At 37.3% G+C, this 144,179-nt stretch overlaps 4 protein-coding genes across 8 annotated transcripts in view; 1 reads left to right on the forward strand and 3 right to left on the reverse strand.

The window, feature by feature from the left end:
• The first annotated feature begins 32,326 nt into the window (after positions 1–32,326).
• ptger4c (prostaglandin E receptor 4 (subtype EP4) c) lies at positions 32,327–34,712 on the forward strand. Its single transcript, XM_052549203.1, has 2 exons — positions 32,327–33,244; positions 33,825–34,712. The coding sequence occupies exons 1-2, from the start codon at positions 32,369–32,371 to the stop codon at positions 34,416–34,418; spliced, it is 1,470 nt and encodes a 489-aa protein (XP_052405163.1). The 5' UTR covers positions 32,327–32,368; the 3' UTR covers positions 34,419–34,712.
• Positions 34,713–39,034: 4,322 nt separating this feature from the next.
• LOC127950534 (neurturin) lies at positions 39,035–55,198 on the reverse strand. The gene is made up of 4 exons (XM_052547656.1): positions 54,987–55,198; positions 41,550–41,642; positions 41,246–41,426; positions 39,035–41,123 (listed from the first exon to the last, which is right to left on the reverse strand). Exons 2-4 carry the CDS (start codon positions 41,601–41,603, stop codon positions 40,651–40,653), a joined length of 708 nt encoding a protein of 235 aa, XP_052403616.1. The 5' UTR covers positions 41,604–41,642; positions 54,987–55,198; the 3' UTR covers positions 39,035–40,650.
• A 10,555-nt stretch (positions 55,199–65,753) lies between these two features.
• st3gal3b (ST3 beta-galactoside alpha-2,3-sialyltransferase 3b) lies at positions 65,754–115,180 on the reverse strand. Of its 4 annotated transcripts, none has more exons than XM_052548653.1 (13): positions 114,962–115,180; positions 109,633–109,781; positions 101,935–102,006; positions 101,506–101,553; positions 99,001–99,043; positions 96,148–96,240; positions 92,224–92,318; positions 88,653–88,716; positions 87,692–87,787; positions 87,379–87,565; positions 75,551–75,697; positions 70,192–70,338; positions 65,754–67,519 (listed from the first exon to the last, which is right to left on the reverse strand). In XM_052548653.1, the coding sequence occupies exons 2-13, from the start codon at positions 109,739–109,741 to the stop codon at positions 67,430–67,432; spliced, it is 1,191 nt and encodes a 396-aa protein (XP_052404613.1). In that variant the 5' UTR covers positions 109,742–109,781; positions 114,962–115,180; the 3' UTR covers positions 65,754–67,429. The 4 variants fall into 4 exon arrangements, with proteins under 4 accessions (XP_052404613.1, XP_052404612.1, XP_052404614.1 ...); XM_052548652.1 differs by having other exon boundaries at positions 101,449–101,553; XM_052548654.1 differs by lacking the exon at positions 101,935–102,006 and having other exon boundaries at positions 114,962–115,179.
• Positions 115,181–141,782: 26,602 nt separating this feature from the next.
• kdm4ab (lysine (K)-specific demethylase 4A, genome duplicate b) overlaps positions 141,783–144,179 on the reverse strand; it is a 14,543-nt gene continuing 12,146 nt past the window's right edge. For both annotated transcript variants that reach the window (XM_052548839.1, XM_052548838.1), the window contains exons 21-22: positions 143,209–143,301; positions 141,783–143,081 (exon numbers count right to left, since the gene is read on the reverse strand). In XM_052548839.1, the coding sequence (XP_052404799.1) occupies positions 142,941–143,081; positions 143,209–143,301 (234 nt within the window). In that variant the 3' untranslated portion in view covers positions 141,783–142,940. The remainder of the gene's footprint in view (positions 143,082–143,208; positions 143,302–144,179) is intronic.

The following is a 144,179-nucleotide window of genomic DNA, read 5'->3' on the forward strand; positions in this document are numbered from 1 at the left end:
CCCACAAATCAGTTTTTTTTTTTAATAAATTAAATCTTCATTAAAGAAAGTAACCATTATTTTATAGAAAGGTCATAAGGATGTTTCCATCACCGAACTTGAAGTTTATTTGCAGCAGTTGAGGAAGCTGGGGAAGTCGTGGTCTAGTGGTTAGAGAGTTGTGGGAGAGATATGTTAGAGATATCTCAGGCTGGCAATACCATGACTGAGGTGCCCCTGAGCAAGTCACCGAACACCCAAATGCTCCCCGGGTGCTGAAGCATAAATGGCTGCCCACTGCTGAACACTGAACACTGATTCTGAGTATGGGTCACCATACTTGGCTGTATGTCACATCACTTAAAAAAGAAAAGAAAAAGCTAATCAAACTTTCCAATCCTCTACATTTAAAAGAAATTGAGAATTATCATTCAACTATAGCAGATCTTTGGGCAGGATCTGTGAAAACATTAATCCTAGTGACCTTGTAAAAGCATCAAGCACCATATCCCAAAAATTTGCACTTTTGGATATTACCAAAGAATAAACAAAGTGCCCAGGCTGTCACGGACAGAAGAGAGAGACAACAGGGAATACAGGTAAGTAGATGTTTAATGAGATATTGGAGATAGAAGCGGGTATTACGTGATCAGAACACTGAGGACAGACGGTGGCAGGTAAGCTGGATGATCAGACGGTAGGTTTTCAGATGATTCTTAGAATGGTTCAGGAAGTAGAGTCGGTGTTTCTCAGACGAGACCAGACAGAGAGTGAAAGGAGCTGAGGGCTTATGAAGTGGCAGTGATGAGCAGATGCAGGTGTGGTGACTTCAGTAATCTGGTGATAATGAGCGGATGGGCGGAGTCGGGTGATCGGACTCTGATGGTGTGGCAGGTGTTACTGGTGGCTCCGTGACAGTACCCCCCCCCCTCTATGGGCGGCTCCTGACGCCCGCGTTACCCGTCGACGGGGTAGGCCTCGACCTCTCGGTGCAGGGCGGTTGGGATGGGAGTTGTGGAACTGGGTGAGGAGGGATGGGTCCAGGATGTCGTCCCTAGGGACCCAAGAGCGTTCTTCGGGGCCATATCCCTCCCAGTCTACCAGATATTCCAGGCGACGGCCCCGCCGACGGGAATCCAGGATGTCCTGCACACGGTGAATTGATTCTTCTACAGCGATTTCAGGAGGAGGGGGTAAGTCAACACCATCAGGTCCTGGGGAAGGAGAAACAAGAGGATCAGTGAAGGGCTTTAACAGGGAGACATGAAATGATGGTGCGATCCGGTAGTGTGAGGGAAGGTGAAGACAGTAGGTGACCTCGTTGACCTGCCTCTCGATGGTGAAGGGACCTATGTAGCGGGGACTCAGCTTACGACAAGGTAGGCGAAGACGGATGTCTCTGGTGGAGAGCCAGACCTTTTGACCAGGTTGGTACTGGGGTGTATCTCTCCTCTTGGTGTTGGCCTGGCTCTGGTGTCTTTGCACTGCCCGTTGGAGATGGATGTGTGCTGAGTCCCATACCCTCTTACTCGCTTCGAACCAGGTGTTGACCGCTGGGACTTCTGACGGCTCTCCTGACCAGGGGAAGAGAGGAGGCTGGTACCCGAGTATGCATTGAAATGGTGTTAGACCGGTGGTGTCTTGGCATAGCGAATTCTGTGCATACTCGGCCCATGGGAGGTAGCGGCTCCAGCTTCCTTGGTTCTGGTGGCAGTAGGTTCGTAGGTACCTTCCGATCTCTTGAATCTTGCGCTCAGTCTGACCGTTGGATTGAGGATGGTACCCCTAAGATAGGCTGACTGAGACTCCAAGTAACCTGAAGAAAGCATGCCAGACTCGGGAGATGAATTGGGGACCTCTGTCGGATACAATGTCTTCTGGTAGACCAAAGTGACGGAATACATGGTGGAATAGTAGGTTGGCAGTCTCAAAGGCAGTGGGAAGACCTTTGAAGGGGGTGAGTTTGCATGCCTTGGAGAAGCGGTCGACCACGACTAGGATACTGGTGTGAGAATCTGAAGGTGGGAGATCAGTCATGAAATCGACGCCCAGATGGGACCATGGACGACGTGGTATGGATAGTGGTTTCAGCTTCCCTTCGGGGAGTCGTCGTGGGGTATTGGAGATGGCACAGACTGAGCACCCACGAACGTACTGGGAGGCATCCTGCGCGATGGAGGGCCACCAGAACCGGTTACGAAGGAGTGAGAGGGTTTCGGCGGCTGCCTGGATGTCCAGAGCCCGGAGACGTGTGAACTGAGTCCATGAGGGACAGGCGTAGTGATGATGGAACATATGTCCTTCCCTCAGGACCTCCCGGCGGAGCTGGCTCGGAGCGGGTGGCTTCCCGGATACGTTCTTCTATAGCCCATTCGATGGGACTGACAATGATGGCTGGAGGGAGTATAGTTTCAGGAGGTGATACTTCGGGTTCAGGTGCATGAAGACGGGAGAGGGCGTCTGCTTTGAGGTTCTTGCCTCCTGGTCGATAGGTAACTCGGAAGTTGAAACGAGTGAAGAAGAGGGCCCATCGGGCTTGGCGAGGATTTAGACGTTTGGCTTCTTGAAGATATTTGAGGTTACGGTGGTCCGTAATGACTTCGACTTGATGGTGTGCTCCCTCCAGCCAGTGTCTCCATTCTTCAAAAGCCATCTTTATAGCCAGCAGTTCCCGATTACCGATGTCGTAATTACGCTCCGCCGGGGACAGTTTCTTGCAATAGAAGGCACATGGATGGAGTACTGGAGGCTTCCCCTGCTGTTGTGATAGAATCGCTCCCACTCCAGCCGATGAGGCGTCCACTTCGACCACGAAGGGGAGGTCTGGATTGGGATGGATCAGGATGGGAGCTGAACAGAAGGCGTTCTTCAGTTTTTGGAAGGCTTGGATGGCAGTTGGGTTCCAGGACAGAGACTTGGGCCGATCCTTAAGGAGGGAGGTGAGTGGTGAACTGATGATACTGTATCGATAAAACGACGGTAGAAGTTTGCAAATCCTAGGAATCTCTGGAGGTCCTTGACGGTGGTGGGTTGCGGCCAGTTTTTGATGGTGTCCACCTTCCTCTGGTCCATTTGGATTCCCTGTGGGCTGATGACATAGCCGAGGAAGTGAACAGTGGTACGGTGGAACTCACATTTCTCCAACTTCAGGAATAACTGATGATCTCGGAGTTTTTGCAGGACTTGACAGACATGGTGGTGGTGTTCAGACAGGTTCTTGGAGAAGATTAAGATGTCATCAATATAAACGATCACGAATTTAGTCAGGAACTCACGGAACACTTCGTTCATGAAGGCTTGGAATACAGATGGGGAGTTGGACAGCCCATACGGCATAACAAGATATTCATAGTGGCCAGATGGAGTAATGAAAGCTGTCTTCCAATCATCTCCTCTTCGGATGCGTATGAGATTATATGCACTTCTGAGGTCCAGTTTAGTGAAGATTTTGGCTCCACGAAGTTGTTCCAGAGCAGTCGGTACCAGAGGAAGGGGATAGCGGAATTTGACCGTTTGTTCGTTGAGTGCTCGGTAGTCTATGCACGGCCTCAAGCCTCCGTCCTTCTTTCCCACAAAGAAGAAGCTGGATGCAGCAGGGGAAGTGGAAGGTCGAATGAACTGCTGTTGTAAGGCTTCCTTGATATACTCCTCCATGGCCCTCTGCTCCGGGATGGACAGTGGGTAGATCCGACCCTTGGGTAGTGTGGCTCCAGGCAGCAGGTCAATGGCACAGTCCCATGGCCGATGAGGTGGTAGCTGTGTCGCTTGTTGCTTGCTGAACACGTCCTGGAACGCCCGGTACTCAAGGGGAACATCTGTAGGATGGTTGGACTCTGGACTTTCGATCGACGTGGAGTTAAGGCGAAGATGAGAGGAAGAGGGGGATTCATCAGGAGCAGGTTTCCGACTGCAGATTTTGATGACGGGTTGTAGACAGGATAAAGAGCAGGATTCACCCCATTGCGTAATTTCCCCAGTGGTCCAGTTGACTTGCGGGGAGTGTTCGGACATCCACGGGCGTCCCAGGATGATATCCACGGTGGACCCTTCCAGCACCAGAAATGAAATCTCCTCCCGATGAAGACATCCAATGCGTAGTGAGACTATGGGGGATTGATGACAGATTTGACCACGGCCCAGCGGCTTACCCAGGATGGTGTGGATCTCTAACTTCTTCGTGATCCTTCTCCTCTGGAGATTGAGCCTCTTGAGGAGTTCGTGGGAGATGAAGTTCCCTGAGGAGCCGGTGTCAATGAGGGCATACGCCAAAACGGAGTGAGAGGGGGTCACTAGCATGACTGAAGTACGGGATAATGGTGATATCATGGGAGGAATCTGGATTGTACTCACCGCTGGGCGTGGTGGTCGCACTGGGCACTGCAGGAGGAGATGTCCTTCGGAACCACAGTAGAGGCAGAGACCATTGTGAATGCGTCGTTGACGTTCTACTGCAGTGAGATGGTAGGAGTCTATTTGCATGGGTTCAGGTGCTGGAAGGTCTGCAGATGGTGTGGGAGGCAGAGGTTGCACAGCGGATTTATCCAGAGCACAGGCGGTGAGACGTTGAGAGATGCGAATGGTACGCTGAATGAGGTTCTCTAAGCCGACGACATCATCATAGACGGCCACTTGATGGCGGATGGCAGGATTCAATCCATGACGAAAGCAGGTGATAAGCGCAGTTTCATTCCATCCACAGTTGGCGGCTAGAGTGCGGAAACGTAAAGCATACTCACTCACGGTCAGCTTTCCTTGACGAAGGCGGTACAACTGATCATGAATGGAGAGAGCGGCGGTGTTAAGGCCAAAAACTTCTTTGAAATGGGTGGCGAAAGCCTCCCATGAGCGAGTGAGGGGGCCATTCGCTTCCCAGATTGACTGAGCCCATTGGAGGGCGGAACCTGAGAGGAGGGAGATCAAATAGGCAATCTTAGTACGATCCGTAGGGAAGGCATGTACCTGCATCTCAAAGTAGAGTGAACACTGTAGTGGAAATCCGCTGCAACCCTCTGCCTCGCCGGTGTATGTTGCAGGTCGGGCCATGGGACTGTGAGAGGCAGGCATTGAAGGAGAGTGAAAACGCGGTGGATAGCCCGCTTGCGCTTGTTCGGGGAGAGAGACTCGTGGAGGGCTCTCTTCCAATCCAGCGGCATTTTGCATACTGTTGGTCTGGTCTTCTGTCACGGACAGAAGAGAGAGACAACAGGGAATACAGGTAAGTAGATGTTTAATGAGATATTGGAGATAGAAGCAGGTATTACGTGATCAGAACACTGAGGACAGACGGTGGCAGGTAAGCTGGATGATCAGACGGTAGGTTTTCAGATGATTCTTAGAATGGTTCAGGAAGTAGAGTTGGTGTTTCTCAGACGAGACCAGACAGAGAGTGAAAGGAGCTGAGGGCTTATGAAGTGGCAGTGATGAGCAGATGCAGGTGTGGTGACTTCAGTAATCTGGTGATAATGAGCGGATGGGCGGAGTCGGGTGATCGGACTCTGATGGTGTGGCAGGTGTTACTGGTGGCTCCGTGACACAGGCAACCTGGCCCTCAAAAATTACAATAAGGGTTTGGTGATAAACCCAAAACATGTCTTATGCGTGTGGTTAAATATGCCCTGGATAATTTATACTTGATGAATTTATGAGTAGGGTTTACAGATGCATGAAATGTATAACCCCACACTGTTTCCCATTCAATATTTCTATTAAAGGGAGTCAATTCAGATAACCAATCTCCTTCTTTTGGAAAAATAAATGCTTTATGGTTTGAGAAACAAAAGTAAAAATAAGAAACAGTTTCTTTGTTTCTAAAGCCATTGTGCAGGTTTCTCTTTGTGAGGGTTGGTTAGATGTGACTGAGACGCAGCTTTACACACTACTGCCAGTCTGCATGGGGAGGATCTTGAGACTCCAGTAGCTTCAAACATCTGTGTGCTGCTCAGCAATGGCTTTTTTACAGGTGGCATTACAATACAGTTAATTTGTTTGACAGAAATGTTCCTAAATAAATCTTCATCTGACCAAGATCATATCACAAATCTTTTGACGTTTCAATAATCTCTAAATATCTCTAAAATATTGTTTGATTTGATGCTTTTTGCAAGACATTGCATTGTTTCATACTTTTCATCTTCAGAAAGATTTTTTTCCTCACTTTATTTCATGAGAACTGTGACATAGCGCTTGAATCTCTGTGAATCTCAGACTGGTTTGGTCAATAGTTTGCCAGGTCTTCTTAGGTAAATGGAACCCCTACTTAAAGAGGTTGTTCCACATTATTATGGGGAAGTTGTGGCCTAGTGGTTAGAGAGTTTGGCTCCTTACCCTAGGGTTGTGGTTTTGAGTCTCAGGCCGGCAATACCGCAACTTCGGTGCCCCTGAGCAATGCACTGAACCCCAAACTGCTCCCCGGGTGCCACAGCATAAATGGCTGCCCACTGCTCTGGGTTTGTGTTCACTGCTCTGGGTGTGCACTTTGGATGGAATAAATGCAGAGCATGAACTCTGAGTATGGGTCACCATACTTGGCTGAATGTCACTTCACTTTCACTTTCAACTGAGAGATTAAACGTCATTACGCTGAACAGTTTATCATTTTAAATTTTTTTCATGGATTTTATATTGTTGTTCGACTGTCATGGAACGTTCTGCTACGCCCTCCTCTGGCGGCATCAGATCCCTCTCTCCTGAATATTAGGACTGCATTTCCCAGTGTCCCTCTCCCCAATCATCCCCGTCTAACCCTGCTTAATTATCTTGATTACCTTCTAGTATTTTCACCTGCACCTTGTGTTCTCCCCTTTATATTGACTGCTGTCCCCTTTGATATTTTGTGAAGTTTTGATTTACCCCTGGTCTGTATTGTTATTATCTCTGGTCCTTGTAACCCGATTGATGAGATTATCTGAGTTCTCTACGAACGTCTGCTTAAGTTCCCTTTCATTGCCAGAGTTTATGTCAGCTGTTCTCTGCTTACTCACCTGTATTAATAAACTGCTGCAGATGGATCTAACTGACTCCGCCGTTTCATCACATCGGCAATGTTTTATTTTTTTTATTTATTTTTTGCTTTGCCTCGAAATGCAACACAAGTCTTAAGATGCAAAATGCTGGCTTTATCGCTTTCCTACTGATACGGCTCTGGGTTCGTACCATAAGATAAACTCACATTATTATTCCATGTAAATACCACATTTACTGGCTTAGTCACGGTGAAAGTTAAACTTTAATGATGCATAGTGCTTAAAGCCACATTAAAATGAGATCTTAACGGCATCATGATGAAAGCATGGATGAAATAACATTTTGTGTACCCATCCTAGCAAAACAATAGCTGAAATGTGGTACTTTATTCACTAAAATAAGTTCTTATCATATCCCAAAACTTGTTCATTCTGCATGTAGTATGTGGAGACATTTTTTTTTTATCAAATAAATCAAGGATTTATCGACTTTTAATGCACCTTCAAAATGTACATAAATATGTGCTTTCATTAGCCTTTTAGTTATGATTGTTGCTTATGTGTATTCCTGCTTCCTGTTTGCCATGCTGCTGGTTTGTGATTGTAGCTTCGTGTAGCTTTGTTTTTCTGTAGACATCTTACTATCACTCTCTGTTGTTTAAAGTGATAAAATATAACTTAATTCCCACCAAACATCGTATAGATTTTAAAATATTGCTTATTACTTATAAAGCCCTGAGTGGTTTAGCACCTCAGTATTTGAATGAGCTCTTTTTACATTATAATCCTCTACGTCCTCTACGTTCTCAAAACTCAGGCAATTTGATAATATCCAGAATATCAAAATCAACTGCGGGCTGCAGATCCTTTTCCTATTTGGCGCCTAAACTCTGGAATAACCTACCTAACATTGTTCGGGAGCCAGACACACTCTTGCAGTTTAAATTTAGATTAAAGACCCATTTCTTTAACCTGGCTTAAACATTACATACTAATATGCTTTTAATATCCAAATCCGTTAAAGGATTTTTAGGCTGCATTAATTAGGTAAACCGGAACCGGGAACCTCTCCCCATAACACCCTATGTACTTGCTACATCATTAGAAGAATGGCATCTACACTAATATTTGTCTGTTTCTCTCTTATTCCGAGGTCACCTTAGCCACCAGATCCAGTCTGTGTCCAGATCAGAAGATCACTGCAGTCACCCGGATCCAGTACGTATCCAGACCAGATGGTGGATCAGCACCTAGAAAGGACCTCTACTGCCCTGAAAGACAGCGGAGACCAGGACAACTAGAGCCCCAGATACAGATCCCCTGTAAAGACCTTGTCTCAGAGGACCACCAGGACAAGATCACAGGAAACAGATGATTCTTCTGCACAATCAGACTTTGCTGCAGCCTGGAATTGAACTACTGGTTTTGTCTGGTCAGAGGAGAACTGACCCCCCAACTGAGCCTGGTTTCTCCCAAGGGTTTTTTCTCCATTCTGTCACCGATGGAGTTTCGGTTCCTTGCCGCTGTCGCCTCTGGCTTGCTTAGTTGGGGTCACTTCATCTACAGCGATATCATTGACTTGATTGCAAATAAATGCACAGACACTATTTAAACTGAACAGAGATGACATCACTGAATTCAATGATGAACTGCCTTCAACTATCATTTTGCATTATTGAGACACTGTTTTCCTAATGAATGTTGTTCAGTTGCTTTGACGCAATGTATTTTGTTTAAAGTGCTATATAAATAAAGGTGACTTGACTATATTTCTGATATTATCTATCAATCTAATCTAAGTAATTTGATTGTTCGCTTTTATTCTAAATCTGTGAGTGCAGCACACCTACAACGCACCTGCAGCGTGTTAGTATTTGTTAGCCAGCAAGCTTATCATTAGCATCTCCATTCATGCCTATTGCTGTTTTCTTTTCTTTTCTTTTCTTTTTTATTTTCTCCTCTCTCTCGCTCCGTTTCTTTTCTCTCTTGCTCCATTTTGTCACAAGTTCATCAAACAATAATAAATGACAACATACCAAAGATAAAAGTACAGAGAATGTCAATATTCCATACAAAGAGGTGACATTACATGCAAAGCAACATGTACAGACGTATATAAACATAAAAATAAGTAATACTAAATGAAAGCTTTAACAAAATAAGGTAAAACGATTAAATAAATTAACTTTTAAAAGCCTTAAGGTTTAAAGATGTTTAAAAACAATATATAAAGGATTTTGATGAGTGAATTTACTAATAATAGGTAATAATAGGTTAATAATAAAATATTCATTAACTTTGTCTTTTTGAATATTAAAGAAGCCAAACAGTACATCCTCAAAAAGCAGAGAGAAACCTTGAAGTGCACTGTGATGGATAACATTAGTGAATTCAATCCTAAATAGCTATGAGAACAATCCCAAAAGATATGCATATCAGCTTCATTAGGGTCACCATAAAAAGAACAGATTTTACCCAGCTAAAGTGTTTTTGAAAAGGTTTAAATCAGACATATATATATGTCTGATTTAAACCTTTTCAAAAACACTTTAGCTGGGTAAAATCAGAGACAGTGTCCATTTTTTTTTCAATCAACCACATTCCTCAAATAAGACACCACATATGGAGTTGTTACACGCTCCTTTTGAAAAAGCAATCTAATCTTATAGTTACGTGATGAAAGATTTGACAAAAAGCATAGTTTTCCTACTGGGATTTCAAATGGGTTTAAAGAAATACATAAGTGCTGGATGATCTAACATAGTCCCTTAAAAGCATAACAGCTCCTTTAGGAATAGCATCCATGACAATGGAGAATTCTTTGGGAGTTACTGGAAAATTAAATTTATATAAGAATTCTTCGTAACTTAAAATAAGATCTTCCGAGTTAAATAACCGGGAAATAATCCAAATGTTTTTCTTGAACCAGTTATTAAAAAACAAAGATTTTGTCTTAAATAAAATGTCTTGATTTTTCCAAATGAAGTCATGTCAAGTCAGCTTTATTTATATAGCACTTTAAACAAAAAAGATTTGTGTCAAAGCAACTGAACAACATTAATTAGGAAAACAGTGTGTCAATAATGCAAAATGACAGTTAAAGGCAGTTCATCACTGAATTCAGTCATGTCATCATTCAAGTTCAGTTTAAATAGTATTTGTGCAATCATTTGCAATCAATTGAAGTGTCTGTGAGGGTAGAAATTATGCTTAAAAATTAATGACCATGTACTGTAAGTAATGCCTGTTTATGAAATGTAGATACATTGTAAGTGATTCAAGCAATATTATAATTACAGATCAATAGGAAAGGGAGACCACCTTATTTGAAAAAGTAGCAATTGAGGATAAAATTCCAGATTGAGTTTGGATTACACAAAAACTCGCTCCTTTTGAAAAAGCAATCTAATCTTATAGTTACGTGATGAAGGATTTGACAAAAAGCATAGTTTTCCTACTGGGATTTCAAATGAGTCTAAAGAAATACATAAAGTGCTGGATGATCTAACAGAGTCCCTTAAAGGCATAACAGCTCCTAGGAATAGCGTCCATGACAATGGAGAATTATTTGGGAGTTACTGGAAAATTCAATTTACATAAGAATTCTTTGTAACTTAAAATAAGACCTTCTGATTTAAATAACTGGGAAAATAATCAAAATGTTTTTCTCAAACCACTTATTAAAAAACAAAGATTTTGTCTTATATAAAATGTCTTGATTTTGATTTGAAGTCAAGTCACCTTTATTTATATAGTGCTTTATCCAAAAAAGATTTTGTCAAAGCAGCTGAAAAATTAATAAGGAAAACAGTAAATTGTTCTTAAAAATTAATGACCATGCAAGTAATCCCTGTTTATGAAATTTAGATACATTGTAAGGGATTCTAGCAATATTATAATAACAGATCAATAGGAAAGGGAGACCACCTAATTTGGAAAAGTAGTAATTGAGGATAAAATTCCGGATTCTCGTGTTGGGGGGTTACTCTCTCGGTGGAGAGAGGGTGGTAAAGAGTAATGTGTTTGCTCTTTCTTTCCTCGTTGTAGTTGTTTGTATCTATTATGTTTTAGGTGTAAATTCAATTGGTAAAATAAAACACCATATGTACAGAAGATCAGTTTCCTTTGTTTCTTCAACCTGAAGTGGTTTTATTATTATTATTATTATTATTATTATAAAAAACCTTCTCCTCCTCTGTAACAATTTGGGGGCTCGTCCGGGATCTGGCTTTCTAAACACTTCGGGTTGCATGGAACAAAGTTGTAAATAGTTATCGATTGGTGTTGAAATTGTTTTGTGTGGGGTTTCACTGTCCAGTCTTTCCAGACCCTTTCCCCAGCTAGTTAGAACTGTCTAGCTAGGCTGTTCTGCAGTCTTTCCATCAGGCACTTGGTTGTTATTTTTCCTTTATTATTTTCGGGGGAAAACCTGGGTGGAGATGAGATCCCTGTCGGGGGTAGGTTTCGGGGCTCCGGCTGCCGAAGTTTGCCTTTAAAGTCGCCTCGAGCCCGGCAAGCCCCAGAAGACAGATTAGGATAAGTTTTGGCTAGGCAGGTTCTGGGGGTGGGTTATTCCTTTGTGAAAGCTGGTGTGTGACTGTTTTACTGTGTAACCTATGCAATCTGTTTCTTTTTTTCTTGGGTGTGTCTACATTTGTTGCATTATTGGTTAGTGTTAGCATTTTCATTTGTGTTAGCCAGGTAGATATTGTGGTGAGGATGGCTGTGTTTAGTTTAGAAGAGTTTGTAGCAAACCCTATACTAGAACAGCCGGAAATTTGGCGCAGCCAGGACAGGGGCAGAACAGAGGAGAGATTTCACTGCTTCAAAAGCATGTTGACAATCGTCATCGGATATCTCTGCGTTTGTTACCCCTGATCACTTCATGCAGTATACGGTTATGGCCTTTGGGTTGAGAAATGCACCGGCAACATTCTAACGCATGATGTGGATGGTATTAGGGACTGTACCAAACTGCAATGTCTACCTAGATGATGTGGTAGTGTACACGGACGGGTGTTTCAGGGGTTGGCGGTGGCATCACTGACACTAAACTTGGCGAAGTGTGAGTTTGGAAAGGCCACCATGATGTACTTGGGGAAACAGGTGGGCCATGGCCAGGTCTAGGCCAGGTCTGTCCTGTTGACACCAACGTTACCACTGTGCTAGCTTATCCAGCCCCCAAGACTAGACGTGAGCTCCGTCGTTTTCTTGGTATGGCTGGATATTACAGATGTTTTTGCAGAAACTTCTCAGTAGTCATTGTCCCCCTGACTAGTTTATTTAGTCCCGCTGTCCCGTTTGTGTGGACGGATGATTGTCAACATGCTTTTGAAGCAGTAAAATCTCTCCTCTGTTCTGCCCCTGTCCTGGCTGCGCCAAATCACTCTCTTCACTTTAAGCTTGAAGTTGATGCGAGTACTACTGGCGCTGGTGCTGTGTTGTTGCAGGATGGAGAAGGAGATGTTTGTCATCCGGTTAGCTACTTCTCTGTCAAGTTTAAGAAAAATCAACTGAACTACTCTACTATAGAGAAAGAGACCCTCGCATTGTTGCTCGCTTTGCAGCATTTTGAAGTCTATGTTGGTTATAACCCCTCGCCAGTTGTTGTATTTACAGATCATAACCCTCTGGTTCTCTTGTCTCAAACCACAACCAATGACTGATGAGGTGGGCTCTGTTGGTGCAAGGTTACAACTTGGAGATCCATCATAAGAAGGGAGCTGACAATGTGATAGCCGACGCCTTGTCACGTGGGTGAGGTAACTCAGTCAAACTTCTAGTTTGATTTTATGGGGGGGGGGGTGTTACTTCCCTTAGGTCGTATGTGTGTGTGTGTGTGTCTAGATCTACTGCTGTTTTTTTTGTCTTTCACAGGTCCTGTGTGCACACCTGTTTTCAGTTGGCAATTAATTAGAGGAATACCTGTTGGCAATCAGCAGGAGAGCGAGAGCTGGTAAAAAGGGAAGAGAACAGGCAGACGTTGGTGAAGTGGGTGGAGAGCAGACGTCTAGATGGATACAGCTTCCTAGAGCTGGGTGATACTGAAGGGGCGTTCGTGGAGTTTCAGCAGTAGCGTAAAACAAGTCTCGGTGGAGAGAGGGTGGTAAAGAGTAATGTGTTTGCTCTTCCTTTCCTCGTTGTAGTTGTTTGTATCTATTATGTTTTTGGGGTTAATTCAATTGGTAAAATAAAAAACCATTTTTATTTCAAGTACAGAAGATCAGTTTCCTTTGTTTCTTCAACTCGAAGTGGTTTTATTATTATTATAATTGTGGAAAACCTTCCTCTCCTCTGGACTCTTCACTGGAGGTTCGTAACAGTGTTGTTCAAAGAAGAGAAATCAAGGAAATTCAACCCACCATACTCAAATGTTTTCATTAATACAGAATTCTTAACATAATGGATTTAGTTTTTCCAAACAAAATTAAACATGATTTTATCAACTGATTTACAGATTTTGTTGTCTACATATAAAGAGAGTGCAGATTATGTAAGCCTGGAGATGCCCTCCATCTTAGCAAGCAGTATTCTGCCGCTCAAGGTCAAGTCTCTCTGCAATCATGCACTGAATATTCTTTGAGCTTTAATTATAACCGGGTCAAAAAATGATTGATTAGTTCATCTATCATATCATCAGGTTTTTCGAGTCATTCATTCATCAAGTGACAGACCCATAAGCTTTAACCTATGCAGTCTGAGCTGGAAAGAGACTTAATAATAATAATAACTCTTTATTACCTTTGTTACAACATTCAGTAAAAATAACCATCATAACAGAAATTCACACATTTATAAATTGTAAGAACTACAAATCTTCAACTTGAGACCAGAAACGCAGTAACTGTAAGAGTAAATAATAATTATAATAATAATGATGATAATAATAATGACTATGCAGTGTGAACTCTTCCTCCAGGAAGTCCGGCGCTATGTGGGTCGCCTAGTGTTGGCCAAAGGGGTGAGAATAGACCCTTGTGATCTTAAAGCAGTTATAGCACTCAAGAGTCGCAGACAGTGGGCGAGGTGTGGACATGCTGGTAAATCCCTCCATCTTGGCATACCCGAACTTCAACCTCCCATTCATGCTACACACTGATGCATCAGAAAGGGGCCTTGAGGCTATCCTCTATAAGCACCAAGATGGAGGGTTGCGGGTCATCGTATACAGCTCCAGGACCCTTTCTCCAGCTGAAAAGCGGCGGGTTTCGCTGTTGTACAGTGTTATTCCTGCTTCCTGCTTGCCTTGCTGCTGTTTTGTGATCATAGCTCTGTGTATCTTATTATCACTCTCTGTTGTTTAAAGTGATTAAATTTAACTTAATTCTCACCATATTTCTGATATTATCTATCAATCTAATCTGATTAATTTGATCGTTCACTTTTATTCTAAATCCGCGAGTGCAGTGCACCTGCATCGCATTAGCATTCATTAGCTTGTCATTAGCGTTTTCATCTGTGCCTATCGCAGTTTTCATTTCTTTTTCCTTTCTCCTCTCCTCTCTCTCGCTACTCTCTCACTCCGGTTTTTCACAAGGTCACCAAACAACTGTGGTGAAAATCACTCACCCATCACGGTGACTAATGGCTTCTCCTGCTATTGTTGTTTACACCTCTTGCCACATGTATAGTTTATCTGTTGGCGATGAGGGATTCACATGTGTTCAATGCAGGGAAATAGTTAGGCTGACAGAGAAGAGTTCAGAATTAGAGACACCTATCCATACTTTAATTGAAGACAGTAAGAATGTGATGGCTGTAGACAAGGCTTTTGATGCGTCTAGCTCAGGGCGTCCTGTACATTATTCGGTTCCGGTAACAGAGCCATCGCATCAAGGCAACTGGGTGACAGTGGGACGGCATAGTTGCGGTTCAAAACACCACTCTTCTGTTCTGATTAAACATTAAACAGGTTCTCCCCACTCAGTGATGCACCCACTGAGAAACCTGATGAAAGTGCTCTAGTTATTTGCAATTCTATTGTACGGAACGTGAAAATAGAGACACCAGGTAGTAAAGTAGTTCATAAAGTCATTACTGCTGTGATGTTGGCAAATGTCAACACTTGTTGAGGATTTATTTTTCGTTAATTTAGCCACTGTATTGAATAAATACCTGGGGTTATGTTTGTTTTCTTCTAAAAGAGAAGAAAAGTAATTGGATCTAGCAGTTCTTAATGCTTTTCTGTAGGATAGGTTACTTTCCTGCCAAGCAAAACGAAAAACCTCTAGTTTTGTTTTCCTCCAGCTGCGCTCCATTTTTCTGGCTGCTCTATTTAGGTTGCAAGTATGCTCATTATACCATGGTGTCATACTGGTTTCCTTAACCTTCCTTAAGCGTAAAGGAGCAACTGTATTTAAAATGCTAGAAAAGAGAGAGTTCATAGTGTCTGTTACATCATCAAGTTGTTCTGAGGTTTTGGATATACTAAGGAATTTGGATACATCAGGAGGATAACTTAAAAAGCAGTCTTTTGTGGTAGAAGTGATGGTTCTGCCATACTTGTAACAATAATTAGAATTTACAATTTTGGCTATATAAAGTTTGCAGAAAACTAAATAATGATCTGAGATATCATCACATGGCTGCATAATTTCCACACTATCAACATCAATTCCATGTGACAGTATCTATAAATCTAGAGTATTATTTTGATGATGAGTATGTCCTGAAACCTGTTGTATAACCCCAATAGAGTTCAGAATGTCTATAAATGCTGATCCCAATGCATCTTTTTCATTATCAACATGGATATTAAAATCACCAACTATTAAAACTTAAAGTCTGTATGGTGCCCTGGTGGCCTGTATACAGTAGCCAGTACAAACACAACAGGGGATTTGTCATTAACATTTGTTTCTCTGGATAATGTTATATGAAGCACCATTACTTCAAACGAGTTATACTTGAAGCCTGCCCTCTGAGAAATCCTGAAAACGTTGTTATAAATGTTGTTATAAATTGAAGCAACACCTCCCCCTTTGCCTTTTAGACACGGCTCATGTTTATAACAGTAATCTTGGGGGGTGGACTCATTTAAAATAATGTAATCATCAGGTTTTAGCAAGGTTTCTGTCAAACAGAGCACATCTAGATTATGATCAGTGATCATATTATTTACAAAAAGTGTTTTCGTAGAAAGGGATCTGATACTAAATAAGCCAGGCTTTATCATTTGTTTATCCGTATTGCATCTGTTTTTTATTTGTTGAAACTCAATTAAATTGTTAATCTTTACTTGGTTTGGACGTTTTTTGTATTTTCTAGTTCGGGGAACAGATACAGTCTCTATAGTGTGATATCTAGGTGAAAGAATCTCTATGTGCTGAGAATTAGCTGACCTCTGTGCTATGCATCTTGTCACCACGGTAAGCAGGGAGGGGACCAGAGCATATTACAGTGTCTGACATCATGCTTGCAAGTTCACACACCTCTTTAATATTATTTTTAGTGATCTCCAACTGGCGAAGTCGAACATCATTAGTGCCGGCATGAATAACAATCTTACTGTATTTACATTTAGCTTTAGCCAGCACTTCTAAATTTGCCAAGATGTCAGGCACTCTGGTTCCCGGTAAACATTTGACTATGGTGGCTGGTGTCTCTATATTCACGTTCCGTACAATAGAATCACCAATAACTAGAGCACTTTCATTTGGTTTCTCAGTGGGTGCATCACTGAGTGGGGAGAACCTGTTCAATGTTTTGATTGAAACAGAAAAGTGGTCTTTTGACCCACGACTACGCTGCCTCACTGTCACCCAGTTGCTCTGCTGCTGGGGCTCTGTTGCCGGAACTGAACAATGTACAGGAATCCTTGAGCTAGACGCATCCAAAGCCGTATCTAGAGCTCTAACATTCTTACTGTTCTCAATTAAAGGGATTGGTTTGTTTACATCCATTTTAATGTGTCTCTTGCTATATCGGTGATTCCCACCTCCTTCAAAAAATCTGTTATCATCCCTGTGCCTAAGAACAATAAACCCTTTTGTCTGAATGACTATTGTCTAGTTGCTCTCACATCAATAGTCATGAAGGTCTTCGAGGGACTGGTTAAAAACGTCATCTGCTCCTCTATCCCAAATACTTTAGACCGTCTTCAGTTTGCCTATCGCCCAAACAGATCCGCTGATAATGCCATCTCTCACATCCTGCATCCTGCTTCTCTCACACACATTGACAGCAATAATGGGAAGTATGTAAGGTTGCTATTTATCAACTATAGCTCAGCTTTTAATACTATAGTCCCCAGAAAGCTAGCTTTGAAACTCATGGACCTTGGCCTGAATTCTTCACTCTGCAACTGGATTTTTATCTCACTTTATTTATCTCACTGGAAGACCTCAAGTGGTGAAACTAGGCCAGTACACCTCCAATTCCATAACCCTGAACGTAGGAGCCCCACAGGGCTGTGTCCTGAGTCCCCTGCTCTACTCTCTCTACACATATGACTGTGTGTCTTCACACAGCTCCACTTCTATAATCAAATTTGCTGATGAAACTGTGGTTCTGGGCCTCATTCACAACAATAATGAGACCGCATACTTGGATGAGGTAGAGAAATTAACATCATGGTGCCAGGACAACGGTCTCTCTCTGAATGTGAGCAAAACTAAAGAACTTATTGTGGAATTCAGGAAGAGACAGCAGCAGCCCTATACACCTTTTATGATCAGGGGGACACCGGTGGAGAAGGTGAGCAGCTTCAAATACCTTGGTGTAAACATCTCTGAGGACCTGACTTGGACTACTCACATTCAAACACAGGTTAATAAAGCCAGGCAAAGTCTGTACCATCTGCGACAGCTGAGGAAATGAAAGTGTATTGAGTCATTGTATCTCAATGTGGTATGGGAACAGCTCCAGTCAAGAACTGCAAAGCTCTGCAGAGAGTTGTGCGCTTAGCTGAGCGCATCTCTGGGTCTGCTTTCCCCTCTCTGCAGGACATCTAGCTCAAACGCTGCAAAAGCAGAGCTGTTAAAATCATCAAGGACTCTATCCACCCCAGTAACCATCTTTTCACTTTGCTGCCATCTGGTAAGCGCTTCTGTAGCCTGATGGCAAAAACCGAGAGACTCAGGAGGAGTTTCTTCCCTCAGGCCATCAGGGTCCTAAACTCAAAACCAGCCTCTTAACATCTTTATGTCTCCACTTAATGTCAACCTGTTTGCACATTTGCCTCTTGTACACTCCTGTGTATCTTAACATTTAATACTTAATAAAGTATAATGCACATATGCATATTGTACGTCCCTGTGTATCTTAATATTTAAGACTACAGTTTACTTTCATGCACATTATTTTGCGTTCTATATTTAATTCTACAATATATATTTTTTTATTCTTATATTGTTATTGTTTACATTTATTTAATTATTTCATAGCTATATTTATGTATATTTTAATCTGTGTTGTATTCTTTAATAATTTCACTGTCCATGGAGCGGATCTGACTTACATTTCACTGCTGGTTATATATGTCCTATATAACTGTGTATGTGACGAATAAAAATCTTGAATCTTGAATCTTGAAACTTTGCAGGTGAGACGGGCTCTGTAAATGTCCTGTAGGGAGGTGAGAGAGACACCAATGATCTTCTCAGCTGCTCTCACTTTGTGTTGTAGAATCTTCCGGCAGGATGCGTTGCAGGCACCATACCACACAGTGATGCAGCTCGTCAGGATGCTCTCGATGGTGCCTCTGTAGAAGGTGTACATGATGGGGGGTGGGGCTCTGACTCTTCTCAGTTTGCAGAGGAAGTAGACACGGTGCTGTGATTTATTGGCCAGTGATGCTGTGTTTCCAGTCCAGGAGAGGTCCTCTCTGATGTGCACACCCAGGAACTTAGTGCTGCTTACTCTCTCCACAGTCGCACCGTTGATGGTCAGAGGAGCAGGGGGGGGGGGGGGGGGGCATTGTTCAGTATGATGGTGCTGGATGTGTTGCTGCTGACCCATACTGCCTGAGGTCTTCCAGACAGAAGGTGCCACAGCTGGGCAAGTTTGTGAATGAGCTGTTGAGGGATGATTGTGTTGAATGCTGAACTGAAGTCTATGAACAGCATTTTGACATATGAATCCTTTTTGTCTATATGTGTGAGTGCTGAGTGGAGTGCAGTTGTGATGGCGTCATCATTCGAGCGGTTGGGCTGATATGCAAACTGGAATGGGTACAGGGAGGGGTGGAGCAGACTATATATGGTGCATGTCTAGCCGTTCAAAGCACTTCGTGATAATATGAGTAAGTGCAACTGGACGGTAGTCATTGAAGCAGGATGGAGACAGCTTCTCCGGGACTGGAATGTTGGTGGTAGCTTTGAAGCATGTGGGGACAACAGCCTAACTAAGTGAGATGGTGAAAGTGTCTGTGAAGACATCAGTGAGTTCCACTGCACAGTCTCTCAGTACACATCCAGGAATGTTGTCAGGACCGGAGCTTTGCGTGCATTGATCCTGCTGAAGGATCTCCTCATGCTGTCTGGGGTCAGCGTCATCACCTGGTCAGCGGGATGAAGTGGTGTATTCTGTGCAGTGGTGCTGTTTTGTTTCTCAAAGTGAGTGAAGAAGGCGTTCAGCTCATTCAGCAGAGAGATGTTACTGTCACAGGTCCGCGTTCCAGTTCCAGGTCCAGATGGTGGATCAGCACCTAGAAATGACCTCTACAGCCCTGAAAGACAACGGACACCAGGACAACTAGAGCCCCAGATACAGATCCCCTGCAAGGACCTTGTCTCAGACGACATCTGAAACAAGACCACAGGAAACAGATGATTCTACTGCTCAATCTGACCTTGCTGGAGCCTGGAATTGAACTGCTGGTTTTGAGCAACATCATCTAGCAGCTTTTTGTGTGTCTGTGTGTGTAGTTTTGCCTTAAGTATGATAGGATAGTGGGTAGACAGGAAAAAACAAGAGGAAGGGGGGGTGGGGGGGGGGCGGTCAGGAAATGTCAGTGAGCTGGGACTCGAACTTGGGATGCTACAGAGCAATGGTGCTATATGCTGGCACACTGCCCAAAATATTGGTGACGTTCTATCTAGTGACATTTAATAACTTTTCAAACGAGCTTTGGCTACTTTTCATTGAAGGCGTATGGAAATTTAGCTTTAATCCTGTAACACAAGGGAATGAAATGCAAAATTCAAAATACAGTTTAAATGAATGTAAAAAAAAAATAAATACAGAAAATGTCTTCATTTTAATAAAGTACATTATGGCCTATTTTTACAGTTTTTTTTTTAACAGTGTTGTTTTCTCCATTGAAAAATTCAACCCCCTATTGTCCTCTCATATCCTTTTTCTACTTGTTTACAACTTTTTTTCTTGTAAATGGTGCTTGTAATGTAATAGCTTCTCCATATTTTTTTCACTGGAGAAAGCAATATTATCGAGAGAGGACTCTTTTAGCCTGAAGCAGTGGTTTGAAGTAAAAAGTCTTAATGATTAATTTGTTTATTACAAACACAAGCTTTTTGCTTCCCAAAACATTAACTAGACTAGAGTTTTGTGGATTATTCTGATGTTTTATCAGCTCTTTGAACTTCATCTACATCTTGGATGGCCTGAGATGGTTATATAAAAAAAAACAGCACAATGCATAATTGAAAATACAAGAAAACACCTGTGAAAAATCTATATTAACATATATCACTTATTTTTATAGTGTATGATGATCCTCGTTAGAATTTTTTTTTTTTTGCCTGTCATCATCCCAACAGTGTGTGTTCTTCTATTAATCTTTGTAAGAACAAATGAGATGGAGGCAGAGCAGAACTTTCGTGTGACAGCAGAATCTATCAGTCATATCATAACAAAGTTTGTCTTTAACTGAGGCAGAGTTGAAGGTGTCTGTACTAAAAAAAATTATGTACAGACAGCCTCATGCTTTCATGCCTGAATCAAACATGTTGAATCAAGGCCTTCTCAATTAATCTACCTGTGCTCCATTGTCTGGTATTACCCTGCTTTCTAATGTGTTGTTGTTTACGTCCCAGTGGAAATGCAGATCTCTAATTAGAAATGTAAAGTGTCAGTCTGCTGCACATGTGGTTGTGCTTAGCATATGAATCCCAAAGAGCCATATTGAAATAAGAGGAAAATTGCTTAATGTCCTAAGAGGAAATTAATTCAGCCTGCATCCACATCCTACTGTCAATAGCAGTCAAAAACTCTGCAGCCTGTTAAAAGCCTTGGTTTGTGCCGCTTGTCTTATTTCGAGAGCTGTGTCATTTAATGTTGTTAACTTGACCACACTCAATTAGCCAGCTCACTGTCCTATTTAATTAGACATTCACCCATTCACCCATTTAGTCTTCACCTGTAAGTGTCATTTATTATTTAATTTTATGCCATTATACAATCTGAATTCAATAAGATTAAAGTCACACAGACATCTATTATTGAGTTAAATAGACAACAGTAATATGTGATACTTAAGTTTCTACTTGATCAAATTCTCAGAATTATTACATTTTCTTATCTTATCTTACATGTGAAATATAGTACTGAGTTAATGCAATTTTCTTTTCATTAAAGTATAATAAAATTCCCATTTGCATGCACAAAGCTATTTCAAAAACAATACAGAAAGCAGAAAGACAAAGAGCTTTTCCATTTAGATTCTTCCTTATTCATTACCAAGTACATTTAGCATCTCTCTACTGAGAATAAATTGAAGACTGGCCTTAAAGGGATAGTTCACACAAAAATGAAAATTCTGTCATTAATTACTCACCCTCATGTCATTCCAAACCCATAAGACCTATGTTAATATTCAGAACACAAATTAAGATATTTTTAAAGACATCCGAGAGCTTTCTGACCCTGCATAGACAGCAATGGAATTACCAAGTACCAGATTATTTCATTTTCCACTGCACATTCATAACTGTGTCATGATGTACGTGTGTGGTGCTGGCAACGCAGGAGCTGTAGTTCTGATGTAAAACCCGGATGCGTTTTTGCATATCTTCGTAAAATTAAGGTTGAATCACTGATGTCGCATGGACGATTTTAACAATGTCCTTACTACGTTTATGGGCCTTGAACATGGTATTTTGATTGTTGTCTGTCCAGGGGCAGAAATCTGATTTCATCAAAAATATCTAAATTTGTGATCCAAAAATTAACAAAGGTCTTATGGGTTTAGAACAACATGAGGGTGAGTAATTAAGAACATAATTTTCATTTCTGGGTGAACTATCCCTTTGAGAATAACTCTGGGTATTATTCCTGCATCTTGCCAGCGGAGGAGTTATAAGATAAACAACTGTAATATCTCCCTGACCAGATGCTAACTTAACCACAAATTCCTTAGTGGAGAAATATTGCTACAGGGAGGCTATTAGTCACCCAAGTACAACAGCATAGTTTAAGTGCATCTTCAAATTATTCATGCCATCCTCGTGTTATATTTTGAGAGAAAAGATTTGCTAAATAGTCCTTGAGACACAATGGTGCTCGACAACAATAGAGATGTAAAGCAGCAATGCTAATGTATACTAAATTTTGAGGCTGTGAGAAGTGCACCTGAGAAGCTTCCATCCAAGATGGCATTTGTTTTTACAGTTCAGTTACATGTCATTTTTATTGATAACTATTTATTGTATATTTATTTCAAACAATTCACATTTCTATGCTATGAATTTTCTAACAAAAACTTTTTCAACCACAAACATTTACCTGTGAAAGGTAAATGATTACCTTTATTTTCACTGTATTTTTGTCTGTAAGACAACAGTCGGCTCACAAGCAATTGTTCCAAATTGAAAACTAGCTTGCGATGTACTGAATACTATGCATTTTATTCTTTATACTGCTTATACTTTAAAAATGGAACAGTAGCTATTAGCATTAGCATCACATTGCTATTTTCATTTTAAATACTTTTAAAGAAAAATGACAAATAAACTTCTAAATCAATGTTGTCTAGTTTCTATGTAGCAGACAACACAATTTAATTGTAGAGCTTCATAAAAAACAGTTGTAAATGTTTTACAAAATATCTGCACTGATAAAATATGCAGACTATTTTTTACTACCAAATGATTTTATGAGATGGTGATGGAAACAGATTGATTTCTTATCTATTGGGTGAGTAAAGTTAGCATGTTTCAGATTAGCTCAGATGGTTAGTGTAGGTGGCTTAAAAGTTTACTTTCCCCATCATAAGAAAGAAGTACAGATACTGTGTGGCTGAATGCAGGTGCGCTGACAGCAATCAAGAGCATGATTACATGTGCCCTTTTTTCCCTGCCATTTTCAATTAAAGCTTTTCCTGAGCTTCTGAAAAAAAGCAAAGAATCGTGTTTCTCACCTCAGAAGGGGCGAGACTGCGTCACTTAAAGCATCTCCATTGCACATCGCACTGTACATGATTCAGATTCTGTGCTCTTCAGGGAAACATTGAGTGTCTTTAATTCTCTCCCCCACTCTCTTGCACTCTAATGACATTTCAGTGACAAAGACGGTTTACTTTGATAGTGCTTGTTGTGTCTGAACAGAGACTGGAGGGCTGGTGAGAGAATAAGAGAGCGAAACACTGCATGAGACAGTGTGAAAGACAGAAAGAGGCTTAATGAGCTGCGTGGAGGGAGAGAAAACTGCATTTGCTCTCCTGTGAGAACCAAACGCTCTGACAGGCTATTAGATAATTACAACACTTTTACGTCAAAATATTTGACGAGCGAATGCTCCTCCTACACATTGCACAGATAACGTCACACTCTCGCCAACAACACGTCAATTTGCAAATGGAATTAGATGTGAACAAAGCTGTAGCTTTTAGTTTATCACTCCTAATCCTGTTGGAAAAAAAAAAAAAAAACAGCATATACTGCTTAGGTACTGTTTTAAAGCATTGCAGCTGGTTTGAGCTGCGGGTCCTGAGCTGGCTAGATATGTGCTGGTTTAAGCTGGTTGTGTGCTGGTCCTAAGCTGGTCCTAAACAGCTAGCACCTGCTCAGGACCAGCTTACGAGGTTAGGGTGATTTCTTAGATTGGAGGGGGGGCCATACATTATACTATACAAACATTGCATACATTGTTTACGCATGTGATACTTTCCAAAATGGTGCCAGGGTGACACAGAGGAGATGAATTGTTGAATAATGTTATTTTTGTTTTCTTTGCGCGCAAAAAGTTTTCTCGTAACTTCAAATAATTATGGTTGAACCACTGATGTCACATGGATTTAACAATGTTAGTATTAAATCTTTTAAATATACACAGTACTTGCTGGGTTTGGTTACAGAATAGGTTTGCTATTTGCAGAAGAAAGAAAATCATGAATAACCATGGAATATACACGGTTTTATTTCAAGTAAATTTCCTTTCAAACAGAAGAAGAAAATTGCAATACAGTTCTCAAGGTCAGAGTTTATCTTAATTTCAACCATGTTGCTCTGAGCATCAAAACTGTAGACAAAGGCATGAAGCAACTAGAGTCAGCTGTGTGATATTTCTATAGCAGCAGCTAATCTTGTAATTTGTTGAAACATGCTTAATTTATGTAACTGATTTTCTGTTGACATTTCATTGATTAAATATATAATCACCTATTTCATTTTTCTCATCATAACAAAGGAGCAGCTAAAATGATTAGGAGCAATAATTGTTTACTTGACATTAATGAATGAAATATTTATTTTGATCTTACACAATTTAAAAGAAACGTGTCCATCTGTATACAAATATGTATATGCATATGTACACTAACAGTCAAAAGTTTGGAATATTTACAATTTCACTTAATTTAAAATACATGCAATTTATATATCATTAAAAGATTAAATGTTTATTTTTTTTACCATTATTAATAACTGAACACCAAATCATCGCCATGCACACTCAAACCTTCCCTCTGTGTGATGTGGGTGTGTGAGCGTTGGTGTCTATGGTTAAAAGGTCATTGTGAGAAAATATGAAAGGCTGAGTGAGATGCTTGCCTGTAGTGCTGACCACTCACACACTGACTGCTTCCTGCATCAGCGTACAATTTACTTACACATAGTAATAGCACTCCTCCCCCGGGGATGATGAATTCTTTCAATACCTCAAATTAGACCTCCAGCGCTGGGTTGCCTGCTATCAGATACCTGTGGTGAACAGAGGGAGAGCTTTAATGAGATCATGTTGAGAAAGGCTCTGCTGTCATCTTATACACTCCCATAAGTACAGCAGTATAGCTTCGTATAGATTTGTGCAGATTCATAACTGTCCCTGTGCCTAAATACTCCCACATGGATTAGGATGGATCCAAGGCTTTTCCAAGTCCAAACACAGAGATCAATTAGTCTCTATGCTTAACTCTGAATATGCAGTGTGTTCGAGAGAGAGGGACTCAATGTATGGAGTGAGATTAGTCTCAGTAATAATTCATGCAAAAGGCATGATGCACATATGCATATCCTAATTCACATGCATGAAATCTAATTCACATGTACAAATAGACAAGAAAAGCTCTGCTGTGACAGATATTTCATATTCTCAGTAAACAAAAACAGAAGAGAGTACCTCTGCTGAGTCGTAACTTGATCTGTGGTCTTGTGCTGCTGATGTAACACATCCAGGTATAGGCACGCAAAGGCCATGCGCATCATGTGACAACAGCAGGTTATGATTGGTTGATTGACAAGATCAAATTGGCTAAAGAGTTCGAGTGACCTGTCTGGGAGAAGTTAACTTCCAGGAAAGACTCAAAAATACACACACACAAATCCAAGATGATTCACACAAAAATGGTTATTTGCACATTCACAGTCCAGGATAAACTCCATTAATTTTAAACATTTCTACATTTCTGTACACAGCTGTACGTCTGTGAATTATATCTTGAGTTTGTGAAAAGTATTTTATGAAGAGATATTTATATGAATATATATGTTGTGCATGTGATCTGGTTTTTGTAAAAAATATTTTTTTTTTCGTGAACTCCTTCAAGACTGTTGGAAGACCATTTCAGGTGACTACCTCTTGAAGCTCATCAAGAGAATGCCAAGAGTGTGCAAAGCAGTAATCAAAGCAAAAGGTGGCTACTTTGAAGAACCTAGACTATGACATATTTTCAGTTGTTTGTATATAATGTATATAATTCCATATATAATTCCACATGTGTTAATTCATAGTTTTGATGCCTTCAGTGTGAATCTACAATTTTTATAGTCATGAAAATAAAGAAAACTCTTTGAATGAGAAGGTGTGTCCAAATTTTTGGTCTGTACTGTACATCACAATCATTGCTTATGTGAGAAGACTTAAGTGACTAACAAAAATCCTTGATACATCCTACTCTAACATTGATGTCTGCTACATTCATATATGCAGGTGCAGTCTGACAAGTGAAAACAATTGCAAGACAAGGGAAAAAAAGGGATAGAGGGGAGAGAAACAGACAATACCTTTATTTTACAGCAGACTTTGACCCTGAGAAGACAAACAATTTGTTTCATATATATATATATATATATATATATATATAGAGAGAGAGAGAGAGAGAGAGAGAGAGAGGAGAGAGAGAGAGAGAGAGAGAGAGAGAGAGAGAGAGAGAGAAAGAGAGAGTACAGGAGCTGGTCATATAATTAGAATATCATCAAAAAATGTGATTTGAAACAATTCAATGATGAACATTGTTTAGCTATTTCTAGTGGAAACAGATAGGCCCATATTTATAGCAGTGTAAATACAATTGTCTGGTTCGGCAAGTCACAGACAAAGTATTTTAAAAAGGAAACATGCAAATCTTACAGTTTTCTCATAGTTATAGCCTTCATATAGTGGTATTTTTTCATAATGTTGTGGAGATGCCTTCACACAACATCAAAACCTGTGTTGTACAGTAAGCTATTATCATTGGTCCTATTGAAACCGGACAATGGACCGTTCGACCTCTGAATCCAGCAGTGTACACCATAATATCAAAGTGTGCATCATTGATTATTGCTCTAGCTTAAATATTTATCATAACATGTGATCTGTAGTTTAGTTTAAAGATGAATTACTGTGCACCTATTGAGCACTCCTCACTGTCATTAAAACATAGCACGACACAGGAAAATGATGTAGCCTTTTGTTAATAAAATTCATTAATTATGTTTTTTTGTAAAATTATGTAATTTCAGTTTTTATCTCCATTAATGCGAGAGGAGTATTTAATGTAAATGTGTATATCGATATGAAAACAGTTTAAATCGTTGTTTACTACATTACTTTTCTCACTCTAGGAAAAAGAGTTTGTATGAATGGTCTAGAATGTCTGTATGGTGTGTACATATTTATGTCAAGTTCATTTTTTATAAATCACGATTTGTGCATGGAAAATTGCCTACGTATTTTTCTATGCCCATTTTGTGTGTACGCAACGTTTATAAATGAGACCCCTGAGCTGTTGCCCATGAATTGAAAGTTCATTTCTCTACTAAAAGCCGTCTCCAAAGGCGTTTCAGAGAATTTGGCAGTAGTCCAGTCAAGTCAAGTCAAGTCACCTTTATTTATATAGAGCTTTTAACGATATAGATTGTTACAAAGCAACACAACAATATTAAATAGGAAAATAGTCATCATCATCCAGCTCAGTTCAGTTTAAATAATATATGTGCAATCAAGTCAATGAAAACACAATTAAAGGGTTGGTTCACCCAAAAATGAAAATTATGTCATTAATAACTCACCCTCATGTCGTTCCAAACCCGTAAGACCTCCATTTATCTTCGGAACACAGTTTAAGATATTTTAGATTTAGTCCGAGAGCTCTCAGTCCCTCCATTGAAGCTGTGTGTACAGTATACTGTCCATGTCCAGAAAGGTAAGAAAAACATCATCAAAGTAGTCCATGTGACATCAGAGGGTCAGTTAGAATATTTTGAAGCATCCAAAATACATTTTGGTCCAAAAATAGCAAAAACTACGACTTTATTCAGCATTGTCTTCTCTTCCGTGTCTGTTGTGATAGAGTTCAAAACAAAGCAGTTTGTGATATCCGGTTCGCGAACGAATCATTCAGTGTAACCGGATCTTTTTGAAAATCTTTTTTAAGTGTTTCCGGTTCTGGTTTTCCTAAGTAATGCAGCCTAAAAATCCTTTAACAGATTTGAATATTAGAAATTTGTTAGTGTTTTATGAGTAAGCCAGGTTTAAGAGGTGGGTCTTTTACTTGTTCATGTTCACTTGTTCATGATTGTTCATGACATGGTATGCAGGTTTGTGAATATTTTAAATAAAAAAAGGAAAAATGAATTAAAAGTGATCCATCTGTCATACAGTGTTGTTGTAGACGCGGTGTGTGACGTGGCAAGCCTGATGTGTCGCCATGGAGGGACGTAAGAGGAATGTTTTAAATAACCGTTGCCTTAAAAAAACTCACTCTGGGGGGACCACTAGAATATTTTAAGCACATCACAGAAAAGGTTCATCTAGATTTAAACTGACAGAGTGTGTCTCCCTCCCGAATAGTTTTGTAGGTTATTCCTTATTTTGAGAACGCAGTGGATGTGGAGGACTATAGTGTGATAATAGCTTGTTCAAATACTGAGGTCATAAACCATTCAAGCTTTATAAGTAATAAGCAAGATTTTAAAATCTATACGATGTTTGATAAGGAGCCAGTACTCCTGGTTCTAGTAAGAACTTTAGCTGCTGCATTTTGGACAAGCTGGAGCTTGTTTATTGAGTGTGCAGAACAACCACCCAATAAAGCATTACAATAATCTAACCTTGAGGTCATGAACACATGAATTAACATTTCTAATTTGACATTGAGAGCATAGGTCGTAATTTAGATATATTTTAGAGATGGAAAAATGCAACTTTACAAATGTGGCTTTCAAAGGAAAGATTGCTATCAAATAGCACACCTAGGTTCCTAACTGATGACGAAGAACTGACAAAGCAGCCATCAAGACAGCGTTCTAGGTTATAACATGTAGAGTTTATAGGTCCTATAATTAACACCTCTGTTTTTTCTGAAATAAGCAGTAATAAATTAGTCTTCATCCAGGTTTTTATATCGACTATGAATTCCATAATATTTCAAGTTGGTATGTTCTCCGGGCCTCAAAGAAAATGTAGAGCTGAGTATCATCAGCATAACAGTAAAAGCTATAGATATAGCTGAGATATCTGCCAAGGGTAACATGCAAATCATGAAAAGTAATGGCCCAAGTACAGAGCCTTGAGGTACTCTATACTGCACAGGTGATCGATATGATACCTCTTCATTCACTGCAATGAATTGATGGCGGTCAGATAAGTACGATTTAAACCATGCTAATGCACTTCCATTAATGCCAGCAAGGTTTTCTAGTCTATTCAAGAGAAAGTTGTGGTCAATAGTGTCGAACACAACAAAGATCTAATAGCACTAATAGAGAGATACATCCACAATCATATGATAAGAGCAGATTATTTGTAACTCTAAGGAGAGCAGTCTCAGTACTATGATACGGTCTAAATCCTGACTGGAAATCCTCACATATACCATTTTTCTCTAAGAAGGAATATCATTGTGAGGATACTACATATTCTAGTATCTTGTACAGAAAAGTAAGATTCAAGATCAGTCTGTAATTAACTAGTTATTTGGGGTCTAGTTGTGGTTTTTTGATGAAAGCCTTAATAACAGCCAGTTTGAAGGTTTTGGGGAAATATCTTAATGACAATGACAAATTAATAATAGTCAGAAGAGGACCTATGACTTCGGGAAGCACCTCTTTTAGGAGCTTAGATGCTATAGGGTCTAACATCCATATTATTGGTTTAGATGATTTGACAAGATTATACAATTCTTCCTCTCCTATAGTAGATAATGAGTGTTCCTCAGGGGATCTATAGTGCACAGTCTGATGCGATACTGTAGCTGACAGCAGCATGGTTAAAATTTTATCTCTAATAGTATCGATCTTGGAAGTAAAATAGTGCATAAAGTCATTATTACTGTGCTGTTGGGAATTGTCAACACCTGTTGTTACATTATTCTTTGTTTCTAGTAGGGAAGTTGTTGCCTAATGGTTAGAGAGTCAGACTCACAATCGAAAGGTTGTGAGTTCGAGTCCCGGGCTGGCAGGAATTGTAGGTGGCTGGAGTGCATGAACAGTTCTCTCTCCACCTTCAATACCATGACTTAGGTGCCCTTGAGCAAGGCACTGAACCCCCATCTGCTCCCTGGGCACTGCAGCATAAATGGCTGCCCACTGCTCTGACTGTGTGTTCACAGTGTGTGTGTGCATTTTGGATGGCTTAAAAAGCAGAGCATGAATTCTGATAATTCACAATCAACAATCAGTCTAAGGCATTTTTAATGCTTTTCCCGCCAAGCAATACGAAATACATCTAGTCTTTTTTCCTCCAGCTGCGCTCCATTTTCCAAGCTGCTCTCTTTATTGTGTGAGTGTGCTCATTATACCACGGTGTCAGACTGTTTTCCTTAATCCCTAAAAAGCGTAAAGGAGGAACCGTTCCTGCCAATATCAAGCAACTTCGCACAGCCATTGAACATTACACAGGCCACAATCAACAACCTGATCAACTCTAGGTGAAGGAGATGTGTTGCACTGCGTGAGGCAAATGGTGGTCACATGTGGGTAAATGGGGATAAAAACAAAAGTGTTGTGTTTATAATTTTGTTCAGTGTTTATATATAAACACTGCCATTCAAAAGTTTGGGATTAGTAAGACTTGATTTTTATTTGATCAAAAAAATATTAAGCAGTTTCCAGCATTGATAATAAATCAGCATATTAGAATGATTTCTGAAGGATCATGGGACACTGAAGACTGGAGTAATGATGCTGAAAATTCAGCTTTGCATTACAGCAATAAATTATATTTTAATCTATATTTAAATAGATAAAAGTTATTTTACATCATCATAATTTCCTGAATTTTTGTTCAAATAAATGCAGCATTGATGAACAAAAGAAACTCCTCTAAAAACATAAAAAGTTTTTCTGATCCCAAACTTTTGACTGGTAGTATATATATATATATATATATATATATATATATATATATATATATATATATATATATATATATATATATATATATATATATATATATATACTAGTTAGTTTATATAACTGATAATACATATTGATGGAGACTCAAACATGTAAGGTAACATATAACCATAAGTGTTACCTATTGATTCTACCACTTATTTATATTACATATGATCTGTATATATTTATATTCACTTAAAATAAATGCTTTATAATAATTGTTAAACTAAAAGTGCTTGTGTGTAACGGATTAATAATAATATAAATATTATAATTATATAAATCATATGAACATTCAATTGTAATTATCATTAAAGCCAGTCAATTTTGTTGGATTTTTTAAAAAGGTACTTTATAGTGACATTTAATTTGTAGTGAGAGAAACTGGGGGTTGGGGAGTGATTTATTTGTGCAAATTTGAAAAACTTTCAAGGATTTACGACACTGATGACCATTAAACACGTCATCAAACTCTTGTGAAAAGGGTCCATTTGAGCATTAGAACATTCATGGGGCAGTTTATTTAAGAATTTTTTGTTGCTGATTTAAAATATGTAATTTGGCCGTGAATACAGCGAGCCGTTTTTGAGATTTCAGGATTCCCCCATTCATTTATATAGCACTTGGTCTTGTTTGAGCTTCCCGGAGGCATTGCAAACATGGCGGCGAACATTGCCAAGTGAATGGACTTTCCTTGAAAGAGACTTTGCCCTGGAGCAGGTTAGCTGTTACAGTGGCAAATTACACAGCTAACAGGCAAGCCACTTTAATGGGGAGTTACCTAAAACCCAAAATTGGTGCAAACTAAACTGAAACTCACCTGGCTGGCCAGCCAATCCAGCTTGAAGGGTACAGGCCCCAGAAAAAAAAAAACCTGGATGACTGACTTTCTTCTGAAGAACAACACAAGCAAAATTATTTCATGTAACTTTTATACAGAAACTGCTGAATCTCCAAAAATACAAAAGATTCTTAGAGGATCAAGAACACTGTTATCACCATTAAAAAGATAATTTGTTTTTTTAGTGATAAGCTCAGTTATTTAGCCATCATTCACATGAAACTAATATGGAGATGTAGGCTAATCAAATCACAACATTATTGTTATTATTTGCCTTTCATACATCTGGAAATAAAGAGCAATAGAGAAAGAAAGAAAGAAAAACTGATCTGCAAAATAATGCAGTTTTAAACATGCAACACATTTGCCACTACAGCAATTCCTCACTGAATTGAACTTGCTATGAGGCACACACCTGCGTTTACTATTAGCTATTTCTGGCAGCATGGGGTTGCAGGTGACGTCACTGTTTAAAGCTGACATCACACAGTGTGTAGATGAGCTGTGGGTTTCTATAAAAGCAGTGATGCACCTATGAGCCCAATCAAGCCCACATAGAGAGGTAAACCGCGATTCCGTGAACCCAAACACTTATGGAAAAGCGAAGTGTAGGCTTTCAGTTTGCGGAAGCACTCGCACTTGTCAACCTATCAGAAATGAATGAATCACTGCTGAACGTGGGTTTGAATGTGTCAGAAGCCAGCAACTCGTCTCATGCTTTGAGGCTGGACTATCGCTCTCTCATCACTTCGGCCACTATGTTTGGCGTCGGGGTCCTCGGAAACCTCGTGGCGATCGTGGTGCTTTGCATCTCCAAAAAGGAGCAGAAGGAGACCACCTTCTACACTCTGGTGTGTGGGATGGCTATCACGGACTTGCTGGGCACCTGTTTCACCAGTCCAGTGGTCATCGCCACATACATCGCGGGCAGGTGGCCGGGCGGAGAGCTCCTGTGCCATTTCTTTTCCTTCTCCATGCTGTTTTTCGGTTCGGCTGGCATGTCTATTCTGTGCGCAATGTCAGTGGAGAGATATCTGGCCATAAACCACGCGTACTTCTACTCGCAGCATGTGGACCGGACCATGGCTCGGTTCGCGCTGATGGCGACGTACCTGGCCAATATAGTGCTGTGCATCTTGCCCAGTTTCGGTTTCGGAAAGCACACGAGACACTTTCCCGGAACTTGGTGCTTCTTGGACTGGCGCGCCATGGACGCCGTCGGCGCCTCGTACACTTTTCTCTACGGAGGTTTCATGCTGCTGTTGATCGCCGTTTCCGTGCTGTGTAATTTCGCCGTGTGTCGTTCACTGGTCGGGATGAGTAAAATGAGTCGCATGGTGAGGGCAGAGGTATCCGGACACACAGGCTCCAGGCGCAGATTCAGATTAACATCTGCAGCGGAGATCCAGATGTTCTGGCTGTTAATTTTCATGACCATCGTGTTCCTGATATGCTCCATCCCTTTAGTGGTGAGATATTCTGTTCTATAGCGGACAGTGTTTATAGTATTTGTTCTTATGCCACTCATATCATGTAGGAGCCTGTTCATCTCATCCTGCCAGTCATAACGCAACATGGTTTTCTCTCAACCGTGGCAATTACTTCGGCATCAATCCACTACATCAGTTTATATCTAGAAATTAATTACTGACTTAGTCTAATTAATCTCGTAGAGCCCCAGTGGAGTCAATCAAGCCAATAAGACTTAATTATACTCTAAGATTATATGAACAGGTGAACACTTGTTGTTTTGAGAGTTGTTGGATGGCTTGACTCAGTTATTCAAATGCAAATTTACTAAATTTAAAGAGAATTTGAAAAAAAAATCATTATGATTATAAATAAATAATAGAGAATAAAGTTGTGTACTAATGTGTATTCAAGGTGCAAGGGAAACAGTTAAGTGCTTTTCATTTAATTGTTACATGACAGGTTATACATATAGAGTACATGTATAATTTGTAATATGGACACTGTGGTTGTGATCTTTTCTAATTGTAATGGGCTTGAATTTTATTAATTTCTTTTTTTTTTTTTTTTACTTAACAGGTGCGCATCTTTGTCAACCAACTGTACGATCCAGCTTATATATCATCTGGCAAAAGTCCAGACTATCGCAGTGATCTCCTGGCCATTAGATTCGCCTCCTTCAACCCTATCCTGGATCCATGGGTTTATATTCTGTGCAGGAAAAACCTTTTAACCAAGGGTTGCACACGACTCAAACGTAGTATCAGACGTAGGAAAGGGAATCATAGCCGTGTTTTGGGTTGGATGGATGGTCAGCACTCACCTCCGTCATTTGCTCAAAGCAATTACACAAGTTACGCGTCGTTGCGCATGGCCATCTGTAGAAACGACGTGGGTAAACAGACCAGTATGAACACTAAATCTTATGTGGACTTAACCCTTCGCCAGGCATGGGACTTTGATACAGCTCTGGCTGAGTTTCATCCCTTCAGCGTCAAGCAGAACGGTGTTATGGGGTTTGATGAAGATGAAGAAGTATCAAGCCCCAAACTCCTTGCCAAGACTCTTGTGGCACTACCAGCAGCTCAAACATTAGAAAATAAGGCTGAAATAGTAACCTGCACTTTCAGTACACCTAGTTCATGTATATCAGAAAAGTGCCTGAGACAATGACCTAGATGCCAGTCTAGATTTATTCTTTAAAGCACTGTGAAAAAAAGAGACTTGTTCTTTTGTCTGTGTTTAGTTTACATTCACAAATGATTCTGTGAATTTGCTTTATTTAGATATGGAATGATCCAATTTTAGGATTAAACCATAAGAGGAGGCACTACATTTTGTCAGATAACATGGATGTGTTGTATGTGTGGATATGGATATGTTGCTGTGCCAAGCTGCATGCTGGGTTGTACTTGACTGTGACTTGTAAAACTGTGAACAATTTATTAAAGGTGCAATTTATATTCATCACATACAAGAGTACAACTGACCAACAAATACTAGCAATTTTGACACAGCAATTTTTTTATTTTTTTTTGCAGAATCAGAAATTTAGGTGTTACAAATTCAAGATGATAACTCAATAACTCAAAGTTTGATAAATATTTATCAATATATCCCAGTTCTCTTATTCATCTGAATTTGCGACTAACAGTAATTATATTATGAAAGAACCATCTTCAATAATCTTGTATTTAGTACTAAATGAATGTATTGACATTCTTATTATGCTTATTACAAAGCTATTAATCATAATCATTTAGGAAAAGTCCAGATGAACATGAATATATTCCATTTGAGCAAAAGCTGGTAAAAAGGTGAAAAGTAATCAAGCCCTCTGCTGTGTTTCTCCAAGTCCACAGTGATTTCCACATGAAACCAAGGGAAAGCTATTTTTTGACATCATAAGCATTAGTTCTGTTTGTTTTGAGCCAATTACATGACTTGTTCATTTGCTTATAACTAATTGCACTGGAAAATCTTGCCATATTATGTCAAGGATATTGACTGAAAGCACCACAAGAATGAGCATGGGTCATAGCTCTTCAATAGCAACTATGTCATGAAATGCAGCAGACAGGGAAAGTATTACCACTTCACAACTGAAGGCAAGATAAAACATCTACGATATCAATCAAATACTTGTTATTAAATAAAATTAAGTAAAAATAAAAAGGACGTTACATGTTATGAAATACCAGACTAGGGGGCAATACACACATGGATCTTTATTCACAGATTGAATAGGTGAGTAGCAATGGGTAAAAAACAACAACTTAAAATCGCACTTAGGCATTAAAAAAAGTAGTAACAAGAGATACTTGTTTGATCACATTGAATGATCTTCTCAATGCAAAGTGAAATAAATTGCAGACATAGAAAGGGTTTGTTTAAGATGGAAAATAACTAAATGGCACTGGACAAGAACAGCTATCCAGTCCATACAACCACATTTAAAACAGCACAGTAGATCCAAAACATAAAAAAAAGGGATCCTTTACACCCTCATACCATCCCACATGTGTTTCATCAGATGAACTTTTTAGGAAATAAATAAAATAAAAATCATTTTCTCTGCATATAAGGCAACAGTATGGAACACTTGGAAAGTATGACCGTGAACACAATAGAAGCCCCATACAAATGCAGCTGATGAAACTATGTCTTGTCATGCTCACTTTATGTGGCTTTTAAAGAGGTCCCATACATTTTTTGTGTGTTCATATGAAGAAAGAAATCATATATCTGGGATGGCATGTGGGTAAATAAAGTATGATTTTTGGGGTTGACTATCCCTTAAAATAGCAAGGTGTGATGCAGAGGCCAGTGACATATTTCAGATAGATTACAATGTGTTGAATTAATATTGAATTTCAAAGTAAGTTTTTGTGTTTGTTCAGTGTGCTGTCTACAACAATATAAAATCCTTTAATTGTTTATTTAGGGCATTTATAAAAATAATAATAATAATAATAATAATTCTCTGTAAATTTTGCAATCATTTATAGTAAATAACCGTGCAATTATTTAAATTAAAAATAATTAATTGACAGCCCGAATTGTTATATATTATAATATCAATAAACAATGTAAAATTATAATAAACCGCTGATCCACAACATCAGAACATCAGTAAATATTATTTACAAATAATTAATACAAGCGGACGATGATACCTTCAAACCTTTGACTTTTGTGCATACAAATAGCATAGGATACAGTTTCAAAAAATTACACCACCTTTAAAATGTGACTGCTTTACAATGAGGTTGTACCAAATGCCAGCAGGTGGCAGTGTATAACAAATTTATCATGATATTGTGCCACTATCCCATGTACATGTTTGATTCCCATGTAAGAGTTTGTGGCCAATAAAGCGGTGTCAAATTGTAGAATTCATGTCATCTTAACCCAGCCAATCCCAGTCCTTTACTAACACACAGATGGAGACCTTGGACTCAAAATGTCTATTGATTTCAGTGCTGTTTAGTGGTCAAACACATCCCTGATGATAACACCATTCACATTCACTATTTGGTGTAGCTAGGATATTCACTTATAGATTCTCAATTTTATTTTATTTTTATTCACATGGGTTTAACTACATGGAGGTGAGTAATAATGACAGAACTTACATTTTTGAACAGTGTATTTCTTTTATACAATATAATCTGTTTTTTTGCTCACTTGTGTGAATAATGATGTACATTTCAGTCTGTTTCTTATACAAAACATTGATGTGAAATATGATGTGTGGACTACTTTCATGGACATTTTGTGTGTGTGTGTGTGTGTGGAACTTGACAGTCTCATTTTATGAGCCTTTATTAACGCAAATGGAAACCTTGTACTCAACATGTCTATTGATTTCAGCACTGCATTATGGTCAAACATGTCTGTCACGGTAACTCTGTCTGACAGGATATGAAATCTTATTGAATGAGACATGAAGAAAACTCACTGCTGAATGTCACAGTGTTCACTGATACGTTTTCTTTTGAGTTGTTGTCTGATATGTAGAGCTCTGCAGCCACCTGTCAGAAAATAATGCTGATTACCATAAAAGCAGTAAATACTTGGGTAATAGTTTATCAGGTACATGTTGACTGTCTAGAAAGAAATATTTTGAAAATGAAGTCATTTTGTAGCCTTGTTGTATATCTGACTTAACGTTCATATCACATATGGAAAAGATGTAGACTCTACCAAAGATTTCCATTATGGCAATCTGCATATAAATACAGACATGATCACAATTCTAAATGTGTGACTAAAAATGCCTAGCGGAGGAAAATATATGTGTAGAACATATAGGCCTGGTCTGATTTATTTGTAGTTAATTCTACCATCAAAAGCCTGTGGATGCAGTTTGTTTGAACATAGACATAAACTGTTGACCATTAAGCATTGTTATAGCTTATACTGACCAGCAGATGTCAATACTGAATAGTTTATTAAAACTGACACTAAAACGTTGACTAAAAATACAAATTTTACATTACCTGCTGAAGTGGTAGACAGACAACTTCAATCACGTCATGTAATCTGTCCAAGCTCTTTAATACTAACTCCTGTCACAACATTTTGAATAAAATCCAGGCCACTCTTTTAATCAAATAATAAAAGATAATCAAAGCATGCAAACTTCAGTCTGTTTCTCACTCAAGACATGGAATATAGATGTGTAGACTACGTTTTATGGAACATCCTTTCTCTTTTTGGACCCTAATAATACGATTTACAAACCTCTTTCATTGTTAACATAAACCGTTGAGATAGTATGGATTTTATGGAGACAGTATGTATTTAGAATGACATGAGGGTAAACATAAGGGGATCCAAATCTTGAACTTAACTTTTAACTACAGATGGTAGAGAATCCCTGGAGAGTTCTAACTCATTGTGATCACAGTGTTGCAGGCATCTGGTCCTAGTAGTGCAGTTATCACATCCTAAAAATGCAGAAGAGGCTCCAATCTCCTGTTAATTAAGTTCACCCACGGTGTGAGAGAGGTGCAGACTCACCGCACAGAGGCCCCTGAGCCACAGCCAGGCTGATCTGTGAGGGGTGCGCTCATTAGCAGCCCGACAACAGATGGAAACGTTCTTTGCACTTTAGCAGATGAGAGGTTCACCTAGGGCCTAATGGTCCTATAATGTACATACATGTCTCCAAGCAGTCTACCTGACTACCTGATGATTGCCATTAGCTGAACTGAAACAAGAGGTCAATAGAGGGAAAAGCACTGTGATGCAGATTCACTTTTTGAAGATTTTTAAGGCGTTGTTTAATGTGCATTTAGTTATCCTTCATCATTAGTTTCAACATTGCTAGAGAACTTTTCATGTTATGTACCCAAAACTCAACGTTTTTAACCATTCTTGAAAGAGTTTGCAGAAAGATGAGCCACTAAATGAAAGGATGAGAATCTTAATTCACATTATGTATAAACAGCTTTATTCCTATACAGAAAATGTGAAGTACAAAAATAAAGAGTAACTTTGCCAACAACAACAATTATAATTGATAAATAAAACATGTAAAATACTGAAGCGAAGCAATTTATTGTTGTCAGCTTTTTAAAACAATATTTTTTAGATGTCATTTCGGAGCAGCTTTTATTATCGAAACATCAGGACTCTTTTAAGGTCAGCAGATTGGTCATACATATGGACTAGCCAGAACACAATCCATCTCCCCCTCATCCTTAGTATTTTGGAAGAAAACGATTTTCATTTCCTTTTCATGAATTGAATTGAGTTTTATGACCCTTAGAGGACTCAGAAAAGCACCCAATGAAATCCTTATGACAAAGTTATCTACAAGTCCTTCTTACTCTATGAAAACCTTTGGGTTAAATAGCTAAATAGTTTTTCTCCAACTGTGTTACTTTGCAGCTGACCTTCGTCATAGCCTTGTTGTTATCCATGCTGGCTCATCATGAGATGACAGGGATTGAAGAACACAGGCCAAGGTATAAACAATAAATATAAACATCCACAAGACACATGTGTAGACATGGTAATAAATAAATAATTTAAATGGAAAAAAAATAAATATGATATCTGTTAAGTGTACAGTAAATGTTAAGGGATGCATGGCATCCATTTGGTAACAGTAAAATAAACAATGGCAAATGCATTGTGGTCATCGTCTGTCTTGAGAAAAGAGAACGCTAATGACCCTGCTAAAGCACAGTCTGGTAGACATCACATTATGCTAATTTCTTGTTGTTGATAACTAGAATGGGGAAAACCCTGTCAGGCCAAATAACTATGGTGCAACTAAATCAATATATAAATGCTAAAATGTCAAGCAAGATGAATTAAGAGCTGGCCTTTAGTTTGGTATGTAGCTAAATCCAACTATCATTTCACATAGTTTGACAGTTTCGACCTACATCATGCTTACCTATGTTTATGATAATATGTTATCACAAAGTTTAATCATACTTATGTATTTTTTTGTAATATGTAATTTGTACATTGATATTTGATGTACCAGCATAAAATAAATAGGAAAAAAACTATTGCATTGAACTATTGGGCTACACAGTCCCTATCTTTACATATTTTATTGACTTTATGTTTTATCAACTTCATCAAAAAACTGGCCCCGTGGAACATGAACCCTTTAATACCCCTTACTTTATTTATGGTATTAAAAAGGATTAAAAATGTAAGCTAGAAAAATAGTTCATATCATTCATGTAAAAATCCTGAGAAATGAAAAACCTACTGCAAATACAGCGCTTCCAGCTGAAAGGGTAATACTAACTGGCCTGCGTGTTTTCTGTCAGGCTAAACTTTTAATAATACTCCACATATGTTTGTGCAATTACATTGTAATTACCACAATAATGTGCTGTTAATAATGAATGATCCAAATGTTGCTAATCTGGCTGAAATATTACATGCCAGACTGAAGGCCAGGAAAATGGGCACTGACATCCAGGATCAACAAATGAGTCTGACAAATGAAACAGGGTTTCGTGCTGTATCCAAGTCTGATGAAACTCCTGGTAAGCAAATGCTCGTCAAGTTATAACATGTAGTTTTTGTTTATAGAGCCATTCAAACCAAAGTTGCTGTTCTTCCATCCTCAAACTCTCTCCATATTGAGCCCAAAAGAGTCTCTCATCATCTCTTGGTCTTGGAATTGGTCGAATCGTATTCTAACGTCATTCAAGCTTTCTGTCGAGGTTTGGTGTGATGAAACTTTGTATACATAGGCTGTTGTTGTGTATCACTCACAGCCAAACCAAATTCCCTCACAGCGCTTCACCATGGCCAACTCGCCCGACCTCGTTCTGTAGCCATGGCCCAGGAGGCTTCCTGATTCCTCCTTTCGTCTCTTTGCACCGTTTCTGCAGGTCAGGCTCTCCCTCCCCTCATTCAGCTTGCCTCATCCCACGCACTCACAGTCTGCTGCGGAGAGGGACTTGATGGTTCTCCAGGTTGTGGTAGCATCCATGAAAGAGACGGGTTCATAGCCCGTGGGCCGGCAACAGGGGTGTGCGCTAACCTTCCTGGCGGTGCGCTTGGGCAGACTACCGTTGGCCAGAAGAGCACGCAGAGCCAAGTCATAGTTCCCACGAGACCTCTGACAGGACCCGACGCAGAACTTGAAAAGGACAATCTCGTCTGAGTCGAAGCCCATGCCCAGGTCCCGTACACGCATTTCACGTTTCTCTACGCGACAGTCCCGGCTGCTATGCTGACCCCTGCTGCTCTTCTCTTTCTTTTTCTTTTCTTCCTTCTCTTTTTTCTTCTTTTTCTTGCGTGCACCTTTGGTCTGTATGTCAGAAGTGTCCGGTGAGCGGGGGGAACGTTCCCATATTGCTGGCTGTTGGTCATCCTCGACAAGCACAGATGGCTCTGTGGGAGAGACGGAAATGAATGGAGACGAAAAGAAAAATTAATTTTATCACCTGTTCAGGACTATACAATTTGTTGTTAATTCATTCATTGTGGAAATCATTCCCAGACATCCAACTCACCAAACAAACCGTCCCATGGGGAGTCACTGCCCTCCTCAAGCTCTTCCTGAGCATCTGGAAAAGCCTCTAATGGCAGCTCCTCCATCCCAGCAAATCCTACCGCAGCTTCGGATTCTGCCCGAAAACGTGACCTGCCTCCTGCCACTAGGGGCAGCAGAGACATGACGACCCATACAAGCACCTGAGCAAACAAAGCAAAGGTGAATGGAAAATAAAAAGACAGTTTTTCAAAGTAATTAGAGCATCTCCCTGGGTACTTGAATCAATGGATGTCCGAGCAAAGAATTCGTCCATTTATACACACCTGCCAGCGTTTCCTGTGACAAGGTGCATCAGTGACTGATGGCATGGCAGGCATTGCTCTGATCCGACTCCTCGGCCACCACCAAACTCACACCTGCATGGAAAGAACAAGGAATAGATTTATTATACAGCAACCTACAGTTGTACATGTACATACCAAGTTAGGCAATGTAAACTCGAGAGAGCAACATGCGGGTGACACATACACATACATACAAATGTATATTCAAAGGTGTCCCATTCATCACGGTCATAATGCCTTTAGAAATCACGCTCTTTGTTGTTATAGAGAGAGACCGGTGTGATCTCTGAGCACAGCCGGTGCTGACTTGCCTGCGGACAAAGCTACAGTGTTAAAAAGAGCCATTGTCCATCAAATAAACAGCCTTGAAGCAAATGCTGTCAAAGCATTCTTGACGTGGTTATACTGCAGTGTGTAGAAGGAGCCTCATGCTCTCAGGGGGTCCTACAAGCCACAGAGATACAGAGAGGTTGATAAGAGCTCTGAGCAATGCAGATGTTTATTGACTCATTGCAGTGTGTGACTGTGTAACCTGTGCTGGGGGCTCTGATTTATATCAGGGTCAGGAACAGGGCACAGTGTCTCAGTTAACACCATTCAAACAGCAGGATTCAGTCAAACACGGCAACCCGAAAATGATTGATGAGGACAGACCAGTTATGTGCTATGGGAAAAGGGATGGCAAGGCGAAACAGCAGACCATGCTATGCTTATATTTTGGCATAGTTTCATAGTGTTCCAGTTGTGTGAAGTTGACTGAGGCTGGATTCCTTTCTCTCACTCACCTCTGAGAGATCCGCTTCAGGAAGAACTGAACTGATGGCACACTTAAGACCAATTTACAAGAATTAACTAGCAATAAAGCAGTTAGCCACAAGAGGATGTGCCTTAATTTTAGCATGGTTACAGGCTATGGTTAGACACAACATGTTCTTGCTGTGAAGTGGCTAGTACTGCTGATGAAGAGCCAGTTTATAACTTTTTGTGCAGTTTAACTGCACATAACTAACTATATTAAGTGACTATTGTGTAATTTTATGCATGACATTATAATGTGGAGAAACATATTCATTTTGGTATTTGCTGAAGATTACATTTAACTATTATTAAATTATGAGCAAAGATTAACTTTATTACAGATTACAGTTGAACACCCATTACTGGCTGAAAAATATACAAACAATTTAGACAAATAAATTAATGATAAAAATAAAACAGGCTCTGATACCTATTTATACTATTTATATCCAAGCTGCTCTTTTCTATACAGTGAAAGTGGACGTCTTTGCCTGCTGCCAGTCCACTTTAAATGAATCTCATTTGGTCCTCTGACCATCGATGGTGTGAAGTTCCTCGGTGTTCACATCACAGATGACCTCTCCTGAACCGACAACACTGCAGCACTGACAAAGAAAGCACATCAGAGTTTCTACTTCATCCGCTCACTGTATGATAAAGCACCTGCAATGCGTCCTTCCAGAAGACCCTTCAACACATAGTGAGAGCAGCTGAGAAGATTGGTGTCTCCCTCCCCTCCCTCCAGGACATTTAAGGAACCCGTTTCATCCATAAAGCCCTCTGCATCACAGGTGATCCCACCCGCTCATCACACAGTTTGTTGCCATCGGGGAGGAGACTGCAGAGTCTCCAGGCCAGGACCAGCAGACTGAAGAACAGCTTGATTCATCAGGCTGTCAGGAGGCTGAACTCCCTCCGGACCTTGGCCCGCTTTCCTCTTTTTCCCCATACACCACTGAACTCTGAACCCCCACCCCCAGCTCCCACTAACACACTGGGACCTGCACCAGACACTTTGTGCACCATTGGTCTGCTCACTACCTCATTCAGCAATTAACTGACCTCATTCAACTACCTCCTTCTGTCAGATTAAATAAACACCTTAATCAGACTGAATGTTCTACTGTTAGTGTTATCTTTATGCACCAATGATCTGAGAGTAACGCAATCTAAATTCTCTGTCTGTATGTACTGTACATGTGGAAGAACTGACAATAAAGGAGACTTGAATTGACTTGACTTGGTGTTAAATGGAAGAACGCAAGCCATTTTGGTTGGGAATGACATGAGGGTATATGATGACAGATTTTTATTTCTGTTTGAAACTATCCATATAAGCCACCATTTCGGAACTAGCTAGGAAATGTAAGGCCTACTCTAATTTCAAATCACATTACTGAGGGCTGGACATTAATTGTACCTGTTCTATTCATTCTGGACCATTTTCTGTCAAATCTCGTAATGTTAAAGAAAGATCATCGTAAAGTTTTAAGGGTCAGAGGATCTTTTGCTAAGCTTTTCTCATGCAGTAGGAAGCCATTTGGAGTCTCTTGAATGATTTAGTTAATCTTCAAAGATGAAAAATAAAGCATTATCTCATGTGCTCCTCGGGAGCATTAAAGATGTCTAATGCTGTATCTTAAGATCTTCAGTCATCTTGGTTTATTGGCTGCTTAAGGCAAATGTAGAATTTATGTCTTCTAAATCCAACCAAATAAATATGAACCCAGTTTCAACAGCTTCAGGACATATTTATGGCATCTCTGGAGGCCGGCTTCAGCTGAGAAAGACCACATATGACCAGAGATGAATGTGGACATACTGTCAAGAGGTTTTACAACATGGATTCCTATTGAAATATGACTTCTACCCTCATTCTAACTTCGACATGTGTTGCATTAAAATTGAAGCATTGTTTACGTGTGAAGATTTATTGTATTCTGATGATTTTCTAATTGTAATTGTATACATATCTGAATCTCTTTAAATATGTGGCACTTCATCTAAACTGCCATAATTGCTTTGATCATGTGCGACACAAAAGCATACGCCCTGAGCTGCATATGTGATTGTTTGTTTATAAATGGTTTGCGTGCGTGTGTATGTGTTATGGCTGTGACTCTGTGAGCGTACACATCTGTGTTCCTGACCACAAAAATAATTCTTACAGTCTGGCTGGCTTCCCTCCTTCACTCTTCAGCTTCCATCCAGCTGAATGTATAAACCTAATGTAGAAAAACCCGGCTGACCGTAACAAGCAAATTAATATCAGACACCTACAGAGAAACAAGACCGACTCCACCACAAGAATTCCGAAATACATCCATTGCAGACTATGGAAGTGCAATCTGGCTAATAGGTTGCTCAGTATTTGGGGTCTGTGTGCCTCATTTCATGCTGTCATTTTCTAAATAAGCCCCTTGGCCTCTCGTTCCCTGACGACCCCCCACCTCACTGCTTCCTGTAAGCTGATATGGCATGCTGGGGGTGCAGGCCAGAGGTTATGATAAGAGCACTACCTGCCCCTCAAAAACACAGCAGGCAGTTACAGCCCGATAAGCAATGGAAATGGTTTATGACAAAACAAATTCACACCTGTTATGCAAATTATTAGCTAGAGACTATTGCTTTTGAAGGCATGCCTATAACTATTGCTCATACTTGACATTAGGGGTTTATTCTAAACTTCCGCCGTAAGTATTCATCTTCAGTGCATGACTTGTCTTACAGTTTATGCTACAGACATGAATGATATTTCAAATCAAGCATATAAAAACTGTTTTAAAGCGATAGTTTATTCAAAAATGTAAATTCTGTCATTACTCAACCTCATTTTGTTCCAAATCTGTAAGACCTTTATTCATCTTCGGAACACGAATTAAGATATTTTTTATGCATCCCGAGAGCTCTCTGACTCTCTCATAGACAGCAAGCATCCTAACATGATCAAGGTTCAGAAACGTAACAAGGACATTCTTAAAATAATCGAAAGTGAAACATCAGTGATTCAACCGTAATTTTACGAAGAAACTTTCAACAATTTGTCTCCTCCACACCATAAAGCACCATTTTGGAGAGTATCACACACGTGTAAACAATGTATACAATGTATGTATGGGTATACATTGTTTATTTTCAGATCAAAGATTAAACATCGTAAACAGTGTATCCACGTGGCACAGCTGACACAGAACAGCATATGTTGTTTACATATGTGATACTCTCCAAAATGGCACCAGAGAGGAGACAAATTGTTGAAAAAAGTCATTATTTTTGTTTTCTTTGAGTACAAATCAAATTATTGTAACTTTGTAAAATTATGGTTGAATCACTGATGTTTCACATGGATTATTTTAACAAATCTCCTTGCTTCATTTCTGAGCCTTGATGGTGTAAGTATCCTTGATCTCTATAGGAGGGTCAGAGAGCTAACCCTCCAACAGAGGGCTTAAAGGCATAGTTTGGGTGAACTATGCCTTTAAGCAAATGGGTTACGCAAACTGGTTGTGACCTTGTTACTGTCTTTACATTGCTTCCAAATGCAGTATTTAACTACCACATTCCTATTCCTGTTTATGATCATTCTGGTAGAACATGAAGGCAGCATTAGTGAAAACAGGTATAAAATGTATACAATGGTAGCTTTAGCAACATTAGCCCTTACAGTGAGCCAATAAGCTATTTTGGAAAACATGACGCATGATGCTTACTTTGTCTGGAGTCTGGATGTTTGCACACAAAGCGTTGGTATCGATCCCTCTATCAGAAGCAATCTTTGCACAACTCCAGCACTGAACTGACCCACATTTGTAAGGCAGTCCGGCGTAAAATGTTAGCACAAACATATAGGAATTTTCAGTTTTGTCCCGGGATATTTCCTTAGAAAATTACATTAACCACATATCCTCAGTGGTCTAAGGAGACTCCTACAGTATGTTCGTTGATGCATCCCAACACACAGCACTTTTAACAGCTCTTTGGCACTGACATTGTACCTCCAGCAGCTACAGCAAGAAAACAGTAATGGTGAACTGCTGCTTCTCACTCAGGCCTGTGTATATGCTAATAAGTCAGAGAGCATCACAAATCCGTCGGACTTTCCAGAGTATGATGTCTGCTGATGAACTGCTAGTGTGGAGAGACTGTTTATGATTTTTGGTATAATAAAAAAATGAATGGGTGGATTTTTACCATTATAGGCTGGTTGTTTTCACACACTGCGGCCAGACAACCGTGTTCAAACACCTTATAAAAGTGATTTTTGCATTCTATGGCACCTTTAACATTTAATTATTGCAGGTTTGTATAATATTCAGAGTTTACAGTTTGACAGTTTTTATTCATTTTGAGGAATACTTAACTGTTTTTTGTGCAGGTGAGATGAGTAAATAGATGTTCATATTTAGTCTAGAACTACAATACATTATGTTAACACAGCTTCTCTGCACTTCTGATTTCTCTCAACATGGCAACATGAGACCTGTCAGTCAAGACATGGAAAACAAAGCAACTGGCATTACTTATTTGAAAAAGTAACTCAGATACTTCCCTCTAATATAAACAGTAAAGTGTTACTTGACTAGATAATAAAGTAATCTAATTACGTAACTTGCGGTACTTGTAATGTATTACCCCCAGCACTGCTTAGATGTGGACTCTTTTGATTTAGGCAATGAAAGCATCCACCTACAAACACCCTGGCAATCACCAAGAACTTTTTTTTTTTTTAAATCCACTGAAAAACTCAACTCACACTTTGATTCAATTAAAATAGCCGACTTATAATAGTCAGTAGTTCAGGCTTCAGACTACACTGGTTGTGCTACATGCTTTTGATTCACTAAAAAGAATTGGCTCAGTAAATACCACTTACAACACCTCAACCCACTTTTCACACTTTGATTGACTTAAAAGAACAGATTCATAATAGTTAATTATTCTGTGGTGTTACACTGTTTGCTCTATTTCACATTGTAGATTCAGTAGCAGTGTTTCTTTAAGCCCAACACTAATGAAACAGCAAAAAAAACCTTTTCATACTTTTTCTGTATGCTTCATGAAAGTGAGATTGTTTTAAGACTGTCCTTAAGACTGTTTGTAAAATAGACTGTTTTTTTTTAGTTTGTGGAAAGCTCTGTCATGAATGGAAAATCAGTTAATGTAATTAGCAGCTCTAATTTTCATATGCAATTCTCTAAAGAAGCAATCAATTTACCTAAAGGCAACTAATTTGCATCAATACAAATGAGACATAAGAACCTTCTTCATTTGATTTAAGATTTGGTTCAGATTAGGGAAACTCGTTCCTGAAAGCACATAAGAAAGTGCAGTTGAACTGAAACCGCCACTGACACAAACCCTCCAAACGTACAAACCTTCCTACATGGGAAAGAAGCTTCTCTCACAGTCCCTCTCACCCACCTTTAGAGGTGCACCTGGTTGTGTTTAAGTGCCCAGAGCAGTGTCTTTGTTGGCCAGTCCTTCTCTGTCTCCTGCACCATGGCTGTTAACATGCGAGCTGAGGGAGCCTGAGGGACGGGACTCTTGAGGAACTGCAGAGCGGTGCTGACGGCCTCTGTACTGGGACTCATTGATTAAAGGCATGCTTCAAATGCACAACAACCTGCCCTCAGGCACATACATGCCACCGTTAAAGAATATGAGAGGATCTCAGTGGCGTCATTGTGACTAACATGGATGCAAACGACTCAGTCCAGACGGCAGATGCAAATGAGGGGCTGTCATTTTAGAGTTGGTGGGTGTTGACTATTGTGATGTGAGGTGGGAATATACACCATAAAAATACATGATTAAAATTAATTAATTATGATGTTTAACCAGTTACGTTGACACGTTAAGTGAATGAAGTAAACATTTGGGTTAAAAACAGCAATTTCTTGATTTCAATCAGTTCTCAATGCCAAGAACATATCTTTTAGTCTATGCCTTTTAATTGATGTGTGAACAAAACTTAACAAACATTATTTGTAGTGTGCATCGTGTTTTGTTACTTTTGATGTGAAACAACGTATGCAGTTCAAACAATTAATGTTTTTGGTGCTCTTCAATGTGGCGTGACAGATCAAGTGGCAGAACCGTCATGAACCGATTGTCTCTTCCTCTTTTCTACTAGTTATAGCACAAAATAAACAACAATGAACACCAGAAGGCACGCTCATACAGTAAAGTAAAACTTGTATCAGATCTCATGCAACTGCTCAATCTGTGTTTCAACTATTTACATCTGAAAGAGTCAATATGGGATCAAATCAGAACTTAATTAAATCAGAATCTTGTGAATCTCAGTTAAACAGAATTGAAAAATCTGTGTCACTATAACCAGTCCAGAAGTTTAGCTGTAAACTGTCTAGACTGGACTCAACTCAGAACATAGGCAAGTCTCAAGAGAGACCCCTGTGTTATTTCACTGCCTGCTCCTCCTGGGTCGTCCCCCCTCGGACAGAACCATTAGAGGTGTTTGATGTGCCAGGTCTACCTGTCATTAATGATGAGGAGCAGTGGTGTGGGATAGGCAACACTAAATCAGCCAGCCAATAAAAGACACCTGGTGAAAGCAGAGATGCAAAGTAGACTTCACCAGCCCGGCCTGCTTGATCATTGCCAGACACGCTTTTATCTGGGGGTGTGAACTTCAGCCGTGAGGTGTGTGTAATATATCTATCCATGTTCCCTCCGGCGCGCTAAACTCCATAGGCCTCAACCTCCAATCCAATATTGGCACGTGAAGAGCAAGCAGCGTGCATGCCCTTTCAAGTTCATAGGTCATTCGTTCAAACAGTACTTATTACATATGCCCCCTGTATATAATGTATTGGACCTGTTGCAACAGACTGCATTTTGGCTATTTGCAGATATCCGAGACACTGGTTTTATGACATTTTAATGTGCTCATGCTCCAGAACCCGAGTTCAATCGCTGCATGTCTGAGTGCGTGACATCCAAGCGTATAATTCAATAATCCTTCTCTGGCAAAAGGTAAATTCTCATTACTGTCAGAGTCCAGCCACTGGAGAGGTGAAGAGAGTGTGCGCTGCCAAGAAAACCAGCATTACCTGTTTGAAACCCTTTACTCTTTTGTTCCAGGATCCAAGGGGGGGGGGGGGGGGAGTGGGGGAAACATGCTGATTATTGGATTGTGAACACATGTGGTTTTTAGACCACCATTCATGTTATTGAATGAACATGATAGCAAAAACAACTTCTATTAATTGCAAAGATCCATCATTTACATTTCTGCTGCTTTCAGTTTCTCTCAGTTACAGTTGAATTCAAGTTTCAAAAAAGACTTCTTATTCTAGCAGTATATAATCATAGTCATAGATTGTAGTGTGTAATGGAAGTAAAAACCTGAACGTCAAATGCAAAAAATCAAATATGCACATGGGTGCTCAGCAAACTTGGATGTGCCTAAAATAAGGACACTTTTTAAAAAACACAAATAAAGATTATTCACTGGCATCAAAAGTTCCATAAGGAACCTTTCACATCTTCAAAACTTATACAAAAAGTTATTTAGCTTTTTAAAATGTTCTTTACACTAATAATAGTAATAAAAAAACGTATTTGTGGAACCCAGAATGGTCCTTTCATAGCACTGCTGTGAAAACCTTCTTTTGAAATCTAAACATAAAAAAAAAAAATTATGAGAGGGTCAGATAGTGTTTATTGGATCTCTTGTAATATTCAATCTGAAAATAACTTTTAATGAGTTTCATTTGTCAACACAGTAATGACGCAGTCAAATCAACATCATTGATGTGCGCACGTCCTGGGTCGTTCCCTTTTGACTTCTTACGGCACTAAATTCCTGAATTCACGGTACATCAGCAATGAAATCAGCAGTGTTCAAGCTAGAGGCTGTGAGGCTTGACAAAAGAGGCAGGTTGGTTGGCATGCTTTATTTTTGCTACGCAAATACAGTGGCCACTGTTTGCATTCCACACCACGCGGCTGCATCACGAGCTTGTCGGACAGAGCACGAGAGCGTGTCCCTTCCTCACCAGATCCTCAACTGAGGCACAGGCGCGGACCACACAAACAGCTCAAGCACTTACAAACAACCATGAATGCACACATATATCAGAATACAAATGGCTCAGATTAAGCTCATTGTTTTATTGCTATTATTTAGCTGTTTTTATCTGTCTCACTTCAAAACATGTTTGAAAAGCTTTTTTTTGATAGGGATTTCAAATGACTCCAAATAGATTTGTTCTTGAAAATGAATTAATTAAGCATTAATCCTTTGAAGTAGAGATGCACAATATAGCAATAGAATATGGGGTTAGCTACTGGTGTTGGAAATCCAGTTGTTTGTCATTTTTATTATATTAAAAGTCACTTAAAGTTCATTTTTAAAACCAATAATAATTTACAATGTTTACAAATAATTTAAAAACATCCACTTTCATACTTTGTTATGCCTTAATGCCTAAATTTGCATTAATTAAAAATGATTTCTTTTAGACAAAAAAGTATAGTATTTCATCCCATTTCATCATCATTTATGATTAAGCATCTTCAACTACTACTTGACAAAAAAGGTTTGATACAATGTACTCACTGTGTTCATGCTGTATTGAAAAATGTATGTTTTGCTACTGAGGTGGGATATGGGTACGTTTAGGGACAGTTTTTGTGTTATGGTTAGACATAAGGAACGTTTTACCCCAAGAAAAAGACCATTTTGTTGAACTGAAACATCTTTAAAGTGGAGAAGACTTTCACTTTAACCAGAATGATTTAATGCCAATTTTCACTATTTATAACTGTATATGATTTATAGATGTAACTACAGAAACAATTACAAACGAATTTACATGCGGATTCTTTTAAACAGAAGTATAAAATAAAAACATGTATGTATGTATGGAATGAATGCATTGTATTAAATCATCCATTTAAATTAGTAGTTAAAGTAGTTAAAGAATCTAAATATAAAAATCCCAGAATTTTTATATTGGCCATCTATAATCAGCCATAACATTAAAATAATCAGCTTATCTTTATCAGCCAGATTTGTTTTTATATTGGTACAGTATATCTATCTTTAAAAGCCTATTTTGCTAAATTGAAAAACAATTCAAATGTGTTTTTTCTTTTTAAAGCACAAGAAAAAAAGTGCTCACTTTGGAGTGATGATCAGAAATAAGTTTCTTCTTCATTAATAATCAGAAATAATACATTTATGCCTGTTATCAAAGTATTTATAGTTTGAGGTGCAGCAGTGAAATCTGTTTTATTATCAGTGATATATTAAATCGACTTCACTCCCCTTACAAATTTGGTAAACAAAATGTTACATTAGTAATGTTTCTCTAGATTGAATTCACCTGGCAAAACGTTGTTAACAGGTTGATTTTATAAAAAGAACCAGTATAAAGTTGGTCAAGATTGGGATTTGCAAATTTGAGAAGATGATCTGAGCTGACAGCTAGCAGTGGCACCAAGATATACCTTTGATCTGTAAGATTATTAGAGTACAAACTTTATAGTCCAGATTCATAAATTCTGTGCCGTGCAGTTCAGATGCAGTAGCTAATGTCTTTTCCTGTCTGAACCCCATCCTAGAAAACAGCCTTAGCTTCTCTTCATTAAAATGTCTTGCCTTTTGCTTTGATACCCAAAAACAGCCAGATTTAATACATTAAAAGGACCGACAGAGCGAGAACACTTGGATGAACAAGTCCTTAAATGGGAATAAATTAGGGAAGAGAGGGTAATGGTGAAGATAGTATTTCACTCCTAAGGCTTAGCCTAAACAGTCACAGCGACCTCTAAAGAGGGAGAGAGAAAGAACGAGACAAACGAAGCAACTAAATACTCTATAAAAGGAAGCCAGAACAGTTACCCTTGAGATAAGGGTTGGTGGCTGGAAAGAGAGAAGCTTCATCATTGAAATCATGTATCATATACAAATCAGATAGCATGCTATATGCTTCAGCTACCCTACACACTCAGTGAACTCTCTTAAACCACTGACCCGAGTAAAGACAACCTAAACCCTGCTCTCGCAGCCTCTTGGTTTCTAAATAAATCCACAGGTAATTATTTGAACCGGCCGGCCCATCCTCACAGGCCTTTATACTGTATAGCTCACGTCTCATTTGTTCAAATTAAGCTCAGGGAGGGGGGAAAACCAGCTATTAGTGTGTCTGGATGAACTAACGACATCCAAAGCGTTTCCATGTCGCCCAGTTGAGCCCCAGACAGGCTTCGAGTAATGACCTGGCCTGCTCTTTCAAAGGCACCGACGCCACCATGATTAATGCATCTGACCTGGCAATTTGGAAGAATACAGCTTATTGTATTAAAGACTGCTTCCAGCCACAAACATGGGTGTACAATAAGTCCACTTAACATTCTTCGCTATCAGAAGTTTGGTAAGAGATGCTCAGATAAAGAGAAAAAGGTAATATCCCTCATCAGTGTCATGAATGAAGTCTTGAGTGTACATGCATTTCATCTGGCAAAAACACCAACAATTAAGCAAAAACCAGGGGTCAGGCTTGGTAAAACTGTTGTGCACATTTATAAATTTGGTTTGATTGTATAAGCAATAATCTGAGTGACTGATTCAAGGATCAAGATATAAACAATTACAAGATCTGATATTGTTCGTGCCCCAATCAGGGCAAAAAAATGAACAATTTGTGTAAAAAAAAAAGAGTGTATGAGAGTATGAGGAATGGAACAATGGAGCTATATATCAAAATAATTTTTTTTTTTTTTTATTATTATTATTTTGGTAACCACAAGGGGGAGGACATTCAGTCTACTTTGTAAGGGGGAAACTGTGGATCATCTGAATGTTAGGTAAGCGTAGTCATATCAATGACACTTCGGTGCGGTGTAGTGCAACACAGGACCTGTTGGCACCAGGCTGTCAATTATAGAGCATTTGAGGAGTCTGACATCTATAATTTGAGCAAGTAAGTCAGGCCATGTATTTCCACATGAAGGTATACAGATGCTTGTGAAAAGAAAGTGTGTTCACCCATGAAGGTAACTGTAGCAATAGTAGTCAATCGCTTGATTTAGTTCAGATTATAACAGGACAAAATAGAGGCAAAACAGATTGCATCCCTGAAAATGTCCTAAAATTCATTTTCAAAAGGAATTTCGAAAAAAGGAAAATTCCCCCCTTAAGCACAAAACTTTTCCCAACAAACAAGACTGTACAGTGGGGTCACAAACACACATTCTGAAACCAGCTTATTTATCACGCATGCCAAATATCTGCATCTTGATGCTCTATAGAAGCCAACAGTATTGTCTGGTGCATCAATGTGTCATCATTTAAACCTTCCCTGCTCTGAGGTTTGGGAACGTGCACATGGAAACACATGTGCACACATCTATGCTGGGGGTTTGAAAGATCGTGACATGAAGAGGTGAGAGCCAGGTCAACTAACAAAAGAGTGACAGAAGAATTGGAAAGAAGAAGAAAGAAAAAACATTCATGAGACATACAATGAAAGTATGTTGTTTTTTTGCCTCTCTGTGTCAGTGGTTCTCAATCATGCTGCTGGGGGACCCCAGCACTGCCTATTTGGGAGATGTCTTTTATTGAAAACACCTGATTTTTTATCATCAGCTCATCAGTTGAAACTACAATACCTGAATTTGGTGTATCAGATAACGAACATATGCAGTACTGGGCTCCTCCAAGACCCCAAATGAAAACCACTGCTCTAGATACAGTGAGGCAAAATTAAATACAAAGCATGTAAGCTATGCAAAAACACACATGGACATGTCATTAAGGTAGGTGCGGCGGGAGCCCAGGTCTGGTCTGAAAGCAAAGATTCCAGCAGGACAGTCCTGGAAATGGAAATCAGCGCACAATGAAATGAAATGCAAGCCTTCAGGGGATTCTGGAATTGTTTGAAATAATTTGAATGAATGGAGTAAACCTCATACTTTACATGTTTTTTCTGAAATGTTAAACATAGAATATTAACTAGTTTATTTAATTATCCATGAAATCAATCTAACAGCAACAAAGAAAGAACGTTTGGATAAGTCTGTTTTGTTTAATGCAAATAGTTGTTTCTTTCTTTCTTTCTTTTTCTTTTTTTTTTTTTTTTTTGAGAATAAAATTAAATAGGATATTTACACAATTTAAATACGTGCACACTGCGGAACGTTTTACCCAAAGTAAAATATCATTTTATCGAACTAAAACATCTTAAAAGTGGAGACCACTTTCACTTTACCAGAAGGATTTAATGCCAACTTTCACTATTTACGCAAAATGCTGATAACGAAAATACAACTTCACCTGCAACAAATAATATTTGACAGCTTTCGCCCAGTCCATTGCTGCTACTGTTGATCTCTAAATGAAGAATGGATCAAAGCTAAACCATTTGCGAGAATGCAGTGAGAACAGAATGACAGGTAGGTCACAATGCCTCTCAGACCACACCTGGTGATACCCGCCTAGTAAAAGTTTCAATTACACACCAGCCCTCTAATGTTTATTGCCCGAGGGGACATACTACATAGGTCTGAATCAGATCCAAAACCACTGACAATCTATAACCCTATTAGTTAAAAGCCGATGTGATAGGAAGTTTAATTCATGCGCGTTACCGTGCGTTCCCTGATGGACTACTTGAGCGCTTGAGCGTTCCAAATCCTCACAGCCTCGCTCTTCTCGTAGGCAGCTGAGCGTTCTCTTCGCGGGTAAAATCCACACGCGCTTCTTTAAAGCAACATAATTCTCGAGCGACTGACTTTCTCACGGGTATGTCCTCTTCTAAAAGCGAGAGAACAAACTCTTCAAAGACGATAAAAGACGGAGAGGCGCCTCCCTCCGTGGCCAAGCCTCTCTCTCTTTCTCTCTCTCTCTCTCTCTCTCTCTCTCTCTGCGAGCACCTCATTAGATGATCCTGAAAGGAATGACAACCAAAGTCAATGACCATGACCGGCTTAGCAGTTAAAGTAACAATAATCATGATAATTATGAAAATAACATTAGTAACAATAACAGCTAAGAGCTATTGCGTCGATAATAGGCTAATTTGTGTCAAAACGTTTTCCCAAATAAAGAAAATGGTTATAAAATAGGCTACCTTTCAAAATTCAACTCTAACTTACCGTGTTAAAAAAAGTTGAAACCAGTGTTCCGCTGAAGTCTTATAATAAAGGTAATAAAAACAATTCCATTCGCCGCTTTGATTTGAATCAATAGCCTTGATGTGATTTTAATCACAGTTGTTCTAGCTCTGTGATTCATGGTCCCACAGAGAGACTTTGAGTGAGAATTTGAGCTGTGAGCGGACACAACCATCATTTCATTAAAAAACCTAATCAGTTCCGAGATGCACAACTTTACAACCAAACGATGGTTATTATGATAATAATGTCAATGTTTAAGAAATATTTTCTGCTTTTTATTATTAGGCTGTTATTATTTTTTATTTTATTTTATTTTAGCGTAATTAAACAAGTGATGCTGATGAACATGGATTTATAAGCTAATTATTTTCCGGATAAGCTTACACATTGTTAATTGTCAGTAGCCTGCTGTAAATAGCTACCCATATGAAATGTAAAATGTTGACATAGGCTACTGTAAAATGCTACAAAGTCCAAACGTCTAATACCGAATTAAAATGTTGTATAGAATAGATATCTGCTATTTTCCACATTTCACGACATCGGTTAAATGCTTAAGTATGACAAATTATTTCAAAATATGTTTCAGGTGAAATAATAATAATAATTATAAAATAAATAAAAAAACACATTTTTCACCCGGTGAGAGGAGAGAGGATCGATGCGACACTTATCTGCTTTGTTTCACAATTAATCCGAAAATCTTATTTTCCCACCCACTTTTTTTTATTAAAAAAATAAATAAAATCGATTCTCAAGACGGAATCACGCACAAGTACTTAATCAATAGCCTATCTTTCTGTCCAGAAATACGTAAAATAGCATATATAATAATGATTTTTAAAAAGACATGGCAAATAGCTAGGTAAAGCGACGCCCAGGAATGTAAATTCTTTACTCATCCTCATGTTTGTCCAGACCCATATACTTCTGTGTAACACAAAAGGGCATGCCAGAATGACAGTCTCAGTCACCATTCAACTTTACAGTATGGAAAAAAATGCAATGCAAGTGAATGGTGACTGAGACTACCAGTCTTTCCCATACCACCTAACACTGAGGGTAAAGTAAATGATGTCAGAATGCTGTTTTGATCTGGTGTTTTTATTTCTGATTAGTTTAGATCATTCTAAGTTCCTCTATGAACTCTAAACAACTGTATTTAGAAGATCTAATCTAGACAGCCTAATTATCACTAAATATTTCTAATTACTTTGAAATATATTTTTCTTTTTTTATTTTATTTCAATGTCAGATATCTATTTGTCATTATTTGCATTATATTTCATACAGTCAAACTGAAGCAAATACTTATTTAAACAAAAAAGACGGTTCGAAGAGCAGACAGATTGCTGCATTTGAAAGGTCAATATGTCTGCATAGATGGCAGATATAAGGAACTCCTCAGCCTTTGTTCTGCAAAAGCCCTTCGCCCGCCCTCTCCTCCTCAAACGTTCATCTAATCTTCAGTGGAGTTCCCTCCACCCACAGACATTCGGTAACTTTGGCACTCCTTTTACTACAAACACCAGGCTCAAAGCACAAAGACTGGCCAAACAGGGCCCTGCTCACTTTAGGCCTTTACAAAACAATACAACAAATTCATGGGAGGCTCTCCTGAGCTCTATTTATAGACCAAACCGACAATACACACAACTGAGTAAGGGATGGAGGAATGTGAATCACAGCTGGTCCTACAGATGATCCATAAACAGTGTAAAGTTCAAGATTGATTGGGAAATCTCTCATTCTAACCGTGGGTTTCTCCTCAGGTGACCCTGCTTGAGCCACAATGGATGGTGATGTGATTTAAACAGATAAGATCAGTGAGTATGTAGCCGTCGTGATTTTCCGAAGTTCCTTTTCAGGAGCACCACAGCATGTCCCACACAGGGTTTCACCAGGTGCAATCTAGGTATTTTCCAAGCTAGAACATTTCAGGTTTTCTAATGTCCTGAGGCGGTGCTCAGCTGCTGTTTCATTTGTGCTCTTTATAGTACAAAGATTTATTACTTACAATGTTTTTAATAGCTGATTACTGGATATTAAACAGCTGGAGGACATTGGATGTCTAATTTATCTTGATGAAAGAAAACAAAAAATACATACACAGATGACTTCAGTGCATAAAAATAAGAAATGGTCAACTGGGCATGAAAATGGATTCACTACTAAAATAATATAGCTAAAAAATTGTAAGAAGAGTACTTAGTGCACACCTTCTCTAATGTGTGGCTGTCTGCTTGAGTGATGAATGTGAACGTGCACTATTGTGTAGGACTGAAAACACGTCCTGTGTGTACTCACGGCTAAGCCAATGAGCACATGAACAACAGATACAGGCACCCAGTAAACAATCTGCTCAGTCACTATTAAGAGTGACTGAGCTATGACAAACACAATTGACACTTGTCATGCATCCCCTCCCAAGGGCAATAATGCTTTCAGCGAGTAAGCCATGCTTTCGGTTTACCCTCACAGCTCCAGTTTTTAGCTCCAAGTTGAGCAATGTCACAACAAAATACTGGAAGGTTGCCCTAATGAGCATTCTTATTTACACTTGCAAATTTCTTAAAAAAAATCTTCTTGGCCACCAGGACTGTTTCAAAACATTTAAAAATGAACAGTGATTTAAGACTCAAAACGGAGAGATTTAGTCATTATTCGTATTCGTGAAGTCTCAATTGCAAGACATATACAGTACAGTAGTCATATTGTGAGATGCTGTATCTAACAGTTTCAAGCTAAAAGTCATATTATAAAGTTATAAAATATGAAACATTAGTCATACTGTGAGATATAGTTACATTAGCTATTATAGTGCAATTGCAAGATATAAAGCCATGCTTTTAGTTATGAAAGTCTCGATTTTTTAAGTCTCAGTTGAGATCTAAAGTCAGTAAGCCTCAACTGAATATATAAAGTCCCATTATTAGTTATAATGTCTCAATTTTGAGATATTTAGTCACGTTGGTAACATATATCTTAAAATTGCAATGACCAAAAAAAAAAAAAAAAAAAAGACAAGATTTGAAATTCAGTAAAAAAAAAATTAGCTTCCTTTGTTTTTTTTGTTGTTGTTCTTTTACTACAATAGCCTACTTATTGTTTCTAATATAAAATGTTAATAATTATAATTATAATAATACTATACAAAAGTTCTCCTACATATGAACTATGTAGTACCTCCCCTGGACTTCAGTTGTTTGTTTATGTACATTTGAGTGTAGCCCTCAGAGCATTGTAAGGACATGCTGTACCCAGTTGGAGTTTGTAAATGTCATGACGAGAGTGAGGGTAGAAAAATAAGGGCATTTCTGCCTTTAACATTTTTAACTATAAACCTACAATAAAGCTCATCTATTTTCTTACCAGCACTGGATTATTCTAATTTTATATGCTGTAAAATCAAGACAATTTTTTCTTCAAAGATTCCCATAAAAAGTGGGAGACACATAAGCTCAGCTAATCCACCGGTTAACAAAATGCTTATCACATGCACGTCTGGGTATCTTTAAGTTATTATACTGGCAGTGAAAGCTTCCATCGGCATGAACTTATGCCAAGTTATCCCAAAAGTTATTTAGCTAATTCTCAAGAGCAAGAAACAAGAAACATGGTTCCAGATGTGTAGGTCAGTTAAAAGTCTATCACAAGCAGCTTGTTTTACATTCACAGTTTCACAGAAAAACCCTCTCCGTCTGTCACTCTGATTCTTTATTCAGCAGACTCCAAAATGTAACAATTTATAATAAAAAAGCCAATGAAGTCTTAGAAGAAGATTGTTAGAATGGCTCTTGATGACTAGCTTTGTCTGTCATGATGAAAGACTTTGCTTCTGGAAGGTGTGGACCTTAACCATTGCATGAAAATGAAGAAATCTGGTGGTGTTTAGAAAAAGGTTATGATACTGTAACTCCAACTAGTATTCACTTGACTCTGAACATGTTCAGGCTGAAAGCTTCCAGACTAACGTACAATATGCACCAATCTCATGTGTCACATTAAGCGAACAGACCCCTCAGTCGATGTAATTGCACAGTGAGACATTCTGTGGTTGAAGGACAATTCACAGGCTGTTTTGCTCACCTTTTATGAAGTATCAGCCAGAGAATAGTGGGTTGGATTGCTGATCTAGAAGGAAACACAGCTGAATTTACATCTGAGTGCAAAAGAGTCAAATGATGGGAGTTAATTTTCTAGGGTGGCTCCTTACAGAACTCCATCAGTAATGTGTGAGAGCTTTTATTGTAGTCAGGATTTTGTGGTTGCAACGGGACTGTTCAGTCACCACAAAACGAACTGCCAGAATATAGAGGAGAGTTTTACGTGCCAAAATGTTGAAGGTTATATTACTGGCCTGTATTTACAGCAAGACATGCATTACCATAGTCACTTTAAAGGGCCTGAGTGTCAGCCTATCAGAATACACTTATAACATCCAGCAGCTGCACAACTGCACTCTTCCTGCCCCAAGCCCAGCTGAGAGCATGTCCCACTGTTAGAGGGGATCTTACAGAGCCACACAGATGAAATCAGATCCTTGTCCAAAATACACTTGAGCATTAAAATAAATAAAGGGAAGGAGAGAATCAAATAAAGCAATATCCTTCACTTCATTTTCACACAATCTCTCTCTGGTAGAGTGAAGGAAGGCTTTTCTCCCTGTTTGACACGTATTTTCAAAGGTCCCGATGGATCCAAGTTGTAAATTAGGTTATATATATGTGTATTATATATATATGTATGTATGTATGTATATTTTAAATCACCAATTGCTATTATTAAATAAAATAAGTGAATAAATGAAAACTCTTATTGGTTTTATTAAATTAAGGTTGCACATTTAGTTTACTCTGATCAGCCACAACATTAAAACCACTGGACATCTCTGGGCAATGTCCTGCTGGGAAACCTTGGGTTCTGGCATTCATGTGGATGTTACAGTACTTGCACATGAACCATCTGCCTAGACCATGTGCCAGTGGTGTTTCCTGATGGCAGTAGCTTCTTTAATCGAAATAATGCAATCTGCTACACTGAAAAAATAAATAAATTCAGGAGTGGTTTGAGGTGTTGCATTAGCCTCTAAATTCCTGACTTCTCAATTTGATTGTACTGTACCTTCCTGGACATTAAGGATCTGCTGCTAATGTCTTAATGCCAGGCAACACAGCACACATTCAGATGTTTTATGGAGTCCATGCTTAGACATCAGATTTGGCAGCATGAAGGGGACCTACACAATATTAGGCAGGTGATTTGAATATTGTGGCTAATTAGTGTATATCATGTTGCAGACTGACTTGCATGAGCTTTACATAGTTCACTGCACACATCACTGTTCTCATTTTCTACAAATCTTGATCATCTACATAAATATTGCTGTAATCCAATCACATTGCACATGATATAACAAACAGGCACTTTCTAAGCTTAAAACCTCTTTCATGGTGTGATGGAATGAGTAAATATTTTAAAGTCTCCTTGCATTTGACTAGTTTTCCCTATTTGCCATATGTCTTGTGTTTGTTCAGAAAAAAAAAGTAAAGTCAAGTCACCTCTATTTATGTAGCGCTTTAAATAAAATACATTGCGTCAAAGCAACTGAACCACATTCATTAGGAAAACAGTGTCTCAATAATGCAAAATGATAGTTAAAGGCAGTTCATCACTGAATTCAGTGATGCCATCTCAGTTCAGTTTAAATAGTGTCTGTGCTTTTTTTTTTTTTGCAATCAAGTCAACAATATCGCTGTAGATGAAGTGACCCCAACTAAGCAAGCCAAAGGTGACAGCGGCAAGGAACCGAAACTCCATCGGTGATAGAATGGAGAAAAAAACCTTGGGAGAAACCAGGCTCAGTTGGGGGGCCAGATGAAACCAGCAGCTCAATTCCAGGCTGCAGCAAAGTCAGATTGTGCAGAAGAATCATCTGTTTCCTGTGTTCTTGTCCTGGTGGTCATCTGAGACAAGGTCTTTACAGGGGATCTGTATCTGGGGCTCTAGTTGTCCTGGTCTCCGCTGTCTTTCAGGGATGTAGAGGTCCTTTCTAGGTGCTGATCCACCATCTGGTCTGGATACGTACTGGATTCGGGTGACTGCAGTGACCCTCTGATCTGGACACAGACTGAATCTGGTGGCTACGGTGACTTTGGAATAAGAGAGAAACAGACTTATTTTAGCGTAGATGCGTTTCTTCTAATGATATAGCAAGTACATCAGGTCTTATGGGAAGTGTTCCCAGTTCCGGTTTACCTAATTAATGCAGCCTAAAAATCCTTTAACGGATTTGGATATTAAAAGCTGTAGCAGAAACGACTCGAACCAGACAAATCAAAGAGTCCCTTACAATGTTTCCCTTACAAAGCATATTAGTATTTTATATGTAAGCCAGGGTAAAGAGATGGGTCTTTAATCTAGATTTAAACCGCAAGAGTGTGTCTGGCTCCCGAACAATGTTAGGTAGGTTATTCCAGAGTTTAGGCACCAAATAGGAAAAGGATCTGCCGCCCGCAGTTGATTTTGATATTCTGGGTATTATCAAATTGCCTGAATTTTGAGAACATAACGGACGTAGAGGATTATAATGTAAAAGGACCTCACTCAAATACTGAGGTGCTAAACCACTCAGGGCTTTATAAGTAATAAGCAATATTTTAAAATCTATACGATGTTTGATAGGGAGCCAGTGCAGTGTGGACAGGACCGGGCTAATATGGTCATACTTCCTGGTTCTAGTAAGAACTCTCGCTGCTGGATTTTGGACTATTTGTAGTTTGTTTACTAAGCGTGTAGAACAACCACCCAATAAAGCATTACAATAATCTAACCTTGAATTCATAAATGCATGCATTTGACATTGAGAGCATAGCCCATAATTTAGATATATTTTTGTGATGGAAAAATTCAGTTTTACAAATGCTAGAAATGTGGCTTTCTAAGGAAAGATTGCAGTCAAATAGCACATCTAGGTTCCTAACTGATGACGAAGAATTGACAGAGCAGCCATCAAGTCTTAGATAGAGTGTTCTAGGTTATTATATGCAGAGATTTTAGGTCCTATAATCAACACCTCTATTTTTTTTAAGAATATAGCAGTAAGAAATTACTTGTCATCCAGTTTTTTATATCAATGCATTCCATTAGTTTTTCAAATTGGTGTGTTTCACCAGGCCACGAAGAAATATAGAGCTGAGTATCATCAGCATAACAGTGAAAGCTAACACCATGTTTCCTGATGATATCTCCCAAGGGTAACATATAGAGCATGAAGAGTAGCAGCCCTAGTACTGAGCCTTGAGGTACTCCATACTGCACTTGTGATTGATGAGATACCTCTTCATTCACTGAAAAAGAAGAAAATAATTTATTTACCCTCATGTCATTTCAAACCAGTATGTCTTGTCTTTCCGCTGTAGAACACAAAAGGATATGTTAGGAATAATATTATTCCTCAATTTCCCTTACAATGAAAATACAGGAGGAAGGACACCAAGAAAACATTTGAAAAAGCATCATAAAAGCGTCACAAATACAGTCTACAGAACACTATATGTCAACTATTCTGAAGCCAAATAACAGCTTAAAGATTACACATTATCAGTTTGATTCACAGCAAATGCTGTTATATATGTTATTTTGTCCTCAGGTCTCTTACACAACACTTGAGCTGGAACGAGTATTGTCTCCAGAAGCTCTTTATTTTTTGTTTTCAGTACTAAGCTTTAAAAACAAGCCTGTATGTTAGATCGTGATGTATATGTCCTGGTTGACTTGTAATCTGGCTGTGGTTTTGACAGCAGGTCATTCTAAGTGCAGTTGCTTCAGGATGCTCTGTTGAGTCTTGGTCTGGAAAATCCCAATTCATCATCATAGGAAGGTCTACTCTAAATAATACAGTGATTAATCACTTCTGTTTAGGCTCTGCATTACAGCAGTAATCAATCAGTAGGCTATAAATATATTCAGGGAACAATTATATACCATCATACAATTACACATCAACATAGTCACAACATTATTTCCTTACAATATTCTGTTTATACTTTAAAGTATTTAAATGTCTTGCAGTTCATTAATGGAAAAGCAGATTGTCCAAACAAGTATATTAAATATAGTTTATAGTACTATATATATATATATATAGTTTTTCCAGCGCTGACAGAGCTATTTTTGAGATGTAACCAGATCATGGTGATATTGATACTCTAAGGTTTATGATTTACTGATGTAGCAGCCTACATCCAACCCTATTAATTGCACAATTATTTTTACATTATATACTAAAAAAGTTAAAACTAATGAATAAATAAATATGTATAGTAATAAGTCTCCGTTCTTCACCATAACATTTTAAATACATTAAATAGAAACAATCAAATCAAATGTTACCTAAAAAGAGGTCACTTATGTTCCAGCAGTAAAGTTGTGAAATAATTTAAAATGCTTAAGAAACGTTTATTATTATCAAGGATTAAAATGGGTGTGCTGCTTAATATTTTTGTGGAAACTGAAATACATCTTTTCAGGATTCTTTGATGAACAATGTTCAAATTAACAGTTTTATTTGAGACAGAAATCTATTGTAACATTACAAATGTCTTCACAATAACTTTTTAATAATTTAATATGCACTTCCTGAATAAACTTATTTACTTTTGAATGGAAGTGTAATATGCAGGTTTACATGTTTTTTTTTCAAAAATCAGTTTAAGAGTTTTTTCTTGGCACAAATTCAAAACTATTATCTGTGAATAATCATAGTCATCCATCCATTTTCCAAACTGCTTGCGCTATGTAGGGTCACAAGGATGCTGGAACCCATCCCAGCGCCTTTAGGGAAACACCCTGGACGGATGGTCAGTTCATCACAGCGAAAACACAAACACACACTCGCTTACATAGACCAGCAATTTTAGTGTTCATAATAATGTTTTATGTCAATGATATTTTTTATAATTGAAAAAGGTCAGTTTTTGAAAGAGTAATGCAATAAGTTGTTCAATTTATTATGATTGTGATTTATTGCAAGGCACAACAAAACTTTAAAATACTTCTAGATTTGATTTGTATAATATTGAAATGATCAAAATCAACAGTTAATGGAGAATGTACCACACACCTTCAATTGCGGATTCAAATGTACTTTGAAAATAAAAATTCGACACAGTCTAAAAATTCAATTAAGGGTCAAACACATTTATTTTATTACAACTTAAGGATATTATATATATATATATATATATATATATATATATATATATATATATATATATATAAACAATAATACTTTTGTCCTTCTAATTCCAAATGATCATTATAATAATGCTGATTGGTTGTATAATGCACAGTATAAATGCATCTTTCCATGAGAACGCTTTCAAAATGGGTTTCGCTCTGTGAGGATGATGACTGCTCCCTGCTGTGGGATCTTGATGAGTCGAGTACCAGATGTAGTGAACATGTATGCTTTGCAGTTTTGTAGCTTATTTTGATGAAATCTGATGGTAAGTGCAATGGTATGTTTCCAGGACTCTGCCCATGTTGCAGCTTTTCTCTGAAAGCTCACAACCACTGGAACAAGTACTCTTTAAAATGTAATGTCTGCCAAAAAAAAAAAAAAAAAAGCACAAAAACTCATAACTTACAAACAGTCCTTCTTGGTGTATTGGTAACTGCTGCATTTGGAAAGTAAGACGGCTTAATTCAGGATGGCAGTGTACCATAACGTCAGCTGATTCTGAGGTATGTCTGAATAGTTACTAGGGATGCACCAATCCAATACCAGGATCCTATCGCATCGATGCAAATTTTTTTGTCAGATAAGATATGGATGACACAGGAACAATCGAAATCAGAAACTGTGTGTTAATCATGGTTGTTACGGTCAAACTACAAAGAAAACAAAAACTGTCAGACTGATTTACTTAGTCCTCTTCATCCCGAGTTGGACATAAGGCATCAACAATTTGTTTCCACTTGGCTTGATTATTTGCACCATGCAAAAACGGTCAGTTTAAACAAGTAAAAACCTTGTCTGAGATGTGCCAATGTCATGTATAATCTGTATATAAAACTTTAGCTTTTATTTAAAAGGACTGTATTTTGCTGAGGTTTATTGTGGTTTCTAAATGTTGTTGTTCTGGGTGTCTACTAGATTAGTGTTTTTTTTCATTTCTTTTCTAAAGTTGTCTCTTATGCTCTTATTTGATCAAAAACATAGTAAAAACGGTAGTATAAAATATTAAACAGCATTTATTTGAAACAAAATTACTAATTTTACAATGTAAAATTCAATACTGTCACTTTTGATCAATTTAATACACCGGGAACACTTTAGTATAGGGACCAATTCTCACTATTAAATAGCTGCTTATTAGCATGCCTGTATTAACAAATTGGCTGTTTATTAGTACTTTTAAAGCACATATTCTCCATGAACACTCTACATCCCTAATCCTACCAATACCTAAACTTAACAACTACCTTCCTTACTATTAATTAGCAGCAAATTAAGAATTTGAGGCAAAGGTAATATTTAATGGTAGTGTTAATAGCGAGAATTGAAGCTTATAATAAAGTGTGACCAATTCATCCTTGTTTAATAAGAATTAAAAAAAAAAAAAAAAAAAAAAAAAAAAAAAAACCATTGACCCCAAGCTTTTGAACATTAGAATATGTATAATGTCAAAATGTCATTATCCATTTAGCATTATCGATTACAACAGTCATAACAGTAAAACCCTGTCCTAATTGTCCCAATGTTCCCGTTATGCATAATCTGTGTATAAAATGTTTTTCTTTTTCTTTTTTTCCTTTTTAAGGACTGTATTTCGCATTTTCTAAATGTTTTGGTTGTTGCTACTGTACTGTATTATTATTATTATTATTTTGGAAGAAGAAAAAGAAATGGCATTAATTTGAATATATTTAATGTAGCAATTTAACAGTCTTTACTGCCACTTTTGATCAATTTAATGCATTCTTGCGGAATATGATTAATTATAAGATAAATGTTTTAAAATAAATAAAAAAAACGAATAAAATAAATAATTCCAAACATTTGAACAATAGCATAAAATATGTATTTTTTTCTTGGGTTTTCTGCTTATTCATAACAAAGTAGTGTGTATTTAGCAAGTTTCAACAATTCAGGTATCAGAATTATATTGGAAAAAATTGGTATCGGTACACCCCTAATAGGTACTCAGTTTTTCACCTAAAGCAAATTGTGGTATTAATAATACATTTTGGAAAGGGAGCTTTCCAAAAAAAAAAAAAAAAAAAAAAAAAAAAAAAGGCCTTCATCTGTGCACCAAAATAAATAACTTCAAGATTGAGCTTCTTTCTTTGACAAAAGAAGCTGTAACATAATAAGCTCACATTCAGGAGATAAAGAGCCTCCTGTGCTCAGAAGAAGGGCTGAATCAAAGACCTGCCTCTGCCCTTCCTCACACTAGGGCAGGATATGCACTGATTGCCCTGGACGGAGAATCACGTGTGAAGGCAGAACCCCAGGGGCCGTAGCAGTTCATTAAAATGCACCGTAAAAATCTTTCATATTTACACCGTTAATACATTCAGGCAGGAGAGGAGAGACATCTCCTCTGAAAGAGGTACATTTGGCACAATCAGTTCATGTTGCGACTCGTTCCTCAAGCGCTGTGTGTGTTGGTCACCTCAAAGTCTCTGATATCTTCCATCTGTACTTGAACAAGGATTGTCTCCCAAGACATTCAAGAATCCTTCAATGCCCCACTCAGAGGAAGCCTGTCGGTTAGAAGGCACATGTGCATCTTAACTCAGCCATTGGTCCCACCTCTGAAATCTCGCTCCTCCGTGTTGTCTAGTCCAGGGTTTCTCAGGACTCTGTGTTTTTGAGTCCTCCTAGAAAGGCACCCACCTTGGGAGGTTCAAATCCCATTGGTTAAGTCTGTGATAATGTTGGCCTTCACCAACTTGCGGAGAAACTCCTTTTCTTTTGAGATGTTGTGAGTCCATGACTGTGGGGGAGAGAGAAACAGAACACGGTCATTTTTCTTTTACAGCGCAGACCCTCTCAACATGACAGTGTGCACTTTTATTCTCATTAGGCCAAGAATGCTAGTCTTGGAATCAGAGACGTTTGCCTATTTGCATTACAATTACTGAAAATTGGACAAGCAGCATTCATTAAGATCTGCAGGGGCATTTTGGGTAATAGATTGTGAAAGTGATAGCTCAGTATTCACATGTTATTATCTTTGCATATTTGCAGCCAATGTGCTACTAATGAAATGTACCAATGAGACACCAATGAGGCTATTGATACATGGGCAACTTTTGGAGCAATTTTGCTGATGAACTTTTTTTGAGCAATGTTTCTTGGGCACTTTCCCACTGAGAATGGGTAACAAATTTCTATCTTAAACTTTAGATCGGTTATGGGCTCTGTTTCTCACCTACATGCAGCAAGGTTTCGGAAATGACATATATCAGCTATAGTCACTTTTAAATTGGGCTTTTGCAGGATATAAGTAACTGGATTGTTTCTATAATACTGTGAACTCTTTAAGTCAAGTCAAGTCACCTTCATTTATATAGCGCTTTATACAATACAGATTGAGTGTCAAAGCAGCTTTACAGGGATAAACAGTGTTAAACAGGAACTCTAATGTAGAAAACCACACGACAATGACCTACAACCATTTACCCTGCAAAGGGTGATGGATAGTTTAAATATATCTTGAGAAATTAACGTTGTGTGGATTAAAGATTTGGAAAAAAATATGCTCAGGGTGTAGCCCTGGAAACATTTTATGTATGCATAACTTCTGTAAAGCTTCATTGAAATCTTCCCTTCGAAAATGGTCAGTACTTCTTTTATTTTATTTGTGGTTTGGTGGAGGCTACATTTCTTAAATCCACAGCACCTCACATCTACTGCAGTATTTTATTACAACAATAAGAGATCCCTGAGTGACAGGACAGGGATTGAGTGTGTTCCGGGATCAAAGAAATGGAGCTGTACTGACTCCTGTGAAAACCATCCTCTCCGGTTCTCTTTTAATAATCCTATTGTTCTTCAACGCGCTTTTCAGAAACCGAATGCCACAGCAGAGGACCTACAGGCCTGATATTGCTAGATGAAACCAGAGCTTTGGGTTCCTGTGAGAGGCTCTCTGTCCGAATGGGTGGACCCCACAACTGCCCCTGACAGGATGTTCTGGGCCTGCTGAGGCCATGATACTAAGCCAAAAGCATCTCGTCAGAGTCTCTGGGATGTCTGCCTCAGCCTGGTCAGCCCTTGTGAAGGATCACGTTCACGAAAAAACCCAGCAGATCCAAGAGTAAAGTTTCACTCTCCAGAAGAGAGAAAAGGGCACAGGCCAAAATGAATGCTGGGTTAAGAGCCTCCTTAGGCCAAACTGCCTCAGGGAGAGAGGGTCTGAAACAAGCTCTTCCTTATGCCTCTATAGTTAAAGAAATAGCTTTCTGCATTTGGGATCCATGAGATGTTTTAAAAAGTCTCTAACCAAGGCTACATTTATTTAATCAGAAATACACTAAAAATTTTAACATTGTGAATTACTATTACATTTTATTAATACGATTACATACTATTGTGAATTACTATTACTATTGCATTACTATTACAATAAAAAATAAAAATTTTCACATTGTGGAAACATTTTTCAGGATTCTTTGATGAATAGAAAGTACAAAAGAACATTTACTTTAAAATGAAATATCTTGTAACATTAGTTGTGCAATTTGATGCGTCTTTGCTGAATACAATTATTTATTTTCATTAAAGAATACCAACCCCAAACTTTTTAATGGTACTGTCTATAATATTCCAGAATATATTTTGCATATAATGCTGTTAAACTACTGAGAGAGACATTAGATTTTCTAATAATAATAATAATAATAATAATAATAATTTCTAGTCTTTCTCACAGGATTTTGACGTACTTCCATGTATATGTTACATTTTCCCCAGCAAGGTGGCGAAACAAGCTATTACTCTAATCCTGGCATTACCACTGAAAGCCATGAAGTCAATCTAGAGTTTGAATGAATCCCTTACATCACAGCTAGGATGAAACATAGAAAGAACCTGTCAAAACCTAGAAAGAAAGACAAATACCCTATACTGCAACAGTAGTACTATGAAGTACTCCCTATACAAGGCCAGCAGCTTAAATCCCATTTGTTCAAGACTAAATCACACAGTGCAGGAGTCTTAAAGTGACAGAACACAGGCCATTGGAAGCGAGTGAGTTCTGCATGAATGGTACCTGACTGTGATTTGACAAGGATGGGTGCCAGAGCAGTCAGGAGCTAACTATGCGTTAACGGCTCTGTTTTATGAGTGTGCTTTTACAGCCATGGCAAATGTGGGCAGAGAGGAATTTATAAAACACAACAACAAAGTTATCTTCATACGGACTGATCACTGAGGTAAAAAAAATAAATACAAATAAAGTTGAAGGTAGCCCAGGGCATTCTGTTAATGACATCATTGTAATTTTCCATAAACTGTATAGATAAACAAACATGAACAAAACAACAGACTGAGGTAATGTTCCAATGTTTTGTCTATGCATTCAAACGCCTACTCCTAAAAAAATGCTTTTCATGTCACACTTTAGAAGTTCATTTGACAATCGAAGAAACATAGAACTGTTACCTCTTTTATGGCAGACATTTTGACTGTTTCGTAGTAGTGCAAGGGTGCATGAGGGGTGTTCATGTCATAGCCAAATCCTGCAACAGCAACCTCATCACAGTTATGAAGGGCCATCGTGATGGCGACGGTGCCCAACGTTGGAATGTTCTATGGAGATGAGAAGAAGTTTATCATCTATCAGTTTGTCAGATTATAAAATAAAGCAGCATCTTAACATTTTACCAACAGGTTCTTTACATGGAAGCTGTTCTCTGGTGAAGACTGAGCTGCACTGATCCACAGACTCTTACCCTAAACCACACTACAATATCTTGTGCTTATTATGTAAATCATAATGACCAAACATTGATGCAAATCATATGCTAGACCTGATAACAGACAAGAAAATACAGTTTATTGCTTGTTTAATAGTGCGTAAAATGCTAACATGCCATAGGCACCATATTTAACATTCAAATCTACAGCATTACAGCAAATTAAATATATATATATATTTCTTTTTCAAGTTGTGAGTTTGCAGTCTAAATTGAATGGACTGTGTATACAATAATAACATCTCATCAAAAACACATGCTGTATTTGCTTCAACCAAAGGTGTCAATGTAAAAACAAAGACTAATTAAAAAATGTTTTAATGTTTTTACAGATTACACACACACGCATACACACACACACACGTAAAGACCAAAGGTTTGGACACACCTTCTCATTCAAAGAGTTTTCTTTATTTTCATGACTATGAAAATTGTAGAGTCACACTGAAGGCATCAAGGGCTATTTGACCAAGAAGGAGAGTGATGGGGTGCTGCGCCAGATGAGCTGGCCTCCACAGTCACCGGACCTGAACCCCAATCGAGATGGTTTAGGGGTGAGCTGGACCGCAGACAGAAGGCAAAAGGGCCAACAAGTGCTAAGCATCTCTCGGGGAACTCCTTCAAGACTGTTGGAAGACCATTTCAGGTGACTACCTCTTGAAGCTCATCAAGAGAATGCCAAGAGTGTGCAAAGCAGTAATCAAAGCAAAAGGTGGCTACTTTGAAGAACCTAGAATACGACATATTTACAGTTGTTTCACACGTTTTTGTTTTGTATATAATTCCATATATAATTCCACATGTGTTAATTCATAGTTTTGATGCCTTCAGTGTGAATCTACAATTTTCATATTCATGAAAATAAAGAAAACTCTTTGAATGAGAAGGTGTGTCCAAACTTTTGGTCTGTACTGCATGTATACTAAATATACTAAAATGTATTTGAAATACATTTATTTTATGCCAAGTATGCTACAAATACATGTAAATATTATGCAAGTAATGCAATTGTACTTTTTGTATACTAAACGTGTATATTTAAAGTCTGCTAAATTAGAACAAGTAATTTTGTGCTTAATGCACTTAAATTGTTCCAAAGTATTGCTGAAGTTTCAACTAAAGATATACTGAAATATATTGATTGTGTTATAGTGATACTATTGTATACTTTAGGAAATATCTTGCATTTAAGGCCCAATATTATTTAAATCATACAATCCCTATCAATAGTGACGTTAAACACATTTTAGATTTATATAACAAAACATATTTGAAAAAACGTTAAATATGCAGTTAAAATCGACTTTCATTTTTACAGAATAATTTGTAACTTGTAAGTTCTTAAATGTGTCATAAATGTCACTATGAGTAAAATCACGAATGAAGCATGAATAAGTATGCTTGCTTTGCTATATTTGAATCTATTTAGCAATGCTGTCTGTGGTTTGCTCTGGTCCAGCTCTTCCTCGAGGTCGATGTGGCATTGTGCCTGAAGGTGTTCTGGCTAAGTTCTGCTCTGCAATTGTTAACTCATCTTGAGCTGCATGTGATTAACAATTTGCTCTTAAACAGACCCCCACCCCTGAAACACCAATTTCAGGAGGCAGACCTTCACTTCCTCATCTCCCTGGAGGAGTCAACTATTCTAAATCATTAGCTTGCAGTGGCCTGGGGTCTGATTCTCTCTCTCACACACACACACGATTTGTATTAAGATTGTGTCAGTGTACGCAGCCTTAAGCAGGTGGGTGTTTGGAGTGCTCAAAAGAGGAGGCTGTCAAAAAGTATCCCACCTTGATCAGTACCGTATGGGACAGCTCCCTCCTGACTGCCCCCCTACCCACACAAACCTTAGGGGCCTGAGCTCTGCTCCACATGCACTGCACATGTTCCACCGATCAGAGGTCTGAGTTTTCAGGAGGTGGCCAAGCTCCCACACAGAGCCTTGTCTGTACTCATGCCATGGTGGGATGGCTGAGGGCTTAATCAAGCTATGATGCTAGTGGCATTTGTCTACTTTCTCAAGTCCAATTTCCTGAGACTGAAAGGAAAGTGTTTTGTTTGTGAGCTCCAAGTAAAAAAGTACTCTTTGCTGTAGCCTGTGTTTGAGGTTTGAGACATGTCACACAGTTCTTTTATGACAGTGCTGATTCCCAGTCTGGCCCATAAGCTATGGCACACCCAACACCCATGTCTGAATAAAATGTGTTTGCAAATGGATGGGGGGATTCTGAGTGTGGCTACAGAATTTCCATGAACTTTCAGCGCATGCACTGCTTCTTTGTGTACAGCGCTACCATGGAAACCGCTATTTTTACCACTCCAAAAGGGCACCTAGGGGTAAAGAATGAATTTGCATCTTCATTCAGACCATCGCAAAAGACCAACAAGTGGGCGTGCAATATGCTAATGTTTCACCTGGAAGTCAATGGGACAGGCTTGGGATTCATTTAAAAAGCAACTTGTTTCAAATGATTCAGAGTCAACTTTTTCTTTTGAGAGACAATAACTTTATAAATGGTGCACTTTCAGATTTAAAACTTTGTAGGATGCTTTCATTCACTTAGAGCTGTGTTACACACTACTTGAAAGTTAATTTTCTAAATCCATAATAGGAGCACTTTAAATTCAAATAGCAATTCTCTATTGAGTTGCTACGTCAATTAAAACTCATATTCAGGAACTGAACTGAATTAAAAAAAAACATTATTTAATTCTGAATGGCAAACAATCCTGATTAGTGGTCGACCAATATTGGTTTATTGACAGCTGATGCTGATATCTTGGAAAGCAGGGGGCCGATTTCCGATATAATTGTTTTTTACATTTTAATTCAAATTTAAGAAATTTTGAATCATTTGACAATGGATTAAAGAATAAATGTGTAAAATAAACATACTTGTACTTTAGAAGACAGTATTTTTCACAAATAAATATTTTATAAAAATATAATTAAAAAGTAACCAACAGGGCACTCAGTATTCTGGGAAGTTTGTATGCATTGGGAATCATTTTTCAAATAAAGCCAGGGTAACACTAATTTTACATACATCACACAGAGAAAATTACATGAATATGACAGTGGGCAAAAGCATAAAGCACAGCATAATTTGAAATAACGAGTTTAAAGCATTCAATTATCATGGACGCACGCAATGGCATAACTTTGCTTTGAAAAGTGGTGGGGACACTGCACAACTCATTTGCTAGTTTTTTTATTTAATAAACTACCTTACTTTGGGACTGGGTTTGGAGTTGGTTTTTAAAAATACATTGATGTACCCTACCAGGGGCGGCGCCAGATAATTTTGAACGCAGGTGCCAAGGCTTATCTTGTCAGGTTTTACAATAAAAGATAATTGTCTGTTTTGCTTACATCTATACACCTTTAACCTTTTAAGACTAAAATAAAAAAAGATGGATTCTTTTTTTTCTTTTTAAATGCACAACAACAATAAAACCGTAAGATTCAAATGACAAACTAGCTTACAAAACGTTTATTAACAAAAACTAATAAGACGAGGCATGGCATAGGCCACATCTCCCCACCCCCGCCGCTCACAAGAATACCAACATGTTCATGTCTTTTACTTTACTTGAAAAGTAGTGTGAGTACTAGCAATATTTGCATAAATTTTTATTGAGCACACCTTCGCACTCCTGCTGATGCGGCAAGCATAAACCAAGCTCTAAACTCGAAGTGCTGTGCAGTTCAAATGAGTTGTCCTTGGATGTTTCTCAAATGCAACAGAAATGGCAGCTTTTTATGCATTTAACAAATTTAGTTGGTCACAGTCTGGAAACCTGCAATTAATAGTAAATATAACCAAAACGGGTTATTATTATTATTTTATATGAATAATACAATAAATATAAGGAAAACTTGCCCACTTGATTTTGTAATATTCTTTAATTTAGTAGTTCGTATGAAAAGGTGCATTTCTATTAAAGGCACGTCCACATGGAGATGGCGAGTCAGCGTCGGCATTCGCCAACTTCATCTTTGCACCCGACACTGACTCAGAAAGCACTAGTTTATTAAGAAATAATCAAAATGTCTTTTCCTCCCAACACATTCATAACCATTTTGCCGGTGCTTTGAGGCAATTGTTTTTAGGGCTGGGCGATATATCTAACGATATGATCATGCACATTTAGTCAGTAAATCTGGTTCCGTGATTAGCACTTAATTGCCATCATCTGCTTTTTGAAAGTAGTTGAAAAATACCTTGCAGAAAGTATGGACAATATCGACCATGGTAAAAAGTGGTGGGGACATGTCACACCCATCCCACTCACAAATAACACATATGACCGACTGTCACACAGAGAACACACGATCACGCAGGTCACATGGACACGTCAAAAGATCCCACACCTGGGTTTGACAAAATTTTCAAGATTTGAGAAATTAAATATTCACTAGTCATTCAAAGATTTGTATTTGCTTAATGCTGACGGCAAACAAGTATTATAATGTTTGCCTTTCTATTACTAATAATTATAAAAGCAAACATTATAATACTTTTTTGTATACATTTTAATTCCTTTGTTTAACAGTTCTATTGGATTATTAAACTTACTTCAAAATACAACTTATGTTTAATGACCTTTGTTATTCACACTATTTTTTTTATTATTTTTTTTAAATCAACTTAAACAAGCAGCATTATTTTGAGACCTTATTGCTGTTTAAATAATTTTATGTTAAGCACTGGAAAACAAGGTTTTAAAACACAGCTTTGTCCAAGTTTGGACAAAATACGCAACATAAACTCTTCCCACCCATTGGATTAGTCAAGCTACCTTTGGCCTATGGTGATCTTTATGGTAATTACAGACTAATTGAGGAAACACGTGTCTAAGGCTTCCTGTGACCCCTATTAACATAAGGTTGACTAAAGACATTCCCTGCCATTTTGGCTCCATAAACCGGGCAGTCGAACAGTTAATCTTGAAGGGTTACCAATTCTACTAACTTCATAACTACTTTACTTTTAACAATGTCATGAAAAGTAATCAAATTCAGCAAGAATGTTGCTTACCCCTTTTCCCATGAGGCCATTGTTCTGTGGAAGGCCAATAAACTGGAAGGCAGCCTCTTGTATGAAGTAGGGGTTGAGGATCCGTATCTCTGAGGGTTGCCGGGGCACAGAGTGCGCTACAGACTTCCAGAAGCCCTCTGTTCCTTGCTAAAGAATGAAAGAAAGAAAGAAAAATACTCATAGGGAGGCATTATGCTATGGACAAATGGACTGTGCACACCAAGTTTGCATCATGAAAAATGCATAGACATTTTTTATATCATCTTACAGCAGATGTGAAGAAATCATCTCTTCCATAATCATGAGTTCAGAGCCAATACCTATAATGTGCCATCACTGCATACTGATGGCAGCAGTCTAGACGGCTTTCATTAAAAGTGAAACAGGCCGTCCAGGTTGGACAAGCCCAGAGGAAGTGGACAAATGAAATCCTGACCTCCACGAGTGTTCGGGGAGCAGCGGCCTCCAGCTTCTCCCATAACAATTACTCCGGAGACCTACAGAGTGCCATAGCTCAGCAATTATTCAATCTGCGACTTGGCACTGAGATCATCAGGTATTAACGTCCCGACTAGACAAGCTCTGCGAAGCCACGACAGCACTGCTGGCAAACAGCCAGCCGGGTCATCGGACTTAATGGGAGTCACCTGTTCAAATAAGCAGACTGTGCCTTTGATATAGCCCAACAATAGGAGCGACTATTGAGCCAGGCAAACGGCTTTGAAGCAGTTTTGGAGGGTCCCCGCACCCACAACAAGCCATGGCAAGAAAACATCATCTCTTCTGTCAACGGTAGGGTTTTGCTGAACAGAAGCAGAAATTCTGTGAAATGCTGCAACCACAAGCAGGTGTAAACAGGGAAAAACTTGACAACAACAATAAAAAAAAAAATCACAGATTCTGGCGCACATATACCCAACCACAGAGACACAGTATCCAGCATAAGTATATACTGGATCCATGTTGCCAAACTGAAGTATGCCTTTTTCCAGAACATAACAGAATTCAAAACAGAGTGCGAGTAAACAGATGGGAAACGCGCTGGCATCCGAAGCCAGTAGTGTTTGGTATAAGAGTGATAGGTTGTTTGAAAAAGAAATAAAACAGGAAGTCCCTGATTGATTCTTTTAAAATCACTTAACACAAGTAAGGATGTCTCTGTAAGCTTTTACATTCCTTCCAGTGCATCAGGCTGAGATGGTAAGATCGTTTAGTTCTCGAAGGACAGGTTTAATATTGTACAGGAGTTACTCTTGTGACTTATGTAACCGAGTTGTTATGGGGAAAAAAAAACAGAGAACATTCCTGGCAAGACTGTAAATAATTACATTAAAATTCAATCTTTCATCAAAATCATTGAATGTCTACAGAAGCTTGGGTTCAGCTAACTCCAAATCTTTTCAAACAAGACTGAATTTTGTATTGATTTGTTTGTCTATTCATTCATTATTCATATATTCATGAGGTATTTAGCACTAAAGGCTGCCAGCACTAATAGTCTCGCACAGGCGTGTTGAGGACTGTGACTTTTATAAACCGTTATTACACATCCCAGGCAGATGTTAACTGGACATACAGTGGCTTGAAGATCAGTGGATAGCTGATTGAATTACTGCTGCTGTCAATGCTAATTTTCAAATAAATCTTCTAATTCTTATCTAAATCTAATCTCTTCTAAATATATTTCACAAGATTTTAACATTTCACATATTTGTAGTAATAATAAGAAATGTATAAAAGAAAAAATAGGGGAAAATTGCTTGCCTAAAAACAACTAAATATAGGAGTACAGCTACTTATATTTCCATACAAATGAAAATACAAAGAGTACAGTGACATATCAAAGCATCTGAACAAGCCCAACCCAAGAGGTAGTCTGGTGACAGACTAGTTTAACAAGTTAAATTGGAAATAGTAATACTTAGTTGAATGTCCTAAGATTGTGAACATTTAAATAAATCAGGTATAACATATAGGCTATACATACATATTTAATTTTATTTTAGAAAGAAAGGATGTTAGCAAGGATGCAGTAAATTAGTGACAATAAATATATTCATAATTTTACAAAAGATTTCTATAAAAAGTTGCTGTCAAAATGCAAATGTACCTAACTGGTCAAAAACTTTCAAGAAAAAAAATATGATTAATGTAATGTCTTTTTTGGTATAATTTCTTAGGCATTTTTTGTCACTTCTCTGTCTTAAAAAGTCTGTCTAGATTCTGGTTTGCATTACAATCCCACCAAAGTTAGACAAGGTCATTCTAAACATAGCTTTATTGTTGACATCTTCTACATTGGTTCCGGCATGGCTTTACTCCAGACCTCTCATTGGCATTCCAGGGAATCCCAGCCAGGAGAAAGAAAAAGTGAGTGAGAGACACCCTGACTGATCATCTCTCAAAGCCCTCAAAACCACAAGTCATCTGCAGTGCAGGAACTTTAACAACTGCCACACTCTTGTCAAACAGGACGGCCCCTGAAACTGATCCATCTAATAAAACAGCAGGTGAGAGAGGCCTCTCAATTCCCGAATGCAGCTCCAGCACACCCTTAACAAGCTTCCAGAATGGCTGCAGAGTGTTAAATCACTCCATAAAAATCACAGGCCATATTGCCGGCCTCTCTCTCCATCAGCCGCTGGAAACGAGAGGTCAGGGTGAACATTCACAGGTGGCTGGGAAAACCACAGATGTGTGGTGGGAAGAATCTTCCCAGGAACAACTGGGGAGAGGTTTCTTTATGAACAAAAAAATACTAGTTCTGGCAAACCAGTCCTAGAAACCAAATGAATTTTGATGTGTAAAAACCAGCGGTTATGTTTTTCTAGTCAAAAAAAAAAAAAAAAAAAAGTAGCGGCAAACATCTGAATAAAACCGATTATTAAAAAAAAGTGGAGTGGAACATGTGGACGGAGATTTATATGCAAGCTTGAAGTCGATTCAAGAAAAGTGCAGGTTCAAACTGACTAAAAGATTGGAGAAGTCTGGTATATAGTACATCACCAGAAAGAAGTCATTTTACCCGAAGACTACCGTAAGTAGTACAAGGTCAAAAACTTGTATGGACGAAACATTCACAATAAGATCAATAACAATAAGATCCATTATGAAATTGACTGAATTTTGATTTAAATGGCAACTTTAAAACCTATATTTGTCAAAAAGAAAAAAAAAAAAAAGAAAAAAGAAAATGCGACTGGTTTCTAAAAAAGCCATACACGTTTTTACACTGTTTGTAGTCTTTTTTCCAAAGTTTATGAGATTTAAACATTTTTCCTGATTGAACACAAACTTGGAAAATACATTTAATGTTTGTCAAAACACAAAATTACATTTAGTGCTTGACAAATTTGCATTCAACAGCTCAAGTTTCAGGGAGGAATATGTAAAAGTTGATGTTATTTGCAGTGAAGTGTGAAGCTCAGTGTGAAAGGTATTTGATTTGTTCTCCTTTGACATCAGAGTAAACAATTCTGATTTCTTCCATATGTAATGCAAACGTATGGCTTAGATGGCAAGAAAAGGCAACAAATATGAAAGGTTTTTACATTTACAAAAATGCCAAAAAGTTAATGCACAACGAGAGGATAAACCTGGCACCTTCAGGGCCCCACTGAATAGACTGTAAATCAGCCGCCATGTAAAGATTATTTTAGTATCACTTATATAATATTACAGTATTTACTAATATTTTGAATTAGACTTTATTTTTATATTCACAGTTTATTTTAGTTTAAGGTTAGTCATTTTGTTAAGTGCTTTTACATGGTTAGTATTTTTTGTTTTAAATCTAGCTTAAAGTGAATGTTGACCAAATGTATTTATTTACTTTTGGTGAACTCACCCTTTAAATGCTTTAGAGTATAATTTCATTTATTAAATAAATAAACAAGAAACTAAAACTACCTGCAGGTGGCGTTAAACGTATTTAGGCGTTGATTCGTCCAAATGGCCGATTCCTTCAGGAATGAAGTAAATGGCACGCTTTATGAATGGGTCTTTTGGATCAGGGTTTAGATCAGATTCGAAAGATTGGGTTTTACAGTATAACAGGTACACAATCTAGAAATTAGATTTTCAAAAGGCAAAAGAAAAATCACTTCCAAACTTAGATTTCATTACTATTGCTTTGATCAGGTTTATACCTGACATGGTTGGACTCGATGAGAAACTTCCGAACAACGAGTTCCTTTCAAAATTGATGCTCAAGGAAATTTTATCTGGTCACAGAGGGGTAACAGGTTGTCAATGGACCATACCGCAGGTGCTCTCGAAGAGAAAAAAACAGCCAAGGGCTCCTTAGTATTACGTGAAAAATGTAGCTGTTCTCAAAATGATCACAACCTTTTCTCGCCGTCTCTCAAGATACTGCACGCACTGTTCAAGCAGAGGAAAACACAGGCTATTTTGAAAAAGTTTCCTGTTTATCTTTAGGTTTATATTTAAAAGGTCAATAAACTTGGGAGGTACACTGTTAAAGTGAAATGATCTGTTTTTATGGTGTGTGCTCTAGCCGACAGAGCTGCAATCAAAGCCACGTCTTCTGGAGGCTCAGGCACGCTGTCGGACAGATGTTGTTTCTGCTTCTCTAGTTGCCATGCTCTGAATGCCTATAAACATATCAGGCCAGATGACAAATTTGCAACTGCAGCTAGGCTGTGACATATCAACATGCAAATTTATACCACCACAGTCAGTGCTGAAGCCTGATAAGAAGTGTAAACCTGCACTGGCAAACCATTTCACCCCAGGCCCTGTATGATTCATATGAACTTCAGTTTGTATATAAAGCGCTGAAGGTTTATGAGCGCTCCAGCAGAAATGTGCATATTTCGTAGAGCACTCATCCAGAGCGGGTCAGGTTCATGAAATCTAAATCCCGTTGCTCTTGACCGGGTCAGGAATCCAAACTCTATAGGATACTCCGATGACACTCCTTTTGTTAGCAGGAATCTGAGCCATTTGCTCATTTTGTCTAAGTTCGGACATTTCTTTGCCTTGAGCTGTGGGTTTCTGCTTGATAGACTCACTTGGGTCATCCTGTGTATGAGATCTGCATCTTTAGACTTCATAAAGCAGCAAACAAGACAATTGGATCAACTGATTCAATCACTCAGGCTTAAGAACAAATGTGTTAGAAGAAGGCAATTAAAAGCCAAATAGGGTGTTTAAAGGGAAAATGTGGTCCTAAGTAAATAGTCTCGTGTGGCCAGAGCTTTGAACATGAGGAAATAAGACCTCATGCAAATCATGGCCTCATTGCTTATCAGACTGTTAAACTGATATATAAACCAATCAAATTTAATTTTATCATTATGTGCCATTTATGGCTAGGTTCAACTTAAATAAGCCTCCAAATAGCACCGTTTAGGCAAAACGATTCAAAAAAATAAATCAAAACAGAAACCGTTGTGTTTGTAGAGATCTATTTAACAAAGTTCCTTCAAAAAAAACATTTTAAACGTGGCTCATCCAGTAAAAATGTCAGTCAGTCAAGTCGACAAATGGCCTGTGGATGGTTCATGGGTGGTTATTAGTGACTGAGTCTACCCTAAGCATAAGTGGACTGGTTTGGATTGACGTACCATTTTTATTTTTACCTTTATATTACCTCATAAGTTCAACAGAAGTGACTTTTAGGCTGATTTGGAGGATGAAAGCCTAACTGTTGGCATGTTCAGAGGCAAACATCCACATGTCCCCTTGTCAACCCTTGGCTTGCTGCCTTACTGGGTCAAAGGGAGAGACGACACCTGCATCAAACTCGAAAAACAGACAGGTTTCTACAGAAACACCACTACAAAGGGCTTGAATATGCGGACTCTCTTTCAAGCCACAAAGAGTTCTAAAGTGCTGACTCTCAATAATCAAACATCGGAAAAAAATTCTGACGAATACTGAAACTTCTCACATAACCTGTTTCAGGCTTCAAAAAAGAAGGTATTATTATTATTATTTCCCTGATTATTATTCATTATTATTCCTCTCATAATCTTCCCCTCTAGTGGGCTGTTAAATCAATGAATTAATCATTTAGAGCAGTTTTGTGAACTGGATCTACTGATTCATTGCATAGAATGACTCATTCATGAATCAGGTCACCGCTATTTCTTTCATAAATGCCAGGTAGGGTGAATTAGAGAAACTTTTGTTTCTCACATAAAGCTATCATATGGGTTCAGAAGACTTGGAGTATACTAAACAAATACTAGTATTACTATTACACTCCTATGTTTCATTATATTGAACAGCTCAACTGTTTTTGAATTCCCCAGGATGAGTAAACGGCAAACAAAAGTTTTGGGTGAACTATACCTTTAAGGTTTTGCAAACGTGCCATGAGTCACCTTTCCTGAAGTTTTCTTGAGTAAACAAAGGCACGCTCTTCACAGGCACCCACAGAGATAAAGTCGTGCAGGAGTTGTATTTCGGCATACAAATAAAGCTACTAAAGACTAAACCACAAAATATAAGTTATACAACAGGCAATGCTGTGCAACACGCTAACACATGGAAAGTACCTTCAATAAATGCCAACAGCAGGAGCATGAAGGAGTGTCTGATAAGTGACACACTCTTGCCTCACTCTTACCATGTAAGGCTGAAATAATAAGGGATTAAGACATATGGGAGAAGGAAGTGATGGGTAAGTACTTTCAGACAGAAGCCAGAGGATTACCTAGTCAATGGTATTCTGAATGAAAATAATTATCGTGGGAGCCACATGCTCCTCAGCGACCTCCAGGACTCGTTAATTAAGTACGCTCTTATCGCACATGACGGCTGGCCCACTGCCAATTTTCAAATAAGGCTCCGGCATATGTTTTTATATGAGTGACCTCTGAGGCAGTAATCCATTTTGAAAGACTAAAATAGGGTGAAATCTAAAGAAACGTGTGACATGTTTCCTGAAATTTTGGATAATTTGGAAAAAATGAGCCGTGTGACCACCAAGCGTTTCGATTCTTTCATGTTTCATTCATTATGATAATCTTCATAGATGTACACAACTTATGAATTGACAATTTTAAACACAAATTGCAGAAGTAAAAAGCTAAATGTGGACCATAAACTACTCCACGGTCTAATTTATAGAAACCTTTGAGTTAGAATGGTTGTCTATAGTATTATTATAAACACAATGAGCTAGTAAAAGTGAGTAGATGGGTTTACCTTTTTGGTGTAATAATGTTTAATGTTCCCAACCACCCCCCTTTAGTCCCATTTAGTTACTTAATTTATAAATAAGTCAAACACAAAAATATCTTTAGCTTGTGTTAACCACAGACCATGCATTATTTAAAAAGAATAATGAAATACGATGGAACCAGACGTGCTAAAATATTAACGATAGGGTTTTGGCCGACAAAAGTACTGAACATAATCCCTGCTTCACCTCTTTAAGACCAATAACATGCATTAGGAAAATATCCAGTGCCAATTTTGATGTCATGTCAACTTCAATGGACACTCTTGATTTACTGTGAAAGATCCATCACATGCAAGTTTGTCTTCATAATCTTTCTCTAAAATGTAATAATTTGACTGACATTTGGCTGATTTCCAATAAGTATCTGTTAAGAGTGCTCAAGCCTCATGGCTGGATATTCAGGTGGAATTCGCAAAGGTTCTTCAACGCTGGATGCATCAGTCTACTGTTCTGTCAATACAAACTGAAAAGGTTGGCATTCCTTCCACCCATGAGCGTTCACAGAATACAAAAGATCAGCAGAGAGAAAAATACTTCAAAGCGGCAAGCAACCCCTGTTCAAAGTTACATCAGTGTGACTGTTTGAGATGAAGAGAGTGAGGAGTCAGTGCTAGTTGAGGATTACACTGAAGTCTAAAGCTACGTGCCTTTCTAAAGCCAACTGCCCACACAGTCGCACATGCTTTTATGCGTTCATCTCCAAATGAAAGACGTCACCACACAATGGATCTCAATCGCTGTCACCGCTTGCAAAAACAAAGCGTTTTCCATTTCGCCACGAGGTTTCTGCCATTAAAGCGAACCATTTAATACTTTGGTAAAGCAGCAGTAACTTCACCACAAGTCACTCAACAGAATTTTCATTGCATCAATGATATTTTTAAAGATATGTCGCAAGACCTAAATAAGACTTGGAAGCGGACCGCAGGGAATGTATTTGTTTTCAAACATGAGATGAACTGTATACTGTTGTTAGGGACACAGTGTTTGATAAGATTATGTATGATTAAGCATGGCGATGAATGCCTGTTATTGTTTAGAGATTACTCAAATTACTCAAAGAAACATCTGTGGTACGTATAGAGCGCGCAAACTAGATAAATGCTTAGTCAGATTTTCATCGGGCCCTAAAATACCATCCCCTTTGACTTGCCAGTTAAAAATAAACAAAGTCAAAGTTAAACTGTTTGAGAAGGGAGCGAGGGAATGTGAGGGGCTCTTGGAGCCTGACGTTGATCAAGAGAGAAGAATAGAAGTCCATCGTTTTTCATCCGTAAGAATTCACAATAGTGATAGGCTTCATTTGTCAAGTGACAATCGGTAAAAACCACTTTAAACATGATACTCTTACAACTTAATACATACACGGGAGGTCACATAGACTAGCTAGATGTAAACATCTTTTACAGCTGTGGCTGTCTGCCGGAGGAAGAAAAACAATCAGGAACTGCATTTTTACATTTTCTGAAGAAAAATCTGAGTGCTTCTTGTCTGAACAAAAATCGCTGCCAGGGGTTTTTATGCGGTTGCTACGGTGTTCTTAGTGGTTTATGTGAATTGCAATGTGGTCGCTAAGGTATTCTGGGTGGTCTCTGATATTCAGTTCCTAGATATGGCACGAGTCCTTTCTTCATCGTAAAACTTAGAGGGTTTTTTATAGTCCATCAGGCAAAAAACGTATCAGTGTAATTGCTTCTACAAATAGCCACATTATTTAGAGAGGTATAAAAAGCCACATACAGAGAATCCAGAAAAAAAAAAATCTGTTCCAGAAACACAAAGCACAGTGTAGTGTTAATTTCGTTAACGAAAACTATGACGAAAAATGTTGGTTGACAAGCTTTTTTACCATGACTTAATAAGGTTAATAAACAATAACTAAGACTATACCAACATGCAATTTCATTAACGAGAAGGATGAGACAAATGTATTCAAAACGATAAAAACATAACCAAAAACATCTTTTTTTGTTTGCGTAAAAAAAAAAAAAAAGAGACTAAATGTCATTGCAGACTGCTCTACACGCCTCTACTATGCAAGCTTTCATGTGTGCAGCCAGATTTCAAAAGTTAAAATTCCCTCAAATAAAAGCTTCGCCAGTACAAGCGTTGAGTAAATAAAAGCATTTACTCAACTGCGGTTATTTTAACAGAGAAATAGGCTTTTGCAATTTGGAATTACTTAGAATTTCACTGTTGTAATATTTTTCATTTAAGCAGTTTTCATAATATAGACATAAATTTATAGAAAGACTTATGCAATCTCTCTATTATAAAAAGCCTATAATCAATCAGTATACTAAAAAAATCTAATTTTATTAGAGTCCACATTATATTGATTTGTGTACTGGTGAAAGTGCAATTTTTCAAATGAAAATTATGATGATTATAATTGAGCAAAAATTTTGATCAGTCTAACCATTATACAGCATGGCAAAAATTTCACTAAAACCTGACTTGACTTAAAAACAAGTTGACTAAATATGATATCTAAAATGTACATATGAGTAAGACTAAGATTAAATTAAAAATGGCTGCTAAAATAAACTGCCACTCAAGTTTGGGATCAGTAAGATTTGAAATGTTTTTAAAAGAAGTCTCTTCTGCTCCTCAAGGATGCATTAATTTGATCAAAAATACAGAAAAAAACAGTAATATTGTGAAAGATTTTTACAAAAGTAACTGTTTTCTATGTGAATGTACTTTCAAATATAATTTATTCCTATGATAAAAGGTGAATTTCAGTATCATTACTCCAGTCTTCAGTGTCACCCATGATCCTTCAGAAATCATTCCAACATGCTAATTCATAATCAATGACTGAAGGCTACTCTCACAGGAAACTGTTCTCATCCTGCGCGAAATGCACTGCACACATCTGAATATTTGGGTTTAACTGTTCCAGTACAGTGTTGAACTACTGATTTTTTTTGTCAACAACTTTAGTTGTCTCGGCAACAGTGAGAATAAATGCTATGCCTTCTTTGTGTGAATGTTTGGGCGACTTTATGCAAATCTTCCCACATTGTGATGTAGACATGTGGGGGTGTGTTAGAATGATCCATTTTTGGTAGGCGTGGTTGACTTTTATAAAGATTAAATTTTTATTTGAGAGTCTAGTATTTGCAACTTTACAGATCTTCTTTATGCACCAAGAGCTTGTAACACTCCAAAGATGAAGGAAAAATTTAAAATCACATCATATTAGCCTATATGACAATAAAAACCCTACTGATCCCAAATTTTGAGTGGCAGTGTGTATGTGTGTGTGTTTGTGTGTGTGTTAAGAATATGCCACTAAAACGGTGATGTAAACGTGGCACTAACATATTTATGGTGTGAAAGTAAACGTAAATAGTGAGGGATGTGTTACATAACAAACATTTATATAACCAATGGAAGGAGTTATGCTGATCTTTTTTTATTAGCAAGCAGTTATGTCAGGTATCTGGAATATTCCTGCATTAACCTGGCTGTCTAAACATTGCCCATTTACAACCATTTTTACAACCAGGAACCAACCTAATAGATTCCAGTATAGCATTAAAGTTACATTTTCCGCTTTCTAATTAAAAAAACCTATTTCGTTACCTAATACTGCAGTTTTTATCAGTCATCATCCTTTGAACGTGGTTTCTAACATTATGGAAGACAAACTGGAGCTTTCTTGACCCCTGATTTGGTAAAGGAAATTCTTCCAGGACATCAAAGCCAATGTATCAGAAGCCAGAGGGCAGATCAATTATCTGAGCACTTTCCACTGTCCAGCTTGTTAAGATCAGATGTTCAGACAAAACTGGCTCTTTTCAAGGGCCGGAGGGGAGTAATCAAATAGCTCTCTATTTTTCTTCCTCTGCCGAGTCTCTTGCACATTGACAAATGTCACCCTGTAAAACAAATCCAGCACTGGTCCCCTGAAAAGCCCAGCAGCTGTGCTGGACGGGAACTCCTGAGGCACGTTTTTGCCAGATTCGCAAACAGGTGTGCAGCAGAGGAATACAAGTATAATGGAAAAGGCAGATTATAGGAGAAGCCACACATTCTGACCAAACGCCTTGACCGTGATTACATGACAGACGACTGGAAAAGTATTTAAAAAAAACACGTCCTTGAGTAGCCGAGTCAACTGACTTCAGAGAAGAACAGAGTGCTTATGCTTGCTCTTTGTGTGATAAGAAATAGGATGGAGGCAGAGTCATTAAAACTGTGTGAGATAAGAGAGAGCTCATTCAGACGGGCCGACCCTTCTGATTAAGAGGCTAATTCACAAGATGTCAGTCAAATCTGGAAGGAGAATGTTTTACCAGTCGCTAAAAATGAGACAAAGTCCTTGAACAATAAGTCCTTCAATAACTATTCCTAATCAAAATCCTTTAACCACAAAAAATTCAATGCAATACATTTTGTTTGAGGGCAATATTAACACTACTCTAAATTCATGAATTAAAAAAAATCATGAAAGTTAAAAAAATTCAGCACAGAAGCAGGCTGAACTAGAAATGGGACTATGAAAACTACTGGCCTCAAAATTAGAGACTGTAAAATCTGAACAAATAACAAAATAAATACAAATATTTTAGACCGTATAGTCACATACTACTGCATTATGTCTTACCGGTTTCTCTTTGAAGACCATCTGTCTCAACCATTTAAAGTCGAGAGGTTTGAAAGCAGAAAAGACAAAGAGGGAATCTTTCTCATAGCGCTCGGTCTTCTGGATGGCCCCTTCGGGATAGGTTATCCTCAGGGTGGTCTTAGTACCCACATCCCTGGTGTAACCACTCACTGGGGCCTCGTTGAGTCTAAAGAATAAATATACTGAGAATCAGTGCAAATCAGTTGCATGTGTGTCTAAAGTCCTTTTGTTTGTTCAATTTATTGATTTGGTCATTAAAAAGGGAGAACAAGGTGCCTTTGAGGACACTCACCTTATCACAACATCATATTCATCGATGCGGGATCCTAAAGACTTGTTGCTAAGGATACCGCCATTACCTACTATTATACATCTTTTACAACTCAAACTGCAAAGAGAACAAAATTGCATATACATCTTTACAACCATATTCAGTATATAAAAAAAAGACACAAGCTTAATCTGATTTAGTCTATATTGCATAGGTCAGGTAAGAAAAAAAATACATGCATTATGCAAACAATGACAAAAGAATGTTTAGAATGTTTTACGGTTGATAAACATTAAATTATACACACATATACATACACTGCTTCTCAAAAGTTTGGGGTCAGTGTTTCTTTTTTAAAGCAAATATGCTTTAAATTGATCAAAAGGGACCGTATTAATATTACCAGATGTATTTCTGACGTGTAACATAATCTGAAATATTGTTAGGCCACAGCATTAAGTAAATTGGATTACCTACATGGTTAGATTGCTTTTTCAATAAATGCTGTCCTTGTCAATTTTCTATTTATCAAAGAATCCTGAAAAAAATCAATAATTCACATCACAGTTTCCAGAAAAATACGAAGCAGTAAAACTTTTCTCATTTAAAATAAGAAACTCTATCAAATTATTGATTTCTGAAGGGTTATGTGACTCTGAAGACTTAAGTAATGGATGCTGAGAATTCAGCTTTGCCATAACAGGAATAAGTTACATTAAGATTAAAATAGAACTCTGTTATATTGCATTGTAATATATAACCCTAATGTGTGTATTTTGACAATATTACTGTTGTTACAGTATTTCTGATTAAAAAAAAATGCCTTGATGATGGCTTTCCAAAAAAAAAAAATAATAATAATAAATTACAATAATTGTAACAACCCCAGACTTTTGCATGATAGTGTATATAAAAATGAGCAGAACTCTTGAACACGGACCTGGCAAAAGAATTAGTAATGATGCATTTCAAAAAGTCTTACCCATCTATATCTGGACCCAGTCCATAATTCTTTGTGGCAGTTAATATAACATCTATGATTCTTTCTGTAGAAAGATAACAAGAAAGAACAAAGGGTTGAAACAAAAACACCTCTAGATGGTTATGGCTCTGATCTGAATCAAATGATTTTCTTCATTAATCATCCACACTCCTGGTGGTCTGATGGAGGAGCAGGATTGTGTTATTCACTCCTGGAAGTTGTATTAGCAAATTAAAATAGGTTACTGACACTTAAGTTTCTGTAAAAGTGGAATGCCATTAGCTAACAAATAAAATTCCTGTGCCAGAGACTTTCAGAAAATTCACAGAGCTGTTTGGTCATAGCGATCATTCCTCCGATACCCTCGCAGGCATTCATGGCTGCCACACATTATGTCACCTGATATCTGTGAAGACACTGGATTTCCTAGTAAGGGTGCATAAGTGTGACCCATTGAGATGCCTAAAAGCATCAGTATGCATACTATAAAAGTTCAAAGAGAGGAAACAGTTTGGAAAAGAGCTAATTCAATGAGGTGAAATGTGCACACCCTCGCCCGTTTTCCCATCATACCTTTTTGACCCTAACTATAATCCAATGAACAAATGTCAAGGCGGCATAACACAAAAGGAAACACTTTGGGAGGTCTGCAAGGCACTTTGCAGTACGTGTAAGGCACCAAATGTACATCTGTACATAATTTTTTATTTTTTTTTTCTGGTGGTTTGAAAGCATCTACCCTAATGACTGCCATTACTGTTTCTGACAACAATGAACTCATATGTGAGATTATCTTTTTTATTGGCATAGACACTATGTTATTGGGAGGCAAACATAATAGGATGTACCGATGTAGTCCTGTGGTTAGAAGCAAATGGTTGTGATTTCAACAATACCGCATGTGAGAACCTTCTGTAAATTGATTTGCCCTCCGTAAACACAACAGTCGGTGTACTGCAAAAGATAACATAAGAGCTTAAAAGTTGTATTGACCCTAAACTGTAACCTTAATGATTCAAAAGCATCAGGGAGTAGCCGTCATTGTTTGGACAAAGCGCCGACGGCTCACATCAAGCATCACCATGGACTACATAAACAGTGGCAGGACCACACAAAATATATATATCTATACATATATCTCAACGTTTTGCAAAGAAATGGGAAGACCAATAGTTTCGAATTGTTTTAAGATAAACGGCATAAACACTTCAGCCAAGTATCACTCTTGGCAGTTTAAACAAATGAGCCCCTCATCTTAAACGTACACTGTTTTGGCAAGGGGAAAATCACGCTCTGAAATAAAGTAGAAACGGTCTAGTTCGATGCAAATACTTTTAGGGGCTATACCACAAAACCATCTGGAGTGTGACTTCTGAGACTTCAAGTCACATAATGAAATTTCTTTCACGCAATGTTTGTCAAAAAGCTTGTTTTTTTTTTTACTGATTGAACATGCTCATAAACTATTTCAGTATAATTTATCGCAAGTATTAGATGAACTTCAGTAAAGTAGCTAAGAGTGACAATTAATCTTGAGTCACTGGAGACATTTAAGAGGCTACTTAATACTGTAAGGCACTTAAAAGGCCAAACTTACAGTCAAAACAGCCCTAATGGTTTATTCTCCTTTGAGGTATTTAGTTCTACCATCTGTAAAGGCCGTTGGGATTACCCTACGGACCATCTGCAATGCTTTGACTGGATGTTTTCCACTGAGGGCGACGTAATCAAGAGCAGAAATCGCAAAGTCGTAGGTGGCCACAGAGATAGCTTATATTGGAATTGGTAGTGCAGAAATAAGACATCTATTTTTATGCCCTTCTGGCCGACAACTTGAGAACCTTTGTCGAGCTCTATTCAAGAGCCACACGTATCAACCTTTCCAAATGAATAAAGTTAAAAGTGAAGTCACGCTAGGCTCACGATCCATGCAGCAAACAAAAACCAGGTGTAATGTAAACATGGGACCTGCTCTTTTGAAAGTCTTCATGTGTGTGGACACGGCAGGCCTTAACTGAACACAAAGGTTACATTCAAGGTACCCTTATGTGCCCGCTGCCCTCAAGTGCTGGAACATTTGACAATGTGCTGAAATCTAAGATGTAATCATCTTTTCAGATAGAGGGAAAAAAAAAGGCTTCAAGCAGACAACGGTGGATTACATTAACAACCAATTGGTTTCAAGAAACCGTTGCCTTATCTACAGGTCTTTTCCAAAGGTCTCATTCTCTTTGATACATTCACAAAGCTCAGTAGAATGAAGTTCTTGTTCTCTGTTGAATGGAATAAACCCCCACATCACTGAAGTACATAAGTGTCTGCCATACTGTGCAATGCATCTGGCCACGTACACACTACAGAGGTTTGCCCTCACATTACTGAAATCTGAAAGTCACTCCTGAACCTGTGGTGCAATGCTTAAACATAAGAGATTGGCATCCTAAAGCTAAAGAAACATGCATCCCAACAGATTAAATCATTTGGAATTTATCATGAGAATAATATTTGGGACCAGTGCATTATTGTCTATCAAACCATGGCTCTGAAATAGTTCAAGGAACAAGAACATAAAACCAAAATCAAATTAACTAGAACATAAAAAAAGGAAACTAAATCATATTTAATTATTGTATCGTCCCCTCTGACATTTTAATTTGCCAATCAACCAATGGAAAACTGAAATAGCACAGTCTATGCAAATGTGTCGCATACAGCATGACTAAATGACCAACAAAAAAACAATTCACTCTTTTAGTGTTTGGAAATACTCTTGAGACACCGAAGTGAGACTATATTTTAGAAGAGAGGTGGAAAAAAACCATATAGTCCTCTACCTGTATGCTTATGTGGGTGGGAACAGGACAAAAATGTTAAAGTTGTGGACAAAATATAATTGTAATTATTTAATTTATTTAGAAAATTGTGAAAGCAGGACTAAAGAAAAAAAAAAAAAATCAATCCCGTGTAGTCCCCCAAAAATGTGCTACAGACTGATTTAAACCGTTTTTTTTTTTTTTTTTGATATTAATTAAAATAACTTGTTCATTAATTTCTGGAAACAAGAAAACATTTGGACAACATTTTGTTGTTAAGGGGCAAAGGGCCAGATTTACTAACGGCTTGAGCCATTCATTTGCCATTGAAAGACTACTGTTAGGATTTACTGAAGACTCGCAGTGACGAATTAGCACTGAAAAGGCATGGACAGTTATTTTGCACCGGACCTTTACCTTATTGAATATGCATTTGTAGGGGTTTCCCTTTTAGACACAAAATTTATGGTAGGACAGGATTAAAATGAATCACGGAATGCGATTTACTAACATTTGCACTTGTCAAATTACTGGTATTTGCGCCATTATTTGTTAAAGCAGGCGGTAATTTACGATGCTCTTGGTAGATTGCGCTGGACTATAAGGAAGGCTGAGTATGTGTTCTTTAATGTGTGCATTGTTAGTAAATCACCCGCAGAATTTTTCGCTCCCGTCTGAGTGCTCTAATGCTTAATTTGCCTTGTTTAGTAAATCTAGCCCAAAGTCTGCGATAAATTAAGTTTAAAATGGATACATACCTTGTGTTTTGAATCCAAATGGAGGTAAAAAGTTTGTAACTTTTGCAAGTCGCTTAAAGTTTCGGTCCAGAAACATGGAAGCTGGCTTACTAAACCTGCAAAAGCATAATAAATATAATATAATGAATTCTATGAAGGACAACTAACATTCAGAATAATAACTATATTTTTCACATAAATTCTATTTTAAATTCTATTATTCATTTAGCACATTTTGCACAGTACCAAAAATGTCTCCATAGCAACATGTCAGTTAAATATCAAAAGAGCTAATAACATATCCAAACACATTCACTTCCCGGACATCAGGAGGTGGGGAGTCAAAAGGGGCTTTTGTCTGTGAGACGTCTCACTTCGTCTCTGCTTTGACCTGTGGTTAAAGTTTAAAACAGTGTGGCTGAACCAGCACCAATCAATCACAAAGCCAGGCCTCCGGTCACCCCTACTCAAGAGGAGTCAGGGGATACCCTACCCGGAGGCCATTTCCCAGCACACTCCTCTCTTAAGGCTAGATGTACAAATACAACGATGAATGCGTGCGCCTCTGACCCGCAGATCCTCGCTATCATTTCTTATCTACTCCGTCCGCTACCAAATGGCATTCCTACAACATTTAACGCAATCCAAATGGGAAATCTCCAGGAAGTGGAACACTGAGTCGCTCAAAGGTGCCGGTAGGCAGTGTGAACATTCAGAAGACATCAAGTCACAGCATTTTTCAAAAACTAGACACTTTTCAGGGGTCATTTAATGATTCAGTTTAATAAGACCAGAGTAAGTCTCAGACAGCAGATGCATTTTCTACAAACATGCCTCTTTTCTGCTTCTGGAAGTGTGGCCACACGATGGATGTCTGGTTTTTTTTTGACCCTCCCAATTTAGCAGGCTCATTATTCATTGACAAACATGAGGTTATTGGATCCTTTTTCAGTTTTGTTTTTTTCTTTTCTCTCAGGTCTTTTAGGATTAAGTTAGAAAATTGCAGTAGATTGGTCTGGGATGGGGGGGGGGTGACTAACAAGGAGGGCTTGTCGAGAGGTACAGAAGGTTTGAGAAAAAATTAGGCCCCCTTAAGAAAACTCAAAAGACTAATCACGGGTCAGTAAAGAGAACACACGGGTCATTTAAAATACAGGTCGTCCTTTTTTGGGGGAAAAAGGTGGCATAACTCCTTTCCAAAGTCTTGAGTAGCACAAGTTCACAGCCTTTTTAGTAATGGAGACCTCCAGTTGCTTTTCAACCACCTAAATCTACAACGATGTCTTATATGTGTGGAAAGTGAGGACAAAGATGTCAACTGAAGACAATGTCAAAGAGCAGCGTCAGGTAATAAGTTTAGAAAATGAATGGGATCACAATTGGCAGTAATTTAACAGACTCTGATAAAATTGTGTCTATTTCATGTGCTAATTGCTTAAAGCCAGGGGATGTCCGACAGTGTCAAGAAGAAAAGTAAAAACGTTGCATCGGATCCTCTTTTCATAACACCTGATAAAAGCATACAAAGCAAGACCTTGCCAAAAAAGACTGTGATTAATTAACTTGTGGCTTGCGGACTAACTCACATTATAAATAACTGGGTGAGAGCTTCAGGATTAAAGACAGACAGGCGTCTGCTTGTCATAAAGGGTCCTGAACAGGAGGCCTGTGCACATTGTGCTCATTTCCTCATGGCTATCTCTCACAGGGGGCTGTATTTTCATAACCGCCCGCTCAAGTTCAACCAAGACATTTGATTTAAGAGTCCAATACAAACAATTTTGGGAAAGGAGTGGAGGTGTTGAAAATAAAGTGGATTCCAAGGGTGAACTAACAGAGGGTGGGATCACATGGCTTCAGGTGGTTTCCTACACATGCAGTGATCCCAATAAATGTAACTCCTAAAGGGAGAGACCAGTGAATGACCAAATGATCACACACTTTACATGACGAGTGGGTATTAACAGGACCATCCCTACTCTTTTAAATTTTTTTTTCATATCCATATTTGTCTATTCAGTGAAATTATTTATTTTGAAAATGCACGGAAAAAAGTAAAAAGATACTACGTAACACTTACATTTTAGTCTTTAAAGTTCTGTATCCAAACATGGAGGACACAATTCTGTTGTCTTAGATGTTTAAAAAAAAAAAAAAAATTTCAACGTGTATTAATCTCATGTTATTTTCGACATATACTTGTATGTTTTACAAGTTTTATGAATTAACATTATCATATTATAAAGGAACATTTAGAATTATATAACTATTTATTCATTAAACAGTATGCATTTAATCTAATGTAAACAAACAAACGTACTGCAAAAAGTTACAGACTGCAATTTTCTAATTCAGTTTTTGTAGAATACCCATCTCCGTTTTATACATTCAAAACTTAAATAAAACGTTTCGACCGTTATTTAGTTCAGGATTCTGGAAATCTCTCAACTGAATCAATGTATCCTAAACATCATTATAAATAATTTATCTCACAAGAAAAACGCTCAAATATTTGTGTTGTAATGATGTGGCAGAAGTGCCTTTTGACCCCAAAAGATAAACAAAGACCCTGAGAAGCTTGATCCATCACACGTGTTAATTAGAGGCACATTGTAGACACTGTTAACACATATGCCGTTAATTGGGGGCTTGTTAAAAAGTTTCAGGCACCAATTCAGTCATTGCTCTGTTAATGCTTGTGCTAACTCTAGACACATAAGGACACACCAAAACTATACCATCTGCAACAAACTCGTCACTGTTTTTGTCAAAACGTCTTTTATTCTCTCTTCTTTAAGAAGTTATTTCATGAAATTAATATTTTTGTTTAGTCCGTTTTTGTGTAAACCAATCCAGGGCAACCATCTGACTTGGACTAAATATTGCTGTTGCTATTGTGTGATAGTTGCTGTTTTGTGATCGCTTCTCAAATCCTTTCCAAAATAATCTTGCTTGATTGGTGGAAAGGCTATTTCTAAACAATCATATGGCGATGAAAGAAATATCCATGAACAAACCAAGTCGTGATGCTTAATGTTTATCATCGCTGGGCATGCTGTAGTGGAAAAAGTACTTGTGCTAACAATAGCCAGCCTAAAGATGAGGGAACAATGGAACACGGATGCCAGCAAAGATGGAAAGTTCCACCACCGAGGGTCGCTGAGTGCTGCGTGACATCACTGAGGGTCGCCGAGCGCCCTGAGGATTTAGTCAAAATGAAGATGATGACTCGTTTGGTCTTTCACAGTGGCTGCTTGACAGGGCTTTCTCCTCACGGTCCACATCCAAACTGAGTTACAACAGACGCACTGTGGAGCTGGCGAGCATGCAAAAGTAGTTGTTTGTTGTGGCAGGTCACAAATTAACAAGGACTTAAAGGATCAGAAGAGCAGCTTCTGTTCATTCAGAGATATTATGAGACTGGCCGCAGGGGCTTCGTAGCTGAGAAGTGACATAGTGTCACGAAGAACTTGGTAAGTCAGAGCCAAAGCAGTAAATCTTTAACAAAGCGGTCGTCAATTCACAGAGTTTGTACTTCATTCTCTTGGCTCAATATCGAAAAGCCTCGCAGAGCAAAAGCAGGTTTAAAAAAAGGCACACAAGATTCAGCCAAAGCCCCTTTGTATTCTTCTAAACAAACTTCCATCCCAACTGCCATCTTCAAAATATTCTTCCCTTGAAATATGAAACACCTTTTCACAAAATACATATCTAGCATTAAACCAAATTATAGACTTCAATGCAAGCATCAGAATGATTTTCTGCGGTTCAACATTGAGAAATTCTTTATTTTATATTTAGACCTTTTTTGTGCATCAAGTTTATTCTAAATATTTCAACATTACCTAAATTATGTTAGAATAAAACAAAATCTTCCAGTTTGCAATGCAATTGGGCTTATTGTTGAACCCTGTGTATTACGTTAATAAAGAAATCTGTTCATACTTTGGATAGATAGAACTCATTTTGGCTGCTGCATAGCCGGGTTTGCAGGATCCTTCACTAAGGTTTCCATACTTGTACACCAACTCCGGAGGCCTGTAGACGGTTAGAGAGGAGAAGAAAGAGAAGGCATTCATTTTACTCAGACAGGAAAATCACGCAAAATAACTATGCTAGAGGGTCATGGTGAATCTGAAGTATATTGTTTTTATCTAGCCTGGCACATGATGGATGACATCTAGAGCAGGATGTGATGGATTACTTTTGAGAAACTCAGTTTATCGCTGATGTGTTAAATAAATGAAATAGTCAAACAATAGGAATGCTACACATTTTGCTGGCTGCACAAACAGTGAGTCTGTTTATTTCATACTTTTGTTCTGAAAGAATGTTCCAAGCTCAAAAAGCACACTAGAAGACAGCATTTTTGACATGATGTTAACAGCACAGAAAACAATTTTGACTTGGCCATTAGTTTTTGTTTTGTTTTTTGTGGAAAAAGGCAAATCTGGTTACACGCTTACAATGGAACTAAACGGGGCCAGTGTTCTGGGTTGTTTAGAAGCAGAAATGTGAAGTGCTTAGACAAATTATTCCGTAAAAACTGTTTATTATTCTACGAAGCTATGAAGTTGCCTACTTTTCTAGCGGAATAAACATCTGGTTATGCATGATAGAAGTTTGCCTCAATGCAAACAATGCTTAGAGAGAGTTATGCCATATAAATAATGTAATGTTTCGAAAACTGTATTTTAATGTTTAATGCCTCCATTGAAGGTGACTTACTGTAATCATTTAGTTTTTGTTTTTTTTGGTCCCACTTTATATTAGGTGGCCTTAACTACTATGCATTTACATTTAAATGAATCCTTTAATACAATGCACTTATTGTGTACATGCATGTTTTTACATTGTATTTAGATTTTAAAAATACCTGTATGTAATTACATCTGTAATTAATTTATAGTTACACTGTTGACCCATGCTTTACAGCTTAACCCACCCAAAAACCTACCCATACCACCAAACCGGTCCCTAACCTACCCGTATCCCACCTCAATAGCAGCAAAAGTCTTTTGCAATACAATATGAACACAATAAGTACATTGTACTTATTTTAACCCCCTGAACTGAGCAATATAATTAATAATTCTGAAGTAACAGTAAAACATTAAAAAACTATGATCTCTGAGATTAAATTCTTGATTAAAAAAGCCACAGGCTTCAACACCAAATCACACTGTCCCACACTAAGCGCCTTTTCAACGGTTAAAATAAAAGCCACAAGACACTTATTTGCTGAAGCCTTCATTTTGATGAAGTGGTTGGCCCAATGGGACGGCGTCGTATTTTGTTGTCTTGACAGCTCTGAGTCTTTAAGCAGCAGAGAGGACGGTGGATTGATGCCAGCTGAATGATGAAGTGCACCACACAGACAGTTTTTGCTCACAGCGTCAATGAAATCTAAACCTGTCGAAGGCTTTGCTTATTGTATGTGTGCATGGTGTGGACAGACATGTCTTCTCTGATACTTAACACTGAGAAATTAGGGCGAGGTGAGAGTCTGAGAGTTTGGCTGCTTCAAAGATGAAATGTAAACATATACCTACCACACACAGACCTATAATACATCACACCTTAACACCTCACATAAGGTCAATGGAATATATTCGCAAGACATTGATGGTACTGAATGAGGCCAAAAGCCTTTATTGCTTTTGAGACTTTTTAGACTTAGTTCCCTAGATTTGCTTTTTATTTATATTTCATTACTTTTACAACCACTTGATAGATTACAGTTTCAATAAGAAAACAAATATTAAAACAAATAATTCAGTAAAGTCACCTTAAAATGATTAAAAGTGACAGTGTTTGTCTTTGAAACTTTCTTTTAGACAAAGAATCCTGAAGAAAAGAAGAGGGAAAAGTTTCCACTAAATTTCTGAACAATCATGATACACTGAAGCCTGGAGTAATTCAGCAATGTGGAAAAAAAAAAGAAAAAAAAGAAGTAGTGTATTTGACCTTTGTTGAACTTTTGTGTAAAGGCAATTTACTTTGGAACAGCAATAAAACGTGTATACTTATAAATCAATTGCTTGCATTTAAAGATGACTGAACTAAACTAGAGCATAAGTAATGTGGTGAAAAATAAATGGTTAAATCATGAATATGTTTATCTGAGCCTGTCCTCCAACAAAAAACGACCATATAGGTCGTTTGTGCAAGCATTTATTACGACCTATATTTACGTTTTAAAATTTAGCGCCCTCTAGCGGGCGTAAAAATAATGACAGTATCGCATTGCGTCTGTCGTCATGAATTGACGTATAACGTCATTACCAATCAAAACGCACATTTATTTAAATTCAATGTGTGGGCGTTTTACACCGATCTCACAGTATTTCCTACACATTTTACTACTGTAGGTTGCTTATTCGTTCGAATGACCACACCTAACCCCACCCCTAAACCTAACCCCTCACAGAAATCATGCTAAATTATGATTTATTGAGCATATACATTTTCGTGCACGTCCGATCCCTGGGATCGAACCCATGATAGCATGATTACAAATCAAGGTATAACGCAATAATCTACTAACTGAGCTACACGAAACGCAAACCAGAGGGCAAATAAAAGAAAACAAAAAGAATAAAGAATAAAAATAATAAAGAATAAAAAGAAAACAAACTTTTGCCAATAGGGGCGCAATTGTAGTATACGCTCTGATGGGTCGTATTTCAGGGATTTGGATAAACGACCTATACAAGCGTATTTGTTGGAGGACAGGTTGTAAGTTTTACATCCACTGGTGAAATGTATAAGGAAGGAATTGTATAACACAATACTTACAGCTTTGTGTCCAGATTCAGCGAGAACCCTTGCTTATCAAACACTGCAAAGAGAAATATGACAATTACCATTAACTCATAACATCAGTCAAAAAAAACAAAAAAAAAAATAATTGTAGATCCTCTCTTGTTATGCCTTCATCCTGTCAAAATGCATGTCTGGTGCATTTTGAGACAACTAAAGATGTTAATGATATGTTAACATTTATACAGATCTCATAGTTACGTCAGCATCTAAAAGATTTTAGTGTATGTAGAAGCTGCAGCGGTATTAGATCAAAACATTCCACAGTTCAGCTGGGAAAATGTGTTAAAAAGCAGCTGTCCACCTATGCAGGCTTCATTAGACCATAGGTGTCAATGTAGCTAAGCCTTAAAAAAAAAGAGGAAGAGAAAAAAACAAAAGTGTGAGTGGGGGAAAAGGTAAAAGCTTTAAAAACCAAAACAGATTGCTATGCATACTTAAGTATGCCTACTTCTTTTCTTCAACAGGTTGACTTTTAGCATGCTTACGGTGATAGCCAGAGCAGTGCAGCTAAAAACAAAAAGACATTCCACAAAAGACCAATAATTTACCAAGCAAACTGAAATAATGCGCTCAGTAAAAGGACTGATGAACAGGTAAATGTGAATCAAACCATGACATTAATTCAGCTGCTACATTCTCATTAGCATCAGCACTGTTTATCAGATGGCACTAAGGCATGGAAAGGGAGAGTTTGAGAACTCCACTGATGCTCAAGTCTCTAAACAGATGCTGCAGAATGGAGAGGAGGAACTGGTTAGAAAGTGACCACTGTTGAAACCAAAAGGAACAATTAGCAGATGCTATTATTCACAGCAACTTGCAACTGGCCATTCGCTATGACAGACCCTCCAAGTGTGTCTTAACTTGGTGTGTCTTGAACCCTTTTAGATGGTGGCCCAATTCTTTGTTTTCAAGTTCACAGGGATGTAAAATTGAATTTTGCAGGAGAAAAAACACCAAGTTCTCATTCATTAAACATGAGCAGAATTATATTTTTTTTACATTCGGAATGCCAAAATTTTCTAAATGTTAGTTGGTACAAACATTAAAAGAAAAAAAAAAAAAAAAAAAAAAGTGCACTTAATCCCAAATACGACACTAAACATTTTGTCTTGTTTTTTTTTTTTAGTCAAGATAATACTATATGTAACAATATTTCACAAATTAATTTACCACATAGTTTATCTGTTAAGATATTAAGTATGGTAGACTGAGTTTAAACATTGGGTAAATTTGGCTTGCTATCTGCAGCGGAGAAAGTGACTTCATCTTGAGCTCAAATAAACCCAGGGCACACTAGTGCTTGGGAAATAAACACGAATGGCAAGATGCTTAAATTATGTTGGTAGAGTTAAAACAGCTGATGTCAGAGCAGATCTCCCAAAACCGCATTTAGGAATTTTATTAAGTAAAACTAATTAGTTAACAATTAGTTATATGTAAAAAAATAAAATAATAAAAATAAATAAAAATAAATCACTGATAAACAAAAATAGACAGCCGCATAACACGTTTTCTTTTGATTGTTATGAGCACCAGTAGTGTCCATATGTTTAACTTAATCTGAGGCAATTTGTCCATATTAATCCATATTATTATTACTTTTTCTATTTAATGACCACATTTTAAATATGTTGAATAAGTTGCTCTTGGAGACTTTATTACCATTTCATTGATTACACTTACACTGTTCAAATTCAACTCAGTTATTGAAAAAAAATTATGTTGGTAAAAAGCGCAGGAAGACTGATGGTAAATAAAATGGAATTCACTGTCTATGGTAGTTATGGACACAATGCTTTGGGCTGCAAAATGTGATTTCTTAAAAGTAGCAACCTTTTCAAATAAGATTGGGAAAGCATTTCCTAAAAATGACCAAGGTACAGTATCTTTAGACCTTTTCACACCAAGTGTAACATACAAAATGTTGAATAAAAACAACTGATTCTTATGCAGCTATTCACAACTGTGTCATGAGTTGAAGATTTTTTGTTTCACCTGGTGATGAAAACACACCGACCAAAAAGATAGAGTAATATTGATTGCATATGCACTACCATTTAAAAGTTTGGGGATGGTGAGGATTTTTGTTTTTTCCATTCTCTTATGCCCTAAGGCTGCATTTACGCAGCTGCTGGTATGTGTAAAACAAACATAACACCATCAACCATTAGTAATTACAGCCGTTATTGTGCCAAGAAACTTGTCAGGCATACAGCAGGGCACCATTCAGGTATCCATTCTGGTCGGTGGGAGTTTCTCTGTCATTCAGCTCCACCTGTTGTTCTGGCACAAACTAGCTTTATTCTCTTGACAAATATTTGCTGCACTTTCAGTGTAAAATGTTGTTTTTTTGTGTTGCATTTGGTGTGAAAGGGTTTTTGGTGTGTAAAGTATTGAAGGACATTATCTCAGGACTACCAGGCCTGCTGGGGTTCTCATGCTGACCAGAGTGCACTCTTTGCAGTGAGGCTGTACCTGAGCCTACTATTCGTCCCACGGAGACAGGGCCCTCCACCACCGGCTCTGAAACACAAGACCATCAGTTAGGCCCGGTGGTTCTGTGCTTGACACAATTTTTTGGAAACTTCAAGGCCACGCTGAATGACCTCAGGCCAAACCCTCAAAGCCCAACCTATTCAAACAGCATGAACTAGAAAGCTGCATTAGTTTCAGGAATTACATGAGGTTGAAGAAATATTAGGACGCCCATCACCGTAATCTCCAGCCGATACCAAAGGCTGCCTGTGCAGTAAAATTGATTATCCAAAAAAGAAAAAAAGAAATAAATTAAAAAGCCCAGATGGATTGAGAGTTAAGGATGTTAGTGCCCACCGGCGAGCCCATTGATTATTTCACCAGTCCCCAATAATTGTCATGAAGGAAGAAACGGTGGAGAGTTTCTACCTTTGGTCACAGTGGTTTTGACAGAAACACTAGTGAGTTTAGTGACTTTTAATGTGGGCGCCACATCTTTATCTGTGAAACAAGAGAGTTATAAATTAGCAGACCTGCTAAAATACTGTATATGAAAGTCAAACAGCATGATAATGAGGGTAAACTTTTTCAACATGTGCAAACCGGAAACACATCAGCATATAGTGCTTTCAGAACGTTTTCAGTTTTTCATGCCACAGAAGGTTTTTCCAAAATGCACAAAACAGATTTACCAGACATGTTTTCAGTCATTTGTAAGGCAAGCTTTGACAACTGACATGAGCAAGTCTTTAACACTACATCTCCATTGCGCCAAAGCAGCATGTCATCTCACAATACCCATTAACATAAACCTGGGATATTTAATTTTAGATTAGCAAATATTACACAAAATTACACAATTTTTGTTTTGCTACAACTTGCATATACAGCTCAAAGCAAAGATTGGGCTTGATTTCATATAGAAAAAACACAAGCTACAGTTAGTTTCACATAATGGTTTGTGGCAAAATCTTTTTAATATAGAATTATTTTTTTTTTTTTAAAGAATAACTACTTGAACTTTCTGAAAACATCTTCACTGAATACAGTATCTAAAGTCAAACTCACTATGTGAGCTGTGAGACCTTCTGGCATGCACTTTCCTAAATAAAGCCCAATTTATTTACCACTCGAGTAACTTTATAACAGTGTCGTGGCATCTCATTTTTAATACATTTTCTAAATTTATATTCGTTATCATACTGCTATGCATGGCAGTTATGTGTTTAGGCCACTCTACAGCAATCAAAGCCACAGAGCGCTGGGTTCTTGCCCACTCTTTGCCATTTATCATCAAAATAGGTTGCGTTTCCTTCCCTCGTACCCTTTTCAGAGCCATTTATTGTGATTAGTCTTTACAATGTGTCCTAAGGTGCCTTTCGTAACAGGGGTTAGGTTCAAAGAAACCCATCCCAGGTTCACAAAACTGTCCAAAATAAACTGGGCGCAGCTGTCCAAAATGTGCCGTTTATAATTCATCTAACTTTTTCCACAGAGGTTCAAGATACCGAAGTCAGCGAATGCAAACATGAATTGAACAAACGAAGAATAGCTCGCCTGGTGAACACTAAATAATCTCAGAGACTGTACATTGGGGAGGGGGATAAATGAAGAAGCCTGCCAAATCCATTTCCTCAGCTGCCTTTCTGAGGGCCAATAAGAAATCATTTATCAATAAAAACTTCTAAATAATTGCAGCAACCAAATAGTTATTTGCTTCATCATTCCTCAGAGTCTTTTCCACAAGGACTGAAAACAAGTACCTCTTTCTTATCAAGTAGAATATCAATCATAATTCCGCTATTTACACATTTCGGGCCCCTTTGCATATCAGACAGGAACATAGGGACCGATCGGACTTGTCTGCACCAGGACCGACCCGTTTTCCAACAGCATGCTAAAGTACTTTAGTGTTAGTGTTGTACATGATAAACATCCTCCTGTTGTGATGAGTGTGGACTGAAGGCACTTTTCCACTATCTCTTCTGAATGGTTGTCTCATTTCGCCCCCTAGTGGCAGTTGCACGAAACTTTCATATCGGTAGTGAAGCAACTGGTGCTCTCCCTCCCTCTAGTGGCTAAAAAAGGTTGCACTGAAGTCAAAAAGTAAATGCTAGTATCTTTATTTGGGATTCACCTATTAAATACGAGAGTACTGTAATGGAACAACATAAAAAGACTGGTATTTTAACATTAATATCTCTTCAAGCTTTCATTAGACAAGTACGGAGTCTGTGTCTCCGTTTCTGTCTATGTCCCACAGTATGTCTCCACTCTTGACATTTATGAAGGTAAATAGAACTTGCATCTACTTATTTCCAAAATACAAAAATGCTAAACAAAACAAATATTAAATATGCATTAGACAGATGAGGGATTATATCTATAAATGTGTAAAACAGATGAGGGATTATATCTTCAAATCAATACACAACGTGCAGTGCACACTTCATCACGTTTTATTACTTTTTCAGACACAGCAACATGTCCCTCTCTTCAGTTTATCTGATAAGCCGAAACAATCATTTGGCACAATAAAGGATTTTCTAGATAACTGAATTGGATTCACTCTTGAAATTCATTTCATAAAGCATACTTGTACGTCTCATGTACAGCTTCATCAAGTCCAGGTCAGTTGCATAAATGTAGATAGGATGTTAATGATTACATAAGCTCATTGAAAAATGATTGAAATAATAAGATACATTACACAATCAATAGGCCTATAATTAAAATTCTGTTTAAAGTAGCCTGTGTCCAAACACTGCAATAATCTGTCATCACATTTCCTGGTTCACATTTCCTGTGATAATAACATTAGATAAAGATCCTTCGTTTTCTTTCTTGCTGTATTAAAGATTAAATGGTTAAAACTGCACACTAGACGATTTTCAAATATTAACCGATTTTAAAACCATGGGAGACCACAGACAAACAAACAGACAGTTCAACTGATTTTTAGCCTTATAATCCTCTGAACGTACACACTAGACAATTCGACCAGATCACGAGACCACACAGACTTGATGATTGTAGGAACGATTTCACAGTGACACTTGATTTCACGGAAACTCGCAAGATCAAAAATGACTAGAGGAAAAACAAATGGAGGACAATCAAAGTTGTCAGCTGGCTCTCCTGACGCGCATTCTGTTGCGCATACATTGAAAAACAAAGTATAAAAAAGTATATGGGTGATGTTCGCTGCTTTCATTGTATTTTTGTGAAAATGAATGAAATCAGCATCTCCATAAAGCTTGTCAGCAGATGGAAGCATAAAGTGCTCCAAAATCTCCTGATAGATGGCTGCATTGACTTTGGAATTTTTTTTTTTTTTTTTTTTATTTACTTTCATTTGAAACGAGGACTGTGGACCACTGAGCAATAGTCCAGTTCTTTTTCTCCTTACCCCAGGTGAAATGCCTCTGATGTTTTTTTCTGGTTTAGGAGTGGCTTGGTTCTAGGAATGTTGCAGCTGGAGCCCTTTTCTTGAAGATGTCAGAGTGTGGTGACTCTAGATGCGCTGACTCCGGCTTCACTCCTTGTGAAGCTCTCCCAAGTTTTGGAATCACCTTTTCCTGACAATCTTCCCAAGGCTACTGTCATCCCTGTTACTTGTGCACCTTTTCCTACCACACTTTTTCCTTCCAGTCAACTTTCCATTAAATATTTTGATACAGCACTCTGTGAACAGACAGCTCTTTCAGGAATGACCTTCTATGGCTTAAGGCCCCGGTATACTTCAAACAAAATCAAAGAACGAACTGATATGACAATTTCGAACAAAATCAGACCAAAGCGAAGTTAATTTTCAGTTCGTTTTGGCAGTTTGAAATGGCTCAACAAAGCGAACTTTCTGGGGGAGTTTGCTTTGGCTCCTAAACACCTTTAAGTATCTACTGGTCCATGGCAGTTACACAATCAGTGGTGGTGTTCTTAAACTCCACCTTCTTTGATGCACATTTATTTTTTTCTCGGTTCGTTCCTCATTCTGCGGGGGTCATTAAGGAGAGCGACATCTCCTGAATACACTGGAGTGTCGAATAGGTGAGGTGCACAAATATATCCGCACCCGTATGATCGCTCACGGACAGACTTTAAAGATGTAGAGACAGTATTTAATTCCTAGATAGAAATAGCAACGAAGCTTGGTGTCAGAGGAAGCAGAAGCAGAGAAAAATCCAAGTTTTCCAAAGCCATAAAAAGACTGAAGGAAAGAATAAAGACATAAGGTCGCAAGTAACAAATACATGTTTCAAATAAATGCTACACCATACTGCTGCTGTTGTTCTTTCAATAAGTCGATTTAAAGGGTATGCAGTAAATAAAATTCCAAATGAATATACAATAATAAACCTTAGGAATAGAAAAGGAACACTAATAAAAGAAAGCAACAAACTGATTCCAATATTTTTTTTCCCCTCACATCATGCTAAGGTTTTCAGACTATGAGCCATTCACACTTCCCATAAAGGACTGATTATGGAATGGTTCTTTTGTATTGCAAACATGATACTTGACTCCGAACTGCTGCTAATCATTATTCTTTTGTCTAACATATTCTGACCATTGGGCGCCGTCTCACACCTAGATTGCCTTCACTTCTTTATTTCATCATTGTTTTGTTTAGGGGATACGCGCGAGCGTCGTGACACGTTTACAGTAATTTACACCCCGTCTCCAGCAGCGCCGTGGTGTTGGAAAGTTTGTTAACAGTATACCATCGCTCAGCCTTTTTGAACTTCTTTTTGACCCGAAACGAAGCATGAAAATGAACTTCGCTTGAAGTATATCAGGGCCTTTACCCTCCTTGTGGAGGGTGTTGATGATTGTCTTCTGAACAACTGTCAAGTCAGAAGTCTTTCCTATAATTGTGGTTGCATGTTCTAAACCAGCCCAAAAGGTATCACCTAGTATTTATACTCCAAATTAATCAAACTAATCGAGCTCAAAATAAAATATTAAAATTTTATGAGATACGGAATTTTTTATTTTCCTAAGCTGTAAATCATAACCATCAGAATTAAAACAAAAAAACATCTTGACATATTTCAGTTTGTGTTCAATGAATCTAGAATATAAGAAAGTTAGATTTTTTTTTTATTAAATTACAAAAAATAAAAGACCTTGTCCATGATATTAAATTTTTACATTTACAAATATATGTAGATTTGTTTTTATAAAGAATCAATGTATCTCTCAAAATATGGTAACACAATTTGACAAAAAAAAAAAAAAAATTATAAAAGATAACTTATTTTAAAGCACAACATATAAACTCTAATAACGTGTCATGGTTTGACTTCATATGCTTTTAAAGGGCATCTTTTATGCCCCTTTTCACAAGATGTAATATTGGGCTTTGGTGTCTCCAGAATGTGTCTGCGAAGTTTCAGCTCAAAATATCCCACAGAGCATTTATTATACCATCTGGAAAATTATAGACGGCAAGAGTCCTACCACGTTCAAGGCACAGAAAGGTACCAAGAACATCGAAAAAAATTTAAAAAATAAATAGTCCATGTGACATCAGTGTTTAAAAAAATAAATAATGACATTATTCAAAATCCCTCTGCCTCCATTATGGCGAGTACACATGCTTTCCTTTGAACATAAACAAGGCACAGCACATGCATGTTCTAAGTCAGCAGCATCATGTGTGTGCATTGTTTATGTGTCGTGGGACTCTCCATAGTGGCGTTAGTGTGACGCAGAGAAGAATTGTTGAATAAAGTCATTATTTTGTCTTTTTGCGCACTAAAAGTATTCTGGTAGCTTCGTAAAATTACGGTTGAACCACTGATGTCACAGACTATTTTGTCAATATTTTTGGTACCATTTTGGACCATGACTATGGTAGGGCCCTTGCTGTCCATGGAGGGTCAGAAAGCTCTCAAATATCATCAAAATGATCTTAATTTGTGTTCGGATGATGAACGGAGGTCTTACTGGTTTGGAATGACATGACAGTGAGTAATTACTGATAGAATTTTAATTTTTGGGTGAACTATCCCTTTCGGTCTAACATCCAAACATAGTGGTTTTTAAATGGTCCCTTGTCTCCATCGGATACAAATACAACATTTACAACATTTTTTTTTTCTCATTGGGTTTTCTCAGACTGAATGTTAGTGTACAGTTTAAAACTTGCAAAAAGGAAAAAGAAATTTATATTATTTAATAATATAAAGAATTCAAAAGAGCATTTGCCCTATGTTATGTATTTGTGTTAGCTGTGTTCAAATAAACAGACACATTATTATTTTGAGGAAGAAAGAAAAAGTTGTTAAAGTTCATCTGAGATTGAAGTTGAAGAGGAGGCTGTTTTGGTTTTGATTTACCCAGTAATTAACTTCCTTTTAAATGTACTTTTCTCATGCTAATTCTCAGTGATATTACGGAGTTTAATGTTGTTGCAAAAGAGATTTATCTTAAAAAACAAAAACTTTAATAATAGTAATGAATTACTGATTTAGCCAGATCAGTAGGGCTCTTGTTTTCATATATAATATCAGGTTCACAATTAGAAATTTCTTTATTTGATATTAAAATGACAATATGACAGAAAACTGTTTATTTATTTGGTGTTCAATATCTGAATGAGTCTGATACCACTGACTGTGAATCTTTTTGACTGACTCATTAAAAATAACTGGCACACAAGAGCAATTTTCCCACACGTTAACAGTTTATGCGTTGATGTTTGTTGGTGCAGGAAACACTGGCATGCGATCTGATATGAGAAACATCTTTAAAAATGGTTTGTGGATACTTCCTGCATGTAAAAGATGACTTTGCTGAGACGGTTTCATAGTTTTGTCTTCTCAGATACCCGTGTGCTGTTACATGTAAGGCTGGTGATATCAGCGTAGATGCAGTGTTCTCAATGACTGTAGGCACGTTTCCATTACAAATGTGTGCAAACTCTGTAGATATTTTACAAATGCAGATAAAAGTGTATTACGAAATGACGCTGTTTCCATTAACTAATGTTATGCGACTGAAAGGTAACCTTTTGCCTCTCACGATAAGTCATGGCAATGGATTTTGACAGATTTTTGCTATATTTATTCAAAGGAGGCGTCCTGCAGATGTGTGCAGTGTAAATTATCAAAGCATTAATGGCAGGGACAGTCACTTATACTCATTAGCGGACACTATGAAGTTTTTCTTGGATGTTATAGTACACTGAAGAATGATCATATGACTTTTTACATATGCCATGTGTCCTGTAAATTCAAAGTAAAAAAAAATTCCATTGCAGTTTAGCGAAATATTCCTTTTCCGAATTGTCTGATAAATCACCTGATGCAAGCATAAAAACGTTTGCAATATCGAAGTTTCCATTTTTTTCAATTCACAATTTTAAATACGCGCAATTTGAAGGGTAATGGAAACGCAGCTTGTGTCTGCAGCCATTTCCAAACAACGGTAAAGTAGGGCTACTGTGGTACACAAGACAAGCTTCTGTTGTGCAGTTGGAGTGTGGAATTAAGAGTGTCCTTCAGTAACTTTACTGACATGCAAATGCAAATACACATCTGTTTTCCCTCCAATAAGTCAACCATTAAAGCATCTCCCACCTAAACAATCACAAAGAGAAGCACAGTGAGTTGAAGCTAGAATAAATGTCCGTTGGTTGTCCCTCAGTAAAACTTGTGTGGTTCTGCAGACCAGCTACTAAAGTCCACAAACTCGTACCTGCGCAAACCTTTTAACAAAATGTATCCACACAAATCCCTACCACGCCTCCAAACCATTTACACGGCCTACAAGGAGGATGTTTGAAAATCTTGCCATCAGCAGTTTTCCAAATTCCTGCCCTATTGCTAAATAAAAGCTGAAATATCCACTTTGAGGAAAACAAATAAATACAATAAAAACGTGAATTCTTTGAAAACAATAATGCAAAACTTATGAACCTACACAAGACTCATCTGACCTAAACAACCTGTTGTAAGACAAGCATGCAAGCGGACTGTTAAGATTAATAATTTAACTGACAGAGGGTCTAACAAACAAACTGTGGCAAACATACATATTGACAGACCAAAAGGCACCCACGTACGGAGAGGTCACAACCTGACGCACATTAACAGATAGATAGCAATGGGAGGCAATACTTACGTGGCTTCTGGCCCCATACGTGCAAATGGAGCTTCCCAGAAGAGTAGTAGATGAACCCCAAGACCAGCATGGGACACAGGACGAACAGTAGTTTGTGTGCAGGCTTCATGTTCGTCAACCGTTCACATCGTACTGTGTTGTTATATCACCTAGGAGCAGGACAGAAAAATCCAGAGAAGCTGAATCACACATTCACAGCATGCAATGAAGAAGACAGACTCTCATTATTAAAGGGATCCTATTATGCTTTTTACATTTTCAGCTTCCTTTAGTGAGTAATGTTGCTGTTTGAGCATGAGAATTACACCAAAGAACGATCTAAAGAGTGAATAGTGATGAGCCGCCTCACAGCCAGCTTTCCGTTACTCAAGCAGTTAGTAAGCATTACTTTATGATTTTTGTCTAGTGCTCTTAAGAATGTTTAGGCATGACTTTGTGAAAGGTAAACTACTACTTGTTCTACAGATCTGTTTTTGTTTTTTTGTTTTTTAGTACTGTACAGATAAAATGTGTTTTAAAGTGTGTTTTAAGAAACTGATACCTTCATGCAGCCAAAAAAATGCATTATATTAATTTAAAAAAGGAAGTAAAAACCTTGGTAACATTTTAGAGTAGAACTAGTCACTACAACACTTCTCTCAAACTCTTAATTTGCTGCTTATTAATAGTTAGTAAGGTAGTTGTTAGGTTTAGGTACTGGGTAAGAATAGGGATTTAGAATAAGGTCAAGTAGAATAAGGCATTAATATTAATTAGCTTAATTAGCACTGATACATGGCTAATAATCTAATATGCATGCTAATAAGCAACTAATAGGTATCACCTATTCTAAAGTGTTACCAAAACCTTTATACGGTTACAAAAATACATATTTTAAAATGACATTTATAAACAATTCAGCATTAATAATATTTCACAATATTATTATTTTTATTGTATTTCCTAAAAAAATAATTGCAACCTTAGTGACCATAAGAGACTTCTTTCAAAAATAAAAATTGACTGACTTTTGATCGCAGTGATCGTACAATGCATTTGGAAACAGAAGTAGTTACTAGTTACTAAGTAACAAGAAAACTGAATAAAAATAAAAATATCATATGCTGACATGGAAAGCACAACACACAAGTCTAAAAGAACATTTACTACTTTGTTAAAAGGAAAAAGCTTGTGATATTTAGAAATAGAGAATACAAAGAAAACAAATAAGAGGAAGTTAACTGAACCACCATCAAAAACAACCACATTCAAGAGCAGATCTACTTTTTTTATATAGCAGAAACAGGTGTAACATGATAACAAACCATGTACATCATAAATAATAATCAATTAAATGTGTTCCTACTGCAAAATGTACCACAAAACCACCAAAAACATAAGTAAACATTCCCAAAGGGAACAATCTCACTTTGGGTAGACTAACTGATGTTTAATGTATGAGTTCAGTTCCCTTTGAGTTCACACAGGCATCTCAGTATGTTAACAACAGGCATAGTTCACCACATTAAGTAGGGTCCTATAAAAAAAGAAAAAAAAGAAAAGTGGCCTATGAAATGCATTATTTCTTTCAGAACTGGATTGCACAGAAAAATGTTATTATTACTTTGATTTTGGCAGGCTATAGTCAAGAGCCTTGAGTTTCTGTGTGTATGATAGAACATGATGAAATGCTCATTCACACCAAGACACAAAGAACATGCAGACTTCATATTTCAATCACAGTCTTTATATAGTTTAATATTCACAGACACTAGTCCATCTATATTGAGATTTAATTCATTCTAAAGTGCTAGGCTTGCTTTTTAAATTATTGATTCCAAATTGTGCCAAATTATATGATGTTTGCAACTTCCATTTTGGAATCTTCATTTTTATGGTTCTATTCAGTCTCAGGTATATGGAAATCCCAATGTGACTGAAAATTGTTGAATATTACCCAAAAATAAATAAATAAAAATTGGTCACTTTGCATACAGCTGATACTTGCTGTATTTAAAGTGGAAAGTCTGAAGAACAAAAAATGCTAGCCTTGAAATATAGCTTTTTTTTTTTTTTTTTTTTTTTTATTGAATAAAACATACAGTTCTGTGTGGTAAAAAAAAAATGGTCATGTTGAGGCACATTAACTTGTTCTCAGTGGTAGTCTATTTATAATATTCTATATTTTAATCAGTTTCTGGGATATTTAGAAGAAGGGATTTTGTTAATTTTAACAGTTTCCAAAGCTTCCAAGAGTTCATACTGTATGCAATATATGTTAATAGGTCTACATATTTGAAACAAATGTTATGCCATCTAACTGTAAGCTAGTTGCTGTCCCCACACATTGCATTTCCATCAATAAACCAAGAAATCAAACTTTAAAATATTGAATGTCTCTCACACTTGAAATCGTAAACACTGGAATATCACATTTAATGTTTCACATTACTCATATTTGAACCGGAGTTAACAAATAATCCTGGTTATTCACAATCTGATGTGGGACTCCATACATTCCTAAACCCTGGGTTACTGTTCTTATTTGCATATGCGTCAACAGTCACGACTAGCAACAAATTCACATTTTTTTGCAATCATTAAAATGGGCAGGATTCAACAATTTGGACATATAGCCACATTAAGAACCCAATATCTCAAAGATTTACATTTAATTTAAATTGAAGATTATAAAATAAAAAAAAGTTTACTAAGAACAATAAACTAAAAGTACAGTAAGATATATTCATTAATTTCGAAAGACATGTAAACTAAATGGTATGTTTAATACAGTACAACTTACTGAAATGTATCACATCTCATGTAATAACTCGGTCAATGGCTCAAATGCGAAAAGATGCCAATAAAACAGCTTGTGACCAATACGTCTCTTAACGTCGCATTTACCACAGCAAAGTTATCTAGTGTTCACGGTTATGTATGTATGTATGTATGTATGTATGTATGTATGTATGTATGCATGCATACACACACACACACACACACACACACACACAAAAACACCAGAGAAAGTGGAGTTATTCTTAATTATCCATGCATATTTTTAAAAAATAAATAAATAAATAAAAACTACCTTATGTGCAGTTAGGTTGTATACAAAAATTTCCATTTTAAGTGCTATTATTATATCTAAAAAGAAACCGCAGTTAAACACAATAGCTTAGGCTCTGTTGTTAATTATTTATAACCTTATATTATACTAATATACTAAATAAAAGCATTCCCAGTATAGTTTACAGCATTAGTTGGGAAAGATTTTTTTTTTTTTTTTCTTAAACCAAACTATCGTCTTTCTAAATAATCAGTATTGGCTGAGAAATGTATCGGTATACATATATATACACACACACACATTTCGACATTATTTGTTTTTCAGACTTTTTTTAATTACTACAAATAAATATTTAAGCAAAGTGACCCACATCTGGTTTTGGACTACTGAAGTTCTGAACAATTTCATCAAGGAGCCACATTAAACCTCTGTATCTCTGGAAATGAACCGCACAGGGTCTTAAAAATGAAGCTAACAAAAGCAACCGATGTTGCTTTGATATGACAGGATACATTTATTTAATACGTCTTCACTTACAAGCATGCAACTTCAGAGAAAAAAAATAAAACACACATAGAAAGTGCTTGTTAATATTTATGAATACAAAACGGTTAGTATGTTTGAAAACAAGACTACTTCAAAACAGTTAATAATCCATTGTGACCTGGTGCTTTTAAATGCATTATAAAAGTAGTTCATACAACTCAAGTTATATTTGTCATCTGAAGCCATAGGATAGCTTTGTGTGAGGAGCAGTTCTCAAATATCTTTCACGTCTGTTTACACATTCAAATAGGCCAGCAGGGGGAATATCTTTAGCAACTTTCTTTATAACTGTTCTTTACACAAAACTATGGGATGACTTCAGAACAATTGGAAAATAGTGCAGTAAGTAGTATGATCCACTTTCATGACTATCATTTAGGTTTTTTGTTTTTTTTTTGTTTTTTGGAAGCTTGATTGATACTGCTCATCACCCCTTACACAACACATAAGAGTAGCATGAACATCTGCTAACCCCTCATTTGATGACATGACTGGAAAATGAAGAGGTCTCTAACACCACAAGGTGCTTGAATGAAGACTATCCATTTAACCACCATAAAGTTAACCCATGGCAGCCTATCAAAGAGTATGGAAACAACAAGTCTGATTTGATAAGTGTTGAAACTGTTTTTTTTTTGAATATTATATTAGATATAATAATGCAGAAAATTCAGCTTTTTATATTTTATTTTAAAGTATATTCAAATATAAAACTGATATTATAAATTGCAATAATATTACACAAAGTGACGTTTTTTTCTGTATTTGTCAAATAAATGCAGCCTTGATAAAAGAAACGTCTATATAAAAAAAAGAAAAAAAAAGTAACGTTACTGATTCCAAACTTTTTCATCTTCATTATGTACATGTATTTATTAACCATTTTAAACCTACACATTTTTGTAGGTTTAACAAAAATGCTTTGCATTAAAAGTATAAATACCAATAGGTTAGATGGGAGTAACGGTCTATGTACACTGTGTGTGGACAGTATATCTATATATAAAATAAATAAATAAACCCTCCACGTCTAATGTAACGTGGCGTTTTAAAAACCGAGGGACGCGAAAGTCCAGATCCATATGGTGAACGCTCATCTGTTCTAGCTGGCTATTCTGTTCTTCAAAGCACAAGTGACTTGCTGCCGCAGCAAAAACAAACGCATTTTGATGATGTCTATCTGACTAAAAGTATGCAGACTGCTGTGTCATAATGGCACTGCGATGTCCCGATACTGTATGTTTGCTTTTCTCAGACTGAGAGCGCAGGCAGGCTAACGGTTTACCCTCCTCCTTACTTAACACACAAACCAGCGGGCAGCTCTCAAGATAAACACAACATTACCAATACATTTCGACACGTCAGACCACATAAATCCGAGTGTCAAAGGAGAATAGAGGAGAGAGACTGTCTGACTAAACTACATAATGGAAAATATGAAGGAAGCGACATGGATTATGCGTTTAGGGGCCTAAAGCAAAGCAGCCTATTTGCGCTCATTCAGCTAGCCAGCCCCACACAAATACGGTCCAGACGGGCTAAAACTCATTCACAAGAAAGCAACATACGATACTCTTTTAAAACCCATTCATAAATTCATACATTCAACGTTTAACACAGCGTCGAGTTAATCTGTTGATCGCAGATTGAACGGCAGCTGTGGTGAAACAAACGTCCGGTATAACGCATATAAATGTCCACATAAACCCCCTTCCATCGGTTTCACATTACCTGTCCCCACCAGTCGTCAAATCCCTCAAGCTAAAATGTTATCGACCACATTTTTCTTCTCCTCCGCTGTTATGGGCCATCCTCTGTCGGTAGCAAAAAAAAATGCGAGAATACTTTATTACCTCCTCAAAGCAACGAGAGTGAAGCTGCGTGTCGGTTTATTTGGGAATCACCCTCTCTCTCTCTCTCCCCACCGTTTTAAGTAAGTGGGAGGTCTACAGACCTCAGCACGGCCGTGTCTCAAATTCTAGCGAGTCGACTATTTAGACGTCATTCTAGACGGGTTACAAATTCGCAATTTTGTGACATCATGCACCTAACGTACTTTTAAAATTCAGATGTCTGACTGTCCCAACACCCCCGCCCCAAGAGAGAGAGAAGAAAAAAAATTGCAGTCCCAAATAAGGGATAGGTTGTTAGGAAAAACATTACGTTTATAGCTGAATAGCCTACTAATATACCAATATACAAATAAGAAATACTCGTTTAATTGACTTGTTTAACTGTGTCCAATCGCTGCAATAGCCTACATCTGCATTACAGTAAACACTTAAGTAAATTAAACTGTAACATTTCATACTACAGCATACGCCGGCATTGTCCACAATGTAGCTTATATAATGTGTCGCTAATAATCGAAATGATGAAATCCGAAATTAAACGATCGTTTGAAATTTAAAGGCTAGCCTGCTGTTCAAAAGAACCGATTCGCAGAAACGACTCGGACTTCCCATGAACTAGTCCGGCAAATCGCCTGACTGAAAAAACTAATTTTGTTGTGCCTCCAGTAGGCTAAATGTCACATGTCGAGTGCTTTGAATATATGCAGTGTTATCTGGCATTTTCATGACAATGAATGCTTCTTTTCACAGGCGTTTTGTCGTTCTCACGTGACAGTCTCTCGTCGTCAGCTATTGCATTCTATCTTTGCAGTTTGGCGCACATGTCGGCTACAGTTGGGCTTTTACAGGCTATATGTATGCAGTTGAGCAGCCTTTTGGTTTCATTATTGTTTGGAGCAGCTCTACAGATGTTTTAGACATTTTTGGTTGGAAATACCAACATAAATATATCCATTTACTTTTGAATCTATTACACCTGGATTATGGATAAAAAGCATAATGGAATACAATTAATAGTGCTACACAAATGTGAGGTTTGTAAATAAGTTATAATGATTATTATTGGCCCCTGGCTAAGTAAACATTTAAATATTATTAATCCCTATAAATGATGTATATAACCGTTAAAACCGGTGTTTCAACACAGTGCTCTACTTAATAGTCTAATAATATTTGACAGAAAGACAGGGACAACATGATTTACCAGCTGTCAAGATAACCATTATGGTTATTAATCCAAACATCCATTGATCATCACAGGGAAAAGAGATTAATAACTCTAATAACTCTAATTAATGAGTCTGTGAAAAGTGGGGGTCTGGGATCTACAAGTATTTTTCGGTGTTTGATTGTAAACTTCTTTTACATTAAACAGGCAACTCACCCCCCCAAAAAACGAATTCTGCCATCATTTATTCACCAACCTGTCACTCCAAACCTAAATTACTTTACTATTTTATGAAGTTAAGCAGAATGTTCATGGGTCTTTCGCCCATACAATGAAAGTGAATGGTGACCAAGTGCTTTTAAATGCACCATAAAATGAGTCCATACGACTCAAGTTACATTTGTCTTCTAAATCAACATGATAGCTTTGTGTGAGGAACAGCTCTCAAATGTCATTTACATTTGTGCAGACATTCAAATATGACAGCAGGGGAATATTTAAGGTAAATCACATACGTTTTTGTCTGTTCTGCACACATTTGTATTGTGTGGATGTAAAAAGTTCAGAAGATTTGGAAAATAGTTTAGGGGTAATACATGCACATGAATGATTTTCTTTTATGGTTCATTTTTGGAACGTGGCCGCTCCTGGTCAACATCTACTTACATTGTATATGGAAAAGAGCAGAATGAACATCCTGTCAACTGTCCTCTTTTGAAATGATGGTAAAGCTTTTCAACAACATAAGGGCACATGAGTACTGCAGCATGGAAGCGTGTGACAACAGGGTTGAGGATCCACTTGCAGTCTTTATTAAGATTTTGATTTCACAGGCTAACAATAATCAGTGATGTGTGTGAGTGTGAGTGCAACCTTAATAGTCCTCCTAATATGAGACAGCTGCAAACTGATGATGAGTTCTGATGAGTCCAGGCAAAGGATTACAGGGAAATGGAGTCCGGGGTGAATGGCAAAGGTATGGAATGGAATGCCCTCTGGTTCATGGGCACTTTAGCTGTTGATCGAACCAACTCCTATCCATTTAATTACTATACATTTAACTCATGTCAGCTGGACAAACAAAATGGGAATGTATTTATTTTTCGGGATTCAAAGTCTGTCATGATAACAAGCCAAATCTGGTAACATTTGGTTGTTATGAGTGCAACAATCACTCAGATTTTATTTTGATTGCAAGTCCACAAAGAAATTATGCAAATAAATATAATCTGGAAGATGATTGCACCTTTCACAATACATATAGTGCTAAAACTCTGTTTTACAGAGAAATTAAAGAATGTGATTAATGAGAATCATGTGCACAGTGCATTAGGTTTTTGGTCTGATCCCCAGGTGAGGCATGGACTATCAACACTGCATTGTGGCCTTGATAAAGCCACGTGACACCAGAATGGCCCCAGGGGAATTATTCCTGGAACGGATACTGTATGTTCCTCTGGAAAAAAAGTTTACTAAATGACTGGTTAAAAGAATAAACAAACAAATGTAATGTGATATTTTGTGTTCTAGGTCAATGTACCTGGTCCAATCATATTGTATTATGTACGCAAAACCCATGCTTTATGTTGAAGATTCTGTACTCAGACTCAGTAATGCAAATTAACATATGTTGAGCTCTAAAGGGCTTTGAAACAAATGTAAAGGCTCCAAAACATGCAACTTTTGCAGTCTGGATGAGACAACACTTGTTGCTGAAAGTCAGGGCCTGTCTGCAGGTTTTGGTCAGTAGGAGTTGACAGATTTCACAGTAAATAGTGTAATCTAGGATGAGCAAAACAGTAATCTATGAAGAGACTTTGATTAATATATCTTCAGACAATGTTTCCTTTTATTGGGAGGATATTAAATGGGAGGATATTAAATACCCCCATTTTGAGCCAATTTCAGAATTGTTAGTTTTTTAGAATATTGTTTTTATTCATGATATTTTACCCTCACATCTGAATATTAGGAAGTTAATAGGAGACTAACTTCCTATTAACTTCCTAATATTCAGATATGATGGTAAAATATCATAAATAAAAACAATGATAAAAACAGATGGCAGCATGGACATGCTATGTGACATGCCCTCATCTTCTAAAACCATAAGAAAAACTTTGCAAGGTAAGAAAAATAAAACCTAAATGGGTTTATTGTTGAATATAAACATAGTTTGTAACAACCACGTGTTGTGTGATGCTTTGTTGTATGCTTGCTAGTAAGGGATCAATAATGATCCAAACTCTGTCTCATAGCATGAGTACAGCAAAGATCACAATTGTCAGAAACCTAACTTTAAATCATGTCTTTTGGGCTATTAGCTTTGTGGGAGTGAGCAAAGGAACTTGGGAGGGGTGGCGTTTAGAAAAGAGGTGTGAGTCACACCTAAATGACTTCTTGTAAAGTACGTATAACACCAAACATTGCATTTTGTGTGCTTAACAGAGAAAGCTAATTTATTGCCATTTATTTTTTTGAATATTAGATGTAGAAAAAAATATAAGAAGAACAAAAGACTGGTATATTATTCTTTTTATCATATTTTCTAAATTTGATTCAGTGCCTTAGAAACTGATTCACATGATAACTATGTTGCACTTCAAAGTGAAAACACAAACTCTTCTCAGTTTAAAAAATAAAAATATTTAATTTATAATTCTTACAAACATTATGTACTGCAATATACATTATAAAGTTTGTTCTGAAAACAACATAAAATCCTATGGAGGATTTTTTCCAATTACCCCAATTTTTACACCACTATGTCTCTTTAGGGGCTCCAAAAAATAATACAAACAATACAAATCTATCCACTTTTTAAAAGAGAGGAAAAAATGTTTTCCATTGCTGTCAATAGGAACAAAGGAACAAAACTCTGTATATATGACATAGACTGCATTAAATACAGGTTCAGTGAGTATAAACATGACATGGGTCAACCAATACTACACTCGTACTGCTTTACTAGACACTATGGGGAAAACTCCTTTTTCTTTAATGACTGAAGCCTTTATTTCATGCATTGAAACTGCACGGCCATTCAGCAAAGCTGCACAAGCCTATAGGGCCATTCACACCGCTTTAGTTCCAGAATTGAATGTACAGTACTAAAGTACTGGTACAATTTTTCGCAAACTATTTCCAAGTACCATTTAAAGGGTTGCATTCACACCGACAATGTGTACTAGGACGTGATATATAAGCCGGTCGACAGCGATGTCATTTGTGCACGGTGTTCAACAACGTTAACAAAGAAGAATAACGTTAACAACAGGAGGATGGAGGACGCTCTGATTGGAGCTGTGTTTTTGTTGTGTCTCACAGGTTTCACAATAATGGACATTAGGGGTGTAACGGTACGTGTATTCGTACTGGACCGTTTCGGTACAGGGCTTTCGGTATGGTGCACGTGTGTACCGAATGACCGAATGCAATATTTTGTTTGTGGAACATAGGTATATTTTCATGTTTCCAAACGAACATTAAGTGGCGGAAGTCTCCGCGTTCAGCGCAAATGCCGCCCTGCAGCTGATTCTAAAAGGCCAGTGACACACCGAAAGCGTGAGTGGCGCGCAAGCAGCGCGTATTTTTTCCGGCGTCCATGTTAATCAATGATTACATTCACATCAGGAGCAGGAGCGGTGTGAGCGTCAAGCAGGAGCGTCGTGTGAACAGCAGTGCAGCGGGGGTTTCGGCGTCCGGTCAATTTTTGCTGTGCTGCTCACGCTCAATTAAATTGAAAGCACACTTTTGATGGACAAAATAAATATGAGTAGTAGTTCTTATACTATAGCTTCTGTCAAGATGATTTATGACTTTGACCTTTGACCTTTTGACAGGTTGAACTTCCGGTGACCTTATGATGGATGGGCGGAACAAATGAGATCAAGGGTTAACCTATGACCTTTCCACGCATCGATCATGTGGTTTTGACAGAAAGTTTTACCCTATTGACCTAATTAGTTTTAAATCATGGTTTTGACGGCTAGTTTAAACGGAAGATGAAAGACTCCTCACGCATCGATCATGTGCTTTTGACAGAAAGTTTTACCCTATTGACCGTTAGTTTGTTTGAAGTCTGTGCCTGATAACTTGTTTGAAGTTTGTGTCAGTTAGCTTGTTTGAAGTTTGTGTCAGTTAGGTTGTTTGAACTCTGTGTCAGTTAGTTTGTTTGAAGTTTATCACAGTTATACGGTTATGTGTGTGTGTGTGTGTGTGTGTGTGGTTATACGGTTTCTCCCCCTCCCATTACGTTTATGAGCGGTGTATAAATGGGGTCTGTGTGTTCTACATTTATATATATAAAACATCCTATAATTTATATATATAAAACAATTAAAGATTGAAAAACATTTCAGTTATATAATTTATATAATCTAAAACACATTTTAATTATTTCACATTTATATATATAAATCATTATATAATTTATATAATCTAAAACACATTTTAGTTATTTAACATTTATATATAAAACATTATATAATTTATATAATCTAAAACACATTTTAATTATTTCACATTTATATATATAAAACATTATATAGTTTATATAATATACATAATCTAAAAACAATTTAACTAAGGTTGAAAAAACATTCCGTTCTTTTAAAAAAAAGGTTAAATTAAACCGTATAAAAAAATATACTGAAACCGACTGTTTCAGATAAAACAAGATCTTTTTTTCTTTTTTTTTTTTTTAGAGAGCCGGAAAGAGATGTTTTCACACACCTTTGATCCTGACCCTCTGTGTCCCCACTGTCTGCGTTTGCACGCCACAGTGCACACTCGCCGGAATTTACTAACCAATCATAATATCTTCAAAGCCATTTTTAATTAAAACCATACGTATCTCATGCGGGAGTACCATGTTTTTGACAGTTTTCTGACGGTTCACCTATGAATTACGGTTGGTGCGCGGCTAGCATCTCTTGTACCCCTCTCTCTCTCTCCCTCTCTCTCCCTCTAATGCCTGTGTACACACATTCGTCTCCAAGTCTTATTTTCTTCTTTTAATGAATATAAACACATTATACATTCACAAACAATATAAAACAAAACATTTACATTAGTTTTGTTCATCACTAAAAATATACATTTTACCAGGATCGGGGAAAAATATATAACTGAACAGAATGAAGAATATGGTCTATTGAGGAACCCGGACGTGTCATTGACACAATTCAGTTAAATTCATTTCACATTATTTGTTGCAAGACATTTTCTATATTATATTTAAAACCTTTTATATCCATCTTTATATCATATCTTTTTCAAAAAGCTGTTTAATTATTTATTTTAACCGTACACCTACAGTACCACCATACAATAAAATGCTGCATGCACGTACACTTTTAAGCGATCTGAATTATGAATAGCCTATAAATTTCATCATAAGCCACACGTACCTTGTTATATCACTATAATATCCACGGCGCTATACAAATTTGTATTCTGATAAACCATATAAACAAGCGGACATACACGTGGACATATCAAGTTAAAAAGAGACTTATCTCTATTTTAAACAATATTAAATTATATATGACGGCATGTTACTAAACCGGAACATACATTTTAAACAAGTATTCATCGTTTTTATAAAACACATCGCAGTAACAGACATGTTACTAAACCAAAACAAATAATTTTATCATACATTTTTTTAATCATGTATTCAATCAATACTTATACAACATATACAAACACATTTTAAACATATTTTAAACAAAAACTAATCATAAACGCAGCCTTCTCAAAATTACAGACATGTACAATCATGCTGATCACATATTATGGGATATTCAGACTTTTAACCACTAATACGTTTTAGGATAATGAAAAACACCAACGTCTGAGGGGTGTCAAAATATCTCCAGTCCCCAAAACCCACTCAGACTCCAGGGGTTAAAAATGATGATATAATATGATATAAATATTTTTTTTTATATAATATTATATAAAAATATAAAATATTTTAGGTAATATATATCATCATTTTGTTGAATTAAGAATCAACGGACATCAGATGTGCCGGGGGTACTGATTATTAAAAAACATTACATTAATGTTAGCTTTGAAATAATGTACACCATTGACTTAGATCATGCGGTCTGGAACTCCACCCTCGCCTGCGCGGGGTGTGTGTGAAGCAGCCCCTCGGGTCTCACATACATTTCACTACGAGGACCTGTGAGATTCTGTTTATGATTTAATCATTTTTATTTTATTTTTTAAGTCGTATTATTTTATTTTGGGGATATTTCATTCATGTTTGGACATCTCTCACCGGTCTAAAACTGTAAGGGATAATTTTTTATATGTATCATCAGAAATGTTTATTGTATATATACTATGCTATCACATTTAAAATAAGTTATCTTTTAAAAAAAAGAAGAGTATGGTGTGTTTTATAAGTTTGATTAACTTAAATGTTGAATACCTTTTTTTGTTTAATGAATTGCTTTAGTAGCCCGATGTCATTATATAATTATTTATTTTCATATTCTTTAACCCCTGGAGTCTGAGTGGGTTTTGGGGACTGGAGATATTTTGACACCCCTCAGACGTTGGTGTTTTTCATTATCCTAAAACGTATTAGTGGTTAAAAGTCTGAATATCCCATAATATGTGATCAGCATGATTGTACATGTCTGTAATTTTGAGAAGGCTGCGTTTATGATTAGTTTTTGTTTAAAATATGTTTAAAATGTGTTTGTATATGTTGTATAAGTATTGATTGAATACATGATTAAAAAAATGTATGATAAAATTATTTGTTTTGGTTTAGTAACATGTCTGTTACTGCGATGTGTTTTATAAAAACGATGAATACTTGTTTAAAATGTATGTTCCGGTTTAGTAACATGCCGTCATATATAATTTAATATTGTTTAAAATAGAGATAAGTCTCTTTTTAACTTGATATGTCCACGCGTATGTCCGCTTGTTTATATGGTTTATCAGAATACAAATTTGTATAGCGCCGTGGATATTATAGTGATATAACAAGGTACGTGTGGCTTATGATGAAATTTATAGGCTATTCATAATTCAGATCGCTTAAAAGTGTACGTGCATGCAGCATTTTATTGTATGGTGGTACTGTAGGTGTACGGTTAAAATAAATAATTAAACAGCTTTTTGAAAAAGATATGATATAAAGATGGATATAAAAGGTTTTAAATATAATATAGAAAATGTCTTGCAACAAATAATGTGAAATGAATTTAACTGAATTGTGTCAATGACACGTCCGGGTTCCTCAATAGACCATATTCTTCATTCTGTTCAGTTATATATTTTTCCCCGATCCTGGTAAAATGTATATTTTTAGTGATGAACAAAACTAATGTAAATGTTTTGTTTTATATTGTTTGTGAATGTATAATGTGTTTATATTCATTAAAAGAAGAAAATAAGACTTGGAGACGAATGTGTGTACACAGGCATTAGAGGGAGAGAGAGGGAGAGAGAGAGAGGGGTACAAGAGATGCTAGCCGCGCACCAACCGTAATTCATAGGTGAACCGTCAGAAAACTGTCAAAAACATGGTACTCCCGCATGAGATACATATGGTTTTAATTAAAAATGGCTTTGAAGATATTATGATTGGTTAGTAAATTCCGGCGAGTGTGCACTGTGGCGTGCAAACGCAGACAGTGGGGACACAGAGGGTCAGGATCAAAGGTGTGTGAAAACATCTCTTTCCGGCTCTCTAAAAAAAAAAAAAAGAAAAAAAGATCTTGTTTTATCTGAAACAGTCGGTTTCAGTATATTTTTTTATACGGTTTAATTTATAACCTTTTTTTTAAAAGAACGGAATGTTTTTTCAACCTTAGTTAAATTGTTTTTAGATTATGTATATTATATAAACTATATAATGTTTTATATATATAAATGTGAAATAATTAAAATGTGTTTTAGATTATATAAATTATATAATGTTTTATATATAAATGTTAAATAACTAAAATGTGTTTTAGATTATATAAATTATATAATGATTTATATATATAAATGTGAAATAATTAAAATGTGTTTTAGATTATATAAATTATATAACTGAAATGTTTTTCAATCTTTAATTGTTTTATATATATAAATTATAGGATGTTTTATATATATAAATGTAGAACACACAGACCCCATTTATACACCGCTCATAAACGTAATGGGAGGGGGAGAAACCGTATAACCACACACACACACACACACACATAACCGTATAACTGTGATAAACTTCAAACAAACTAACTGACACAGAGTTCAAACAACCTAACTGACACAAACTTCAAACAAGCTAACTGACACAAACTTCAAACATGTTATCAGGCACAGACTTCAAACAAACTAACGGTCAATAGGGTAAAACTTTCTGTCAAAAGCACATGATCGATGCGTGAGGAGTCTTTCATCTTCCGTTTAAACTAGCCGTCAAAACCATGATTTAAAACTAATTAGGTCAATAGGGTAAAACTTTCTGTCAAAACCACATGATCGATGCGTGGAAAGGTCATAGGTTAACCCTTGATCTCATTTGTTCCGCCCATCCATCATAAGGTCACCGGAAGTTCAACCTGTCAAAAGGTCAAAGGTCAAAGTCATAAATCATCTTGACAGAAGCTATAGTATAAGAACTACTAATATGACTTAACACCAAACATGTTCAAAATGCACAGAATAAGCATGTCAAGAGGCCGCTGACAGACTAGGCTCTTGTCTTCACGACAACAATATCTATAGTTCATGTTGAGCATAAATATAAAGCCTACTGATAAAGGACACCGTCAACAGCAAAATAGACTATGTTTGACAGGTGCAATATGCCAGTGTGTCACCGGCCTAAGGTTTTCAAAAGGCATCACACTAGTGTGAACATCACTACAACTAGGAGAAAAACTATTGTAATTCAAATGCAGCTCCCGTCGGCTTTTAAACAGACCTTTGCTCTTAATTCCGATCGGTCCAACACAACAACGAAATCTGAGCAGGTCTAAAAACTGAAACTAATGATGCTGCACTTTACTCTTTGGAAAAGTTATATTTTTTAAATATGAGCAGGCCTACAAGCTGGGATTGATAATGTTGCACTGTAATCATAGTTATTTATTTATATTTTTCATTATATTTTATTATATGATATTGGTTTGAGACTGTAACTGAGATTATTTTATTTAGTGGAGAACTTTGCTGCAATATTTTATTTCTTATTCTTTTTTTATTTTATATATATTTTATTAAAAAGTATTTTAAAAAAGTGTAAACAAATTGTAAAAAAAAATAAAAAGTTTATAGTAATAAACAACCTGCAGTTTAATATTTGCATTTCTATCCTTTTCTGTACCGAAAAAAATGAACCGAACCGTGACTTTAAAACCGAGGTACGTACAGAACACACAGAGGGAAAAGCGCTGGTGTTCGCAGCAGACTGAGGACCAGAGCGCACAGTCCACCTTTACCGAGTATCCTGTTATCCAACGTCCAATCGCTTGAGAACAAGATGGATGATCTCACACCATCTGATAGCTTCTCTGTTATTCGGATGGACAGGACTGCAGAGGCCAGCAAAACCAGAGGTGGCAGGGTCTGTTTCATGGCCAACAATAAATGGTGTGACCCAAGGCACATCACGTTCCTGTTCGCCTCACCTGGAGCATCTAACAATCATGTGCCGTCCGTTCTATTTGCCTCGTGAGTTTACAGCGGTCATCGCCACGGCTGTTTACATTTCACCTCAAGCGGACACAGAGATGGCCTTGTCTAAGCTCCATGGTGTGCTAGTGTCTGCTTAAACAACCACCCGGACGCTGCCATCATCGTGAGTAGGGACTTTAATAAAGGCAGTCTTAGACATGTAATGCCAAACTTGTACCAGCACATTTCCTGCCCAACCAGAGGGAGGAATACATTGGACCACTGTGCGGCAACTAAAAAAAGGTTGGGAAACACTGTATGACTATAATGTGACAGTTACCGTCAGAGCTTAAAGGAAATGAAAACAGTACGTGCTAAAAGACACGTTAAAGGAGATACGTGCTAAAGGTTGTATTTACATCAACGAATCACAAACGTGTCAGAAATCACAACTGAAACCTTGCTTTTGGCTATTCTCCAGGGATAATCTTGAGGATGTTTAAGAGAAGAATTCATTTTGTAGCCCGTCTACATTCCAGACTGCTGATCTGATGGAAGAGAAAAAACGAAAACCTTCAGATTTGTACAAATATTCATGGCAAGGCTACATCACCTACACACACACAGTCGAGCGAGGACAAAGTCAATACACTGTCTACAACGGACACGAGCGCTGTTGCCGCTCAACCACAACATCTTGAAGTTGTTTGGCAAGGTCTCCCTACTGCACTAATAGTAGTAAGGCTGTGTATACTTGTCCTTACAAGTACAATTTTAGCCTTATTATTTGTGTTCTGTTAAAAAATTCCTCTATTTTATAGATCAATCATTAGAGGAAAGTTACACCCATGGGCTCCCGAATGGCCAACCAATTCCTGTATGCTTTTCCCTCAATTGTTCAGATCCCTCAGGTGATCAAATAAATCAGGGATCATAAACACAGAGTCCTTGGTTCTCTGAGCAGTCTCAGCTGCTGACAGCAGCCCCGTGGCCCATTGCGGCAGGACCTCCTCTCTGCAGTTCATCTTATACTACTAAATTACAGGGCTTTAATTTTGTATGCTAAAAGATTTTTATATAAAAAAAAATAGAGCAAACATTTTTTGATAGCTTTAAAACATACAGTATGTAATGTTGTAAAGACTTTACTGTACATCAGTAAAGCAAATAAACGAATCGTATGGTGTTTGAAGTCACTGATCTGTTTGTCTTTGACTGATATTGCATGATTCCTTAAAAAAAAAAGTAAATTATAGAAACAATGACAAATTAAGTTCTTCTGTTTTTCCATATTGTAGTTAGATTTTTTAAATAATTATCCTGGGCCTTATTTGAATCTAGTGCTGCATTTGCAATATGACTCCTAGGAGGAATGATAAACTGTCTTATGTTTCTGTTTAAGTTGATCATAAAGTTTGCAATTTCTGCACCATCAGTGTTGCACATTTCCTGAAAATCTGATATTTGTTATTGACATTACATTTACAATTAGCAGACACTTTTATGCAAATCAGCTTACAAATGAGAACAATAGAAGCAATCAAAATCAACAAGTGCTATGACAAATCTCGCTTAGCCCAACGCAGTACACACACACGCACACACACACACACACACACACACACACACACACACACACACACACACACACACACACACACACACAACACACACACACACACACACACACACACACACACACACACACACACACACACACACATATATATATGCATGTGCATATATATATATACACATACACACACATCATGTGTCAGGACATGATAAAAAAATTATCTGGTCCTTGGTAATACTTAAAATTTGAAAAATAGAACAACAACACGACATATCACACCATGTCATTATGTATTTGACAAAAATAAAGCCAAGATTGAGAAGCCATGGGCGACAAAGTAAGGACTCCAAATTATTCAGTTGCCTGTGTATCCACTTTCAGCCACAAACACTTTAAGTAATCCTTTTCTGTATGACTTTATGAGTCTCTCAAATTGTTCTGTAGGAATTTTAGCCTACTCTTCTTTACAGTGTTGCTCCAGTTTATCAAGGTTTGTGAGCATTTGTTTATGCGTAGCTTTCACCACAGCATTTCAGTCAGGATCAGGTCTAGACTTGGGCTATTGCAACCTCTTGATTCTTTTCTGTTCAGCCGTTCTGTTGGAGATTTGCTGGTGTGATTGGGATCATTGTCCAGCTGCATGACCCAATTTTTGGCCCAACTTCAGCTGTCGGATGGATAGTCTCTAGTTTGACTTTAGAATACTTTGCTATACAGAAGAGTTCACAGTCAACTCAATGACTGTGAGGTAACCAGGTCCTGTGAGGTAACTGGTCCTGCCACGTCCACTCCTGGCAGGATTAATGTCTGTTTTCAATGTCTTCCACTTGTGAATTATCTTCCTCACAATGATGGAGTTCAAAAAGTTTGGAAAAATCAGGGGAGTGAGGTTTACCTGCACAGCATCTGCTCGCTGGTTACACATGCGCAACCATATATTGTTGCATTCGTGCCTGATAGCACGTACATGAAGTTCACAAGAGACCTGGGGGTATGGGTATTACCATGAGGCCTTGTGACTTGTTGCATTGGGGCGAGATGCAATCTGTTACCATTATGTTTAAACGGAAATATGAATAACAACGATACTTGATCTATGTTATTCATTTCTTTTGTTATTTATGAAAATGACAATAAGAACATTCATGTTGGTGGTAACCCTAAATGTGCCTTTAAATGTACTTTAACCTCCTACAAAACACCTGCAGTGACTTAATACTTTCTAGGTAGAGCAGCCCTCCACAATACAAAACTGCTCTAAATATGTCAATGATATTGTGTACGGTTAACATAACAGTCGCTTGTTATTTGGTTGTAAATTTTGTGAGTGTACAGTATTGTTCAAAATAATAGCAGTACAATGTGACTAACCAGAATAATCAAGGTTTTTAGTATTTTTTTTATTGCTACGTGGCAAACAAGTTACCAGTAGGTTCAGTAGATTGTCAGAAAACAAACAAGACCCAGCATTCATGATATGCACGCTCTTAAGGCTGTGCAATTGGGCAATTAGTTGAAAGGGGTGTGTTCAAAAAAATAGCAGTGTCTACCTTTGACTGTACAAAATCAAAACTATTTTGTACAAACATTTTTTTTTCTGGGATTTAGCAATCCTGTGAATCACTAAACTAATATTTAGTTGTATGACCACCGTTTTTTAAAACTGCTTGACATCTGTGTGGCATGGAGTCAACCAACTTGTGGCACCTCTCAGCTGTTATTCCACTCCATGATTCTTTAACAACATTCCACAATTCATTCACATTTCTTGGTTTTGCTTCAGAAACAGCATTTTTGATATCACCCCACAAGTTCTCAATTGGATTAAGGTCTGGAGATTGGGCTGGCCACTCCATAACATTAATTTTGTTGGTTTGGAACCAAGACTTTGCCCGTTTACTAGTGTGTTTTGGGTCATTGTCTTGTTGAAACAACCATTTCAAGGGCATGTCCTCTTCAGCATAGGGCAACATGACCTCTTCAAGTATTTTAACATATGCAAACTGATCCATGATCCCTGGTATGCGATAAATAGGCCCAACACCATAGTAGGAGAAACATGCCCATATCATGATGCTTGCACCTCCATGCTTCACTGTCTTCACTGTGTACTGTGGCTTGAATTCAGAGTTTGGGGGTCGTCTCACAAACTGCCTGTGGCCCTTGGACCCAAAAAGAACAATTTTACTCTCGTCAGTCCACAAAATGTTCCTCCATTTCTCTTTAGGCCAGTTGATGTGTTCTTTGGCAAATTGTAACCTCTTCAGCACATGCCTTTTTTTTAACAGAGGGACTTTGCGGGGGATTCTTGAAAATAGATTAGCTTCACACAGACGTCTTCTAACTGTCACAGTACTTACAGGTAACTCCAGACTGTCTTTGATCATCCTGGAGGTGATCAGTGGCTGAGCCTTTGCCATTCTGGTTATTCTTCTATCCATTTTGATGGTTGTCTTCCGTTTTCTTCCACGTCTCTCTGGTTTTGCTCTCCATTTTAAGGCATTGGAGATCATTTTAGCTGAACAGCCTATCATTTTTTGCACCTCTTTATAGGTTTTCCCCTCTCTAATCAACTTTTTAATCAAAGTACGCTGTTCTTCTGAACAATGTCTTGAACAACCCATTTTCCTCAGCTTTCAAATGCATGTTCAACAAGTGTTGGCTTCATCCTTAAATAGGGGCCACCTGATTCACACCTGTTTCTTCACAAAATTGATGACCTCAGTGATTGAATGCCACACTGCTATTTTTTTGAACACACCCCTTTCAACTAATTCAACTAATTGCCCAATTGCACAGCCTTAAGAGCGTGCATATCATGAATGCTGGGTCTTGTTTGTTTTCTGAGAATCTACTGAACCTACTGGTAACTTGTTTGCCACGTAGCAATAAAAAAAATACGAAAAACCTTGATTATTCTGGTTAGTCACATTGTACTGCTATTATTTTGAACAATACTGTATGTGTTCATAAACATATTACGATTTTAGAGATGAACTGATGTCATATTACACTCTTGTCAAATGTATTACTATAATACAGAAAGTATTGTCCCTTACTGAAGCAAGCTTAGTAAGTTCAGGCTACACTGACTGACTTTAGACAAGACAAAGGATATCAGTAGATTCTTAACAAAGACTGATGGCTCTGGCTTCCTGGATATAATATCTTTTGATTCTACTGTCATTTTAGATAGAAAGCCATCCTAGAGTTATTGAATTTCCTCTGCCCTTAAACTGTACACATTTGTGCACTCTTATGTGCACTACACCCCCATGTAAATATTTCTGGCAAAACAATTGCATGTTTTCACTTTATGAATAACTCTTGAAATCAGCCCTTGTTAAAAAGAAGTACAAAGCAAATTTTAAAAGAGTACTTAAAGGGATAGTTCACCCAAAAATTAAATTAAATTAAATTAAATCTCCCTCATGTCGTTCCAAAGCTGTTAAGATATAAAAAGTTAAGATATTTCTGATGAATTCCGAGAGCTCTCTGACCCTAAAGGGTTAAGGATCCCTACATGACAAAGGCTCAGAAACGCAGTAAGGAGATCATTAAATTATTCTATGTGACATCAGGGGTGCAACCGTAATTTTATGAAGATACAATAATACTTTTTGTGCGCAATTTAAGAAAACACAATGACGACTTTATTCAACAATTCGTCCCCTCTACGTCACTCTGAAGTGCCATTTTATAATTAATTAATTTTGCGGAGGAGACATATTTTTTCAGATTTAAAGTGCACATTAAATACAAATAAACACAATTCTTTCGAACAAGGTTAAAAAAATCTAAGTTTCTGATTACTGTGTAACAGTTAGTGCTCTAATTTGCTCACAGTGTTCCAAGAGTGGAACTTTTCACCGTTTACACTCTGCTTCTCTGTGCTCACAGCATTCTGTACCAGAGAATATTGAGCAGAAGTGAATGTGTCTGATTTTGCCTGCAGTGGGATTTGAAAAAGCCATAGTATTGAGAATTGAGAATCGATTGGAGTAGAGTTTCTATCTCAAATAATCATTTTCTCAATTTTGTGCAGAGGAGAAGAAAATGCAATCATTCCGCTTCATTCCTTCACAGAATTAAGTTGCTACAGAAGAAATATACAAACTAACTGGACAAATTTTGTTTAAAACATAAGCTATTCAGTTTCAGTGAACGTGATGTCAAAATAGACCACATTTTGAACTATTCATCAGTGCATTTTATTCTTAATGATTAATAAAAATATTATAATTTGCTCTTCCTCTAAACTGACTTTTCCACTGACAATTGGTCACATTGGATTAATCGAAGGGGGGAAAAAGAAAGAAGAAAGAAAAATAGACACTGTTTTTGCATGAATTACATTTGCTCTTACTCAATTTGTCAATAAATAAATAAAATAAAACAAAACAAAAATTTTATTAAACTAAAATAATAATAAAAAATAGGTGTATGATTTATTTTGAAACAATTTTCACTCACAAATTGTAAATTTACAAATATTTATGAAGAAACAAACAGCAACACACTGAATGCTGTAAAACTCTGAAGTAGAAATGCTAAAATAGTTTTTTTCTATTAACAGTGTAATAATGTATAATAATGTTACATGATGATATCAAATTATTTGTATGTATGATAAGCAATTCTGAGAAAAATATTAAAACAACATTGCCTTTAAATAATGTCTAATTTTTATATATATATATATATATATATATATATATATATATATATATATATATATATATATATATATATATATATATATATATATATATATATAGCAAAACATATTACAAGAGTACAAACTTGCTTTTTGAGCATTCATGCACAAAGGCACATAGTCAGCAGTTAGAAATGTAGACATTTATAAGCATAAGTTTTATAATTTGCATACAAGTGCCAGTTTAGTGACAAAGATTCAGGGTAAAGATAAAAATAAACAAACCAAAAACAAAAACACCTAAAAACAAACCAGGCAAAAGATAATTATTATGCTTTTTACCAGCAGATAACACATAGAAGTCACATAGAGGAGCAAACTTAATTTACCATAGCAAATAATTATGTGACTAAACTGCTGTCAAGTTTTGAATAATGTGTTGATTCCTTGTTGATGCATGAACTTCTAAAATATAATTGCAAAGAGTGAGCTCCTTAAATTAGAAGATTTATTGAATCAATATGCCTGCATACCATATCATTATGAAAAATTAATGTGAAATATACAGGGACATGGTCAGTCTAGAGCTTTGCTATATGAGCTTTTGAAAAGCACATAGTTTCCACACTGCCAAGAAGTAACTCCTTCACTTTTGGACAGATTTTAAGAATGTTCTGCAGGCTTTGCCAATACCAGCCTACTAAGTACAGTCTAGTTTGTTGCTTTTAACATTTTTTACATTTATATTATGAATGCAAAATGCAGATGCACTCTTAACTTTTGATGCAATCTAAACAAACAAAACCAAAAAAATGACTGGTTTAACTAGTTTAGCACCTTTAAATTATAATGGATGGAGATTGGTAACAGTGATATATTCTGTCTTGAACTAATGCTTCATAGTTCTGAGAATGTTTTCAGCTGAATATGGAACATGAGCCATCCTTCCCTGCAGCAATCCCTTATTTTCATCTCAGTTCTTGCATGTGTATGTGTGTGTATGTATAAACATGGTGGCAGTACTTCAGAATACCACCAGTTATAACACAGTGCCAACACAAAGATACAGATCCCATAGGGATCCCCGTCTTAGGGTTGCCCCCCCTAAAAGTATGATTAAAACCATGCTGTGTATTGTAAATGACAACGTTTTATACTTGAAATAATCGTGTAAATAGCAATTCAATGCTAACAGGGCAAAAATATATTTTAAGTAAAAAATATTTTGAGTCTCCCCCTCCCTTGCCTTACAGTGCTTTGGTCCAAATTTCAGATTTCCTCTTTTACATAATTTGCTGAGTATGTGGTTTTCCCGAGGAACTGGGCTACTTTAAAGGGGTTATTACTAAAAAGAACATTACTTTGAGTATTTGGTGTAATTAAATGGGATTATGTGGTTTAAGGGAAAAAAAAAACATAATTTTTCACATACTATACATTATTGTTTCTCCTCTCAATGCCCCACTTTTCTGAAACGCATCACGGTGTATGCTGATTGGCCAGCTATCCAGTGCGTTACCATACTGTGATGCCCTGTGACCCGGCACCATGAGACAAAACCAATAAAACCCATTACAAATGAGGCATCTGTTATGATATAATTGCTGATTATAATGACTTATACTGTGTTGCATTGTGTATCGAGCTGCATAAACATAAAACCATGTCTGCATGTGTGATCAAAGAAACGACAAACAACAAGCTCTACTCTAAACTGCTCAAAACCTGAGTTTGAATCATCAGTGGCAAATCCTTTACATATGAAAACATACAGACTGTGAGTCAAAAGCATCAGACTGTCATTGCAAAGTTGGAATCGCACCACTTTATAGAAATTAACCGGCATTGTAGGCTACTCTCAAAGGAAACAGTCCTCGTCCTCTCTTAAAATGTGCTGCACACATCTGAATATCAGGGTTGAACTGTTCCGGAACAGTGTTGTAAATACAACTTAACCACTGATTTCTAGTTGTGTCCTACTAGAACCAAACAAAGTAGTTTCCCTTTCACAATGAAATACACAGCATCTCCACAACATGGTATTGGTTGCAACACTGTGTGTTAGAACGAGCCATTTTAGGAGAGTGTGGTTGAGTTTATTCTTGGATGCACCAAGAGCTTGTAATACTCCAAAGAGAAAAGAAAAACTGAAATTGCATCATATGACCTCTTTAACACTGTTGCTGCAGGCTGAAGCAACCCCAATAACATGATATGAATGTGAATTTTACCAGAGGATCTCCACCGAAAAATGTTTAGTCCATTTTTTCAGGCCTCCCTCCACTCAGATACCGTTGCATGCTCATCGGAACAGCAAATTCCACTCAAAAATAGAGCTGACAGGAAAAATCTACGTGGTACAGTATTGTTTCTGTTTGCAATACCCCTACTGTGCTGTAAGATGGTGTGGTATGTGGGCAACTCTGCTAACGCTGCCCTCTCATTCACTGATCTGCTAACCGCTATGTTATAGTTACGTGTTCTGATAATAATAGCTTTCTAGGAATAAAATAAATAAATCACTTTATAGCCCTACTTTTCAACCTACCTGAAAAACTAAAAAGTTTCGTTCATTTGTAGGCATATCATTATTTTTTATTTGCGCTATCATAAGTAATTTCTTTATTTGTTCTTATTTTGTTACTGACTGCTTACTTGTAATTTCAAAAATGCACTGAGTCAGCAAAACTTTGTGAGTTGCAATGGTAATCCTTTCATCCACCCCAAAATGAAAATTTTGTCATGTCGTTCCAAACCTGTCTTCGGAACACAATTTAAGATATTTTGGATGAAAACCAGGAGGCTTGTGACTGTCCCATACACTGCCAAGTAAATAACAAAGTCCAGAAAAGTATTAAGACGTCGTCAGAATAGACCATCTGCCATCAGTGGTTCAACTGTAAGCATTACACTATGATTTGAACGAAAACGGTGCATCCTATAGTCGCGGCTGAAATGGAAGAGTGTACACTGCATGTGTCCATCTCATATTCTCCAAATTGGCGCTACGGTGATGCAGAGAGACACAGAGGAGACAAATTGTTGAATAGTCATTATTGAGAAGTCATTATATTTGTTTTCTTTGTGTACAAAAAGTATTCTCGTCACTTCATAATGTTAGGTTTGAACCACTGATGGCAGGTGGACTATTCTGACGATGTCTTTAATACTTTTCTGGACCTTGTAATTTACTTGGCATTGAATGGGACAGTCACAAGCCTCCTGGTTTCCATTCAAAATATCTTAAATTGTGTTCTGAAGATGAACAAAGTTTTACTTGTGATTATTGTGATGTTTTTATCAGCTGGATGGCACCCATTTATTGCAGAGGATGAAAGTGATGTAATGGTAAATTTCCAAAATCTTAAAACTCATTTACATCTTGGATGGAGGGTGAGTACATTTTCAGCTAGTTTTTATTTTTTGGTTAAATATTCATTTAAATGCATTTGGTCCTATACAATTTGCAGTCTGTCCACTTGTCAAGTCTGATGTCATGCGTCACCACTTCTTGGTCACCATTTCCAAACAATGTATTAGATGCCAAAAGCAAACATCAAACTGTGCTAATATATACTCATGGAATGCTGTAGTACTACCAAAAAAATCATGATCATAACCTTCATCTCAATAGTGCCGAATAGTCTGAATAGTGCTGATTAACATCGGTTGAGAATGTATCCTCACTTAAAATGGAGTCTTTGTTTTTTTCTTTTCTTTTTTTTTTAAATGCATATGGTGTTAAGATGTTGGCAATGATGGTTTTGATTACACTGATTACATCCCTAACCAAAACAGTTTTAGACGTATGACATTATATCTCTCACTGATAAAGAAAAAAGAATTGTGGCATCACTCACATGACTTGGAAAAGTGTCTCTGAAGCACATCTGATGCTCTCCCTGCTCATAATCAATGTCTCTCCATCAGTAGAACCAGGTGAGTGTGGCTGCACTGAGGACTTCACTCGGTCACATGCTCAGATAATTCCAGTCAGCCCTTTGCCCTCGGGGGTCATCGTTACTCAATAAGGATGTTTCACAGATGGCTACATTATACTGATTAGAAAGTCCTTTAAAATATGAATGATACATCTGTCGGAGAAATAGGCACTCAAAAATATTAGGCTTAATGTAAAATGTATGCATTCGAATGAAATATTTCACTGTTTTAACATAAACAAATACATTTAATGTCATGCATGTTTGTCAGTCATAAAACAGGCAAGATTTCTGTAATTAGCAGAATGCATTTTAAATACACAATACCATTTGGGCTATTTCATAAACAAGTTTACCAAAGTCAGGCTTATTTCAGTTAGTCTGACTTATTGTCACTTGATTCGGCTCCATAGAGCAAATTCTGCTCAGTCTGCTCAGATCAAGCTCAGTCACTGTGGAAACTTGTGACTGGGTAACTAAACTGGTCTGGGGCAGGCTAACTGTCAGGCTAAGCTGAGCTCCTCTAACACTGACTCATAGGAAAGCAATGATATTACCACTGGCTTGCTCGCATACAATTATTTAACTTTATTATCAGCCCCCAAATAAAAATATACAGAAAATGCAATTGCAATAAGTCAAATAAATACAAAATATAGGTTACAACCAGAAGTATATTTGAACTGATACGAGGAATACACATTAACTAATTTGAGCTAGTAATTAGGGCTGTATTAGCTAGCTTACATTTGATTTACAGTTATTGTTATCATAAAAACACACTCACATGTAGGATTTTAATGTCCAACAACAAATATTTTCACAAAATGTATATTTTGCTTAAAATTATTGCTTGTGTAAGCCTCGCCCACTCCTGACATGACTTCCTTACATTTACAGTAAATATACCTGTGACTTGTCAGTTATGCCTCGAGGAAAACATGACATCTCAAATATTTTAAACAACACAAACATATATTGGCTGTTAGCCATGGTGGATCAGTGTGATGCATGATCAACATTAAGAACTGCTTAAGAATAAGCATGCACATCAAATTATCCTGACTCACTGAACCTGGAATAAATTAGTGAGATTGCCTGAAATTAATCGGTTGTTTATGGAACCACTTAAGTCCTGATTGATTTGTTAGGTTATTTCAAGTCAGGTTTTGGACTTTAATCCTCAGTTTTCTCAGAGTCTTTTAAGAAACAGCCCCCAGGTTTATAAATGTATCTTCAATCAATCTTAAGTGTTTCTCATCTCATCACATTTCAATTAAATCAATATCACTTTTTCCACAGCTAGCCGTATTTTAACTATTCATATAAATTTGAATGTTTTCATGATGGTTTAAGCTGATTCTGACTTTGAATAAATGCATTTTGAAAATACGTTATGATTATTCAAAATCAAATAGATGTAAATTGTTAATGATGTCTTATGTCATGATTGTTTTGCACTTATCTATATGTATGACTGATTTATTCATTTGTTAATGTTAAAAGAGTTTAATCCAAGTGGATTTTTGTCCTAAATTCTTTTTTTTTTTTTGTGATTTAGCAAACCTTCTATGATATTATGCCGTCTTGATTATTGAATCTTGAATCCTAGACATGCGCTTAATATAACATGCCATTTAAGTCTTCGAAGTTGACCATCTGACCCCCATGTGATCGCCACAAGGCCTTTGAGCTGCTTACGTCCCTGTGGATTAAGAATGAGAACAGGGTGGCTGTATTGCAAAGACACAGTGGGCCTGTCAGAAATGCATAGTTGAAATAGTTTCAGTCAAATGTCATGCATATGAGTGTTAACATTTAACGACTAATATTACCTCATAAACTAAGTTTCCAGCATTACTATGTAATACAAAAGATTGACTACAAAGACCTGCTTTCTTCTCTCTGAACATATTCAAAATTTTCTATAATATTCCAGTTTATTTCATGCTTTACAATGACACCGTTAAATCAATATCTAGAATAGTCGGGGCAGTCAAATGTTGAAATCAATAAAAGAGAATTTTTTTTGAATAATGCTTACCCTATCTCTGCATGGAAAGCTTAAACAAATAAGTCACATGCCTGAGCACATTACTATATGACTCATTCATTTCATTTTTATTATATAATTATGACCCAAAAAATACCTTAGGATAATAATATTAATAATAATAATAATAATAATAATAAAACTAAATAAAATAAAGTAATTGTGACTTTTCTCCTCTTACAGATCTGTATTTTTATTTTTTCTTGCAGTTGTGAGTTTAAATCTCATCTGAGTTTATATCTCAGAGAACTAAAAAGTTGCAATTACCATGTAGTTTTAATAAAACATATATCTGTTTCATTGTTATATAATCAAAATAAAATAAATTACAAAATATTGTATATTTTATTAAATATTTTAGCATTAGCATTTTATCTTTTGCTCTTTTTAAAAGCAGCATTTAAGGTTCATGAACTCAGCAAGTTTGTGTAAAACCTGCTGATTAAAGGCATATTGTGCTACAAAAAAAAGTTTGCAATCAATCAATGCCACAAATAGTCCAGGATCTCAAATGTGTCAAAACATTTATATATATATATATTTATATATATTTTTTTTAAAGACTTGTGAAACCATGGGTTCCTTAATCAGATTGCTTCAAATCTAATATTGCATTCACTCTGACTAAAGTGTTCAATGTCATTTAGCATGATACAGACCTTCTATCAATATCTATTTAATATTCCCCTTTAATTTTAAGGTGCTGACATGCTCTGATGAAAGGTGAACAATTCACAGTGTGTGAGTAATACTCAAAAAAGACCCACAGCCAGAAAACAGTATGTGCTAGCAATATTACTGCAGTCAGCATTCACCCAGTATTCTCACTCAACAGGTCACCGTTCTTGTTATAGATTATAATATGCTTTATTTAGCATATAACTAGTCTGTTCATGGACTAGCATGAGGTGCAACTGGCTCAAAGCCTTTGGTCATGTAAAGTAGCACAGTTCAGAAGCCATAATTTAATGCATTGCATTCGATGGACATAAAAGCGTCTGTGTGCCATGCAAAACAGATGATATTTACCTTTATACATGTTCTAAACAAATACCTCTATTTCATCACAGCTCTACCCTGCTTTAGTCTGCCTCTTATTGCAAAGCGTGTCCGATTACTATTTGATTAGATGACACCGCTTCAGTGTTCACTTTGTGAGGTTTATAAAAGAAAAGCTAATGAAAGTAATGCTTATGTAAGAATCAGTGTAAATATGAACTTCCCATGGTTCCGGAACAGAGAGACACAAATAAGAGGACACAACAGTTTAATAAGTTAATACTGAGAACCCCATATTTTATACAAAATATTGCTGGTTTATTTATTTATTTTAATTCCAGCTACCTTAATAGTTCCAAAGGTAGCCAAAGTATGAACAACTATTGCATCTCAATCTCATCACAAACCTCAGTGTTGTTGAATGAATCGGTTGAATGACTGTGTAAGTGACTCATTGAAGACTTGTTTTGACTAGGCTTAAAGGATTGTTCGCAAAAAAAAAAAAAAAAAATCATAAGTATAAAGATAACAGCTACCACACCAATATATGATATCATTCAATATATTATTAGCACTTCTGCATTCTGTTTATCGTCTGATGCTTTAATGTTTAAGCTCTTTAAAGCAGGATAGATTGACTGTCAGTCTTTTTATTGGTCATCAGCTGGAAAACAAGTTGTTCTGAAAGGTATAATCCCAATGTTATGGTGATGCTAAGGCCCATTCACACCAAGGACAAAACGTATTATGATAAAGAATTTTAAATAATTCTACATGTAAAATAATAGCAGAGTACAGAACACAACCATAACAATAACAGCACATAGAAACAACATCACACACACCTGCACTAAACACTGCTGAGTATCTTAGCAATATTTAAAATACTCCACTGCTGAGTCTCCATAATTGTTTGTGCTACTTCCTGTTTAAGCTTTGACACAAAATGTGTTGCAGAAATAAAGGTGACAGTTTCACTTCAGGGAAATTGTTTAAATTAAACACACCTGATGTGTTGTCGCTAGCTTTAGCACGTTTAGCCACTTCCTTTTTTTCTACTACACCGTGGAAGCTGAGATTGTTCATGCACTAGAAAAATGGAATAATTCAATAATAATAACGAAAGTCTTCCTATATCATTATATTCAAGGATTGACGAATAATAACGAATTCGAATTCAAAAGTCTAAAGACTAATACTCGACAAATGAGTTTTACACCCCTGTGGGACACAAAATAAGTTATCTAAGTCAGTGCATGCGTTGCTGATGATCACTGGATCTCAAGTTCAGCTTAAATTTATGTATTTGGTCATGCCCTATTTCATCTCTAGGGCAATCACAAGGAAAAGAGCCAGAACTACCACTATTTCCTCGACCTGCATGATCTTAACTTATAGAGCAAGACAGAACATAGATGGTATGATGTCATGTGAAAGATGTGGTTTCTTGCATTTCTGCAAGGAGCAAAAGAATGCATTGATGTAGAGATGGAAATTGTGGCTAATCAGGGCTACAGTGCGAGGAGCTGAAGTTATGATTTATACTGTAATGCTACGTGAAAAAAATAATAAATAAATACAAATTAAGAAACCTGTAATTTATAAAATATCTAAAAATCATAGGTGGGTTTTTAGCCTGCACCACGGACAGATCATTGGTTTCTACGAAACATTATCATACCCATAAGCAGGATGTGGCTTTAACACCATTCAGTTATCCACACAAACGGAAATAATGCAGAGAAACACATGCATAAAACTCAGCTTTTTGACAGGAGCGCATATGAACTTGACCCAGTCCCAAATTCTATTATTACTTTGTATAATTATCCAACACAATTGGCATAACCCAGTAACTGTAACCCGTCCCTCAGGTCTCCTTCCCAAGAATATTCCAAGACTAGTCAAGTAGAAGAGCTGCCTCTGAATAACAAGTTCACCTCATTAGCTCCTTCACACCCTCGCAAGCTTCCTGGGGCCAGATTATTTTGTTATCAAGAGCCTGGTAACACAAAAGCACTTGAAGGATGATTTCCCTGCGGATTTCACGCTATATAAATAAATAAAATGAACTGGTTGACAGCAGGTGGCAGCTTCTAAGTGTATGTTGGGTTAATATTTCAAAAATCTTTTAACGTTATGAGTGTGAATGCATAAACTGACATGAGAAACGGGAGACTGAAGTATTTTCAGACACACCTTAAAGTAAGCATCAAATTAAAGGGATAGTTCACCCAAAAATGAAAATTATGTCATCAATTACTCACCCTCATGTTGTTCTAAAACTGTAAGACCACTCGGAACACAAATTAAGATATTTTTTGATGCATGCAAAGAGCTCTTAACACGATCAAGGCTTAGAAAAGTAGCATGGAGATCGGTAAAATAATCGGGGATTCAACCGTAATTTTACAAAGCTACAAGAATACTTTTTGTGTTAAAAAAAAAAAGAAAAAAAGAAAAACGGTTGGTTTTATGTCGTAAAGCATGAAACCACCTAATCCTAACCAAAAAACATAAAAAAACACTCCAGGATGATGGAAAAGTGCTATAAGTTTAATTTATTTCTGTGTTTTGGCCTCCAAAATGATTCTTGCATCTTTGATTCTTTGGATGTGTATGCAGGCTGTGACATGAAACAAGTCTTAAATGAAACAAACAACAAGTTCAAGGAGGGTAGGAGACATTGCTTTTAATTTAAAAATAAAGTTTTTAGGCTTAAATTAACAATGCATCTCTAATCCAATTTAAAGGAACTTAATGCCTACTGCACAAAACAACTGAAGACAAAGATCTGTAATGCTATACAGCTAAAGGAATCTCCACAAAACAATTAAAAAATGTAGGTTATTTAAATGAGGCATCTCTTTGGCACGCTTTAAATGGAGCGCATCAAGAGGTTGCCTTCCCTGCCTTAAGTACAATGAAACTCAACTGAAGAGGGGGAGAAACATGGTGGATAAGTGCACCAGTTCGACCATGACTGGTCACAAGTCACTCTTACCTGTGTTGGCATAGTAATGCAACTAAGAGTAGAAAAAGTAGAGAAAATCTTGCTTTAACACATATAAATACATATTTTTACAAACAAAGTTAATCCAGAACTAATATGCAATAAGGAAACTGGCATTCCTTTCACTTCAACAAAAAGAAAATCTTTAAATAAAACAAAATACAAAGCTGCTGTATCCACCTAAACGTGAGAGTATAAAGCTAGTTTTTCTATAATGTCTCATGTTTACAGTAGATCACACATGAGAGCTGCTCGTACTATTAAAGACTAGATTCATCCATGAGATTCAGATATTGCCAAGCACTTTAAGACCTATAAAAAAAGGTCAGCAGGATGGCGCATCCACACTGACTAAAGATTTGTCTGACGGGCTAAAGGTCTGTTCATGTGCGGTCAGCCAGTGGGTCTGCAGGGAGGTCATTAAAAAACAGTTGAAACATTACAACCACCTGATTGAAGACAGTAGGAGTTGGAGAGCTGTTCAACGCCCCCGCTGAGCCTGAGCCGGTTGTGTGCGGTCTGAACAAACAAACACTCTTACACAAGACATTCCTAGCATTTAATCTCTGGGACTCTTATCTGTGCCGGCTGAAGACCGTCCACAGTAATGAGAATTCATACTTAGCCAGAAGGTCTAAAACTTGGATCTTGGTGGTTTTTTTTTTCTTTTTAACAAAAGGCCCTGTACAATATTTGCAGTTGTCTGATCACATGATGACATTTGTCCACTTTAAACATAGAGACATCTAGTCCAGCCTGTTTTTCGGGTGAATTGATCGGTTTGTTAAAGACACTGTCTGTGTGGAGTAAGCTACTCCATGATGGCTCTGTACATGACCGGTTCGATGTAGTCCTCTCTATAGCGGGAGTTGATCACACGCTGTCTTTTCGAGTCTTGCTTCACCTCCTTCTCCACAAACACTCCTTTGAAGCGCATATCCGAGGCCACAGACTAAGGAAAGAAATAAAACATATTTAATGTCTGTTAAGCCACTTGATGTTCTGCTTTGTAATCAGTTTCTTGATGGTGTACTGCACATTATCATTTAATGAGGCAGTGCCCGCAGGAAGTCACTCACCAAGCGGGCTTTAACACGTTTGGGAAGCTCCTCGTCCAAACTGTACACGTCTTCCCTCTTTACAGTAAGCTGAGAGTCATCTTCAAATTCCACCTGGAAAATAATTCAGGGCCATTATAATATTGACATTTTAACATGGAATCATGTGCATTTAGATCTCTGCTCAGGCGAGCTGCCATTGAGGACATTATGAAATGGTATAGAAATTGCTTAGCAATGGCAAACAATTTACATTTACACTGCCTTCAGGTAATGGAAGAACAATCTTATTTCCAAGTGTGACTGTACACCTATGTTGTATTCATTTTGTGTACTGCTGATGAAGGACAGCTATAATGTTTGCCAGAAAATCTCATGTAGTTGCGTAATTAAGCAACGGGGTTGACACTATGTTAAAATATGAAGAGTCATAAACAAATCACAAACCTAATGCACATCCTCTCATCTTAATTTTCCTGTATTTTTACTAAAAATCCTGTCTTGGTAAGTGGAAAACTTTTTGGGTTGTTTTTCCTGACTGAAATCTCTTAAAATGTGTTGCATCATAAAGCTGACTCCCACATTGTTAAAGAATTGTTTATTCTCATTATACGATACCATTAAAAAATGGGTGGTCTGTCATTTTTCTAAATGTTTAGAAAGAATGTTTACTTTATTTATGTAAAATAAATAAATGCAGAAATTTCCCTTTTTTTTGTGTGTGTGTTTTTTTTTTTTTTTAAGTAATTTATTCCTGTAATGCAAAGCTGAATATTCTAAAGTATAAATTTTTCAAATAAAATCTAATGGACAAATATTTAAACAGTAGTATAAGATTAATTTATTAGCAATAACTGTAGAAAAACAAACAAACAAAAATAAATATTATTATTTGACCACTGGTTTATATCGTGTTGTTGTTTTATAAAAGCCACAATCCAGTAGAGTCTGTGGGTTACAGCGATTTAACCATGGGTAAGGAGTGTGCCCAA

The sequence above is a fragment of the Carassius gibelio genome, chromosome B2 (assembly GCF_023724105.1).
Source record: "Carassius gibelio isolate Cgi1373 ecotype wild population from Czech Republic chromosome B2, carGib1.2-hapl.c, whole genome shotgun sequence".
In the NCBI taxonomy this organism is placed as follows: domain Eukaryota; kingdom Metazoa; phylum Chordata; class Actinopteri; order Cypriniformes; family Cyprinidae; genus Carassius; species Carassius gibelio.

Coding starts and splice junctions, on each gene's coding strand:
- LOC127950534 (XM_052547656.1), bottom strand. CDS start 41,603: ATGCCTGCCATGCCATCAGTCACTGATGCACCTTGTCACAGGAAACGC. Junction 41,427..41,549: donor GTCACAGGAAACGCTGGCAG/GTGTGTATAAAT, acceptor TTGTTTGCTCAG/GTGCTTGTATGGGTCGTCAT. Junction 41,124..41,245: donor CCCATGGGACGGTTTGTTTG/GTGAGTTGGATG, acceptor TCTCTCCCACAG/AGCCATCTGTGCTTGTCGAG.
- ptger4c (XM_052549203.1), top strand. CDS start 32,369: ATGGAAAAGCGAAGTGTAGGCTTTCAGTTTGCGGAAGCACTCGCACTT. Junction 33,245..33,824: donor TATGCTCCATCCCTTTAGTG/GTGAGATATTCT, acceptor TTTACTTAACAG/GTGCGCATCTTTGTCAACCA.
- st3gal3b (XM_052548652.1), bottom strand. CDS start 109,741: ATGAAGCCTGCACACAAACTACTGTTCGTCCTGTGTCCCATGCTGGTC. Junction 99,044..101,448: donor TGAGAACCCCAGCAGGCCTG/GTAGTCCTGAGA, acceptor TTCTCTTTGCAG/TGTTTGATAAGCAAGGGTTC. Junction 92,319..96,147: donor ATGAGTTCTATCTATCCAAA/GTATGAACAGAT, acceptor ATGCTTTTGCAG/GTTTAGTAAGCCAGCTTCCA.